Source organism: Acipenser ruthenus, chromosome 2 (assembly GCF_902713425.1).
Source record: "Acipenser ruthenus chromosome 2, fAciRut3.2 maternal haplotype, whole genome shotgun sequence".
Taxonomy (NCBI): domain Eukaryota; kingdom Metazoa; phylum Chordata; class Actinopteri; order Acipenseriformes; family Acipenseridae; genus Acipenser; species Acipenser ruthenus.
The window spans coordinates 114,818,123-114,958,768 of NC_081190.1; the positions used below are offsets into that span (position 1 = coordinate 114,818,123).

At 39.4% G+C, this 140,646-nt stretch overlaps 1 protein-coding gene and 1 long non-coding RNA gene across 3 annotated transcripts; both read right to left on the reverse strand.

Annotated features, from left to right (window-relative positions):
* Window positions 1-14,187: 14,187 nt before the first annotated feature.
* On the reverse strand, window positions 14,188-15,444 carry LOC131705427 (uncharacterized). The gene is made up of 3 exons (XR_009310389.1): window positions 15,366-15,444; window positions 15,018-15,149; window positions 14,188-14,706 (listed from the first exon to the last, which is right to left on the reverse strand). It is a non-coding gene; the product is annotated as an uncharacterized LOC131705427 (long non-coding RNA).
* Window positions 15,445-44,900: 29,456 nt separating this feature from the next.
* On the reverse strand, window positions 44,901-121,682 carry LOC117408483 (PR domain zinc finger protein 5-like). 2 transcript variants are annotated; one of them, XM_034013490.3, is made up of 16 exons: window positions 121,315-121,682; window positions 120,030-120,113; window positions 114,971-115,093; window positions 111,545-111,710; window positions 110,916-111,090; window positions 105,972-106,067; window positions 105,695-105,816; window positions 101,697-101,776; window positions 93,371-93,455; window positions 92,784-92,941; window positions 87,479-87,572; window positions 86,546-86,706; window positions 83,286-83,379; window positions 55,673-55,758; window positions 47,949-48,053; window positions 44,901-46,118 (listed from the first exon to the last, which is right to left on the reverse strand). In XM_034013490.3, the coding sequence occupies exons 1-16, from the start codon at window positions 121,405-121,407 to the stop codon at window positions 45,954-45,956; spliced, it is 1,887 nt and encodes a 628-aa protein (XP_033869381.1). In that variant the 5' UTR covers window positions 121,408-121,682; the 3' UTR covers window positions 44,901-45,953. The 2 variants fall into 2 exon arrangements, with proteins under 2 accessions (XP_033869381.1, XP_033869380.1); XM_034013489.3 differs by having other exon boundaries at window positions 111,527-111,710.
* Between the last annotated feature and the right edge of the window lie 18,964 nt (window positions 121,683-140,646).

Sequence of the window (140,646 nt, forward strand, 5' to 3'; positions counted from 1 at the left end):
CAGAACTGTAATACAAGTCAGGGATTCCATTCTGCGTAACACATTCAGCAGTCATGTAAGAGTCAGTCATTTACATAAAAGTGTGTGTGTTACACATATAGATATAGCTAGCTTACTTATTTGCCATTAATTATACGCTCAAACATTCAAGTTCAACATTCATTTAATTGTTTTATTCAAACTGGATTAAAAATGTTCTGCTTACTCTCCTGGCTACTGTAGAAAATGTAGTATGTGTAGCAGATCAGACAAGCCCCAAATCACTATCACTATTTAATCATATCCTGATGTAACTATCACTATTATCTGCTGTATTATTGAATTTTGGTTTGTCACACTTGTACTTTGCTTGAACAAAAGTTATTGTATTTCTTGCTCTTATTGTATTACTTGTATTGTAACGCTTGAAATGTATTTGCTTACGATTGTAAGTCGCCCTGGATAAGGGCGTCTGCTAAGAAATAAATAATAATAATAATAATTAAAAAGCCAATAGTGGACATTCTGTTTATCGCAATCTTGGTCTACTAAATGTGAATTATGTATTTATTTTAACTAGTGGTGCATTTTTAGATCCACAACAAATTCAGCTATGGACAAAAATTTAGCATCACCTAGAATTTTAGGGTTGAGATGTAATTAAAACAAAAAACTATATATACATTATTTAGAGCTTTTATTTTAGCATCATGTAATCAAAGAAACTACAAAATGATATCACAAAGGTCTACTGGAAGCAAGAATAGTATGTCATGTTAGATTTAAAAATGTCAGATTTTTCCATTGTTGTCAGTTTTTCGTTAAGTACTCTGGAAAACTACAAAGTGGTATGTAATTCAATATGTTAATGTAACATTATTCAGCAGCTTTCATTCAACTTTATGAAGCTAAATGAGACCTTTTGGCCATTGCTGTACATGTAGAATTCATTAATAGTCACTATTCTAGCAGGTATAATAAACATGTTAGGCCACAAGTACAATCGAGCATCTGCATTCAAATGACATTCCTTCCAAAAAGAAAGGCCGAAGTGGAGTAAGTCAAATCTGGTAAGCCACTGTGTTTTGGCAAGTTACATGCTAGTGCTGCACCATGTCATTAATCATGAATGTATTACAGGATGTGAGAACAGTAGCTTTAGAATCCATTGTATCATCCACGTGTTTGTACATGGTCACAGACATGTCCTTTACAAATGGGTGGATAATGTACTATCTGTAATATCAAGTCTACCATGAATACAATGACTATGGTGTGTACAATCCTTCTCCTGTTATTTGATATTATTTAAAAGGGAATATGTACATTTAATTGGTTTTGGCAATACTACAGTATAATGCATAATGAAAGGTCTCAATATATATATAACAACTATAATGCATCTGTAGCCAGGGAACCGGGGGTCGAATTTAAATGGTTGGACACCTGGTTCCAGCACGCGTTTTGTAGTCCTGTAGGGGTAATTAAAGCATGGCTTATTTCCGGGGTGCCCCTATAAAACCAGGGTGACCCTTGCATTTGCACCAGTTTGCAGAGAGACGAAGCCCCACAGGACCTGCTGTTTCTATATCCCAATGTGTATTTTCTTTGAACAGGGTACTCATCAGAGCTGAAATAAAGAGCCGCAAGTTGTCTGTTTAAGCACGTTTCTGCTTCTTTTGGGCTGCTAATAATATAAATACAAATATCTGGTCTGGGATTCCTATTGCACGACACAAATCATACTAAGTAAGTACTACTACTATACGTACTCTTATTCAATGGTTAGGGGGGAACATTACCTTTGAGCGTACTGCAGTATTCCACAGCTAGCCTGAGCCTGTGTAATAGTTCACTGTAGTGCTAAAGCAGTGCTGTGAAAAAGCATAGCGAGTCCGCCCATCACTGTAACTGTCTTCAAACCCCACGAAGCAGTACGCTTTTTGTGCTGAGTAGGGGGTTGTTTGTTTACAGTGACCTCCCACGCTGGTTTTCTGTTAAGGTGCTGATTTGGGGGTTGCACATAGAATCCATATAAAAAATTAAACTAATCTATACTGTAGATGTTGGTATTAGGAAACCGGGTTTAGTACGGTGAAATTAAAGACTCTCATGAAATTCAGCGTAAAAAGGTAATATTTATGAAGCAAAAATAGTAGCACAATGAACGACGTGTTTCTTTTCTCTGGCAACAGATAGGTCTGTCTGGTCTGTTCAGCCTGTACCAGTCTGTTCTATATCCTTGTTTTATATACAGTGTATGTATAGATCAGTCAGGTGTTCTACCATTGATTAATGCTGTGTTTCAGATCCTAGTTAATTAATACATTTACTTTGAAAGACAATCCAGGCAGGATTTTCAAAAGGTCGTAAATAATAACTCCAGTGTTAATCAAGAAACCTGCACGTCGCATTGATTTGGGCATTTTCAATGATTATTTCTTTATTAAATAATCATCCTAATGTGATTTCCGAAATTATGTTGATTTACGAAATAATGTTAATATCTTAACGAGCAGTGCTTCTTGCGACTATTTTTTTTCGTTTGCGTGGGAATTTAAAAGCATATCCGTGTTAAATTGTCAATTTAACAGGAGTTAATTTGCACTTGGAAAAGGAGGGTTTTAATTAATGAAAGAGTATAACTCACCTTGAAACAGACATTTAACAGACGATACAGAGACTAACTAGATCATTCAATATTTTATATACTTGTGGCTGTGAATGAGATTTGTTCACTTGTTTTAACAATTTGTAACCTTAAGCCTGGAACACACTGCCCAATGACATCGCAGGAAGGGATGCATGGATGCATAACCCTCATACCAGTATACTACCATTAGAGGGTTTCATGTCATTTTTCAGCAGCTGTCTATCCAACTGGGAGATGTATGTGTGTGTGAATATTGATGTAATAAAGAAATGTGAGTTTTACTTACCTGGTTTGTGGTCCTTGGGTTATCATCTGGGGGTCGGGGTGAGCAGCACGGAATATACCTGAGGAGAAAAAGAGACAAAAGTTAAAGTGAAGAGGCAAGCTGTTTGGGTTTTTCTTGTTGTCACCTGGATGTTCTCGACCAGGGCACTGCATATTAGTGTGTGACATTTTTACAGAATACTTAAAAACTGCTGCTATAATCATGATTCATTTATTATTAATAGCATTGTCATTAAATTATACCAAATCATGTTTATTATTTACAATGAAGTTAACCTATTCTGTGTCGCCCAAATAAATAACTACTGTGACAACTACAAACACAAATGACACTTCTAACGTATTTATAGCCTACAATCGTACATACCAAAATATATACAATAGTAGATTCAACAGAAAAAAAATTCCAACCAATATAGAGAGCTTATCTCCACCCCATCCAAAAAATAAATAAAAAAGGATTTAAAAAAAAATAATCTGTGCCGTCTGATTTTTACCACATGCCAGATAACCGTAAATCATCATTTATATGTGAAGTGTTCTAAATAAATGCACAATTTTAAATGAAGCTTACAAATTATACACAAAATAGATATTCCCATGATCTTTTATTTTATTTCCATTTGGCTGCTGCGCGCTGGTGGGAGAGCCATCTTGCTGTACACTGGTAGTTTCCATAACAGCGAATTATGCTTCTAACATGCATTTTTTAAACATGCATTTTGGTTAACTAGTTCCCCTTATCTAGTCATTGAGACAGGAAGTAGGTGACCTGTGACAATTAAGCTTTTTAACGAGAAATGTGTTCATTAACGACTTCATCGACTCAATTTCAAAGCATTAACGGATTGATTTAATTAACACACTAAAGCTCTTGTTACTATACCACGAGTTCGATACAATAACGCTGTTTTTAGAAAATTCTGCCCTCCATGTCTTCAAGTGTATCTTTTTATAGCTTTTCTTTCTCACAGCAACAACACAAACACAATTCAAAATGATAACATATTTGTTTTTACTTTTGGGGTACATTAGTCTTGTATATTATCAGGTATGAATGTTGTATTGCTTTTTTTTCTTTTTTGAATACGTCTATTGTGCGGTGCTGCTACTATGGCGTTAAGATGCCGTTGCCTAAACATCATCATGCTGAACTGTGGACACATCGGACATAAAGCATGACATTGTGTGATAATCAGGTGGAAAACTATTCTAATGCAACACAGAATTGAATATTTGTGTTAGTTATTTTTCATGTGCTTCAGGTAACATCACAATATAGCATTTCATTTTTGCTTGGCTGCAAAAGCACAAAACTGTAAAAGGTACAAACAAAAACCCCAAACATTTCTGTTTACGTACTGCAAGCTTCCTTTTCAGATTGCATAAATACCAAATGGTGTGCTGTAAGAGGTCTGCTCCCCTGAATTCCTGCACATCTTTTTGTCAAGTCTAAAATGTTTACTATTTATATATCATGTTGACCTAAAACTGACACTGCAGAGTAATTGCTTCTGACAGAACTGGACTTACTATAGAGGTATTTGTTTGCAAAAGTCTAATGGGACATTTCTGTGTTCACAGTACCACCCACGGTTTTACATTCTGTAATTGCTGGAGTAAGAAATGACCTATCATTAGAAGCAATTATCTTCATTAAATATATTAGAAGGGCAGAGACATTTACTTAGGAGGGATGCATTTTGATACAGTGCCTGTACCTATAGGCCAGCAGGTTTCAGTCCTGTGATGACTGCACAGAGATTGTTGCCACCTGGTCACATTCTGCCTCCCTGTTTCCAATATTTCAATCAGGGATGAAATTCATTTATATATTTCTATAATTGCTCCTAATTGTCTCTTTGAAGAAAAGTCAAAGTGGTTCCAGATGGGTGGCATGTGCTGCTGAAGCACGATAGAACTCCCGTTGCTCAGTGTGATCTGTTCAGCCTAATCCTGACTAATGCTTTTCACTTACAGATCTTCTAAATATGAACAGGAGTGTCAGCAGTTATACGGTAGAACAAAGCATCTAAGGTATGGATGTCAAACCAGTCCTTGAGGGCCGCAAGGTCTTCTGGTTTTCATTCCAACTTAAGCTCCCAATTAACAGAATTTATCTAATTATTTGTTCAACTGGACATATTTAATATTTGTCAAGGTCTTTTACAGTTGATGATTAAAACAAAAACACTTGATTCAAGGTACACTATCTATGAAACATGTTGAAGCCTGGAGAGGTGTTACATGTCCATTTCATCAAATAATTAGACCAATGAAGTAACTGAGAGCTCGGGTGGAACGAAAGCCAGAAGACACTGCGGCCCTCCAGGAACTGAGTTTGACATCCCTGATCTAAGGGCTGACTTTGCTGCCGATTATGGCCTCAGAATTCAGAAGCTTTCTCAAATCTGGAGATGTCCTTTCAACAATAATACGTTCCATATGGGTGAAGGGCAAACATGCATTGTGCAATACAGTGTGTACACAGCTGTGTACAGTATATATTATACCTATTGTAGATATTATTATTATTATTATTTATTTCTTAGCAGACGCCCTTATCCAGGGCGACTTACAATTGTTACAAGATATTACATTATACAGATATCACATTATTTTACATACAATTACCCATTCATACAGTTGGGTTTTTTACTGGAGCAATCTAGGTAAAGTACCTTGCTCAAGGGTACAACAGCAGTGCCCCCACCGGGGATTGAACCCACGACCCTCCGGTCAAGAGTCCAGAGCCCTAACCACTACTCCACACTGCTGCCCATTATGATAGATTGATAGATAGATTTAGAAATCTTTTTCTCTTGCTCTATTATTATTATTTGTTTATTTAGCAGTCGCCTTTATCCAAGGCGACTTACAGAGACTAGGGTGTGTGAACTATGCATCAGCTGCAGAGTCACTTACAACTACGTCTCACCCGAAAGACGGAGCACAAGGAGGTTAAGTGACTTACTCAGGGTCACACAATGAGTCAGTGGCTGAGGTGGGATTTGAACCGGGGACCTCCTGGTTACAAGCCCTTTTCTTTAGCCACTGGACCACACAGCCTCTAATACATGTTATTATTATTATTATTATTTATTTCTTAGCAGACGCCCTTATCCAGGGCGACTTACAATTGTTACAAGATATCACATTATTTTTACATACAATTACCCATTTATACAGTTGGTTTTTTTTTTTTTTTTTTTTTACTGGAGCAATTTAGGTAAAGTACCTTGCTCAAGGGTACAGCAGCAGTGTCCCATACCAGGGATTGAACCCACAACCCTGTTGCACCATTTGGTCTGGAAGATAACTTTTTATGACATATGCTACTCTATTGTAAGGATCTTATACAATCGAGTCACAGTTGCATCTTGTTTGTGACGTGATCTTACTGTAAGTGAGTGCTCTTGTACTGCGTGCTCATCGGTCTGGAGACTGTAATAAAGTCTTCTAATATAAAAACAATCAAAACATCTATATTTACAGTACATACTTAACATGTATGTTGTGTGTACTTTGGATAAGTCAAACAAAAGCTCTATTAAGTTATCCATAAATGTGTCATCCCAAAAAGCCTTCTCCAAATCTCCTATCATTAGCTTTTTGTAACTTTTCTTAAAATATGACAAAAAAAATTAAGAAATCAGAAAAATTCTAGAAATCTTAAAGAAACACATGGGTAAGAGCAACGTTATAGTCCATACAACTGTCTCGGGCTGGCATCAGCTCTGAGGTTAGCATCATTTTTCATTATTATTATTGGTTGCACAAGAATGGCTGAAACAATGTCATATATTGAGATCACAACGCGCTTGCTCATCTAACCCATACTAAGCCTAAATGATTTCCAGTTTCCAGTTACTCACTGTGAACGAAGATTCCTTTTTATTATAAGCATGCCATTCCCTCACATTGCTTTGTGGTTTCCTGCCTTGGAATTGATGTATATGGTCAATTTGAGAGGTTGCCTTTTTTTAAATGCTGTGGTAGTGCAGTACAGGCGTTGCAGGGAGAAAATGCAACCATACCTACCACACCTACAATCACACTGTCAATAGGGCTAGATTGGGATGTCAGGGTCATGTTTGCAAAAAATTTACACAAGATACTTCACACGGTGCAAAACTTATACCCTTTCTTCTTAAAGTCAATAAAGTGCACTGTTGGTGTACCAGTGCTAATGTAATGTAATGTTGAATTCAGATAAATCAGAGGCTATGCTAGCGGGCTCACAGAACCAACTAAAAGGAAATGTGGGATTACATGAGCTCGACCCTTGCAGTCTCTCATCAAGAGTTTGTGAGTCATCTTTGATCCTGATCTCTCATTTGAGACTCATATTAGGGAAGTTACTAAAGTATCTTTTTACCATTTGAGAAATATAGCCAAACTTAGACCAATTATTTCCGTATCTGATGCCAAGAGACTAATGCATGCCTTTGCTTTGTTCAGTATTGATTATTGTAATGCACTTTTTCTGGTATCACAAAACATGTGGTATCCCGCTTGGAGCTTGTTCAGAATACTGCCACTATAATTCTGACTAAAACCAGGAAAAGTGAACATATTACCCCTGTTTTGGCCTCTTTACACTGGCTCCCTGTGCAGTATAGAATTGATTTTAAGATTTTGCTGTTAACTTACAAGGCCCTGAATGGATTAGCACCTAGTTATTTGCAGGAGTTACTGACCCTGTATCTTCCAAACCACACTCTGAGACCACAGGATGCGGGGCTGCTGGTTATTCCTAGGGTCAACAAAAGCAACACGGGAGGCAGAGATTTTTCTTGTAGAGTTCCGAGATTATGGACTGCTCTGCCTTCGTTTGTCAGGGAAGCTGGGACCGTTATAGTTTTCAAGTCAAGACTAAAAACGCACTTTTATAAAATGGCTTTCTTATCTTAGTGAGTTTTAATGTAACTTTAAAATTTCTGCTTTTGTATTATTGTTATGTGTATACTGTTATTTAAATGGTCTGATTGTGGCAGGTGTATGTGTGACATGCTATACAAATGTATTGTGGCTTGTTCTTTTCTGTACAGTGCTTTGTGATACTTTTGTATAAAAAGCGTTATATAAATGCAATAAATAAATAAATAAATAAATCCCTCTGTTTTTGCAATCTGCAGTCCAGTGCACAAGACTGTGATCCATAGAGTCAGGCTCAGCTATCATCCTGGGTTACTTGTGATGTACTGCAAGATCAGTTCATATGTTAAGATTAGGAAGATCTGCTTTTGGTTAACAACACACTGTTCGTGCGCATTCATATGAAAGGCATGGTTCCAATTGCTCAACAGGCTTTTAATGAAAACTATACTGGAACACATTTCATAAGGAAGAACAAAGCATGTCTGCCAAAAAAAAAAGTATTAGGAAGAGGTTGTTTTTACAAGTAGAAACCAAAAGTGCAATTCCACATGGGCATCTTGCTGGAATTCACGGACAGGTTGACACGATACACTCTGTTACTTAAATTACCCCATGATTTACCCGAATGAATACAAATAAAAATCCCATTGGAAAAAAGTGTATGGATTTGTATGTCTGATCTACTTACAGAGCTTCCAGTTCTCATAACCTGGAAACTAAGATTCAATCCTCAGTCATTAGCATCTATATAATGTCAAGAACACTGAAATGCCTTGCTTGGCTATGGGACGTTGAAAAGTTCAAAGTTGCTCTCTGGACACATTGTATTTAATATGGAAGAGTACTGCTATGTAAGCTCTCTGTTAGCTGACTCTGTATAGACACTGTGCACTCTGGTTCCTTCACCAATGATGACTGCCTTCCAAGAAATTCCTTAAAACATTATCATTTGAAGAAATATCGAGTAAGCAGATATACAGGGCATCCTTTTCAAAGGAATGTCTTTCCCCTAAATTCCTCACAACAAGAGAAAATGGCTGAACACCGATTCTGTGACTTAACAGAAAATCAATTACAAAACATACTACAAAAGAAAGATGCTCCAAACACTAAAATGTTGATTAAAACGTCACTGTCGCGGTTTTCTGACTTTCTGAAAATCAAACAAATTCAACTCGACGAAAACAAATATGACGGGCGGGATATGAACTGGATTATGCAGCAGTCAGCAAACCAGACGGAGAGCTGTTGATAACTATACAGTATGAACTTCAAAAACATTTTCTGTTATTTATTTATGTATTTACTTATGCTGTATGAGCTATATTTAACCCTTTGCGGTCCATTTATTCAGCGCCTGTCAGGTGCGTCAGGTCCAGTTTATTTTACACATGCATATGCATTGCATATCAACAGGACACTCAGTACTGCATCTCCAGCCCTGCCACTCCTTGTTCGCTGTATTTTTCACATACTTCTTCATAGTCATGCATACTGATAAATCATCTCCTGATCACTCGTTTTATCACCAAACTCCTCAATCATGCGATCCAAGTCATTATTTTATTACTATAACATCTCAAAAAGCATGGCAAATGTCCATGATATTCTTTGATCACTGGCTGCAGAAGCAGCTATCTTGTTTCTTTATGTCCGTGTTATGCCTGTGGTGAAAGGACAATGTGTATTCTTCAGATCCCCCTTATTTTTCTTTTGGCTTCTCTCGCTCTCACTCGGCCCATTGAAAGGTTTTCTTGACTTTTTCTGGAGAAAAAACGACTAGAGACCTGTGCTTGATGATGTCGGACAGGGTCCGTCATCGGACCGGAAAGGAATAATTGCAATGTCGGACCTGGTCCAACATAGGACCGCAAAGGGTTAAACCAAATATATAAAGTCATATTTACTATCCCACCTTGCCTCATTTATTTTCTTAACTGATTCACATATTAAATATGTACAGCAGACTCAGCCATGGTTTACAATTAAATGCCCCTCGGGAAGACTATTGTTACCTGCGGCTTCGGGCATTACTTCGGGTCAATAATTTTCCACTATAGGCCTCCTCACCAGTCCTTCAATGGAAAGATTCCACTCATTCTAAACACGGTTGAGCTAGAGGGATATAATCCCTGATATATGCCCTCAGAATCCTTGTAACCGCATCACAAAAACAAATCAAACAAGATCACTCCATCAGCTATTAACAAAATGTCATTTAAAGTACATTTCAACCTTTTTAATAAGATGTCAATTGAAGAATGGCTAAATCAAAACATCCTGGAAAATACGAGCACCTCTGAGATGTCTACAGGTGCTGTAAGCAGTACAGAGAGAAGTACTGTCGGACCATCAACGAAGAGCAAGGCAAAACCTGGTCACACACTCTGCCAGCAGCAGGAAATGTTCATTCCCATCTTCATCAAGCTCTTCCGAAGGTCACGCTGCTTCTGCTGTCCAAATACAAGTGCGTGGAAATTCTAGTCTGTGATTTGGTTAAAACCTCATCATAGGAGCAAAAATAGATTTAACTATTGCCCTCACATCCTTACACCACTGGGCAATAGTCTGTCTGTCATGTGATTGGTTCACATCACTGTCAGTCCCGCCCCTTTTCAAAGGAACGCCCTCCACCTCCACTCCAAACAACAAGATAACATGGCTGAATGAAAAAACTGCTGAACTGCGATTCTGTGACAACAGAAAATAAATTACAAAACATACTGCAAAAGAAAGAAAAAAACTTGCGGTATGAACTTCAAAAACATTTTCTGTTATTTATTTATGTTATTTACTTATGCTGTATCAGCTATAGTTAAACAAAATACTGTAAAGCCAGAAACATTTGCGACCAAAATATTTGGCGAATCACACTCATAAAACCTATTTTGCTCCAGAAATGTTGGCGCCCTGTTGCATTGGTAGTAGTGTATTACTTCATTATATGTACAGCACGAAGTTATTCATGCCAAAAATGTTTATGTTTTTTTTTTTTTTCAGACGTGAAAAACACATAATAAAAGGCTCACAAATATTTATGGCTTTACAGTATATAAAGTCATTTACTATCCAACCTTGCCTCTCCTATTATTTTGACTGACTCGTATATTAAACTCAGCTCAAAGTGGAAAATTAAACACCCTGCAGGAAGACCATTGTTACCTCCAGGGTGCAATGCCCTCAAATGAGTTTCAGTTCAGGCATGTCCATATTATCTCCATTGTTGATTTGTCCTGGGTGCTTCCTAAAAGACCTCTTAAAAATCTTCTATGATCAAAGTGTTGCTAATGCTTTAGTATGAGAATATTTAAAATAGTGTACATTCAGTGACACAGATGTATACAGGAAACATCACCCAGGTGGATGAAGACTGCACAGCAATTCTTACAAAACAATTCCATACAATGGGTTTTCATAACAGTACTGCCGAATGTAAGCATCACAAAGCGACATGTTATTTAAATATGACTGGATTCGATATGTATTAAGAATTCAGGGTCAAACAAATGTACATAGGTCCTGTAACTACAATCATTGATATAAAAACGAAACACATTTTGTTTGGTCCTTGCTGGGGTTTCTAATAGTACATGTTGTATAAAACTAGGACTGCCACCTTTTCCACAGACCATAACGGACCTATATTTCTCAGTCAGCCTAGGTCTATCAAAACTGCAGTATACTGTAATACAGTGTAACACAATACCACCAGATCTTGGTACAAATCAATAATCATGCTGAATACACAGTATTGTGCTCTTCATATTTCTAGCAATCGACTTGCAAGCCAGAAAAATAGTAGCTCTATCATGGTAGGTTAGAGGCTAATCTTACCTGAGACAAGCAGCTGTGGTGATGAGTAACGCTGTGGTAAGTAATAAATATTAACAAACATTATTAATACTCATTAAAAACTACAAAACAACGGCACTATCAGTTGTGTGTCAGTAAAAACAGACAAAATGTACCCAACTTTGGTTTGGGTTTTTCAGTGTTACAAATAACTGAGCCACGGCTAAATATGAAAAGCATATTATAGACACATAAATATGGTTTAATTGCCATTATATATCTTAAACCACATGTTATGTATTTACTGTAAAGGTTATGTGTTTAATCACATGCAGAACAATGTAAAGCATCCAGATGATCAATAACAAAAGCAAAACAAGTATATACCAATAAGAAAATGCAAAAAAATGTTTTTGTTTTTACTCTGTTGACTCTTAATCACAAAACTGAATTGTCAGGTTACTCATTTACAACTACAGTGGGGGGTGAAATGTGACAAGGAGGTGCCATTTACCATTACACTGCCATATTCACTTGGAAGTTTAGGTTGAAAGATCCTCAGACGTAAAATCCTGCGAGTCCTGAATCATACATCAGCTCAGTAAACTGGACTGCTTCGACTAAACGCCAGCGTCAAAAAAGCTCTGCCCTTGAATAAAAGTTGCAGCTGTTTTAGGCAATTTTAAATAAACACTGCAGTGTTCAATTTCTGATATACGGTTCACAAAGTTATTTTAAAATAGATTGTACAGTATACAGCAACCATGTTTCCGGTAGGCTTTTCATCATCCAACTGACTCTGCTCTTCTACTCGTTTATCTAGTTATACTTTTTTGTCCAGTATTTCAAGAAACACAAGACCATAAAGCATTGTTTCTACATACATGTTGAAATGACCAGCACATTTCAAAATATTTTTAGTTGGTAGGTGTTATATTCTCATATGCTTGGAATAACAATCATTCACACTAACACTTCATGCAATCTCCATCTTTAATCACTTCCAACCTGTATGTCTTCTGTCATACATAAGTACATAGTGTACCCACAAGGAGCGATGCGCTACATGCACTGTGCTGTGTGCATAATAACGAATGTAATTTACTGCATTAACTATCACCACTACAGTAGAGGTACATACATACAATGAATTAACTTTCCTGTTATTCAAGATTGTCATTGTTTCGTCTTGGGACACAGCAGCTATAAGTTCTTTTGTTGTATTTTCTTGTTATTCTAAGCATTGTTAAATGAAACGCTACGTATGACTTAAAACTACCAGGGGTTCACTGTAAGGGGCTGCTTGGGAACAGGGGTGCTTGTTTCAATTGGGAAGCAGCATGTGAAAATACACAGCTCTTCTGTACTTTATACCCACAAGCTTGTACTCTTCTTTGCTACATGCAGTCGCAGTGGCTAAGATACTTTCTCTAATTATTGTTTGAGGCATGATGTCACACAGACTGCCTGGTTAGTTTTAGCAGACAGTGTTTCATTATTTTATCAGCTTTGAAATAAGTGAATGAAAATGACCACTGGTAATAAAATCACTGCCATAACGAGAGCATAAGGCAATGAATACCGGAGGTGGGGCACACGTGTTGTTTAGTTGGTAGCACTCGGATTTAGGGAATTAGAAAGCTTAATGAAAAATGCGAGCCATCATTTAATACAGTTCATTTAAAAAACAACCAGAAACAATAAAAAAGAGCCAGAAAATTAATATAACCATTAAATTAACAATAACTGTTTAACATGTTTAATCTTCTGGCTAAATATTCCTTATTTTATACTCAAATAGTCTGGTTTAGTAAAGTAAACGCATAAACTGAAACTACTGAACACATTCACCATGCTAAACTGTTGTTACACAGCCTCATTCTGGTTGCCACTATCTTTATTCTTTGAAATATTTTGACCAGATTACATTTATATATAAGGAATGAGGAGTATAATGAGATCCATGTATGTTAACATTGTCATTATACAATGGAAAGAAATTCCTGAGCTCTGATTGGTCAGCCTTGCACTCGACTTGTAATGTTATCCCAGCATAACATCACGGATCTAGTACCAGCAACCTCCTCACTGAAAACCTAGACAGACATATCAATCCACCACAACTGTCAATAACTCAGAATAAATTACACAATTCCTGAAGTGAATTTGACCTTAAACATGACAACTGTGGAAACATCATTTGACAAAGAGCCTTCAAACACAAAACAGCCAGGAGACCAGCCAGAGAATTAAAAAAAAAAAAAAAAAAAAAAACATTAAGAAAGACACCTGAAGATCAACTGAGGGACTAAACAAGATAGAATCTAACAGAAATGAAGCACCCACGAAATGACAGATATTATTAAATAACCAGACACAAGGCATTTATTTGCTTATGGATTGCATTTATAAAGCACTTTTTATACAAAAGTATCGCAAAGCACTGTACAGTACATAGCAAGAAAAAAATAAATAAAATAAAATACATTTGTATTTATGTCAACTGCTTTAATGCACCAAACTGGTAGAGAGCTGAACAGGTGACAATAAACTAAGTAACACTATTAACTAGATATACAAAAGTTAACCCTCCCCTTTTCCACTCTCTCTCTACATGTTCTTTTGGGATTCCATGACACCAACCCCGACCCCCCAGATGAATGTCCAAGGACCACAACACAGGTAAGCAAGCTTCATTTTTTATTGCAATTAATAGCCAAGTAATCTTTATAAAAATAACAATTTACACAAAAATACAACCCCAACTAAAACTATAAAAACAAAATCTATCTAACACAGCAATTCTTCCCAAAACAACTGGCTTATATTACTACTATCTAAAAACAAGTTCAATTGTGCAGATAGGCAGGAAGGGCCCCGGTAACCCAGCTAACTCATGGTACTTCTCGACCGTGATAAGAGAGGCGAGGCACAGAAAGATGTAGCCTTGTATTCCTTGTGTCCCGGTTCGTAGTATCACTCCAGGCCGAAAATGGTCCTTGGCCTCTTTGCTATAGACCAGCCCCACACAGACAGGCCCCGTCCAAACCCGGGGCCGGCTTCTTCCCGTCCCAAAAAACACCAAAACAGCTCAAAACACCAGGCTCAGGTACCTGCTGTAACAAGCAAAAGACAATCAAAGCCACCATACAGGTCTGTTGCGACGTATTGTGTCCCAAATTTAAGTTTGCAAAGACATTCCAACAGGTTATCTTATATACAGATCACCACAATAATCTTGTACAATCAGTAAATGTTATCAGACACACTTCATAATTCCTTTATAGTAGTAAAGTCAATATGTGTGTTGTACTGTCTAATAGAATGAAGTCCAATTGCACACTGAACAAGATTAATCTAGCCACAACCCAGACGGGGTTCACCACTCAAACAAAAGCATTACTGCTTGGTTGTAACTTCCCTTTACCTATTTGTCCAATTTTTTCAGGTTCTTCCTGCAGCCTGTTCCTCCAGCAGCTTCTCTCATCCACGTCCTGGTCTGGGTCCTCCAGCAACACAGTCTGTCCTGCTCTCTGTCTGCACTGTGCTGACAACACAGCTTTTATAGGGCAGGTAATGTTTTAATGGGGTAATCAATCAATCAGTCAATATTTATTTTATATAGCGCTGCGACAGGATTGGCAGAGGTTGAGGCTCAGAGACAGTTTGAAGTTCAAAATAAAGCTTTTTAATAAACAAAAATAATCAAATAAACAGGCACAAGGGCCAAACAGAAAGGTTTCAAAACACAAAATAGACACAAAACAAAACTTACAAAATAAATACAGCTTCCAGGCTGGGCATTGCCTTCACTGGTTTCAAAACTAACAAAACAGCACACACAGAAAAAACACTTCTTCTTCTAGAACTCTCCTCCTAGCCAGGGCCTCTCCCCTGGCTTTTATCCCCTGTGGCTGGAGCCCAATTAATCAATAATTGCTGATTATTCAATTAGGGCTCCAGCCACATTCTCACATGTTTTCCTGGCAGGGAGGAATTTTAACCCCCTCCCTGCCAGTCCCAACCACGTTCATAAAGATGGGGCAGTCCCCCGTCACAAGCGCCTTTCACAGTGGACCACCATCACAAAGCGCGTTACAACATAGTGAGGAACAATGAATAATATACTGAGCATCAAAAGAAACTTATCACTTATATTTGAGCATCAAAAGAAACTTAACACTTAAATTTGGATAAAATTCACCAGATGTGATCAAAAAATGACAAACTGTTTTAGAGCAGGTGCAGCGACTTTTTATTGTGCTGATTAACAATTGACATCACGAAGATGCTGCAAAATGATCTGTCGATCTTGGGCAGGTGTTGTGACTCTTGGTCTCCCGGTTCGTGGCCTGTCATTGACAGAGGGTGTCTGGTTATACCGTCGCGCCAGGTTTGAAATTGCTGGTTGTGAGCACCCATGACGGCGAGCCACAGTACACTGCCCTAGTCCAGCCTCCAACATGCCGATTGCACGAAGGCGCTGCTCTCTTGACAGACATATTGTTTTTTTCTGTGACTTCCTTTATTGCTTCTATTCAAGCTTGCAATTCAACAGCTGAAATCACTCCATATCCAGTGTCCAATCAACTGTCTCACTAATTAGGTGATTAAGTGCATATGCTTCAGTCATATTCACTCAAGCGTGTCGTGGTCAAGGATGAATGGTCGAGTGATTAAAAGTTAGCCAGTGCAGCTGGGCAAGACAGGGGTTAATGTGATCATGTTTTTTACATCTGGTAAGGATCCTAGCAGCGGCATTTTGAACCAGCTGCAATCGGTTTATGGCGCGTGATGGAAGACCACCATAGAGAGAGTCAAGAGGAGATGAATGCATGACAGAGTATCTCTGCATCCAGAAGGGAAAGGTAGGGATGGACCTTTGAGATGTTTTGGAGGTGGTAGAAGGAGGATTTGACTACAGAGGAAATTTGGGCATCAAATGAGAGATTAGTATCCAGAAGTACACCAAGGCTTCGTACAGTGGAGGAAGGCAGCAGCAGACTGTTTCCGAGGTTCAAGGCAGCATGTGGCAAAGTGGTTGCTGATTATGTACAGGTGCAGAGGTGATGCAGTGCAGGAATAAACAGACAGAGATTTCTCTCTGTAGCTCTGCATGACAGAGTATCTCTGCATCCGGGAACTGCTTCCATCATAGAAAACAGATTGCATGCGTCTGGATAGGTAAGAGGACATCCATGAGAGACAGGTTCCAGAGATCCCAGCATACTTCTGAAGGCGGTCAAGAAGAATGCTATGATCTATGGCATCAAAAGCAGCTGTTAGGTCAAGGAGGACAAGCACAGAGGGAGCAATAGCATCAGCATTAAAGGAGATCATTCACAATCCAGAGCAGAGCAGTTTCGGTACTGTGATGCGGCTGGAAGCCAGACTGCAGAGATTCAAGCAGAGTGTTATCTATGAGGTGTTTCATCAGCTGACTGGCTACAGCACTTTCAAGAGTTTTGGAGAGAAAAAGAAGATTGGATATGGGACAGAAGTTAGATAAGACAGCCGGGTCGAGGGTTTTTTGAGCACTGGCATTACTCGGGCAGTTTTGAGGGCAGCAGGAACCAGGCCTGATGGATAACAGGTGATGTAATTAAGTTCCTCAGAAAGTCAATCAGTTCTTATCATGTGATAACCCGTGTACTAATAATATATACAACAAAATAATCAACACTCAAAGCAAAAACTGAACGTAGTAATTAATATAAAATGAAAACCAAATCATCACAGCAAAACAGTAGCAAACAGTGCAAATCAATCAACCAAGAAGTAAAAAGTGCAGTACTCAGGTTTGATCACTTGTGACATTTACAAATCACAGCTTTATTACATATGCTTAACACTGTGCTTTAGAGTTTCACTCAAACAAGATGTCACCTGACAACCATGGATTTCTAGGTGAGATTCTCTAGAGTACCTGTTCTCTGTGCGTGGAAACCACAGCATGAGAACGCTACGCATGGCTAATTTGCATATCGACCTCCTCCTTTCCCCTTCACTTGCATGACGTCCGGTGAAAAGAGGGTCTCTTCTCGAGTAAAATAAACTGAGCCAATGAAAACCCAACATGTACAGGGTCATTTCTCACAATGTCTCGAGAAAAATTAGAACATACATGGAATCTCCTCCATTGTTAGCTTAACAATAAAGCATTTGATTTTAAACCGTTTTGTATAATATTTTATTTTGTGGGGCTTCTAATAGTTTCTTGTTTAGGCTTTGATATTGAGCTGGGTGTTGCCATTCACTGTTTCAACATGTATGTGTGGGTTTTGTCTAGTAGAGGGAGCTGCTGCTGCTGCTGTTATGACGTTTTGTGTTTAAATCAACATCAATGTTCTTTTCAGTTAGCCAGTCACGGAAAACTTTCAACTTTCTCTGAGATTTGCGTTTGTAAATCTCAGAGTGTCAGAGCGCACTCTGACCGTTCGTAAACTCCTGGAGTGCTCTATGGTGTCGTTCGAAAGAGGAGATGAATTTCGGAGTGCTCGGAGCACAGTCTGGCCGCTCCAGCTTCACAGCTGGATTCTCAGAGCATTCACTTTCAAAATGGCTGAGTTAACATCTTGCTGTGGTGGATGCTGGTATGAAGATACCGTGTAAAACATGCACAGACTTGCAGTGTATCTACAGGTAAAAAAAATGTGTAAAGTACTTAAGTATGATAAATCAATAAATACTTCGGGTCTGGATGGAAGATGGACTCAAATAATAATAATAATAATAATAGTGTCCGTAGCGTGTGTACACCACCAGTACATGTATTCTTCTTATTATTATTATTATTGTTGTTTATTGTCATGCACTAATATTATTATCGTTTCACTGTTTTGATTGTTTAAGGACACTATTTTGATTTGTGTGAGCACGGTGTGATTTGAGATGTTTTTTGTTTTCACCCAGAGCATGCACACAGAACTGAGCTGTGATAAATGACACTAATAAATAAATGCAGATTGCTTACAGGTGTGGCCAATTGAACCACTGCATATAAACACTGTATGCAGACTCGGAAAAAGAGAGAGCTTGGGGAGCCCCGGAGAACGGGCAGAGACAGATTCGAGAGGAGATTTGGAAGCAGATTCGGAAGCAGAGAGAGCTCGGGGAGCCCCGAAGAACGGGCAGAGATTCCAGACACAGATTCGAGAGGAGATTTGGAAGCAGATTCGGAAGCAGGGAGAGACCAAGGACAGTCTGAAGAACGAGCAGAGCAGGGAGATCGAAGACAGAGAGACTAGAACAAGAGGGAGGAATGAAAGCCAACAGGGTAAAAGTGGAGCGAGCATGCAGCAGCTGGGATCCGGCCTGACGGAGAAGAGAGGCAGAGAACCAGCACTTGGGGAGGTGCAGCTGGGATCAGCAAGCAGAAGCAAGAGGTGGGGTGTGTCAGAGAGACGAAACCAGGAGAACTATCATTACAGCCGAAAGGTGGAAGAGGAGCCGAGGACATCACAGCGGCTAAAGACAGATGGTCAAAGAAGAGTTAAGTACATTGCAATTTAATTATGTCTGCATGTCGCCACGCAAGCACATGGATTTTCTAGTCTGTTTGCTAAATTGCAGAGGAGATCATTGACTGCACTTGTGTTTTATTGCATATGTATACAACTTCCTGTCTGTCTTGGGCACTGTGGAAGGGTGGGGGTATTCACTGACACAGGAGACAGAAGGTTTTATTTGTAACCACCGCACAGGTGCCCAGATTTATTTATTTTCCTTATTTATTATTTTATTTAGTTTAGCCCACAGAGGGTGCTGTTGTCCGTGGTCTGGATACTGCCGACAGTAAACCAGGACCACGGGGTTACCAACACAGGTATCCCAGTCCGTGCACCTTCAAGTGCTCAAAAATAATAATGAAAACAGAAGGCGAAAGAAAAAGGGAAAATAAAACACAGTAATAAAACTACAAACAAAAGTGCTGCTTATGCAGTGCCCCCACTGCCGCTAAGCCGGTCAGCACGGGTCTCCATCCTACACTCGGCTATGCCTATACGCCGGGGTTGGCCAGGGTTCCCCGTACTTCTACACATGTCCCCTCGGGTACGTGTCTATTTATATTGCTCTGTGCAAATTAGTTTTGGGTTTTTATGAACGGCTGCCCCTCAGCCGGGCTCGCCTGCTCCTTGTTTCACGCTGGCCTTTTCTGCCAGCAACACTGTATTTCCCCCAACACGGCCACCCGAGCGCATAACCAAGCCAGTTCTTATGGGCCGAGCAGTCTCCCAAGGCCCGCCCCTCAGCCACTCGGAGAGAGGGAAAGCCCACACACCCTCTTCCCCACCTCTCCGTGTCATCGCCATGACCGACAGGCGGATCCCACAAGACTGCTGACCTCTACCTGCAGTAATACGAATGTGCCAGACAGTCAGTCCAGATCTCCCCTGCTACAAGCACCCTGTTGATAGAAGTACTAATTGCACAAATACGAGTGACTTTATATGTGTGGAAGTACTTGTTTAGTGAAAGCAACTTGCCCTTTAGTTAGACAGCGCTGATTGTATAAGTATATTTACCCTTGGTCTTTTCATGTGTACCCGATTTCCTATTATATTAGTATTGGTTTTAAATAGTATATAATTTTAGTTGTTGTTTTATCTATGAATGTAATGTATCCAGTTAACTGATGATTTTAGTGTTTTTAGTATTATTTGTAGGGATACTTCGCTTGTTTATGTATACTGATGTGTCTATGTTTATCATTGATAAATTGCTTTAGTATTTATTAGACACACAGTCTCCCTGAACTGGAGTAAGGATTTGAATTGCACTATTTGTGCTTGTTTTATCCTGAGTTGGAGTGCCAGAATGGGACAACTATCCCTCAATATGTGAGACGGCATTGGACCATCGCTGGTGTGCTGTGTGCGACGCAAAGCCCTACCTTGTTGAAGGCTGACCGGTGGAGGGGCATCAGCAACGCCAAGGAAGGACTGTCCGTCTAGACCACCTTAGTCTGTAGGTTGGGCCCGGTGGTGGAGTGGCGCCCCCTGTTGTGGATGAGGTAAATTTAAATACGTCCGGTACCGATGATCTGGCTAGGAGAACTGGTTAGTAGAAATTATAGTTTAACTGCTTCTTAGTTATACTTCCGGTTCCATTAGAGATGTGCTAGACGCATGGAGTAGTAGAGCATCTACGTCCTTTTGAGGCTCCATTACTACAGCGATAAGGAAAAGATTCTTCAGCTTTGCAGAGAACTGGGTCCCCTAACTTTCAGAGGAAACCGTGTCCATATATTCCCAGACCTGAGCGTGGATCTTGATCAATGCAGAGCGGCATTTACTCAAAAAATCTGCTTCGGAATGCTGGAATTAAATTTGGCCTCCCTCACCCTGCATCTCAGATTCACTCACAATGGCTCACAGCACATGTTTAATTCACCTGAAGAATCCGAGTGATAGTCCCTTGGAGGGTTTGGTTTCATTGTTACTTTTGTTATTTTGCTGACTTGCCTGTGTAGTGCATTTGCGGTTGTATGGTCTGGTGTGGGAATTGTGGCCTTCTATCAGTATAACATTGCTTCAGTAACCCCTTTAATTGATATGAACTGTCTCAGGTCTTATGGCTCCTAGCAGCAATCACCCAATTAACTTAATGAGCTCGAATGTCAAGGGGCTAAACCATCCAGTAAAACGTAACACAGAGACTGGGTGTAGGAATTGCCTTTCTGCAGGAGACCCACCTTCGCATATCAGACCACTCCCGGATGCATAAAAGCTGGGTGGGGCAGATCTTCCACTCAAATTGAAATGTTAAATCCAGGGGAACAGCAATTTTGATACATAAAAATATTCCATTTGCACCTTCTAGCATAACTGTAGACCCAAATGGCAAGCTTTTTAACATTCCCCTTATTCTTGCCAATGTCTATGCTCCTAATTGGGATGACAGTCAGTTTATTAAAAAAATGTTATCCTCCCTACCGGATCTAAATTCTCACCAACTGCTTTTAGGGGGGTACTTTAATTGTGTCTTACACCCTTTTCTGGACTGCTCTTCCACTAAACCCTTCTCACTCCCTATAACTGCTCAAGCTATTAACTCCTATTAACTGCGACCCATGGCGGTTTCAAAAATCCTACTGCAAAAGAGTATTTCTTCTTCTCTTCTGTACATCATACATATACTCGTATTGATTATTTTTTAATTGATTGCAAACTGCTTCCTTCTGTTTGTAGCTCCACTGATAGTAGCACAGTGATTTCTGACCACGCTCCCTTGGATCTTGGGATGTCCTTTCCTAATGAGGCCATGTCTTGCCCTCCTTGGCGTTTTAACTCTATATTGCTTTCTAATGCAGACTTTGTTAAATTTATTAAATCCCAAATCATTTTTTTTTCTAGAAACTAACACCACCTCTGGTATCTTGTTCGGCACATTATGGGAGACCTTGAAGACCTACCTTCGCGGACAAATGATCTCCTGTACAGCTCAAGCGGCGCCTTGAGCAGCTCTCCAAATTGTCTGATTCTATTTTGGAAATTGACCGTATATATGCCAGTTGTCCCTCACCAGCGTTATTTAAGAAACATCTTGCCTATCAGACAGAATTTGATCTACTCTCATCATCCCAAACTGCACAATTATTAATCAGTTCTCGTTACAGAATTTATGAACATGGTGATAAGACTGGTAAACTTCTGCCGCTTCCCGTTTGATTACACAAATTCTAACTGATTCTGGTTCAACATCTAATGACCAGCAAGAAATTAATGACCAATTCAGGCACTTTTACTCTACACTCTATAAATCAGAATCATCCACTGATTCCTCCTTCATTGATACATTTTATGAACACCTTAATATTCTGTCCATTGATTTCCAATCCAAATCTTGTTTTGGAGGAGCCTTTATCCTTAGAGGAAATAACTAGCGCGATTGGTTCCATGCAGTGTGGTAAAGCTCCGGGCCCTGATGGGCTCCCGTCATAATTTTTTTAAACATTTACTGACCAGCTCCCCCCACTCCTGAATTCTGTGTTCTTGGTATCATTTAATTATCAGTCTCTCCCCCCAACGCTATACCAGGCAGCAATTTCTTTACTATTAAAAAAAGATAAAGACCCCCTTTCTTGTTCCTCATATCGCCCTATCTCTCTTTTAAACGTGGATCTGAAGATATTAGCTAAAGCCCTAGAGGTTCTGGTTTCTCTAGATGCTGAGAAGGCCTTCGACTGTGTGGAATGGGACTACCTCTTTAAAACCCTTCAAAGATTTGGCTTTGGCCCCAATTTTATTTCCTGGATAAAAACATTATATCTTGCACCAAAGTCATCTGTCGTTACTAACAACACACGTTCTCAATATTTCTCACTTCACCGTGGCACAAGACAGGGCTGTCCACTCTCCCCCTTCTCTTTGCTATTGTTGTTGAACCCCTTGCCATATCTCTACGCAGTAACCTGCTTATTCAAGGAGTAGTGTGTGGGGGGCAGGAACAGAAAGTATCCCTATATGCAGATGATCTCCTTCTTTATATTACTGACCCTCTGACACCTGATGTCCGTTCTAGAGCAGTTTAGCAAATTTTCAGGTTACAAACTGAACTTGCACAAGAGTGAATTGTTCCCGTTCAATTCAGACTTTTCCGAATTCTCCGTTCATAATCTCCCTAAATTTGTATATCTCTTTCAATGTATCCCAATCTTTATAGCGAAATCTTTCTTTAACACCTTGGATAGACTAATATCTTCCTTTATCTGGAACGGCAAAACACCACGCATTCACAAGATTTCCTTCAAAGGCCTAAATCACTGGGAGGTATGGTCTTGCCTAATTTTCGGCTGTATTACTGGGCTGCTAACATTCGCACCCTGTCTTTCTGGCTGCACTCCCACCTTCAAAAAGATCACCCAGCTCGGTTACACATTGTAACATTTTCCTGTGCACCATACTCACTTCCTGCACTTCTTTACTCCTCCCTTCCTCTCTCCACCCCTCGCTTTAGTAACCCTGTCATTCGTCATACTCTACGGATTTGGTCTCAGTTTAGAAATAATTTTGGTCTGCAGTTGTCTTCAATCCTAGCTCCTGTTGATGCTAACCATTTATTCCCACTTTCATTATTGGACACGGCATTTCGGACTTACCGTAATGGTATTAAAATGTTGAGTGATTCATATATTTAAGGAATATTTGCCTCATTTGAACAGCTCTCCCAAAAATTGGGTCTGCCGAGAAAAGACTTTTTTCGATACCTTCAAGTGCGACACTTCGTTTGTAAAACGACAGTTAATTTCCCGACAATCCCTCCTAAATCCCCTCTAGATTCTATTATAGTGTCAAGCCCTAATTCGAAAGAAAGTATGTCTCAGATCTATAGTAATATTTGTACACTGAACTCTACCTCTCTATCTAAATTTAGGACGCTGTGGGAGGAGGACCTTGGACTGGTCTTCTCAGATGATGAGTGGTACTCTGTACTTGTTCGAGTGCACTCCTCATCTATCTGTGCAAGACACGGCCTAATACAGTTTAAGATTCTTCATAGGCTTCTGTGACAGGGAAGTAATAGGGTCCCACTGTAATCCGCCCTCCCGATCTCGTGTGGCGTTGCATAGGGCAGCCCGAAGTCGGGGCGAACGACCTGAAAACGATCATACTGGGAGTTCTGGTGTGGTGGGTCGTTTTGCCTTGACTCGGAACCGCACGGTCGCCGGGCTCACTTTCTGTAATCAGCTGTGCTGTGTTCGCCGGTTGGCTGAGGCGGGGGCATTAGCTGATTGCAGAGGCGGGGTTGGGCAGTTTTTAGGCTGCGCTGTTTCTGCATTCGGGCTCTCTGTCCTGGGTTAGCAACAGGAGTTCGCTGGGCTGTTGCGTGTGTGTGTTGCTACTTACCTCTGCTCCTATTCCAGACCCCTGAACAGGCGGCTGCCTGCGTCCCGACTACGTTCTTCTCTTCTCGAGCGTATGTTTTGGAAGTACCCGGAAGTCTCATTTCCGCTCAGGGCAGTGAGTGCTGGAGTATGCCGCAGCTAGTGCGTGAAGGAGCCAACTGCAGACACAGCGCCACCACCACTAACGTGGCCATCTAAAGAACGGCAGCTACTATCCTTTGGAGCACTACATTATTATTGTGTGGGACTTGTTTGTTTACTCTCTTTATTTTTTAACCCGGTTTTACCATAGTTGGTACTACCGGGGGTTGTTGTGTTTGTTTTTGCAATACCTGCTACTTTGCCTGGGTGCTGACTGTGGTTTTGGCCCTTTTTTTTTTTTTTTTTTATTTAATAAACTTCTACTCAGTCGCCAGGTGGCACTGAGGTTTGCCCACAAGCTTCCTCTGTGTGTGACGCCCTTTCTGGTCCCCCCAAAGACAACACCCACTACCCTCTAACAGCTTCATATGTCTAAAACCAAATTGGCTAAAATCTACCCTAAGATAGATCCAACTTGTGATCGATGCCACCAGGCTCCGGCCTCCCTGGTCCACATGTTTTGGACATTATACTTTCTGGAGTTCTATTTTTCAAACCTTTACTGATGTCCTACAACAACTCTTAAAACCCTCTCCCGAGATCCCTCTCTTTGTTATTTTACCTCAAGATGTGACCATGTCAAAACTTTAATCTGATACCCTTGCTTTTAGCACCCTGTTAGCCAGGCGGCTTATTTTGTTGAACTGGAAGCAGTCTGCCCCGCCCAGCCATGCTCACTGGATCAGGGATGTGATGCAACATTTAAAACTGGAAAAAGTCAAGTGCACTGTTCAAGGCTGTACGGATAATTTTAATGCTGCTTGCGATCCTTTTCTATCATACTTCAAAAATCTGAAATTGCAGCCCCCACTTTAGCTGGGCTGCTATGTACTATCTAGGCACATTTGTACTGTACCACCTTACATATATATATATATATATATATATATATATATATATATATATATATAATTCTCCTGTTATCTGTATATTGTATTACTGATTGCTTAATTTTGCTTCATTGTAATGTAAAAAACCTGCTTCTTAGTTAGTTATTTATGTCCCTTTTTATCATTGCTGTATACCAAATAAACATACTTGATTAATTACCTGGTTGTCTTGTTTGGTGTATTCTGCTGCTGGTCCCCTCTGTGGATGCCTCGAACCTGTGTGACCAAAGAACGTGGGTTAAATAAAATTATAAATATTGTCCTGTTGCTATCCGCACAGGACTGGCATCGTCGGACCTGAGGGTGTTGGACTGTGGTCCTCCTTAGGGGACCCATTTAAACCTCCATGAACCTTTCGTACACTATTTATAGATTACATGTATTACACCGTGTAACAATTTTTTTTTTTTTGGTTCCTGGGTAGTAAGTGTTATTTCCTAATTGCTTATGCCTCAAAAGTATAGAAAATGGCTATTATTCCCCACAAACTTTGCTTTTGTGACCAGGACAGTGATATTTTTAAATTTACCTATTTTCCAGAACATTCCAGATAGATTCAGTGCTGAGTAAACTTGGAGTAACTTCTAGAACTTTCTAGAACTTTCCAGTAATATAAATAGTAGTATAAATACAGGGGCCTTAAGCCCATACTACCATACCCATACTACCCCAACCAAAAAGACCTCAACGACTTGATTAGAGATCTTGGTCTCACCAAGTCCAATGCCGAGCTTTTGACGTCTAGGCTCAAGCAGTGGAACTTGTTGGATGAAAGTGTGCAAGTCGCAGATCAGAGGAAGCGTCACCAACCTTTTTCCAGCTTCTTAACCCGTCAAGATGGGCTCTGCTTCTGCCACAATGTAACCAGTCTGTTCGAGGCAATCGGAATCGCCTGTAACCAGAATGAGTGGCGCCTCTTCATTGACAGCTCACCCAGGAGCCTCAAAGCCGTGCTGCTCCATAATGGTAACAAGTACCCGTCTCTTCCCCTGGCTCACTCGGTGCACCTCAAAGAGGATTACAATAGCATCAAGGCCTTGCTGGACACCTTGAAGTATGATGAGTACGGCTGGGAGGTCATAGGAGACTTCAAAATGGTGGCATTCCTGATGGGTCTCCAAGGCGGTTTTACCAAGTTTCCCTGCTATCTTTGCCTTTGGGACAGCAGGGACACCAAGGCGCACTACCACAGGTGGGACTGGCCACAGCGGACCGAGTTCTCTGTGGGGAGGAACAACGTCAAGTGGGAGCCACTGGTGGACCCCCGGAAGGTGCTGATGCCACCACTGCACATCAAATTGGGCCTTATGAAAGAATTTGTCAGAGCTCTAGATAAGGAGTCGGCAGCCTTCAAGTACATTCAAGACTTCTTCCCTAAGCTGTCTGAGGCAAAGGTCAAAGCCGGTGTCTTTGTCAGACCACAGATAAAGAAGATCCTGGAGTGCAATGAATTCCCCAAGAAGCTCACTAGTAAGGAGAAAGCGACTTGGAACAGCTTTGTCGCAGTGGTTCGGGGCTTCCTGGGCAATCACAAAGCCGAAAATTATGTGGAGCTGGTTGAGACTCTGGTGAAGAACTACGGCACAATGGGCTGTAGGATGTCCCTCAAAGTCCATATCCTTGATGCTTATCTTGATAAATTCAAGGAGAACATGGGAGCGTACTCGGAGGAGCAAGGTGAGCGCTTCCACCAGGATATACTGGACTTTGAACGCCGCTACCAAGGACAGTATAACAAGAACGTGATGGGAGACTACATTTGGGGGCTGATTCGTGAAAGTGATTTACAGTATATCGTAAATCTCGAAAAACTACTCACTTCTAAATCTTTTGTAGTCATTTTTGTATTACTTTAGTATAAATACATGTTAATTTGGATTCATATTTTGTTTTTTTCTGACTTTATGTGAACGAAAAGACACAAATTCCTGTTTTCTCATTGGAAATAGGTAAATTTCAAAATATCACTGTCCTGGTGTGGCAATGTGCCCCGCCCCTGTGTGCATATTATGTGTTGTATGTTGCCTGCGTGTGTTAATGTTGGTGTTTAGTACGTTTTGTTTTATCTATTTATTTTGGCGCAAGTGCCGTGTCCCGTGTTTTGTGTTTCAAACCTTTTATTTTCTGTTCTGTTTATTAAATGCTGAGCGCGATCACGCGCCCAGCTTCACCAAACCACATCTCTCTGTTTATTATTTCCTGGCTCTGGTCTGACGCCACCCACTCCGGCCGTCTTTGTGACACGTGGTGTCCTGCGTGGGATCTACAGCGCCTCCAGGACTCAGGCCAGAGCAGGAACCGCATTCTTGGATTTAAAAAAAAAAAAAAAGAGAGAAAAAAAAAAATGGCAGAAGACGCCATTAAAGTGCGGGACTGGATGCTGGAAAATGCTGGGCTGGAGGCCCAGTCTATACCAGTAGTCGTCCGGTTCCTGCGGTTTATGGATAGGGAACGATGGGAGGCTTATGCAAGGGAACAGACCGTAAGCACCTGGGAGGAAGGTGTGGGTTTGGTCCTCAGCTACCTGGAGGCAATTATAAGTGGAACAGCAGCCCAGGTAGCAGGTCCACCAGCAGAGGAAGAATGCCTGCTGTCCCCGTCTCCACCAGCAGAGGAAGAATGCCTGCTGGTTTTGCGTCCACAGCCCGAACGGGAGGAATCCTGAGAGTCCACAGCCCGAGCGGGAGGAGCCTGAGCGTCCACAGCCCGAGCGGGAGGAGCCAGAGCGTCCACAGCCCAAGCGGGAGGAGCCTGAGTGTCCACAGCCCAAGCGGGAGGAGCCCGAACGTCCTACGCCTGAGTGGGAGGAGCCCGAACGTCCTACGCCTAAGTGGGGGTAGCCAGAATGTCCACAGCCCAAGAGGGGGGAGTCGGTGCGTCCACAGCCCAAAAGGGAGGAGTCGGTGCGTCCACAGCCCAAAAGGGAGGAGTCGGTGCGTCCACAGCCCAAAAGGGAGGAGTCGGTGCGTCCACAGCCCGAAGAGAGGGAAGTCGGGGCTTTCACAGCCCCAGGACCCAAGCTGCCAGCAGAGGGAGAATGCCTGCTGGTTCCACCTCCACCAGCAGAGGGAGAATGCCTGCTGGTTTCCCCGTCAAAGGCGGAGCCGCACCAGTTCCCTGCAAGAGAGGCAGAGCAGCACCAGTCCCCTGGAAAAGGGGGAGACTACACGCTGCTCCCACCTCCATCGGCAGGAGACTACACGCTGCTCCCAACTACACCGGCAGGAGCAGAGCAGCTGGAGCTGCCTCTGCCTCCGCCACCTCCACCGGAAGGAGCAGAGCAGCAGGAGCTGCCTCTGCCTCCGCCACCTCCACCGCTTCCTCCACTAGGAGCAGAGGAGCAGGAGCTGCCTCTGCCTCCGCCACCACCACTTCCAGGAGCAGAGGAGCAGGAGCTGCCTCTGCCTCCGCCACTGCCAGAAGCAGAACAGCAGGAGCTGTCTCTGCTTCCCGTACTTCCACCACAGGGAGTACGGTGGCCGGAGCCCCAGAAAGGGGAGCTGTCGGCCACGAAGAAGGGGGAGGAGGTCTGGAGACCACCAACCCCAGCAGCAGTTTCACTGCCGGAGATCGTGGGGGAGGTCTGGAGACCTGCTCCCACTGCAGCAGTTTCGCTGCCGGAGATCGTGGGGGAGGTCCGGAGACCTGCTCCCACTGCGGCACTTGTGCTGCAGAAGAGACTGTGGCCGGAGCCCCGGAAGAGGGAGCTGCCGGCTACGAAGAAGAGGGGAGGTCAGGAGACCATCCCCCAAGCAGCCTTTCCGCTGCCAGGACTGCCCCGGCTGAAGGAGTCAGTCTGGGAGCTGTCAGCACGTCTGCTGACAGCATGGCCAGTAGCAGCCTGGCTACTGGCAACATTGCCACCTGTGGGCCCCTGGAAGCCTCCCTTCCCAGCCCGAGACTTTGGCCTGGACTGCTGGATTTTTAAGGGGGGAGGTGGCCGTTGAGGCCATGTGTGCTTTGCACAGGGGGGGGGGTATATGTGGCAATGTGCCCCGCCCCTGTGTGCATATTATGTGTTGTATGTTGCGTGCGTGTGTTAATGTTGATGTATAGTCATTGGTACACGGGATATAAACGGGTCTGTGTTTCACGTGTATTTAAAAAGTGTAGATTTGTATTTAGGCACGAGGAGGGCACAAATCACTTCACATGCTGGTTAAATGTAATATGTGAGCACGGGATTGCAAAGAATTAATTAACGTGCTGGGATTCAAGTAAGTAATTAATTAGTAATTGAATCCCAGCACAACAGTATATATAGATGCACATTTCTGTCACTCAGGGTTGGGTGTTCGGTGAGTGGAGAACGGGAGAGAGAGAAAGGAGTTAAAATAAGTAATAATAATAAGAATAATAAGTGTTTTGTACTCACAGTGTTTGTTTGTCTCCGTGCACCGTTTGTTTAAGTGTAGTACGTTTTGTTTGTCTATTTATTTTGGCGCAAGTGCCGTGTCCCGTGTTTTGTGTTTCAAACCTTTTATTTTCTTTTCTGTTTATTAAATGCTGAGCGCGATCACGCGCCCAGCTTCACCAAACCACATCTCTCTGTTTATTTATTTCCTGGCTCTGGTCTGACGCCACCCACTCCGGCCGTCTTTGTGACACCTGGTCACAAAAGCAAAGTGTGTGGGGAATAGCCATTTTCTATACTTCTGAGGCATAAGCAATTAGGAAATAACACTTACTACCCAGGAACAAAAATTGTGTTATATAGTGTTATTAAAGACATTAGTATGTAACGTTGAGCAGTAAGTTTGTAGCAGGAAAGAAGACGCAACAGGTTTTCAGGGCTAAAGGCAATGACAATTGTCAACACTTTTGTTTAGCTCTTTTTTTGTTGTTATCAGGCCATATGTATTAATGATATAAAGTATAGCACTAAATGGATATAACCATGTAGCTACAAGTATATATGTTTTTTTAGATTCTACAGGATCAATACAGCACGCAGATTATGCAGACACAGGACTTGAGGGGCAGTAGCAGAATTAAGTCTTTTTGCTGGAGTCTGGAAGCTGTGCTTTTGCTCATTTCTTTATAAAAGAAGAAAGATAAATTGTCCTGGTGAGCCCTCTTGGCTAAAAGAATACCAAACCATCATGCATCTGCTCAGAGACGGGCTGAAGAACAACAGAGACTCACTGAAAGAATACCAAACCGTCATGCATCTGCTCAGAGACGGGCTGAAGAACAACAGAGACTCACTGAAAGAATACCAAACCGTCATGCATCTGCTCAGAGACGGGCTGAAGAACAACAGAGACTCACTGAAAGAATACCAAACCGTCATGCATCTGCTCAGAGACGGGCTGAAGAACAACAGAGACTCACTGAAAGAATACCAAACCATCATGCATCTGCTCAGAGACGGGCTGAAGAACAACAGAGACTCACTGAAAGAATACCAAACCGTCATGCATCTGCTCAGAGACGGGCTGAAGAACAACAGAGACACACTGAAAGAATACCAAACCGTCATGCATCTGCTCAGAGACGGGCTGAAGAACAACAGAGACTCACTGAAAGAATACCAAACCGTCATGCATCTGCTCAGAGACGGGCTGAAGAACAACAGAGACTCACTGAAAGAATACCAAACCATCATGCATCTGCTCAGAGACGGGCTGAAGAACAACAGAGACTCACTGAAAGAATACCAAACCATCATGCATCTGCTCAGAGACGGGCTGAAGAACAACAGAGACACACTGAAAGAATACCAAACCGTCATGTATCTGCTCAGAGACGGGCTGAAGAACAACAGAGACTCACTGAAAGAATACCAAACCGTCATGCATCTCCTCAGAGACGGGCTGAAGAACAACAGAGACACACTGAAAGAATACCAAACCGTCATGCATCTGCTCAGAGACGGGCTGAAGAACAACAGAGACACACTGAAAGAATACCAAACCGTCATGCATCTGCTCAGAGACGGGCTGAAGAACAACAGAGACACACTGAAAGAATACCAAACCATCATGCATCTGCTCAGAGACGGGCTGAAGAACAACAGAGACACACTGAAAGAATACCAAACCGTCATGCATCTGCTCAGAGACGGGCTGAAGAACAACAGAGACTCACTGAAAGAATACCAAACCGTCATGCATCTGCTCAGAGACGGGCTGAAGAACAACAGAGACACACTGAAAGAATACCAAACCATCATGCATCTGATTAGAGACGTGCTGAATAACAACAGAGACACACTGAAAGAATACCAAACCGTCATGCATCTGATTAGAGACGTGCTGAAGAACAACAGAGACTCACTGAAAGAATACCAAACCGTCATGCATCTGCTCAGAGACGGGCTGAAGAACAACAGAGACTCACTGAAAGAATACCAAACCGTCATGTATCTGCTCAGAGACGGGCTGAAGAACAACAGAGACACACTGAAAGAATACCAAACCGTCATGCATCTGCTCAGAGACGGGCTGAAGAACAACAGAGACTCACTGAAAGAATACCAAACCGTCATGCATCTGCTCAGACGGGCTGAAGAACAACAGAGACTCACTGAAAGAATACCAAACCGTCGTGCATCTGCTCAGAGACGGGCTGAAGAACAACAGAGACTCACTGAAAGAATACCAAACCGTCGTGCATCTGCTCAGAGACGGGCTGAAGAACAACAGAGACACACTGTAAGAATACCAAACCGTCATGCATCTGCTCAGAGACGGGCTGAAGAACAACAGAGACTCACTGAAAGAATACCAAACCGTCGTGCATCTGCTCAGAGACGGGCTGAAGAACAACAGAGACTCACTGAAAGAATACCAAACCATCGTGCATCTGCTCAGAGACGGGCTGAAGAACAACAGAGACTCACTGAAAGAATACCAAACCGTCATGCATCTGCTCAGAGACGGGCTGAAGAACAACAGAGACTCACTGAAAGAATACCAAACCATCGTGCATCTGCTCAGAGACGGGCTGAAGAACAACAGAGACTCACTGAAAGAATACCAAACCATCATGCATCTGCTCAGAGACGGGCTGAAGAACAACAGAGACTCACTGAAAGAATACCAAACCGTCATGCATCTGATTAGAGACGTGCTGAATAACAACAGAGACACACTGAAAGAATACCAAACCGTCATGCATCTGATTAGAGACGTGCTGAATAACAACAGAGACACACTGAAAGAATACCAAACCGTCATGCATCTGCTCAGAGACGGGCTGAAGAACAACAGAGACTCACTGAAAGAATACCAAACCGTCATGCATCTGCTCAGAGACGGGCTGAAGAACAACAGAGACTCACTGAAAGAATGGCAATGCTGCAGAAATTACTGCAGCAGCAGTCAGCTATTATGCAGCTGTTGGGAGACCTTAATAAATATAAATAATGTATAATTTAGTATAATAAGAAGAACACTTTTTCATTAGTATATATTTTGTTTGTATATATTTTAGAAATTTAGAGTAAGTTGTAAGCAACATGTTAATAATACTTATAAAATAATGCACATGAAATATATAACATTACATATCAGTATTAAATATAATAAACTAAATATTTTGCAAGCTATTAACAAGTTCAAAATTCATTAGATAAATGTCCATGTATGTAGTTTTACAAATAAATATTAAGTTTGTACTACACTGTAAAAAAAAAATGGTGTTGAAAACAATAGAATTGGTGTTCAAACAGGAACAATTTGAAAATGTCCTGTTTGAACACAAATTGTTTTTTCACAGTGTACTGACTTAAATAAGATTGCAGCTAAAATATATTTACTTTAATTATTTTTAAAAAGCATTCTAGTATCAGAAAGCAATTATTATAATCATTAAAACGGTAATATGAAAAGCATTGCTGTAATCATTATTTCTTAGCCCATTGTTTTTGCTATATTAATCTTGCACCCCTATTTCCCCTCCTGTTATTATATTTCACTGTTCCTGGACAATGAGGTAAGCAATGTGATTGCTTTCTGTTGCTGCAGCTGGCATTGCTCTCTCTGCTTCATCATTACCCGGTTGTCAAAGGTCAGCAGGGCCGTCTTGCTCACTATTAATGATGGGTTCTAGGTGCAAAGGCAGATGTTATGTAAAACACAACAGGCTAAAATGCACATTGGGATCCGATCAATTCTATTCATGTCTAAGTATTACACTTATGGTGACAAATAGTGTTGTATTAAAATTATTCTGCACACTTGTCAGATGACCGTTTTCTTTAAAGGGCACCGTTAGCCATCATTAGGCATTACATTGCGAGTGTTTTCAAGGATCATATTGCAAAGATCAGAATTTCTGTAGACCCTAGCATCATGTACTGAACCAGGGTAACCACTGTAGCAAATGATAAGCATTATATTGGGCTCGCAAACTGCTTGAAGGTGTACTGAATAAAACCCTTTCCTGTTCACATATGTTTCAGGGTATTCTTGCAGGGCCTTGATGGGGATGTGTGTACCATCAATTACTCCCGGAAAACCTGCACCATCCTTAAAACCGCCTGGTTTTTTAACTCGGTCCCCTTCTGGCACTCAATCAACTTCTTTGAGAGCTGGCAGACGGCTCGAATGACACGTTGAAAACAGAGTTCAGCTGTTGATTCTGACACATCAAACCGATCGGCAATTGACCTATACAATTAAAAATGAATATGTCAGTTATGTACGGTAATAAAAGTAATACTGTAATAACCGGGTTCAATTTTCATGTAACTAAATAAATATTTTAGAATGTCCATAGGTACAAATAAATAAATAGATAAAAGCAGATTGAGTATTATTATTAGCATCAGACATTGCACTTTACAAAATAATACAGTAACGAAAACGTCTATAGGTGAAAGTTCAACATTCCATGGTAAAGTAATCAGGGGTGTAGTGCCTGGGGGTCGGCAGGGAGCGCTGACCCCTCACTTCTACTATTTGTAATGTTACGTTACGTTACTTGAATGACTCTGGATTTCCTAACAACCATACAACTATCATTAGTTGTTTTTCAGCAGGAACTGATGGTCGACCAACTAGCTGCTTTGTGATCTCTTTTGACATAAATTACATAATGCATTGAAAGTGGATAGTGACATTCTGAAATGCATTCTGAAGTCACTGTCAGTATAGAGAGGTACAATGCGTTCCACACATCCAAGAATTCTGGTGTTCCTCCCCAAGTTTTTTTGCGCAAACATTTCAAGAATAGCCTGTTCAACCTCTGGGATGTAATCATCAACCTAAACACAACAAACTAATGTGTATGACTAATAAGTCATGCTCTTACTTCTATAATTACTACTACAACTACTAATTGAGTTATTGAATTGTATTAATGTGTGTGTGACAGCATTAGCGATTGTTTCACTGTAGTTAAAGTTATTTGTCGGTTTTGGACTACAAGATGCAGATAATAACTGCTATACACTGTCCTTTAATGTTTGTCTTTAAATAATGTTCTAATGCAGCAGATCTAAGTGTCAATTAGAAACAGTGATGCAAACACAAGGACCTGTTCACATTCTATAGATTTACATCCGCACAAAATTTATAAAATCAAGACTGAAGTATTTACCATTTCATTAATCACTTAATCACAATAAGACAGGCTGACAATTAATTACAGGATTTCACTATAATTAAATATGAAAACAAAACTATCAGTTTAAAACATATTTTATTTAAATGTACAGTAAATGGAAACTACATGCCATTTTAGATTAATTGAAATTTCAACAGAAGTTATTACATACATGCCAACAGTCCCTATATGGTCGGGACAGTCCCGATTTCCTAGCAAATGTCCCGCGTCCCGATGCATAGGAAGAAAGTCCTGATATTTACACATAGGAAATTTATTCTGCACAGTAGTTAGTGAAAACCTCACGCTGTGCTCTTCGTGCGGCTGACACATCTGCTGATCACTAACTTATACAAAGGGAAGAACGCTTCATTGTGTCTATGTTTACTGTCATGCTGGTCGTGTGGTGTTGAATTTAGGGGATACGCCTCGCTGAACAGTTTTCAAATGTTGGCAAGTATGTTATTACGGATAAATGCTTGGTTCATTTAACATTTTAATAGTCCTTTACAGCAGTCTGTTAACTATTTAACTGCCGCTCGATGTGGCTGATTTTAGAGGAACAAATAAAGCGATACATTCCAGTTGCTGACACGTGGTAAAACAAACGTTGCAAACAATTAAGAAATAGATGATAATAATTTTAAATCGTCATAAAAAAAAAAAAAGATACGATACAGAAAAAGTGTCTCCAAAGCGGACATATAATAGTAATAGTAATAATAATAATAATAATAATAATAATAATAATAATAATAATAATAATAATAATAATAATAATAATAATAATAATAATAATAAGTAATCTTTAATTTACTTGGTTGAATATATCGCTGATTTTCTTTTGTTGGCATCTTTGCACCATGCCCTTTTCAGTAGTGTCCGCCATCTCATAAAAATGCTTATAGATTTTCTCACTTACTCCAATGATTTCCAAACTACAGTGATTTCCAAAACAACAGTCAGTGCATCACAACGTTTTGGTTCAGGTAGGGCATCCTCCTCTTTCTCTTGTGGCATCTCAGCATTTCCTTTAATCTCTGAGACAATCGCTTCATCGGATAGTTTAGAGCAGTGCTCACTCATCAACTTGAACTGATGTTTCAAAATCACATTGCATGTATTCAGTTATAGAAGTATCACTGCTATGAGGTAAAATGGGAATATACACTTATAATATTACACTTACACGGGGTAAATTTCATAATGTAATATATATATAGCTTTTTATACAAAAGTATTGCAAAGCACTGTACAGTACATAGCAGAAAAAAAGAACAAACCACAATACATTTGTATAGCATGTCACATATGCAACTGCCACAATCAGACCATTTAAATAACATATTTAAATAACAGTATACACATAATAATACAAAAGCAGCAATTTTAAAGTTACATTAAAACCCACTAAGATAAGAAAAACATTTTATAAAAGTGCGTTTTTAGTCTTGACTTGAAAACTGTAACGGTCCCAGCTTCCCTGACAAACGAAGGCAGAGCCTTCCATAATTTACCCTTAATTGGCCCCAAAGATAACCAGCAGCCCCTCATCCTGTGATCTCAAAGTGCAGTTTGGAAGATATGGGGTATTCTGAACAAGCTGCAAGCGGGATACCACATGTTTTAGGACACCAGAAAACGTGCATTACAATAATCAATTCTAGATGAAACAAGGGTATACATTAGTCTCTTGACATCTATGTTTGGCTATAAAAATATATTTTAGTAACTTCCCTAATATGAGTCTCAAATGAGAGATCAGGATCAAAGATGACCCACAAACTCTTGATGAGAGACTGCAAGGGTCGAGCTCATGTAATCCCACATTTCCTTTTAGTTGGTTCTGTGATCCCACTAGCATAACCTCAGTTTTATCTGAATTCAACATTAGAAAATTCTGTAACATCCAGTGCTTGATGTCTGTAAGGCAAGTAGCTAATAACACCCAGGCAGAGGAAATTCCTGGCTTCAGGGACAAAATTGTGAGCTGGGTATCATCAGCATAGCAACAGAGGTTCACTCTGTGTCTGCAGATAATGTAACCTAACGGTAGCATATATAATGAAAACAACAAGGGACCTAGAATGGAGCCCTGTGGATCACCACAGACAGCTTCCGATAATGCAGATTTTACCTCCCCAATAGAGACAAACTGAAACCTATCGGAAAGACAAGATTTGAACCAGGATAGGACAAGGCCAGACAGTTCTACTGTGCTTTCAAGATGATTCAATAGGATGGAATGGTCTACAGTATGAAAGCATCTAGAAGAATTAAAACTGATGGAAAACCCGAGTCAGAGCTTATCAGCAGATCGTTCACAACTCTGACAAGGGCCGTCTCGGTGCTGTGTGCAGCACGAAAACCAGACTGAAACTTCATGTTTGTAATTGAATTGCAACAACTCTCTCTAGAACCTTACCTAAGAATGGTAGGTTGGAGATTGGCCTATAGTTATTGAGGACTTTAGGGTCCAAATTTACCACAGCTACCTTTATTACACCAAGAACATCTTTTAATAGCTTTGTAGGAATAGAATCAAGAGAGCATGTAGTAGCTCTCATATGTTGAACTGGCTCTGTCAGTTCCTGTAAGGTAATCAAAGAAAAAGCCCCCATAGTAACCTTAATAGGTGTAGTTGGTAAAATTCTGCCAGAGTCCTCCTTAATAGAAGGGGTCTGTGGAGTTTCATTTCTGATGTCTTGTACTTTACTTTTAAAGAAATGTAAGGAGTCATTGCAGCTGTGAGAGGAGCCACTGTGTGGTATAGGAGGCTGTGTGGTCCAGTGGTTAAAGAAAAGGGCTTGTAACCAGGAGGTTCCCGGTTCAAATCCCACCTCAGCCACTGAATCATTGTGTGACCCTGAGCAAGTCACTTAACCTCCTTGTGCTCTGTCTTTCGGGTGAGATGTAATTGTAAGTGACTCTGCAGCTGATGCATAATTCACACGCCCGAGTCTGCTAAATACACAAATAATAATAATGTCAAGGGTAGGACTATTAGGGGAAGGATTAATTAATTTATCTAGGGTAGCAAAAAGAAATCTAGGATTATTTTTATTTGTTTAAATTAAATTAGAATAATATGATGATCTAGCTAAAGGCAGAGCCTTTCTATATTTAACCAGGTGGCCCTTCCATGTGATGTAATGAATGTGCAGTTTAGATTCCCACCGTCTCCGTTCTATTTTATGACCCTCATATTTCATCTTGTGTCATTAAACCACAGTGAACTTTTTTTAAAGACACTCTCTGAGTTTTGATTGGCGCTACAGTATCTAAGATACCAGTCAAGGTGGTGTTGTAGGTATTGACCAGTTCATCTACTGATGAGGACTCAGAGAGTGGTAATGACCTCAATACATCAGAAAGCTTAACAGCAGTTGAAGAATTAATTACCCGGGATTTAAATGTACGGTCCACAGTCTTTGTAGATACTGGCAGATTCACCTCAAAAAGAATGGCAAGATGATCAGAAATAGTAAGATCTAGGATTATGACGTTCTTAACAGCTAAACCATGAGAAATTACCAGATCTAAAGTATGGCCATGATTATGCGTAGGACCTTTGACAAGCAGGATTTAATCTAAGGAATCCAGTAGCCTCAAAAATTCCAAGGAGTTCGAATCAGAATCAATGTCAACATGAAGGTTAAAATCACCCAATGAAAGAATCCTGTCATATTTGACTGTCAATATAAATAGCAGATCCCCAAATTCAGTCAGAAATAGCAGGTTTGAATTTCACTACAGAAAACAGTTGCAAGTCCACCTCCCCACCCAGTAGAGCGAGCTTTCTGGAAAAAAAAGAATAGTTAGGTGGAGAAGCCTCAATCAGGGAAACATTGTCATTCGGTCCAAGCCGAGTTTCAGTTTAAGAGAGAATATCAATGTTGTAATCCTGAATAATTAACGGAGCCTTATTAGACAGAGACCTGACATTAAATAAACCTAGGCGTAAATTGGTCCAATCAAGAGCATGTGATTGAGCAGGGGTAATAGGAATTTGACGAAGGTTACTGTAGCACACACCTCTGTGTTTACTCAGCGGGTAGCGGGAATGGCAGGGTACTTTAACCTGAATTTTACTTGCCTCTTTAGATTCCCTCCCCTCCCCAGTTCCTAGTTGAAATATCTTGCTATAATATCTATTTCTTTTCCAAACTGAACCCAGTTTCAAAGCAGTTACACTTCTGTGTAACTGCTTTGAATGTGTGTGTCTGTCAGTGTGTCATGCACCACATTTTGATTTTCTAATATTTGCTGCTGGTAATATTTCAATACTGGTTCTGATGCTCGTCTTAACACCGATTTCAATAACCCTAAATAATATAAAGGCTACATTTTAGTTTTCTCGTTGGACGTTGTCAGATTGGAGCAGATAATCTTTTGTAAATGATTCTCCGCCAATTCCGCCACACTCTTAACTCCCCTTTTGAAAGTAACATGGTAGCACACAACAATACCTGCATTCATTTCCTGAATGGGCTGTTGTCTGAAGAGCTACTGTATTTCTAGATGTATTTGTAGCAGCTGCCTCATGTCTGCAGCCCTCTGCTATCTTCATGGTCAACCTTAATAGAGAGTAAGCAATGTGTGTGGTCCATTCGCACTGTGGGCTGCATGATTAATTCAAGTTGCCATGTCTGAGGATCAGACAAAAGATTTGAGTAGAAAGACTATCATAATTAGTAGATGTGCTACAACTTTGGTAGCAGCCAATTCAAATGTCTTTGTATTAGATGAAGTCCCAAACAGTCAATTCATGTTCATCGGTCCATACATAAAGCATGTGCTCCTGAAGTTCATAAAACATTTGAAACAAATAGATGGTTCAGTGCAGTGGCAATTCATTCCCTTTTCAACAAGAAACATTTCCTCTGCAGACTGCAAGAGTGCAGGCTGCCTCCCAAAAGACTACATAAATGATCCTCACCAGTTTGGCAATATTATTCTGTGATTAATTGGTAAGAACATAATTCTGCATGTCTGAGGTGACACGTGATACTGCTGCCCCATATGTTTTTACTGGTACAATAGACACAAAATGTTCCACTTCGTGTAACATGCCACATCTCTACAAGATCATTAATCTTTTACAGATTGTACAGAAAGATTGTGTGATACAGAATACTATTTATTCTGGTACAGAACAAGAGAATTATGTACAGGGGGAAATGGACAGGATAAAGAATGATTTAGTGAAACTGGACACCTGGGATCTGAGTGGGGATTAAGGTGTATCATTCTGCACTTTGTCCCACATGTTTTGATTACACAAGTAAAGACTTTTCTGTCAACACTAAATACTTAGTGATACCATAGCAAAGCAGCTCATTAAGCAAAATGAATGACCTTTGTCACCCTGCTCTAATTCTGACACATTGATATATTTGAATATATTCAGTAGCATACATTGGAATCATTAGAAATACATACATTTTTGCGATTATGTTGTTTCGAATTTGCGCAATCAGATTTGTGATTGTATCTTTATTTGCAAATCTATCAAGTCAAGTAAAAGATACTAACAGAAATCTAAAACACAACATAATTACAGACACATGGGCAGCTGTTAATAAACACAACAGCCATTACTTCTGGGATTCCTGATCTCAGCCAATCAGATAAGAGCTTGTGTTCTATTAGAATCATTCTGTGCAAGGAAACACAACACCGATGCGTCATACTGTAGTGGTATTCAATAGCAAATGTTTCTGCTCAAAGTCTTTCTCAGTGTCTTCAGGGACAGGTTGCTTTGCTGAAGTTTGATCAAGCCAGGGGAGAGCAGGAACTCCCATAGTTTTCATTTCCATGGTTGGATGTAAATTCCAGGATAAGTGTGCAGTTGGGTTACAGATAATATTACGGGAACACAAGGCTGCACCACAACACTGCAATTTTTTATAACCACATTTGTTTATTTGTCAGGAACAATACACAGCATATTTGGACACCACTGCAATGGCTGCAGCAGAATCAAATGTTTATTAATTAGCCCTTCTAACACATTACATACCTTCAAAACAATCTTAACATTTGGAGCATGGGAATTTCTATGTTGTATCGGCATAGTAAGTAAAGCAGCTGTCATGGTAGACTGGACAAGAAGTATCCAATGAAACGAATCGAATTCCTCCCTAAGGGTACAGTACATATGGTCTGTGACTGCTTACGACCCCAATCCCCCAATGGTATTATTATTAATTTTATAAAATAAATACTGATATATTTAATCAAGTCATTAGGTTTGTGGCAATTAGGTGACGTAAATGCACTGGTATGACCGAGAGGTACCTCAAATGTCAATGGTGTTCACAGTAAATGCACTGGTATGACCGAGAGGTACCTCAAATGTCAATGGAGTTCACAGTAAATGCACTGGTATGACCGAGAGGTACCTCAAATGTCAATGGAGTTCACAGTAAATGCACTGGTATGACCGAGAGGTACCTCAAATGTCAATGGAGTTCACAGTAAATGCACTGGTATGACCGAAAGGTACCTCAAATGCCTGTTATTGTTATTCTACTGGTGATAGAGCCGCAGATAAATTATTTATATGTGGTCAAAAGGGGGTTTTAGATTTGTTTAGAAAATATAAACCCTCAGTATTTACACAGTACACTTTAATATACACTACCTTTTATTTATTTGCTAGTTACATTATTTACCAAAGCACTATAGGCTTCACATTCTCCGAGTCGTGTCAAAAAACTACCAAACAGTGTTTAGAGAGTTTCAGGATAAAGTTGAAATGATAAATTGTTGATTTGTTACCTGGTTATGTCAATAGAGGAGGAGGGCTGCTGCTTAGTTGTGACAAGGGTTAGATTAGAAGAGACCAAGAAATCCAGGCACATTTGGGTTAACAGCTTGGATGACAGATTGACCTGAATGCAGGAACCAATATGTTCTGCCTTAAAGCAGACTTGTCTTGAAAAAAGGAAAAAAAAATACATCAGAAGAAAACTCTGGGAGTCCAATATTATTGGTCACCAGTGGTAAGTAACCATGGAAATAACATAAAAACTTTCAGAATCGTATTCAACGTTTTGAACGGCTCAATCCTGTTTCTAATGTATTGTAACTGGTTTAGTAAAACACTTTGTTTAGAAACCACATTTCAGTGGGTTATGCAACCAGTAGCTCCAGTCTGACCAAGCACAGATGGTGTTCCAGTTTAGGAAACTGTAGGATTTACAATAAAAACATATAATTAGAAACAAATTTACTGTAACCTTTTTTTTTGCTACACCCACAAATAAAACATAACTGACCTACAGATGTTGCCCAAGCTGTAAAATGATTCCCCAAAAAATCAATGTGAACAGAAATAATCTGGATAAAATTAAAGCAATGAAATGATTGCTGTTTTTAAGATATTATAATTGGGTGTATGAAGTTATGGATAAATGCTACCTATATTGCAAATGTAATCCAGGAAACCATTACCGTATTCTGACAGATATTTTCATTTTCATCGTTGGTCTTGTCAGCTGAACCCCTTGCTGGGCACAGGTCTGTTTTTTCCATTACATACTTTGGTCCATCACTGGCAGCATCTGGTCTGCTTGCTTGCAGTAGTTATGGCTGCCACTCTTAACTGTGTAGCCAATGCAGTACCTTTTGACATCCAAGGGTGATGACAGACCCCATGTGGATAGAAGCTTCTTATATCTTTGCTATTTCAACTGAAGCCACTGGCCACACTGTGATGTGAAAGGCACACACCATGTATCTCTTTACAACTGTGGTCCTGCAAGACCCACACTGGGAGGAAAATTCATTTAGCAGCAAATGTGGCAGTTTACTGACCACCATAGATGCCTCCGTGAAACACGTCATTTTATTAGAGAAGTCAAAAACAATACATAATAATAAGGAATAAAGTCCATCCAACTGTACCCTGAGCATAACAATAATATATGTACAGTATTAGTGTATTTTAAATGCATGCTATGAGACACATTGTGTTGCTACCTGAAAGAATAATGTTTTCCAACTCAAGTAAGATAGTGAATAAGATGCTACTTCTCCTCGTCTCTTGCTAGGCTTGTGTTGAAAGGTTTTGTTACACACAGACACTCAGCTATTAACTAAGCTATTGAATAAGATGCTACCTCTCCTTGTCCTCTACTCTTAACTCTCTTGCTAGGCTTGTGTTGAAAGGGTTTGTTACACACACACACACAGCTATTAATTCAGCTAAGATACTGAATAAGATGCTACATCTCCTTGTCTCTTGAAAGGGTTTTTGGGCTTCTCTGTAGTTTTGTTAGGATGTAATTTTGGACTGATTCCTAGGCTATCAATAGTTATAATTATTGTACACACAAGTGAATAGAAAGCTGCGGGTAAGTGGAAAAGTGTTAAATTAACAACAAAATAATATTATCACCATATTTTCATTTACAGAGCATTGTAAGAAGTGGCACAGTTTAGAGCTAGCATGAAGTAACCAGCTGTGCAAAAGACGTATTTCCTACATTCAGAGCTGAAGGAAACTGAGACACATGTATCATTCTGTGGACTGTAAAACACATTTATTCCTGTTCTTGTTATATCCCATGACTGACTCAAGGCCATTTAGGATATATCACATACCTAAAAACTCATTCTTTTCATAGCCCTCTACCCAATATTGAGAAGAAACAATCATCCAAACATTTAAGGTGATGCATTGCAATTTTTTTGTTGTTGTTGCCAACTTGTTATTTAAAATAAAACACAAAAACATACCGATTGTGGCTACAACCTCCTAGCTGTAATAAAAAGGAAGGAAAACACAAATCCAGAGCGAGAAATCAGCATAGCAACCTTGAAGTGATGATAAAAAAACACAACATACTGCAAGTGTGAATGTTGTACAGCTTACTTTTCAGAGTTTAGGACCATCAGTTTCTGTTCAGTGGGAAACAGTTTTATTATGCTATAGTTTACCATGTACCTCTTAAGATATTATATTATACTTTTGACACAGAGATCTGTGATGCTGGGCAGTACAGACCAGGTAGATTACTCCATACAACAACAACCTAACATTTCTATAGCTCCTCACTAACAAAAATCACCAAGTTTAAGCCCTATCAAAAATAAGTCTTACCTAGATCCTGAACAGTGCAATTTAAGAAAAGCATACTGCGAGTCAGAACAGTGATAATCTTACAAACCTCAAGCAAGTCTGGATCATTTTCTCACTTGTCATGTCCAGTCCCTCAGAACCACATTTATTAGTTGAAGATGGCTCTTCTGTTCGGTTATAGTCACGTGCATTCTCCTTTTGTCCTCTATGTATCAAGTAATCTGAACACAAGTCCTTCCAGCACATTATAAACAAACCAGACCAGGATTGGTCTCTGGTGTACTTTCATCAGCATCTCTGCTTCACCCTTGTCATTGTCCAATCATCTAATGCATCCACTGGCTGTTTATCAGGATATGTATGAAATAAAAGGATAAGAGATGTCACGGTTTTAAAAACTAAGCTGCCCTGGTTCATGTTTTAGCAATGTTTTTGTTTTGAAAGTGTATTGCTAACATGAAGAGTAAAAGATAATTACATTTGCATATCAAACATGTTAATATAACTTTGATGTATTAGATATAAAAGGTATAATACATCTTGTTTCAATCATCCTCAAATTATCCTGCCATTTATTAACAGGTTTATCTATCACGGTACTAGAAAATTCCTACTTTGACAAAGGGTACAATATTTTAAATGTAACATTTCGTTTTGAAAAAAAAATACACAACTCCCAGCTGATAAAATGAAGTTAAATGCTGGTGGCTCTGAAAATTTGAATTGCTGTTTCAGCTGACAAACCCTGATGCCATTTATCTGAACAAGCAAGTTTTCAATAAGCCACCAGGGTTTATCGCTAACCTTTATTCAAGTACTGAAATGCATTGCATTTATATAAAAAAAAGGAATGATGCATTGGATGGCTTGAATTTCTTTAACATAAAACAGTAAAGCTCATGTCATGCTTTCCATGTTACAAAGATTTGGAAAACACTACACAATATATCATAACTTGATAAAATAGTGAAATATAGGACAGTACTGGTTTTATTAATTGAATCAACAGGAGATCATGGGAGTCTGAATGCGGTTGCATAGAAGGACATCACTGAAACCAGCAATTCAGAGGCAATGACAGCAAGGCAGTTTCAAACTAGTAGCAAAAGCCTGTATTCAAGATCAATGTATACATTTGGTATTTCTAGAAATAAAAGAAAAGGCATTCCAAATGGAGATGCTGGGCATTCCCACGTGTACCAAACTGCAGTAATCAAATATTTCACAGTACAAAAGCACACAGCATGATTGCTGCTAAATGATAATCAAGATATGGATTAACCCAGACAGGACAGCATGCTGTGATGGGTTACGTTTGAACAGCAGTGGTTCAGCTGACAACCTGAATGCCAGTACACTGGTATTAAACACTTTATACCCTTGTATCATTTCTGAACATTTAACATGAAAAAACAAACACACAAAAAACACAGCACCTAAAAATAACATACAATACAATACTTATAATGGCAAGCACTGCCTTTTATAATCTTTTTATAACTAAACCATTTTGTTATGTTACAGTAGTGCACTGTAACTCAATTACCTGACAGCAATTTGCTGTAATACAACTACATGAGGAAGAGAAGATAGGGTCAGTGGGGGTTCTACGATTCTTCGAGATTTGTGCCCAGGGGTTTTCTGAGGGGTATGTTATTTGCCCAAAAACAAAAAGTGGAATTGTAAGTATCTGGGTTTGGCTAGCATGGACAATAGTAGTTTTGGGGATTGCTTGGTCCGGTTGAAAGGTATAACTGTGCCCTCCCTAATCACCAAGGTTTTTCATTTGCTTATCATTTCACAAAATTATTTGCATCATCTTGAAAGCTGTATTGAATACGAGGTTTAACTGTCTGTCTCTCCATGCACATTCTCCATATGTACTTTGAGGTAGTCATTTCTTGTAAACTTCTTGTGGCACAGCTGGCATTCTGCCATGGGTCTGTTTGGATTATGAGTCAGCTTGTGGCGAATCAGCATTTTCTTCAAGCTGAAGGACAGATCACAAACCTGAGGGTATAGAAGTAAAAGAATCAATAAATGCAGCAAATACTTCCATCAATGCATGTGTCATATCAATTATCTCTAACACCTGAGACCAGAACATTGAACTCTTTTCATCCGGGATGTGACAGCATTCATAGTTGGTATTGTATCCTTATTAAGACTTTGTAGCTAAGACTTGCTTCCAAACACCACTACCTACAATGCATGTTGCCCCAACAGCAGAACTATTACATGGATTCTGAAATCATACAAATAAAAAGGCTATCCATACAACTACAAATATAGTATCCAGTATCCTGTGGCCTATAGTTTAAATTGGAATCATGATAGAATTGCAGCGGGTCATCCCATTTACAGAAAACACTGCCTATGAATCGTACCCTTTAACCAGGGTAATGAATGTGATGACAGGGACACAGCCTTAGCCCATCAATGTAACGCAGCAGGGATAAACTGCTGACATGAAAATGTTCCATGGCTGTTCCATCCAAACCGACATTCCTCCTTGCATCTTAAAAAACATTACAACATAAATGAAATTCTAGCCTTTCAAATGCCTGCATAGTTGAGCGCCTTCACATCATCCACAAGCATAACATATGTGTTCAGTGTTTTAAATAATGTAAAATATTTAAATGTTTATTATTATGCAAACTTCTTTAAGGTTTTTGGAATAATTCCAATTCATTCTTAACCAGCAGGATCACCAGCAAAATGTCAGTTGTAATGCATTGATCATACATAAAAGACACTGTCCACTACAATAATTTCAGCAGAGGAAATGCTGCAGTTTTATGCTTGGATTCTAAGGACTGAGCCAATTAAGATGTACATAGTTTTGTTGTCAGAAACATTTTTGCCTTTTCAGTGTTTAACTTTTTTTTTTGTTAATCTGCTATTCCTAGATGGTGATATTTAAATGCTTATGCGAGTAAAATAGTAATTTAAATACATCCACATCTGTATGTTGTGACCATGGTGAATCCCTGTGCATGTACTGTATTAACAGCAATGCAAATACATCCACATCTGTATGCTGTGACCATGGTGAATCCCTGTGCATGTACTGTATTAACAGCAATGCAAATACATCCACATCTGTATGTTGTGACCATGGTGAATCCCTGTGCATGTACTGTATTAACAGCAATGCAAATACATCCACATCTGTATGCTGTGACCATGGTGAATCCCTGTGCATGTACTGTATTAACAGCAATGCAAATACATCCACATCTGTATGCTGTGACCATGGTGAATCCCTGTGCATGTACTGTATCAACAGCAATGCAAATACATCCACATCTGTATGCTGTGACCATGGTGAATCCCTGTGCATGTACTGTATTAACAGCAATGCAAATACATCCACATCTGTATGCTGTGACCATGGTGAATCCCTGTGCATGTACTGTATTAACAGCAATGCAAATACATCCACATCTGGGCTTCGGGCAGTCGCATCGGGCAGTGTGTTATGAATTGATGGCTTCGGGCAGTCGCATCGGGCAGTGTGTTATGAATTGATGGCTTCGGGCAGTCGCACCGGGCAGTGTGTTATGAATTGAGGGCTTCGGGCAGTCGCATCGGGCAGTGTGTTATGCTTTGCGATGCGATTGTAAAGGATCGGCCGATCGATATCAGTCGGCTCACAAAGTTTAAGCATGTTTAATGTTTTGCAATGCAACTCCCTCACATCGGGCAGTGTGTACCAGGCTTAAGCTTCTCAGATTTGTTAAGATACATTGGTAAGGCAGTACCTTGTCAACAGAATGGGCGAAGCAGCAGAGTATGAATAAAATAAAGCATGTTTTGTGTAAAACTGTCACTCACATCACACTGGAAGGGCTTCTCCCCTGTATGTGTCCTCATGTGCTCATCCAGGCCTCGCTTCTGGCTGAAGGCCTTCTTACACTCTGAGCACTGGTACGGTTTTTCCTGGAACCACAATTAAATGAAATTGAGCCGAGCAGAAAAGAAGGCAGTCAAGGGAGTGGAATTCCTCACAAGGCTTTTATATTCTCTGCAAGTGACAACATACATCGGCCTACTGTGATTACAAACATTTTCTCCATACCAAAGAGCAAACTAGGTATAGATTCTGCGAAATATACTACACAATATTACAAGTATTATAATATAAACCACACACAATGTTAATAGTGATTTTAGAAGACCTAAGTAGTGATCTGGAACAGTTTTTATAAATGACCTTGTTAAATTTCTTAGTCGGTGTTAAATGTAATGCATGTGACTGGGCACTTTCATCCTTTAATAAAACTGATTTTAACAAACCGGCACTGGAAACTAATCAAAAACACAGACTAAATTTGTATGGTTTTCATAATATAATCTTAATGGACATATGCATCTTTTTATTGTTCTATAATTACATCGGCAAGTGGCAGCATGGTGTGTTCATTTATGTATGCACTGGGATAGCTTAGGGTTGATACAAGTTGGCAAAGGCAATTCAATGAAAAGTAAGGCCTAAATACAATCAATAAAAATATCTAATTTCAACCTGCCATTTTAACTGCTCCTTGCTAAGGGAGCAGTATACAAAACATACAAAAGTCTCTTAAAGAGAAAGTCTACCTTGGATATCACAACCTAACCTCGATTTTGCTTCAGGCGAGTTAATGAAAAATCGAAGTTTGACGCTTATTCCATGCCCCGGGTAGATGAGTTGCTGGAGCGTCTTAGCACGGCTCATTTTATGACGACACTGGATTTAACAAAGGGGTACTGGCAGATACCCCTGACCCCAGAATCCAGAGAGGACGGCGTTTTTGACTCCCTTCGGGTTTTACCAATTTAGGACCATGCCCTTTAGGTTGCACGGAGCATCAGCCACTTTCCAGCGGATGATGGATCGCGTTTTGCGACCCCATCAGCAGTACACCTCTGCTTACATAGATGACGTGGTTATCCACAGTGAGGGCTGGCTGAGTCATCTGGGTAAAGTAGCGGGGGTGCAACCGGGGCACCCAGTTCTATATATCAGCAGGAAGCTCCTTCCCCGCGAGAAAAACTATAGTACCATCGAGAAGGTCTGTCTCGCAGTAAAATGGGCAGTCGAGTCACTCCGGTACTACCTCCTGGGGCGACACTTCACCCTGATTACGGATCATGCCCCCTTAGCATGGCTTCACCGGATGAAGGATAACAACGCCAGAATCACGCGGTGGTACTTGGCCCTGCAGCACTATGCCTTCAGGGTAGTCCACCGAGCAGGGAAACTGCATCAAAACGTAGATTTTTTCTCTCGGGAAGGCATGGGATTGTAGGATTTTCGAATGGACCGGTGATGCCATTCTGGAGGGGGAGGATGTGTAACAGGGGAGACCTGGACTGACCTGTAGAGGGCAGCAGTCTCGTAGGATCCGCCTGTCGGTCATGGCGATGACACGGAGAGGTGGGGAAGAGGGTGTGTGTGCTTTCCCTCTCTCCGAGTGGCTGAGGGGCGGGCCTTGGGAGACTGCTCGGCCCTTAAGAACTGCGCTTGGTTGTGCACTCGGGTGGCCGTGTTCGGGGAAATACAGTGGCGCTGGCAGAAGAGGCCAGAGTGAAATAAGGAGCAGGCGAGCCCGGTTGAGGGGACAGCCTTCTGTAAAAACTAATTTACAAAGTAATATAAATAAATACGTACCAGAGGGGATGTGTGTAGATATACGGAGAACCCTGGCCAACCCCAGTGTATAGGGACAAGTGAGTGTAGGACGGAGACCCGTGCTGACCGGCTTATCGGCAGTGGGTGCACTGCATAAGCAGCACTTTTGTTTGTAGTTTTATTACTGCGTTTTATTTTCCCTTTTTCTTTCGCCTTTCATTTCCATTATTATTTTTGAGCACTTGTAGGTGCACAGAATGGTATACCTGTGTTGGTAACCCCGTGGTCCTGTTTTACTGCCAGGATTGGCGATATATGCTCATGCTTCCTTGATCTTGATAAAAGCCATGCAGCACTATTTTGCACATACTGCAACCAATGCATTGATTTTAAAGAAACACCAGTAAGCAAGGCATTACAATAGTCCAAGCTTGATGTAATAAAGGCATGGATTAGCTTCTCCACATCAGGCAAAGACAAGGTCGACCTAAAGCGGGCAATATTCCGTAAGTGAAAAAAGGACACTGCAGATATTCTTAATGTGAGCCTCAAAGGACAGAGTGGAATCGAAACTTACCCCTGAGGTTGGACTAATCCAGCTTTCCTGACCTGATGTGAAGAACCCAATAACATGACCTCTGTCTTGCTACAGTTTAACTGCAAGAAATTTTGCTGAATCCATGTTTTTATATCAGTCAGACAGTTATTAAGTACAGAAACAGCCAAAGAAACATCCGGTTTAGTCTGAAAACAGATTTGTGTAACATCAGCATAGCAATGAAATTGAATGCCATACTGCCTAATTATTTGACCTAGTGGGAGCATGTAAATATTATTATTATTATTATTATTATTATTATTATTATTATTATTATTATTATTATTATTTTAAACTTAATATTAAGTTTTTAAAATTTGGAGAGACACTGCGGAAAAACGGGTTGGGCAGCACGACAATTGCTGTTGGTTATTTCGCGCCCTGCACGTCCCCACGTTTTTATTTTCATTGTTAACATCTTGACAACTTTTTACACTTAGAACTTTAAAGTCTGTTCAAAGCTCTTTTCAAAATTGATGATCTAGTGCACTATCAAACAGGTAACACAGCACTCTAGTGTCTACATTGTCAAACAGGTAACACAGCAATAACAATCTATGATGTGCTATGGAACAAAAAAGCCAGACTACTGCAGTGATTTAGAGGACAGATCTCAAATCCCAGTACACTAGAACGGTCATGCCCTTGCCCTAACCCTAACCCTAACCCTAACCACCCCCCCCCCCCCTGTGGACATGGCAAAACGATTCTGACTGCTCTTACTGCTGGTGGGTAATTCTGTTCCTTTCTCTCAAAAGGAAGCCAGTAGTTTCCCAGCTGTGCCAACAGAGGGTTCTGGCCATGTGTCATCTCAATACACTCCTTGACATTTATCTACCTATGGCCACAGTTCCTTTTAGTGTTGGGGTAAAAAGTCAACAAACATCAGGATGTATTAATTCTAGGGTCAAAAAGTCATCTTTTGTCTTTGCAAAGTAAGGGAGGTAACAGGGAGCAAACAGCTGCCACACGTAGTGCAGTGTAGTTTTTGTTTTAACAGTTAATATGTAGGGTCCTGCAGGAAACAGTGGGCTAATTAATGTCAGCCAAATGTTGGCTCTGTTTTCTGAACAGACTTCATAGTCAACATAGCCACCCCTGCCGAGATGAGTAGCCAAATCACACAGAACACAGCTGGCTGAAGTTAAGGGGCGTCAGATTTCAAAGACTAAATGTGTGAATATTTAAAAAAAATCTTTCCACTGAAATTCTACCAGAGGTATTAAATGGCATTAAATTGTGATGTTCTTTTCATAAAATCAAGTGGCCTAAGTCTGATAACCAGTATTGCCTAAAGTTCCCATACTGCTTACATTTTAATAAAAAATCTAAGCATTTCCATTTTAAATCTATTCACTTAAAACGTAAGTAACAGATTAGAGCTCAGACAGGGGGCGCTGCTGGCATTTGCAAAGTTCTCAATATAGTAGGAATCAACAAGCAAAATCCATTAAATGAAGTATTGAAACAGGCTTAGGAGAAAGGGCTGCCCCCTACACACAATCTAATTCAGGATGTAAACCAATCATAAAACAAAAATTAGCAAGTAACTGGCCCTTTTTGCACCTGATTCCTGTCCATCCCTTTGCATCTCAACCCTTGTACTGTACTGTACCTACCCATTGGTCTAATCTATTATGGGGCTCTGCTCCCCTGTTTATTTTCCCAGGTATTGTACCTCAAACCAGACGCACTCGAAGCAATTAATACTCATGCAGTCTTTTCCAATTCTGTTGTACAAGGTGGCACTGTAAAGTGAATTCTTACTCTGGATCACAACATGTACACAGAATATTAGTTCTTTGTCCATTCAAGTTTAAGGTCATCTTTATTTTTGATTTATTTATTTTTTTTTTTTTTTTTTATAAATTTAGTCGTTGCCAATTAGTTTTTATTATTTTCTCCCCAATTTGAAATGCCCAATTATTTTATTATGCTCAGTTCTCTGCTACCACCCCTGCGCTGACTCGGGAGGGGCGAAGAAGAACACACGCTGTCCTCCGAAGCGTGTGCGGTCAGCCGTCCGCTTCTTTACACACTGCGAACTCACCGTGCAGCCGCCTCAGAGCTACAGCGTCGGAGGACAACGCAGCTCTGGGCAGCTTACAGGCAAGCCCGCAGGCGCCCGGCCAGACTACAGGGGTCGCTGGTGCGTGGTGAGCCGAGGACACCCTGGCTGACCTAACCCTCCCTCCCCCCGGGCGACGCTTGGCTAATTGAGCGCCGCCCCCTGGAAGCTCCCGTCCACGGTCGGCTGTGGAATAGCCTGGACTCGAACTCGTGACATCCAGGCTATAGAGCGCATCCTGCACCCTAGCGAGTGCTTTTACTGGATGCGCCACTCAGAAGCCCCCTTTATTTTTCTTTTTTTAATTTAATATCTCATATTTACAAACGTCTGTGTTTAAATATTTAAAATAAGTATTTTTAATGAGTGTCACAAAGACGGCCGGAGTGGGTGGCGTCAGACCAGAGCCAGGAAATAAACAGACAGAGATTTGGGGTTTGGGGTTTAATAACAGAACAGAAAATAAAAGGTTTGAACAGACAAAAACACTGGACACGGCACTTGCGCCAAAATAAACAGACAAACAAAACGTACTAAACACTTAACAAACGGTGCACGGAGAGACAAACAAACACGGTGAGTACAAACACTTCTAGATTATTATTTTACTTCACTTTTACGTTCTCCTTCTCTCTCACCCGTTCTCCACTCTCGAACACCCAACCTCGACTGCAAGAAACGTGCGTCTGTATATACTGTTGTGCTGGGATTCAATTACTAATTAATTACTCACTTGAATCCCAGCACGTGAATTAGTTAAGTGTACTCCCGTGACCACACATTACATTTTACCAGCACGTGAAGTGACTGGTGCCCTCCTCGTGCCTAAATACAAATCTACCTTTTTAAATACACGTGAAACACAGACCCGTTTATATCCCGTGTACCAATCTCTATACACCAACATTAACACACGCACGCAACATACAACATATAACACACAAATGCACACAGGGGCGGGGCACATTGCCACAATGAGTTTTGAAATTTAAGTTCTTTGTGGTACGTAAAAATAAAGTCAAATCCTACCGCTTTTAACATTTACAGCACATAAATCACTTATACAATGACGGTGCATACAATTAATTGTTGTTCTGCAATTATTTATTTATAAGATTTCAGTTATACTGCATAGTGGAAATTGTTAAACTATTCAGACAATTCTGTAGCCCTGTCCACGCGACATAACCGATCTTGAGAACCGTACTCAAAAACGTTTTAATGAATCCAGCTCAAAGCATCCACACTGAAGTACCGTTTAGGTCAGACTTATTGCATACAAACACAATTAAAATAATCTGGTTACAATTCCTAGCAGCGCAACGGACTGTGGGACTTAATACGATAGTATCCCACCATGCACTGTTAGTATAGATAGTCATTATCAACTCATTCAGACGCCTGCTCTGAGTGTTGTATTTGTAATGTCCATGCACCAAAACATATCAGAACGCACTTTGGGATATTAGAGGATACACAAAAAATGTAGTTCAGTATTACAGCATCCACATTTCTGATAAACTGCACTACCTGATGCAATCTTATTTACAACCAGACTCAAGACTACCGTTTAATATTGGTCTTGAGTCCAATATTAAACGTATTGTGGACGCAAACCATATTTAGCCAGTTTAAAAGGTAACAAATACGGTTTAAAGACATAGTGTGGACAGAGCCTCAGTCAATCTGGGGACACAGTCTATTAGGACCATTTCAGAGCATTATTATTATTATTATTATTATTATTATTATTATTAGACATTCCAGACCAGATTGTATATTGTTGTTTGTTGTCACCGTCTGTGCTTTTTCTGCACTACCTCATACAGCTAAAGACTATGAACCTTTAAGAAACAAAATCTGTATTACCTGCAGCCCATTTTACTCAGTCCCTTTGATGGCTGCTGTAATATTAATATACATTGTCCACCATTACAGTTCGGGGCCCACAGATGGTGCCTGTGAACCCCAATATTGAGGTACAGTGTCAGTTTTAATGATCTAAACATCACATCCAGCTACTGTACCTGAACCATTGGCAAAAGCCAAACTCTTTCTTGTTCTTTTCTTTCAGTACAAACTACACACTACACTTAATGACAGTACCAAATAAGATAGAACATGAATCATAATAGCAAATAGCCTTCCCCTTGAACATTACTCCTTGTTTTTTTAATTAAAACTGTTTACACTGGCATGAGTTAAGACAGCCAGATAACGGTTTCACTCCAATGTAAATATGGGTAGTCATTCTAAATAGCTTTTGATGCAGATGTTTGAGTATAAATATAAAAGACAACTGAGGAAAATATCCAATTAAATTCATAAAACCTTCTTTCCTAATTAGTTTGCACTGCTAGAATCATATTAGCAGTGTAGATGATTAGTTTTATTGTTTCAACCAAATCTTCTTAAGGCCTTTTTAAATCTAACGTTTTAAAAGTAAACCGATCTCTGATTCCAATTTGACTTGTTATTAAAAAATCTAATGTTTAATGTATGATGTGCCTGTTCACCATTGTGTCTAAAAATAGTCATATATTGCAATACAGAACAGTTATGGCAGTGTACGTATCAGGGTATGGTTGTTTTAAAAAGCTGTTATTATTGTACGTATTTTTGTCTTACTTTACAATCTACAATACATAAGAACATATAACTGAAAAAAAAATAGAAATTCTAGACAAGACATTCTAGAATTCAGAGGAGAGAAGAAGGAATTAAAAAGACGGGTCTGTTAAACATGTCAGTACGAACCTGGCCACCTTATTTTGAAAAGAGATTGCAATGCTGGTGAGACAATACAAAATGTCAGGAACGAAGAAAACTGAACCTCAACACCAATGTTTTGTTAAACGAAACTATATACTGTTTCTCAAATCACTTTTAATCTTGAAACATAAAACTACAAGCTGCATTTAGCAGACACAAAATACATGACAATATATTTTAAGAGAAAGGCTAGGCAACATGCAACACAGCAAGACCACATGAGTAAATTAGCCTACTGTATATGTCTGCCCCCCTTCCCTCCCCATCCCCACTCTATTTTAGCATAAATAAAAACAAATAGCAAGTTGTTAAATTCACTGTAATCAACACATCATCATAGAACTAAGCATTCTTACAGTCCAGTCTTTCCATGAACATCTAACATAGAAGAAAAAAGCTTTTGCACTTTCAGGGAATTGAAGGGAATAAAGCCATCAATACAGTTCAGTTGTAGTTTGCAAACATTTAACGATGGAATGCCAACAACAAAAGAGCATGTTGCCTACCCTTGTGTGCGTCCGAATGTGCATCTTTAACCCGTCATTCTTGCTGAAAGCCTTGTCACAGTGAGGACACTGGTAGGGGCGCTCACCTGCAAATAAGATAAGCATCAGAGGCCTGGAAGGGAATCTCCTGTCTCGGCACATCAAGGTATCACAGTGTGGCAGCGTCAAACACACACATTCTTCTGGGCGAGTGGTAATGTTTAGTTCAAACAGGGAGATCAGAGCTTTCGACAAACTAAGCGTAAAAAGAAAAAAAATCTGTGTGGCCACATGTAGGGCTGGATCAAAGTTCCACTTTTCAAGTGTTTGATGTGCTGCCTGCTAAGGTAGGGTTCCATTCAAAGATATGTTGTACAAATACAAAACTGGCAACAAATGAGTGGTATGTTCCCTGGATCTCCTATCATGATTTTGATGCTTGACAGCCAACGATGTCTTAATTCCATACTGACTGATAGGATCTGCCTGTCTGCGTAGTCATCCAGGTGTCATCATAGCATTCAAAGAACACACGTGAACCTGCTATCAAAATGATTTGTAATTATAGATAATCAAAGAGAGTTGTTTTTTTTTGCCTTCACTACTGCCTATAAATTCTTCAACAGGAAAGACCTGTAGAAAACTGTGTGTAAGGGGGCTTTGTACAAACTGAAATTGAGGCTTGTTTTACAGGTAACGAAGGGACATTATCGCTTCAAGTTCAGTTTGCCCCCATGTTTTCAAACGTCAATATTTTATAACTGGCAAGAAAAAACTTGCTGCAGGTAGAAGCCATTCCATTTGTGTTTTGAGTTTGTTTTTACTAGTTTTAGGATTTGTATTAGTTTTAGAATGCTAAAACAGTCTGGGATACAGTGTTTTTATTTCCATTTAACTGCTTGGGAATTACCTTGGCTTTTGGATTGGTTAGTGAGTCTAGGCCCAGGCGAAAGGCTAGCAATTTTCAATGCATTGTAAAGGTTTTAACTTTTACACGTCAATAAGCACATTCAATTATTTTTTGCCACATTTTTGTGAAAAGGATATCTTCTTTGGGTCTAGGATTTTAACCCAATCAGATTTCAAGTTTTGGATCCACCGACATGTAATTTTAGAAACAGTCAATGTGAAATGTCAGGAAAAACTTAATTGTACTTTAAGCTACTGCCTAAAGCTTTTGAGTACACTAAAGGAGATCAAAGTGAAATGCAGATCAGCAGAATTGCTTCTAAAATATTAATGGTCACATGGAACTCCAAGTGGCCAGATGTCATTGGATGCCAGAGTTGTATATCCTTCTGTGCATTCACATCTCCATGGTCCTGCTGCTGTATCTTGAAGACTAAAAAGGGCAGCTTAATATAACTCATTTGTAATAAATAAATAAGTAAATTAATAAAGACTGTGCAATTCCATATTTATTTTTTTGGGACAAACATTTTGCATCACCCTCCTATATAATTAAGTAATTTTGCTTCATAAACTCAAATGAAACCTGCTGAACAATGTTACGTTAACATACTGAATTACCACTTTGTAGTTTTCCATATACTTAAAAAACTGACAAAAATTGAAAAATGTGACATTTCAAAATCTAAAATGAAATACTGGTCTACTATTTTGGCTTCCAGTAGACTTTTGCAATATAATTTTTATAGTTCTTTTGTTTACATGATGTTAAATAAAAGATCTAAATTATGTTCATATAGTTTTTTTTTTTTTTTAATTATGTCTCAATCCTAAAATTCCAGGTGATGCAAAACCTTTGGCCAGAGCTGTAGCAGAGTGAAAACCCAGTTTGGTACTGGCTATGAATGTTATAAAAGCCATAATAATAATAGAAACTGAACAGATCAAAGAGAAGACTAGCTAGAAGACTAGTGTAACATAATGACCCGTCAAGACTAGAGTACTTAGTCTTTGTGTACAGTATACTCAAATTGCATATCAATGTTTTAATTTTGTTTCTAGTTAGTTATTAATCAGTATCAAGGACAGTAATCCATCGCATATCCGACTACGGTGGGACCAGAGTAAGGGCGGATAGGTAAAATCTCGGATGAACGAATCCTGTTTTAAATACCATTATATAGAGCTGTAAAAATTACTACATTCGCACAATTATTCTTTTGAGATTCAGCTTTTATTAGGGAGCTCCCCTAAATCCCATGTTAGGAAAGATACAGGGTATTAATGCTTGTGACAGGGTAGCCATCTGCCACGTGAGTGCTTGCATTCGCTGCTGAGTGACAGACAGGAGGTTGAAGTTAATATGCCCCGCAGGCGAACAGGATTTATTTACATATCAACACTGTTGAAAACATTCAATTCAGTATGTTCTTAAAAGGAAACATTTTAGTTATATAGTTATACAAATGTCATGCAAGCAATATGAAACACAAGCTGGCACTGTTTGAAAACTAGCTCAAGCTACTCGGTAATATGAGAGAACAAAATGTTAGGTTATTATCATAACCCTGGTTCCCTGAAAAAATATGTATGTATGAACTGAATAGATATAACAAAGACTGCTCGTCAGAACCTGTGATACAGTCGTGCCCGCCCCCGAGTGCATATATAGACTGTACACACAGATCTCATCATCATTTGTCCTTCAAGACTGCTGCAATCATGGATGCAGCAACCTTTTAGTATTATTATTATATGTTTATTAAGCAGACGCCTTTATCCAAAGCAACCGACAGAGACTAGGGTGTGTGAACTATGTATCAGCTGCAGTTACTTACAACGTCTCACCCGAAAGACAGAGCACAAGGAGGTTAAATGACCTGCTCAGGATCATACAATGAGTCAGTGGTTGCGCCGGGATTTGAACCGGGGACCTCCTGGTTACACAGCCTTTTCTTTAACCACTGGACCACACAGCCTGCTACCTTGAAGGCTAATGGTTATTTTTCTATTTCAGGGAACCAGGGTTATGATGTTCCTTATCAAGTACAAAATGTAACCATTACCTAATGGGTAGAAATACCAAAGCTGTCGCAAAGCAATATTGCAGACCAACTGGAATGCAACAAGGCTAAGCAAAGCCACCTTACGCGTTACCATCAGGAACCACAGTAAGGGCCGACCCTGAAGCCACCCTTAACACTCTTGTTCCAAAGCCAGGGTTTTGCAGATCTATGAGATTAAGGTCGACAGAACCGTGTTAAAGTATGGGGTGTAGCCCACACCGCTGCCTTGCAAATGTCTCTGACAGATGCACCCTGGAACAAAGCCCACAAAGTTGCCCTGCCATGGGGGGTCCCATACCCCTTGCACCCCTGCCATTCCTCATGCACCCCAGCCGAGGCTGGACGCGTCCATGGTGATGACCTCCCTTCTGGCGACGCTGCCCAGCTACTAAGCACAGGTTAGCAGGCCATATCCACCAGGAAAGCGCCTTCAGACAGTGTTGTGACACTGTCAGCAGGCGGTCTGGGCTCAATGCGGGCTGGAAAACCCTGCTGTTGAACCAGGCTTGGAGAGGGTGCATACGCAGAAGACCCAAAGGAAGGGTCGGGGAAGCTGCTGCCATCAAGCTCAGAAGCCTCTCAAACGTCACTACAGTGAGCTTTTTGTTGAACTGAAAAAGCTTCAGACAAGCAGCTAATCTCTGCAGTCTGTCATACCAGAGTGGACAGCATGGACCTGGAATGCAGGCACACTCCCAAATAGGAGGCTGCCTGCGAGGGTGTGAGCTGGCTCTTTGACCGCTTCACCGACAGGCCCAACTGATGAAGGTGGTCAGTGACGAGTTCCGTCTGAGCCACTGAGCCACTGGAGACTGAGCACAAATGAGCCTGTCCAGTCAACTGAATACTCTGATGCCTTTGAGTCTCAATGGGGCCAGAATAGCCTCCAAGCACTTCGAAAAGGCACAGGAGGCTAGAGATAGGCCAAACGGTAGTACTCGGAACTCGTACGCTGTCCCTTGGAAAGCGAACTGCAAGTACTTCCTGTGCCGTGGTTTTATGGGGATATTAAAATAAGCGTCTTTCAAGTCCACCGTAGTGAACCAGTCACCTGATCTAACTGACTGCAACAACTGCTGCATGGTCAACATCTTGAACCTCCGTCAGCTTAGATACAGGTTGACCTGTCTGAGATGGAGTATTGGTCTGAGGCCACCATCCCGCTTTACACCAGGAAGTACCTGGAATAGAAACCTTCTTCCAAATGAAGAAGATGTACCATGCAAGAAGCTCGCTTTTGTAGCAGGGCTGTCACCTCCTGAGACAACACCACTGCACCTCTCGGGTCCATGACTACCGTTGTCGTCACACCCCGAAAGGGAGGGGGACCGTTTTTGAATTGTAGAGAATAGCCAGTCTGTACAGCATTGAGCACCCAGGTGTCCATGGTGCATTGACGCCAGTACTCCAGGTGACTCAGTGAAAAGGGGCCCTGGGCCTGTGGCAGCAAATTGCTAGGGCTGCTGCTTTGCTTGTGGCTTAGCCTGAGACTTTTGCCTTTGTATTTGGCGGCGGAACTTATTAAAGTTTCCCCTTTGCTCAGCCGCGGGTCGGTTGGAAAAACCCCCTCTGGCTTTAGCAGGAGCCGGCTGTGCCGGTCTCTGAGGCTGCTGGAACCTTGGTTGTCAGTTTGGTGCTGGTCTATGTACTGAAGGAGGCCACTTAGGAAGCAGGCTCACCAGCTCTTTTGTAGGCTCCAATACGCAGGAGAGTGCTGCAGCATGTCATCCACTGCAGGGCCAAAAGTATGTCCTGGTGTAATGGGAGCGTCCAGAAGAAAGAAAATAAGAAAATAAGAACATAAGAAAGTTTACAAACGCGAGGAGGCCATTCGGCCCATCTTGCTTGTTTGGTTGTTAGTAGCTTACTGATCCCAGAATCTCATCAAGCAGCTTCTTGAAGAATCCCAGGGTGTCAGCTTCAACAACGTTACTGGGGAGTTGGTTCCAGACCCTCACAATTCTCTGTGTAAAAAAGTGCCTCCTATTTTCTGTTCTGAATGCCCCTTTATCTAATCTCCATGTGTGACCCCTGGTCCTTGTTTCTTTTTCAGGTCAAAAAAGTCCTCTGGGTCGACACTATCAATACCTTTTAGAATTTTGAATGCTTGAATCGGATCACCGCATAGTTTTCTTTGTTCAAGACTGAATAGATTTGATCCCCATCAGCCACTCGTGCTTGAGACAGCCAGAGGGGTCTTCTGACTGCTACTAAAGCAGTATGGTTCCTGCCCACCGCCTGCCCGTTCAACTTAGAGATACAGAGCAGATTCTTATTAACCAAGCGCAGCTCTTCGAGCTGTTGTGGTGTGGGTCTGTGGCTCTGGGACAGAGACCTTAACAAGCAGTTCTGGTATGCTACCAAGATGCTGCTGTAATAACCCAGCCAGGGGCGGGCATGACTGCGTCACAGGCTCTGTCAAGCAGGCTTTGTTATATCTATTCAGGTTACAGGGTCTTGAGGGATAAATACCCATTAAGTAATGGTTACACTTCATACTTGAAAGGGGGCCAATGTATTCTATAATTTGCATTGTTTCAGGGTGTAATTTAATGACACCCTTTAAGGATCTTTGGCAGGGAGTCCAATCTCACAAGGTCTACAACACAAAGTGCTAAATAGAGTAGCTCAACGTTTAAACTGTTTAAACTTGAACTTCGTAGTTATATTTTTAATATAACATTATAATATTGTTTCTAACAACCTGTTTCTAATTTAGCAGCAGTTAAACATTTATTGATTAACACTTCTCAAAAAATGTACAGCTACGGCCAAAAGTTTGAACATAATTTTGATATTTTATTTAACACAATGTAATCAAAGAAACTACAAAATGATATCGCAAAAGTCTACTGTAAGCCATAATAGTAGTATAGTATTTCCTGTTAGATTTCAAAATGTCACATTTTTCAATTGTTGTCAGTTTTCCATTGAGTATATGGAAGTTTATTAGTTAATTAGTTAGTTAATTGTATAAGGTAATGCACAACTTTTGACCATTGTTGTATATATGCATTTTCCTTTTTTTAATGAATTAAGTCTGTTTCCCCTCTTTATTTATTTATTTAATTTATTTATTTATTTATTTATTTATGCATCATTTACACTTAATGTATTTGCTTATGATTGTAAGTCACCCTGGATAAGGGTGTCTGCTAAGAAATAAATAATAATAATAATAATAATAATAATAATAATAATAATAATAATAATAATTACAACAAAGCCTGTTAAAAACATGTTATACAAAAGTAAAAGATCCCTATTCCTCACTTGCCCTCATCTACACAATTACCAAGTGTCAATGACTAGCAATCAAATAGCATCTATTCCTAAGAGATACCCTCTTCAGGTTCATTTGTCAGCTGATAAACAGGGGAAATGATCATCTTACTAATGAAACCCATTTGATTATAACAATTACAAACCAGAGGGGAAATGATAATCTTCCTAACGAAACACATTTGATTATAACAATTACAAACCAGAGAGGAAATGATCATCCCACTAACGAAACCCATTTGATTATAACAATTACAAACCAGAGGGGAAATGATCATCCCACTAATGAAACCCATTTGATTATAACAATTACAAACCAGAGAGGAAATGATCATCTTACTAACGAAACCCATTTGATTATAACAATTACAAACCAGAGGGGAAATGATCATCCCACTAATGAAACCCATTTGATTATAACAATTACAAACCAGAGGGGAAATGATCATCCCACTAACGAAACCCATTTGATTATAACAATTACAAACCAGAGGGGAAATGATCATCTTACTAATGAAACCCATTTGATTATAACAATTACAAACCAGAGGGGAAATGATCATCCCACTAATGAAACCCATTTGATTATAACAATTACAAACCAGAGGGGAAATGATCATCTTCCTAACGAAACCCATTTGATTATAACAATTACAAACCAGAGGGGAAATGATCATCCCACTAATGAAACCCATTTGATTATAACAATTACAAACCAGAGGGGAAATGATCATCTTACTAATGAAACCCATTTGATTATAACAATTACAAACCAGAGGGGAAATGATCATCCCACCAATGAAACCCATTTGATTATAACAATTACAAACCAGAGGGGAAATGATCATCTTCCTAACGAAACCCATTTGATTATAACAATTACAAACCAGAGGGGAAATGATCATCCCACTAATGAAACCCATTTGATTATAACAATTACAAACCAGAGGGGAAATGATCATCCCACTAATGAAACCCATTTGATTATAACAATTACAAACCAGAGGGGAAATGATCATCCCACTAATGAAACCCATTTGATTATAACAATTACAAACCAGAGAGGAAATGATCATCTTACTAACGAAACCCATTTGATTATAACAATTACAAAGCAGAGGGGAAATGATCATCCCACTAATGAAACCCATTTGATTATAACAATTACAAACCAGAGGGGAAATGATCATCTTCCGAACGAAACCCATTTGATTATAACAATTACAAACCAGAGAGGAAATGATCATCCCACCAACGAAACCCATTTGATTATAACAATTACAAACCAGAGAGGAAATGATCATCCCACTAATGAAACCCATTTGATTATAACAATTACAAACCAGAGGGGAAATGATCATCTTACTAATGAAACCCATTTGATTATAACAATTACAAACCAGAGGGGAAATGATCATCCCACCAATGAAACCCATTTAATTATAACAATTACAAACCAGAGGGGAAATGATCATCCCACTAACGAAACCCATTTGATTATAACAATTACAAACCAGAGGGGAAATGATCATCTTACTAATGAAACCCATTTGATTATAACAATTACAAACCAGAGGGGAAATGATCATCCCACCAATGAAACCCATTTGATTATAACAATTACAAACCAGAGGGGAAATGATCATCTTCCTAACGAAACCCATTTGATTATAACAATTACAAACCAGAGGGGAAATGATCATCCCACTAATGAAACCCATTTGATTATAACAATTACAAACCAGAGGGGAAATGATCATCCCACCAATGAAACCCATTTGATTATAACAATTACAAACCAGAGGGGAAATGATCATCTTCCTAACGAAACCCATTTGATTATAACAATTACAAACCAGAGGGGAAATGATCATCCCACTAATGAAACCCATTTGATTATAACAATTACAAACCAGAGGGGAAATGATCATCCCACTAATGAAACCCATTTGATTATAACAATTACAAACCAGAGGGGAAATGATCATCCCACTAATGAAACCCATTTGATTATAACAATTACAAACCAGAGAGGAAATGATCATCTTACTAACGAAACCCATTTGATTATAACAATTACAAACCAGAGGGGAAATGATCATCCCACTAATGAAACCCATTTGATTATAACAATTACAAACCAGAGGGGAAATGATCATCTTCCGAACGAAACCCATTTGATTATAACAATTACAAACCAGAGAGGAAATGATCATCCCACCAACGAAACCCATTTGATTATAACAATTACAAACCAGAGGGGAAATGATCATCCCACTAATGAAACCCATTTGATTATAACAATTACAAACCAGAGGGGAAATGATCATCTTACTAATGAAACCCATTTGATTATAACAATTACAAACCAGAGGGGAAATGATCATCCCACCAATGAAACCCATTTAATTATAACAATTACAAACCAGAGGGGAAATGATCATCTTCCTAACGAAACCCATTTGATTATAACAATTACAAACCAGAGGGGAAATGATCATCCCACTAATGAAACCCATTTGATTATAACAATTACAAACCAGAGGGGAAATGATCATCTTCCTAACGAAACCCATTTGATTATAACAATTACAAACCAGAGAGGAAATGATCATCCCACTAATGAAACCCATTTGATTATAACAATTACAAACCAGAGGGGAAATGATCATCCCACCAATGAAACCCATTTGATTATAACAATTACAAACCAGAGGGGAAATGATCATCCCACTAATGAAACCCATTTGATTATAACAATTACAAACCAGAGGGGAAATGATAATCTTCCTAACGAAACCCATTTGATTATAACAATTACAAACCAGAGAGGAAATGATCATCCCACCAATGAAACCCATTTGATTATAACAATTACAAACCAGAGGGGAAATGATCATCCCACTAATGAAACTATTTGATTATAACAATTACAAACCAGAGGGGAAATGATCATCTTACTAATGAAACCCATTTGATTATAACAATTACAAACCAGAGGGGAAATGATCATCCCACTAATGAAACCCATTTGATTATAACAATTACAAACCAGAGGGGAAATGATCATCTTCCTAACGAAACCCATTTGATTATAACAATTACAAACCAGAGGGGAAATGATCATCCCACTAATGAAACCCATTTGATTATAACAATTACAAACCAGAGGGGAAATGATCATCCCACTAACGAAACCCATTTGATTATAACAATTACAAACCAGAGGGGAAATGATCATCTTCCTAACGAAACCCATTTGATTATAACAATTACAAACCAGAGGGGAAATGATCATCCCACTAATGAAACCCATTTGATTATAACAATTACAAACCAGAGGGGAGATGATCATCCCACCAATGAAACCCATTTGATTATAACAATTACAAACCAGAGAGGAAATGATCATCCCACTAATGAAACCCATTTGATTATAACAATTACAAACCAGAGAGGAAATGATCATCCCACTAATGAAACCCATTTGATTATAACAATTACAAACCAGAGAGGAAATGATCATCCCACTAACGAAACCCATTTGATTATAACAATTACAAACCAGAGGGGAAATGATCATCTTACTAATGAAACCCATTTGATTATAACAATTACAAACCAGAGGGGAAATGATCATCCCACTAATGAAACCCATTTGATTATAACAATTACAAACCAGAGGGGAGATGATCATCCCACCAATGAAACCCATTTGATTATAACAATTACAAACCAGAGAGGAGATGATCATCCCACCAATGAAACCCATTTGATTATAACAATTACAAACCAGAGAGGAAATGATCATCCCACTAACGAAACCCATTTGATTATAACAATTACAAACCAGAGAGGAAATGATCATCTTCCTAACGAAACCCATTTGATTATAACAATTACAAACCAGAGGGGAAATGATCATCCCACTAATGAAACCCATTTGATTATAACAATTACAAACCAGAGAGGAAATGATCATCTTACTAACGAAACCCATTTGATTATAACAATTACAAACCAGAGGGGAGATGATCATCCCACCAATGAAACCCATTTGATTATAACAATTACAAACCAGAGGGGAAATGATCATCTTCCTAACGAAACCCATTTGATTATAACAATTACAAACCAGAGGGGAGATGATCATCCCACCAATGAAACCCATTTGATTATAACAATTACAAACCAAAGGGGAAATGATCATCTTCCTAACGAAACCCATTTGATTATAACAATTACAAACCAGAGGGGAAATGATCATCTTCCTAACGAAACCCATTTACAATTTGATTATAAAAATATATCCTTGCAAAGCAATCTGTTTTACATAGAGCTATGTTAATGTCAACAGAACAGGAATAAAAGATTTTAATAATTGAATCAATCTTAATGAAACTGCCCATGAGATGAACATACAACACTCTTCTTTATTAGATTTTAGGTAAATATACAGTAATATTTAATATGACAATTTAGTATAAAGAGAAATATAATTTAAATTATATATATTTTCTTCTATTTATTTATTTTGTTAATGGCAATTCGTACTGGGAATTTAATGGGTTTCATTCAATTTCAATTACCTAACATCTAACAACTTAACAAGAAGGAATAACTCAGGAAATATGAGTATCTGCACAGACTTAAATGTATCCTCTTTATGTTCATTCACATATTTAGTGGCTGTCCAAGTTACATTAGTTAAACCAACAGTTATGGATAAAGGGAAACTAATACCCCTTCACAGAGATGAGTTATGACGGCTCAGAACCGGTGTCATAGGAAAAATGTTGAGCACGCAAGCGCAGTAAAGCAAAAGTAGACAAAAGTAAGGCGGGGCTACAGTTTGATTAAAGGGGAGGTTCATTGCATGGCTTTTTATTTTTATCTGGCCGTTTTATTTAGTAGACTGTATGTTGGTGCATGTTCGTGCCACTGTCTTTAAAATGTGTGGTCGACGGCTCTTTATACGGTAAAATGTTTAAAATCCCTGTCTTTTTATGTTTCTATAACATTGTTGTCAATCTGATGTAGTTTATGTGTGATCGCGGTGATTTATTTATATATTAAATGATTTTTACACGTCAAAATGTTGTCAATCTTTAATCAAAATTAAAATGTTTCAGTAATATAATCTGATGACATGCTGCATCCATCATATTAGTATGACAAGGTCGTATTTCTACATTTTAATATGAGTATAGCTGTAACTTTACTACAGTTTAGAGGTGGCAAAATGTAGGCATACCACTGCCAGTTAAAAAAAAATGAATAGCATATACAGGACCTTGATCTGTCTGCATGTCTTATGTTTATTTAAAAAAGGTTCTAGGTTTAGGATTGTGGTTTTTAAATTGGGATAGGGTGAAGAAAATGAACCGCAAATAGCCAGACGAAAGTTTTTTTTTTTTAGAAAGGAATTGTGTCGTGTTCTCAGGTTGGGAATTTAAAAAAAATCTCTCATGTTTTTTGCACACAATACATGAACATAAATGCCATATTCTTTGAAAACGTGACAAGTGTATTCCTTGCAGTAATATACAGTATTACTAAGGGATAAGATTTGTACCATGTAAAAAAAAAAAAAAAAAAAGGACCCTGTCAAATCCTCTTAATAGGACAAATACAGAAATGAAAAACGTATGCCATGGTAGATATGATTGCTCGTTATGTCTTGCATGGTTGGTGCACTACAGGAATTTATAATGAGATAGAGATATATAAAAAAGACATATATAACGGAGGAAGAGAGACACTGTATATATGTGTATATCTACATTAGGGTGATTGTTGCATTTAATAAATATTAAGTTCTCAAAAGTACTTCAATTTGCATGGAAAAGTTAATAAACTTCACCAGGAATACTGAAAAACTATTAACATTAATATTATTGAAAAGTATTTAAATGCATTTGAAATAATTTGAAGCTTTAAATACAAATGGAAATATGTATTTAGAATAGTCAAATGCAAATAGTTCAGAAGATTACATTTAAATACAAACGCGTTTACATTACACTGTACAGTTCATTTTAAAACACATTCATATTCGTGTATACCCGCCTAAAAAAAGGCGCAATTTGTAATAACTTGCTACTCCGCCAGCGTTACAGCATAATCGATCTGGAAGGATTTCTTTGAAAAACATTTTAGGTTGATTATGTAGTAGCCCTATGCCGACAGAAATATAAGAGTTAATTCTACTCATTAAAAAAAAGTAAATTGCAAAGTATGGATAACAACCTTATTAAAAAGAAATATTTCGCATTAGTATAGTGTCGTAGGTTTATTTCTTTATTTTCGCAGTCGTGCTTCACGTATGATTATAAAGAGATGTGTTTATGTGTTTATTTCTTACCTTGAAATAAATGCAGGTTTTACTTGGAGTACTTTATGTTCTTCTTCAGTTAACAAGGTAATACATGTTTTAACATCACCATGATTAACTTTTAACGCTATTTCCTACATTACAGGCGTATGCAATTGCCTGCATGTAAAAATAAAACTTATAGCTTATAGCTGATATCTTTGTAATATTTTGCAACTAAAGTTTTGACAATTCACCTGATTTTGAGAACACATACTGTAAATATACCTGTTAAGCAAAACTCATACTGTTTACAAAGGTGCATGCTTTAATTTATTTACCACTGCTGTGTTTGTAGTGATTGCAATCAAACTTGACGCTATATAATTTCTCTTCACAGCATCTGTGTAGATTGTCGGACTGGGCTGAACAGCAGGCCAGAAGAGGGCTCGGGCTGGACCTGCAGCTCCAAGGCGTCTCCATCCGCTGGTTCGGATGGAGGGGCCTGAAATGGCACATGTTTTTTAATTTGTTTATTTCTTCGATTACTAATGGTTCACCTCCTGATGTCCTGGTCATCCATGCTGGGGGCAATGATTTAGGGAAACTTAAAAGTGTGGAGTTAATTCGAGTTATGAAGAAAGATATAACTAAATTGCATGAGATGTTTCCAAAAACAAAAATTGTTTTCTCATGCATCACCCAGAGACGTCTTTAGAAAAATATTAAGACATCACCAAAAATAAACAAAGCACGTAACTGGGTGAACAATGTAATTTCGGATTTTGTAAGGGGTTTTGGGGAGGGTTCAATTCGGCACCCCGAAATTAAATATGATCAGGTTGGGCTTTTTAGGAGGGATGGTGTCCATTTAAGCGACACAGGTAATGGTATATTCCTAAGAAACCTCCAGCATGGAATCAAAGACCATATGTAAATGATTCCCCATCCCATTCCCACCACTGACTGATTTTGAATTGTTTAAATTAAAGTTGTTGTTTTTTTTAAAAAGTCTCTTATTCTTTCCATCCATCCATTATCATAACCGCTTATTCCTTAACCTAACCCAGCAGACACAGGGCAATGCAAGACAGGACTACACCCTGATCGGGACACCAGTCCATTGCAGGGCACCACACACACACTCACACAGAGGGCAATTTTAGAGTGACCAACCTGAAAGTGATTTTATACTGTATTATCTCTCTTTATTATAAATGTATATTGGTTGGTATTGAACCACAGATTAAAATCATGCTGGTACACTGTGTGATCTCTCTTCCTCACTATTTAAGTCTCTTGGCTGGTATTGAAAAATTCAAGACAACAGACATATATAATGAGGAAGAGAGATATTGTATATATGTGTATATCTACATAATTTTAAATCGTGAATTCACTTCAATTCAATATACTGTATCTCTTTCTCGTTATAAGTCTTACTGGTTGTTGGACTACAGGGATTTACCATTTTAAAATTATGCTGATATAGAGTAGCCTACATATACTGTATGATCTCTCTCACAACATAAAATCTTGGTTGGTATTGAACTAAAGGTATTTACCACGGTTTAGCAAAGACGTTAACTCTTTAGTTTTTAATTAATGAATGTATTGTTTCTTCCCACACTTGTAATTGACATACATACACTATGATAACCAGTCTCTTGTTCGTTTTCTGTCCTAATTATACAAAGTACTGTATCTAAAAATAAATTTTTCAAGTACATCGTGTGATTGATGTGCACCGTGGCCTAGTTAGTAATCGCAGCATGGAGCTTAATTTTTTCCATGATTGAAACTCATGCTTTAACTTTTGGTCAATCGCTCACATACCTGCTGTCCATACTGTAGTGCTTCCCAAAACAAAAACACCTCCAGAAATGCAAAATAACGTCAATACGTAACACATTTTGCTAGTTAACATTTGTTACACAAACAGAAATACACAATCAGACATAGAATCATACAATTCATTTTAAATTACTTATTTGCTGCTAATATATATTACAGCGATATTCACATTCCCTTATCTAGCGTAATACTGTCGAATATATCCGATCTACATTCATGTAAATTATACGTACAAAAGTCATTTTTAATTATGCGTTTTTGTTAGGCTAATTTATCGTATCTAAAGCGATATTCACATCATCTTATCTTATCATACTGCCGAATAAATCAGATCTACTAATTGATATAAATTATACTTACAACATTAATTTTAAATTATTTATTGTTCATTAATATATCCGATCTACTTATTTCCTGGCTCGATCTACTTATTTCCTAGCCGAGGCTCGTTTACATTAGAAACAATGGAACCCTTTAAATTCTAGAGCTTGATCAACTTTTTTCCTGATCTGCTTATTTCCTGGGACACCGGCACTGATGCGGCATTTTGGTCTGTATGAATTGCCTATACCGTCACAGAGCCATCATATTTTATGCCGTCTCTGAACCACCTCGCTTTGCCAGCACTGAAGTCCTATAGTGGCCGTGGATTGAAAGTCAACATCCCACGTGACTGTATACCGGGTGTGTTGGGTATTTTTATTGTTGGTGCTAAACAAGGTAGTAATTGGAGTCTGGAATAAGTTAAGCAATTGTTAACTTTACGGGTTGACGAGGAGGTGAATTCACAAATAGAACGGACGGTGCGTGATGCTGTAATTTATTGGCGAATTGCCGTTGCCATGTAAACAATATGTTGATTGACAGTTTTGAAAGTTGTACTCGCATGATCCCTTTGTCTGTGTGAATGACTGTATTATACCGACATAGATTGCGCAATTTCGTGCTGTGTGAATGGGTATTTTAAATATTTTTCTTTTCATTTTTTTAAATCTCAGAGATGGCTCAGTAACAGCATTTGTATGTGAAAGGGGCTTAACATGGTAGTTTCACAAAATTCACTCTTAAATCAGCCACTTTTTTGAGTAATTCAGGCTGCTGACTAACAGGGTCAAAAGTCCCAGATGGGAAAGTTATTTCAGTTAGAAGAGGTATTTTGAGTGGCAAGTAGGGTGTTGGGTTAATACTGAAGTTTGTGGAAGCACTGCTGGATAATGCATTAGCAGATTATAGTGTGGTCCATGCCATCCTGCCATGTGTTTATTATGTGGCTTGGACACCATTCTATTTAATGGAAGCACTGTTGACAGATGAAATTGAGCATTTCTAGATCAGCTATACACAGCCAACGAGCATGGCAGAGAACAGATACTTATATATCCGTCACACAGACACTGATTTCCCTTGCAAGCTGCAGGGTACAGATTTGAACAGCCTATTGAGACTTAAGACTTACTAATAATAGTTAATAATATTAGCAGTGTTAAATGTAACTGATTTAACACCTGTTGAGACTCAACACTTATTTGACCCCATTGTCCCTAATCTCTACCATCACCATACATGCACCCAAAGCCACTAAGGCTGCTAATTGATTCATCTGACACTTTTAAGTTCAAATTCACCTTTACTTTAAAAGGTAGAAGTTGGGAAGGCTGGCAAGCAGATGGGTGCAAGCAGTCCATAAAATGCCACACATTCATGTTACGAGCACCACTTGTAGAGAGCTGGTCTGAAACGTATTAGCAGTGTGTACCAGAAATAAACCTTCAATTCTAATGAATTTCTGTTTAACAGCTTTCAGCAGATGGCAGTGAAGGGTGATGAAGTAATCTGATATCGATCTGCTATCCTCGATAAGCCTCTGCCTTTGATCATCCTTTACAATATCTAACAACTTGCATTTGACCTTTTCATTGCAACTTAAACTTTTGATTTATTTATACCTGTGGCAGGACAGAAGAGAGCCCTGCACATAATTAAAGGGGCAGGGCAAAGCCCTGCATGTAAATAAATGTGTTGTGTTTGTTTAGCACGGGTGAATGTACTGGTATGATTTCAAATGTATTGTTTTGGTGATTTAAACAGGCGATTGTATGATTTAAAATGTAATATTTATGTTTAGTTACAAGGGGGATGTGATTGTATGATTTGAATGGATGTTGTGTTATTTAAAAATACAATGTTTTTTTTCCTTTGTTATTGTTTGGTTTGGATGTGGTCTGGCAGATGCAATGGTAGTAGCTCGTCTCTGCCAGACAGCTCGTGAGAATGTGGCTTTTTATTGGATTATTGTTTGAATGGTTGTAATGATTGGTAGGTGCACGTGTATATAAACTTGTCTGGGCAGACCAGCACGGTATTTGTTTATGTGTCAGTTTTGCGTTTTGTGTTTGTGACTGTTTTTGTTTAAACCTTTTATTTTTGTCTCTGTGAGCAGTGTTTTTGTTAAAATATTTATTTTACTTTTGTTCAATAAAAACTACGCACAAGAGCGCTTTTCACCCATAGTACCTGTCTGTGTGTCTCTGTCAGCTTTCTGGTCTGGGAACGTCATCAACACTCAGCTACCCTGTCACAATGCCCATGAATATTACCCATTTAATCCCTTGCATGTACAGCTATGGCCAAAAATTTTGCATCGTCCTATTGATAAAAAAAAATAAAATTGCTTCATAAAGTCGAATGAAACCTGCTGAATAATGTTACGTTAGCATACTAAATTACATTCCGCTTTGTAGTTTTCCATATACTTGACATTTTGAAATCTAACATGAATTAGTGTACTACTCTTACGGGTTCCACTGGACAATCTCATTTTGTAATTTCTTCGGTAACACAATGTTAAATATATTCATATTGTTTTTTTATTTTTAATTAATGTCTCAAAACCTTTATAGTTACTTAACCTCCTTGTGCTCCATCCTTCAGATGAGAGGTAAATTAAAAACCGATTGTAAGTAACTCTACAGCAGTAGCAGCAGTTGATGATTCATAGTTCACCCCCTAGTCTCTATAAGTCGCTTTGAATAAAAGCACCTGCTTAATAATAATAATAATAATAATAATAATAATAATAATAATAATAATAATAATAATAATAAAAACTACTCCAGTTGAGTCTGGTAAACTGGCTGAAGTCTCTTTACAGTTCTGGCACATCCAGGTGGCGTACTGCTGATAAAAACAAAACAACTGTGTACTGAGTTTGAGTTTCTAACTGCTTATAAAAGATGATTAGGTAAGAGTACAGCAGCTCAGTGTTTTGAGCTGTGGGCTGCAGAATTTGAGCCGTGGTCTGGCCACTCAGAGCATACCTGTCCCAACTAGACACAGCTGTGAATGTACACCAGGTGTAAACATGGCAAGTCCAAGGCCTTGGGTATTGATAAGTGCAATTAGAAATAAGATCCCAATTTATGTACATCCTCAACAGTGGGTTGGTAAAAATCAACCCCAGTCATCTGCTACATTCAAAAGTGGTTACTACTTTATTAAAGGGGTGGTCCTAATAAAGTGGCCAACCCCACCACTTCAAATCTCTCTTGTGTAACACTCTGTTCTGGGCGACACAACTTGTTCACGCCCAACATTCCCTAACTAGTTGGGAGTCATATCTGTAACGTCTTTTGGCACATTTCCTATTTGACGAGTGACACAATGGTCATTCCAGGTTACAGGTCATTTCCTATTTGACGAGTGACACAATGGTCATTCCAGGTTACAAGTTGATGTCTGGGATACACTTGCTCAGATTAGGTTAAAATACAAGCCATATCCAACCTCAAGCAAATTTTCAGAAAGCAACCAATTACTGAAAGCGTATATCCTTCTGTCTATCGCGTGACGTGTAATGGGATTCAGTTATTTTATTGCATGACATTGCCTCAATGTTCCTAGTAAATTGGTCACAACCTGTAATGTTTTTTCAATGTACAGAACCCATTTCAACATGAATATCTGCACTGCTAGGTTTGCACTGACAGTTTCACTTCATACTGCAGAGCCGTTCTGCAGTTCATGACAAACATGTTACTGTTCAGTATCTTGAGGTGAATATTTATAGGTGTGGAACTGTAACAAAACAGAACGTACACAGATTAATATTATTTCTTTCAATCCTTTCAGCAGCAATCCATATATTATGTAAATGTGTTTCAACTTTGTTTGGGATCAGCAAATAATTCCTTTTATTTTTATTCTTTGGTCAACTGAAGCCTACAACATGCATACAACTTCTAGTAAATGAACGTTTAATAAACTATTTTAGTTGAGGCCTATTGAGGAACTATTTTTCACAATTTATACACAGTTTATGGATGCACGTACATGTGCAAACCACTCATTCAAAGAGACAGGATACACAGGCAAACGGATGAACTTACACATTTGTTCATGCAGTTCACTATTAATCCGTCAGACCACACCAAGTTAATGTGTCCTCTGCTTGTCATGAGAACGCTAGTAACAATCTTTAAGGGGTCAATCTGTCACTAAATTGCTAAAACTTCCACACCTATAAACACTCTAAGCTAGTCATTGACAAAGAAAAAAAACATAAATTGTATGTTCCTTTGCGTTTACAGCTTTTAGAAAATGGTCAACAAAGAAAATGAGCTTCAGCACTTTGACGACAAAAAATAAAACAAGTTGTCTTTACTTCAAGCTGCTGTTAGTAGGCTATTTCTAACGCATGTGAGCATGTTAAATTACAAATACAGGTTTTAAACATAGACAGGGCATTGCTCATTTACCAGTTGTTGTAAGTGTGAAATGGGCTTTCTTTCAGACTTAGTTGACTCCCATACGTTGCTGTACAGACCACATTGATCAACCAATTAGTTTCTGCTTTGAATTAATGAAAAAAAAAATCATCACCCAGCATTCAACACGGGGCCATTATAGGGAGACCCAACCACAAGGGGTATATTGAGACCAACCACCTTGACTATACAGGCGATCTAATCACATCATCTGCAATAGCTATTGAGAGATTTATGAATGCAATGTTTCCTTATGCTTGAACAAAATCAAAGACTTCCATTGGCAGAGGAGTTAGAAAGAGGAAATGAGGGCTTGCTTTTGTCTTCCTCCAGTTCCACATAGTTCTCACATCACCATCTTTTCTTCAGCATAACTTAACCCAATGAAACCAAATGAACTGTTTCAGCACTACATCTGCATATGATTTAGCCATTACAGTAAATTAACTTAAACATAAAACAATACTACTGCAAAAACACAAGACAGGGAAATGGTTTCAGCTTGTAATTCACCATAGCTCATGTTATTTACTAATATCATCACACTGAGGTTTCTGTTTACTTAGTGTAACCTTTTAAATTGACACAGTAAACTTAAAACAGCTAAAAATTACCTTTGTGCCTTGTGCAAATAAAGACAGACATCAATAAAAACAAAATACATTACCAATAACTTTTTACACAATTATTATACCAAATTAATCACGATATATTACCAATTCTAAATTATTTTGCGTGTTTAAATGCATCACACAGACTCTCGCATCTCTATCAATGTTCCAAAAACTCACTTTTGGTCACATTTTACTAAACATTTTTAAACTAATATATAAACAATTACCATGACGAACATTATCGTATTCATCATAGTAAAGTTGAGTTCTTACCTGTAAACAGGAACACATTTCAAGTTTGAAACTCATTGTCTGGAGCTTGGTGTTATTTACATTATCATTGATGCACTGCAGTTTGAGGTTCAAGCTACATCTGCATATTTTAAGTGGATGAAAATACTTTTTAAAAACATCCTTTTCTTATACCAATATAGTACAAGCATAATTTAAATAGCAAACTGTATTTAACTGTATAGTATTTCAATTGTGGGGAAACTTCAACATTTCTAGAAATATATTCCCTAGTTTGCAAATAGCAAGTGATTTATTGTACTTGTCTTGGCTTCACAGTGTTTATGATCACAATTTACAATGAAGCATTAGAATCTGTGTGACCAACGGGAAGATTTAAGACCACATCAAGCACAAATCCCTGGCACTCCCAGAAAGCAGTTTGCTGACAGGATATGGCAGCGCAAAGCCTTGCAATGTTGCGAGTGAGCCCTCGGATGCAGGCTCTGTCTGTGCTGGTTTGTTAGTGTGAATGATGGATTACAGAGCAACAAGTCTAGCTTGGGTCTCCATGTGCCTTCACTCAACCCAAACCAACTCAAACACTCTGCTAATGCCAGCTATTGTTAGACCTCATTAATGTGTGGCTCTTTCCAGATAAAGGCAAAATGGAGAGGGGGGAGAGGAAAAAGGTCTGCAGGGGGGTCTCGACCATACGCCAGTTATTAAAGAAGGACTGAAAAATCTCCAGTTTGGTTTCCGCCATCTGCAAAGCCTTCTCAAAGTTGAGTAGATGTGAATTCAGCTGAAGTGGCCACATGTCATCAATAAATAACCAGCCTACTGTTATGAAGTACTCTACTACTTACATGTGTTACTTTCCTTTTCTGCCTTATGTGCTGTGCCTACTGCCTCAATATCTATTTCATCATAATCAGCTGATTTCTTATTTTCATGGTTTTTAGTTTGGCAGAAAGAAAAGTACTAAAAGAGCCTGCAGAGTTCTGGAACAAAGTCTTATGGACAGATGAGATGAAGATTAACCTGTACCAGAGTGATGGAAAGAGGAAAGTGTGGAGAAAAAAATAACTGCCCATGATCCACAGTACACCACCTCATCTGTGAAACATGGAGGAGGTAGTGTTATGACTTGGGCATGTATGGCTGCAACTGGAACTGGCTCACTTGTCTTCATTGATGATGTGACTGCTGACGGCAACAGCAGGATGAATTCTGAAGTGTACAGAAACATCTTCTCTGCTCAGATACAACCAAATGCCTCCAAACTCATTGGACGGTGCTTCATCAGCAACCAAGGAGTTTTTCAGGGCCAAAAAGTGGAAAATTCTTGACTGGCCAAGTCAATCACTCGATCTGAATCCAAGTCAACATGCTGAAAACAAGACTGAAGGCAAAAAGCCCCCGAAACAAGCAGGAATTGAAGATGGCTGCAGTACAGGCCTGGCAGAGCATCACCAGGGAAGATACCCAGCGTCTGGTGATGTCTATGGGTCGCAGATTTCAGGCAATCATTGTATGCAAAGGACATGCAACCAAGTACTAAACATGACTACTTTATTGTACATAATGTTAATTTGTCCAAATATTTTTGGTACCCTAAAATGGGGGGACTATGTACAAAACGTGCTGTAATTTCTAAACGGTTCATCCGACATGGATGAAAATACCCTCAAATTAAAGCTAACAGTCTGCACTTTAACCCCATAGTCACTGTATCATTCCAAAGTGCTGGAATACAGAGCCAAAACAACAAAATATTTGTCACTGCCCAAATACTTTTGGAGTTCATTGTATATGTCTATGAACAGAAATAAGCTATCACATGTGCACCCTATATATGTACACACTTATATATATATTTTTTTAGAAATCTGATTTAGGTAAGGGGTAAGATGGTAAGATGTAGCTTTAATAGGGTAGCCACTAAATAGCAGGTAGAAGTTCCACCATGACCACAGTGTGTAGAACAAAAGAATCATAAAAATAGCATTGGGGACTGTAACAGGGGGAGACCTGTGCTGACTCTTCTGATGTGTTCATAGTGCTGCAGGGAGAGGGCAGCGGGCCGTCAATATCCGCCTGTCAGTCATGGCAGTGACACGGAGAGGTGGGAGAGTGGGTGTGCGGACTTTCCTTCTCTCTGAGTGGCTGAGAGGCGGGTCTTGGGGGAATTGCTGGCCCTATAAAAGTTAACATTCTGCTGTTCCCTCAGGTCTGCCCTCCGAGACGTAAAAGGTGTGCGGAAGCGCTGGAGAAAAATCAGCAGGGACGGAAATCCCAACAAGAAAAATAAATAAACAAATAAAGAAAAGAATTAGCGGTAGCGGGGAAAACTCTTGGGCAGCCCCGGTAAATAGTGTATAGCAGGCTGAGGGAGCCGCTAGTGTAGGACGGAAACCCCGGGCCGTGCGGGGTAGCGACGGTTGGGGTGAAGCTGCCAAGCGCAGCACCTTTTATTTTGTAGTTTTGTTTTATTTTTCCTGTTCCTTTCGCCTTTTGATTATTGTTTTGTTGAAACTCTGTACCCTGTACCGCCCCGGTATAGTTGTGGCTCTGTCGCTACCATAGCTGGTACGGCAGACCACAGACAACAGCGCCCTCTGCGGGCTGAAAAGAAATTAAGTGCCCATAATAAAACTGGGCACCTGTGCGGTGTTTCAGAATTACTTCTGTGTGTTGTGTCAGTGAATTGCCCACCACCCTTCCACAGGGACATATTAATAAAGCTTTTCTTCCTGCGCAAAGTTTTCTCTACTTTAATCTAAGTGAAAAAAAAAATAGCTAGTGTTTCAGAACTAGACTAAACAAACTTTTAATGTTAATTTGAGGGCTCCTAAAAACACCTTATTTGTTATTTTCTACTTCAGCACTGGAACAAAAGCTTAGTATCTTATCATCCAGAATTAAAACTGCAAGCAAACTGCATGCAAATAGTGCCCTTTGTTACACTGGTCTCCCATCATATAAACCAGGAATGCAAGTACAGAATAGCTTTCTGTGCGCATCTTTAGCATTTGTTTTATTAGCCATTTTCTTGAATGGGTACAAAAGTTAAATGTGTATATGTGTATATGTGTATATGTATATATATATATATATATATATATATATATATATATATATATATATATATACACACACACACACACACACACACACACATACACATACACAGTACTGTGCAAAAGTTTTAGGCAGGTGTGAAAAAATGCTGTAAAGTAAGAATGCTTTAAAAAATAGACATGTTAATAGATTATATTTATCAATTAACTAAATGCAAAGTGAGTGAACAGAAGAAAAATCTAAATCAAATCCATATTTGGTGTGACCACCCTTTGCCTTCAAAACAGCATCAATTATTTAGGTACACTTGCACAAAGTCAGGGGATTTTGTAGGCATATAGTCAGGTGTATGATTAAACAATTATACCAAACAGGTGCTAATGATCATCAATTCAATATGTAGGTTGAAACACAATCATTAACTGAAACAGAAACAGCTGTGTAGGAGGAATAAAACTGGGTGAGGAACAGCCAAACTCAGCTAACAAGGTGAGGTTGCTGAAGACAGTTTACTGTCAAAAGTCATACACCATGGCAAGACTGAGCACAGCAACAAGACACAAGGTAGTTATACTGCATCAGCAAGGTCTCTCCCAGGTAGAACTTTCAAGGCAGACAGGGGTTTCCAGATGTGCTGTCCAAGCTCTTTTGAAGAAGCACAAAGAAACGGGCAACGTTGAAGACCGTAGACGCAATGGTCGGCCAAGGAAACTTACTGCAGCAGATAAAAGACACATCATGCTTACTTCCCTTCGCAATCGGAAGATGTCCAGCAGTGCCATCAGCTCAGAATTGGCAGAAAACAGTGGGACCCTGGTACACCCATCTACTGTCCGGAGAAGTCTGGTCAGAAGTGGCCTTCATGGAAGACTTGCGGCCAAAAAGCCATACCTCCGACGTGGAAACAAGGCCAAGCGACTCAACTATGCACAAAAACACAGGAACTGGGGTGCAGAAAAATGGCAGCAGGTGCTCTGGACTGATGAGTCAAAATTTGAAATATTTGGCTGTAGCAGAAGGCAGTTTGTTTGCCGAAGGGTTGGAGAGCGGTACACGAATGAGTGTCTGCAGGCAACAGTGAAGCATGGTGGAGGTTCCTTGCAAGTTTGGGGCTGCATTTCTGCAAATGGAGTTGGGGATTTGGTCAGAATTAATGGTCTCCTCAATGCTGAGAAGTACAGGCAGATACTTATCCATCATGCAATACCATCAGGGAGGCCCCAAATTTATTCTGCAGCATGACAACGACCCCAAACATACAGCGAAAGTCATTAAGAACTATCTTCAGCGTAAAGAAGAACAAGGAGTCCTGGAAGTGATGGTATGGCCCCCACAGAGCCCTGATCTCAACATCATCGAGTCTGTCTGGGATTACATGAAGAGAGAGAAGCAACTGAGGCTGCCTAAATCCACAGAAGAACTGTGGTTAGTTCTCCAAGATGTTTGGGCCAACCTACCTGCCGAGTTCCTTCAAAAACTGTGTGCAAGTGTACCTAGAAGAATTGATGCTGTTTTGAAGGCAAAGGGTGGTCACACCAAATATGGATTTGATGTAGATTTTTCTTCTGTTCACTCACTTTGCATTTTGTTAATTGATAAATATAAACTATTAACATGTCTATTTTTGAAAGCATTCTTACTTTACAGCATTTTTTCACACCTGCCTAAAACTTTTGCACAGTACTGTATATATATATATATATATATATATATATATATATATATATATATATATATATACACACATACACTACCGGTCAAAAGTTTTAGAACACCCCCATTTTCCCAGTCTTTATTGAAATTTAAGCAGTTCAAGTCCAGTGAATAACCTGAAATGGTACAAAGGTAAGCGGTAAACTGCCAGAGGTTTAAAAAAAAAAAGTTTAGGTTACCAAAAACTGAAAAATAATGTACATTTCAGAGTTATACAAAAAGGCCTTTTTCAGGGAACAAGTAATGGGTTAACAACTTACAGCTGTTCTGCAGCAATGGAAGTAAATTAAGCCTTGAAAGTTAATGCTAACAATTCCTACAGGTGTCCCAACTTTTGTTGATTACTTACAAACCCTCTGTCTGTATAAAAGCAGTGTTGGAACAGACTGTGTTACTACACCCTCTTAAGCATTATTTGGACAGTATTGTACTGCAGGAAGTAGTATATTGCTCTCATAATGGCGAGAAAAAGGCAATTAACAAAGGAAGACAGACAGACCATTATAACCCTTAAAAGTGTAGGTCTTTCCTTTAGAGAAATTGCAAAGAAAGCCAAGGTGTCAGTGAGTACAGTTTCCTACACCATCAAAAGGCACTTGGAAACTGGAGGAAACTCTTACAGGAAGAGGTCTGGCAGACCCAAAGCCACAGAATCAGAAGACAAGTTTCTGAGAGTCAACAGCTTGCGTGATAGGCGGCTCACAGGACAACAGCTTCAAGCACAGTTTAACACTGGTCGAAGTAAGCAAGTCTCAGTTTCAACTGTGAAGAGAAGACTTCGAGCTGCAGGTTTGACAGGTCGAGTGGCAGTAAGAAAGCCAATGCTAAGATGGCAAAATAAGAAAAAGAGGCTTGCTTGGGCCATGAAGCACCGCCAGTGGACTACTGGAGACTGGAAGAAGGTCTTATGGACCGATGAATCAAAATTTGAAATCTTCGGTTCATCACGCAGGGTTTTTGTACGCCGTCGAGTAGGCGAAAGGATGGTTCCTTGGTGTGTGACACCAACTGTCAAACATGGAGGAGGAAGCGTGATGGTCTGGGGCTCTTTTGCTGGATCCAGAGTCGGCGACTTGCACAGAGTGAGTGGCACCCTAAACCAAAACTGCTACCACAGCATTTTGCAGCGCCATGCAATACCCTCTGGTATACGCCTAGTTGGTCAGGTGTTCATCCTACAGCAAGATAATGACCCAAAACATACCTCCAGGCTATGTCAGAACTACCTTAGAAGAAAAGAACAAGATGATAGGCTTCAAATCATGGAATGGCCAGCACAGTCTCAAGACTTAAACCCCATCGAACTGGTTTGGGATGAACTGGACAGAAGGGTGAAAGCAAAGCAACCTACAAGTGCAACACATTTGTGGGAACTTCTGCAACAGTGTTGGGAAGAACTTTCCGAACAATATTTGATTTCCATTGTAGAAAGAATGCCACGAGTGTGTTCGGCTGTTATATCTGCAAAAGGTGGCTACTTTGATGAGTCAAAAATTTAGATTAAATTTTGTTAAACAAAACGATTCCATGATTTCTTTTTTATCTCCAATTGTTTATTTGTTCTATGCTTTAATTTCAGAGTACATTGAGACATTAAACTGTGTAAATTTCAATAAAAACTGGAAAAATGGAGGTGTTCTAAAACTTTTGACCGGTAGTGTATGTATGTATATATATTATATATATATATATATATATATATATATATATATATATATATATATATATATATATATATATATATATATATATATATATATATCAATAACTTATTTAAGCTGAAACTATGTGGGGGGTATTTTTGCAGGTTGTGCAAGTAGAAACAGAAAACCTGACATAGCGAAAAATACACTTGCCCACCAAGGGTTAACCCCCCCCCCCCATCACACAATTAGATACGGCATTACTGAAATTGTACCTCAATTCAACAATGTTAAGGGCTTTCATCTTGACAGCTATTTATGGTAGATAGAGAGATAAGGAAACCAGCTGCTTTATAGAAATGCATGTACATAACTTATGTAGACAGACAGCTCTCTGTCGTGTCTTTTCGTCATAACATACTCCTTACTTCAAAAATGTAATAATATTCAGCCGTCTTGAATCTCTCATTTTTTAAAGTGGCTTCCAGTGTTCCAACAAAATTGTGCAAAGTGATAAAAAGTGTTATTACTTGTACATTTGATCATTACACTTCACATTAGATTTATGTGTCAGCATATTGTAGCCTGCAAAAATAACTGGAGGGTAGTATATGCAGCATTAAACAATATTCAGTACCATGTATTTATCTTTGTACATTAACCGACGTGTAATTAATGAAGAGCCATAAACATGCTTTTATAACAAAGGAACTGTAATCTTGAAACTTTTAAAACAGAAGTAAAAAACCAGCACACTTTTATGCAGGTTTAAGAACTGTATCAGCGTGTTAGAAAAGAAAGAACTGCAAAATGTATTCACGCATTATTATCTCTGTAGACTTAGGCCCTGTCCATACTAGCATAACCGTGTTCGAGAACTAAGCTCAAAACTGAATTCTCTAAAACTTAGCCCAACAGGGTTAGAGCGTTCACATTGCAGTGATGAAACTGGGGCAGTTTAACCTGGGTGTTGTTGAAACATACTGCAAACCTACTTCATATACCGTAGTCCAGCACAATACAAACAGCTCCATGCAACTTTGTTATGAACAATAATGGACAAGTTCCTTGGGTTTCTATTGACCCTGTTTATTGACGCTTCAACTCATTTTGGCCATACTAAAGTGCAATACAAATAAAATAATCCAATGTCATCGTTTACCTGTATGGCTCCTGATGTGAACTCTCAGGGTCCCGTTACTTGCAAACTTCTGGCCACAGTATGGGCATATTTTCTCCTTTTCTCCAGTGTGGGTCTACAGTAATATAATGAACGCAATATTGTGGGAGGAGAAAAAAAAAGAACATTATTAATGTGAATTGAACTAAAAAAAGACAGTACACATATGAAGATTAAGCATATTTGTCATTACAGTATATTTACAGACCTTTACTGCAAGCTCCCTACAGAAACTACTGTATTACATTTGTTTTATCTGGCACACAAACAAGAGAAGAATTAAACCACCACTCATACACAATCGCTGAATTGTAGCATGCACACCAAGAACCTGATCTTCTGCAAGATACTCGGAGGACAGCTGACAAACTTACTAAGGATTACAGTATTCTACAGGAATATTTATCTTTCTCGTGCTGCAGTATCCATCTGCCTGAATATCACTGGCTGGCTTCTTCATAGAAAACCTACACTGGCTCGCTTTCATTTCATTGTCCTGTCTTTCTATTGAAGAGACCCTTACAGCATAGCAATAATAAATGCTAACGATACAAATGATGAGTGCGTTTATTGTGATAATATTCATTCCAGCAATAGAGAAAAAAAATGTAACTCCACAGACTGCCAGTTCAAAAGATCCTTGTTCAGGAAAATCTAAATAGCCACAAGGGATCAGACTTAATTGCTCGATCCCAAAGCTATCCCTGTGTGGAGAGTGGCATCACCAGCTACATAACCACACTGGCTCAGCATTCAAAATGCGGCTGTGCCCGTCCCAATGAGCCACGCTACAAGAGACCAAGTGCATTCAAATCAAACTCAAGAGAGTGAGATATAATAGTGGGTATTTCTGTTATATTTTATAATATGCCAAGGGGACATTTTAAAATTGAAATGATCAGATAATGATTTTGCTCCTAGCAGCTAACACCTTAATTCCATGTTTTAAATACTTCATTATCACAGACTTTGTTTCACTAATTTGCCCCAATATTTATTTCAGAGAAAATGAAAAGCATGAAAGTCTGTTGTGAAATTGGAAGAATTACAAAGCTCAGTTGGTGCCTCTAGTTAATATGAGTACATACTTAAAGTTTATTTTTTTATTTTTTTATAGTTGGTCTGGTAAAACTCAATCAGGTTAAATTGCACAATGACTCACAAATCCACCACCATACTCTGCACAAAGGCCTATCACAGGGCAGTCTTCAGCACTGGAGACCATAGCAACAGCATTCAAGCCAGTCATGGTGTTTTTTTTTTTTTTTCAACTACAACTACTAGCTGAAATAAACAAAACTGATGTTTACAAGCTGAAACAGAATACATTAAAATAAAAAAATAAAATAGAAATAAACAAGACCTTGCATCTCTAAATAAAGAGCTCTAAGAACTGTGTTTTCAATAGCCAAATTCAAACCCATTATTTGGTCTTTACCCACACTGACTCTATTATTTTCTACAATAAAACTCAGAGCACACTGTTTTGATCCGATGCATTCGATTAAGTTGCATGTCTTTGCTGAAGCTCACAAGGTAGTATTTTAGCAATTCGTTTTGTAGTGTGCCAAGAATGGATCCAATTTCAGCCAAACCCCTAATTATAGCAGACATCTGAGAAATGTAACTTTATAATCTACGGTGTGATCTTTTCTGGGCTTGGTATCCCTGTTGAAACAGAAGGCCTGAGTGAGATTTTTTATAAAGTCTTTTCTGCTTAAAACACGTGCAGACATACACCACTACTTTAATGTCAAGTCTACATAAGATAATACAACCATTTACATATATTAACCAGTACTGGAGCACTTCATTTAATTTAAGAATCTTCACATTTATTTTTTCTGTTTGTTAGAATCAGAGCTTGAATTTTCTTTCTCGGTGCCCAAAATACTGTCATCTATCACTCACCTTCAAGGGGAATGTATTGCTTTTGTGACGACTTGGATTAATATTAGTTATCTCAGTAATGGCCCTGTGACAGGAATAGCTGGGTGGTGACATCAGACAGAAGTAGGAACTAAACAAACCAGTACTGCAGATCAAAGTCAATGACGCGGCACGCCGTTTTATTTTTAAATAACAAAAATAAATAAAAGGTTTAAAACACAAAACACACTTGCTCACAGAGCGAAAATAAATATTTTAAATAAAACAAATCACGAACACAAAATATAAATACAGGTCAGGCTGGGCAGTCACTGTCACTGTTCCTGTATATTTTAAAGTTCGTTTTCTCTCTCCTCGCTCGCTCCTCATACACCCACCACGAGTGCAGCGAGCTGCAGGCTTTTATGCAGGTGACCATCTCCCGATTAGCAACAAATTAAAACACCTAATTAATTCGGGAAATGGCCACCTTCTGCACGAGTTTATTAATTACTGTGAATGGGGTTTTCCATCCATGCTACTAACCAAAATAAACAAAACACATGGCTACGCCGTCAATAAATAAATACAAATAAACAATAACAAAACACGCAGCGCTTCGCCATCATAGAAATACAATAACTAAATCATAATACAAAACAAATACAAAATAACACACTACACAGGGGCGGAGGGGGAAACCCTGTTCTAAAAATAAACAAATACATTTAAATCAGCAGGGCTTACTACCACCCTGCTACAGGCCCTGACTGACAGATTATTATTTTGTTTTCATCTCAATACCTGCTTCAGCACTTCCTTATGTTTCCTGTCAGCCCATTTCATTCAAACTGGTTCCAGTATCCACATCAAAAGACATATTTACACTCTGTGTGACGGTGTTTTAATCATTACAGTAGAAAATTATGTTGTGTTGAGAAGAGAAGATTCACACATGCACGCACACAAACACACACACACACATATATATACACACATACAGCCAAAAGTTTTGCAACATCCTATAGAATTAATACATTTTGCTTCATAAAGTGGAATGAAACATGCTTAATAATGTTATGTTAACATATTACATACCGCTCTGTAGTTTCCCATATACTTAACGAAAAACTGACAAAAAATGAAAAATGTGGCATTTCGAAATCTAACATGAAATTCTACTATTATGGGCTTCCAGTAGACTTTTGCAATATTTGTAGTTTATTTCATTACATGGTGTTAAATAAAAGATCAAAACTATGTTCACATAGTTCTTTTTTTTTTTTTGGCTCAATCCTACAATGCTAGGTGATGCTCCGCTTTTGGCATTAGCTGCATATTGGCAGAGAAGTCCAGTTTTCATAATCACTTACTTTCTTATGACTCTTCAGCACAGAGGGAGTCACAAAGGCCTTCTCGCACAGATCACATTTATATTTCTTGTGCCCTTCATGCACCACCTGAATATGAACATTTAAAGTGTCCTTCCTTTTGAATGTTGCATCACAATGATCACACTTGAATGTCCTTTCACCTAAAACAAAAAACAATATCAAATAAAATCTATACAGGAAACGTTGCAAACCACCATTATTGATCAATAATAGTAATTAATGAAGAACAGAAAGAGCTTATTGATAGGAATATCTGTTTAGGAAGTCCAGTCTATCTCCTGTGTATTTCATTAATGATTCAACATGGAAGAATGGGAAAATAATGTACATTATCATTCACAATCAGTCTACCAGTCACAGTGTTACTAAGTATGGAGATCCTTAAGAAATACACAATTCATAATAACCTGTCAGTGGATTACTGCATGCTGAAATTATGCATAATTGCTTGTATTATATGCTAAACAGAATCATATGTACAGTAAGGCTTCCTTTTTTTTTGGTTTGCTTGTTTTTAATGAGGACATTGTCACTCTTTTTTAATGTACCAATTCATTTATAGCTGGCTCTTTGAGCTAAAATATATATATATATATATATATATATATATATATATATATATATATATATATATATATATATTATATATATATATATATATATATATATATATATATATATATATATCAAGCAATTCAGAATATTAGAAAGGGTTAAGTATTCTAGTAAATGTATTCTTTTGAAAATATGCTTTACATTACGATAGTATGCGCTGAAATGCATTTGAACACCTGGATTCCACATTTCTACTCTCTTCCTCCGGAGTTCTCTGGTTGATGTTCTTGGCTACACTGGGAACTCTTCTCTGAACTGACAGCTTGAGTTTGCACAGTGCAAACTGCAGCTACTTACTGTTGTGTATCAACAGGTGTCTTTGCAGGGAGAACGGCGTCCTGAACAAAGCTTTACATTCCTCGCACTGGAATGGTCTCTCTTCAGAGTGAGTCTGGAGATGAAAGACAAACCTGTCTGAGAGTTTGGATGGTGGAAAACAACAACGCGCAATCAATGTAATTATACCGTCCCACCGCAGGAATCCAGATAGAGAAGCTGCTGTGTTAAACACACCCACTTTCACAGTTAAACTCAGTCTGCTCACTTATTTGGGATTGATCCACTCTCTCAAGAGGGGGGAAAACAGAAATTAACAAAAGGGCAGGGTGCTAACTGCTAGGGCATTATTTATCCCTCCACCCCATCACCCTCATTTCCCTCAGTATCTGGGAAAAGATTGCAAGATGCTCAGATTTGCCTTGAATTCAAAATAGCTTTGGTATCCTAAAAATCCTTAGTTATTAATCTAGTTTTAACCTTCCATAATATACCCAGCCCTCCTGCTGATGTGTTAACTGTGCAATCTAATTGAAACAAACTGCCAGCAAACATTCTCAGATTCTATGATTAAGGGCAGTAGACTGACTATGTTGTTAGCGAAATGTATAGAAAACAGATATATCAATACACTTGGAATGCAATTCAATATTTAATTATAGAACGTTTGAAAATGTATTTTCAAGTTGATAAATGTGTTAATATGTATTAAAATACATGAATATGACCAAGTAAAGAAGCACCATTAACACCAGTACAGACACTGCCCAGTACCGGATTAATACGACCATGTAAATGAAGCACCATTAGCACTACACTGCCCAGTACCGGATTAATACGACCATGTAAATGAAGCACCATTAACACTACACTGCCCAGTACCGGATTAATACGACCATGTAAATGAAGCACCATTAGCACTACACTGCCCAGTACCGGATTAATACGACCATGTAAATGAAGCACCATTAGCACTACACTGCCCAGTACCGGATTAATACGACCATGTAAATGAAGCACCATTAACACTACACTGCCCAGGACCGGATTAATACGACCATGTAAATGAAGCACCATTAACACTACACTGTCCAGTACCGGATTAATACGACCATGTTAATGAAGCACCATTAGCACTACACTGCCCAGTACCGGATTAATACGACCATGTAAATGAAGCACCATTAACACTACACTGTCCAGTACCGGATTAATACGACCATGTAAATGAAGCACCATTAACACTACACTGTCCAGTACCGGATTAATACGACCATGTTAATGAAGCACCATTAACACCAGTACAGACACTGCTCAGTACTGGATTATTTCTCAGTTCCATTGCATGTGTTCAGCAACGTGAGTCTTCAACACCTTCTTGATAGCAGAAACCGAAGAGCTTCAGAGATGCTGCTGGAACTAAACAAGCTTGTTTCAATCTGCTCAGCATTGGTTGTGTGGTAATGCACTATATCTGGATTGAGACCAAGATTGTATCCAAATAGCTAAGGTTGTTTTTGGCTGTGGAAACAAGACTATCCCATCTGTAGAAACTATATATAAAACCACACTTTAGCTAAATAAATCACCATGGGGACCACAGTTAGTACACTCTGCACTAGAAGAGATATGCATCACCAGCAATATAATGCCGTGTTCACACTGGGTCAGTTTAGAGGGTTTGGTCTGCACTCTGTACGGTTCGGTATGTTTGGTGTGAAGTGTGAATAACAAAGTCCGCTTGGGAGACTAACCGTACCGAGTCCATCTAAAGAGGTGGTCCTGTCTGTTTGGCAAACACACAGAGTCTGGTTCTCTTGCTCAACGTTAATGTGAACAACTGCTGGATTCGATCCTTTTGCACATAGGATACAAACTACACAAGGTAACCTGACTAGGAAGTAAACATTTCGTGCCTAGTTTAGTTCATATTCTGAGGAAACAAGTAGAGCAAAAAGCTAAAAATGTCTCCAGGGAACTACATTAGGATGACCTCATTTTAGACTTCATTTTCTGACCTGATTGGAAACAGTAAAATTGTTAATCATCCTGGTTCTGCTTTTGTGTTTATTTGTTTTGTATTTATTTTAGTACAAAACTGTATCACAGCGTCAGTGAATTGAAGAAAAAAAAAAGTCCCAGTTTTTCACTGTGGAAATCTGGTAACCCTAACTACATGGACAGTACGAGAAACTGAAGCTGACAGAAATTTGGTCAGACAATAAAATCTGCCGAACTGGACAAAACATAGTAATACAGATGAACCCTCTTTATATCATGATTGCCGTGCAGGTATAATTCGTGATATAAAGCGTGTCATGATATAAACCGGGTTTCACGTTTGTCTATGACAGCACATAACAAGTGCGAGAAAAAACGGTGAATTAAAGAACAGTGTTTTAATACTGTACATTTTTTAGTCGTTCTTTACATTTAAACAAATGCATGTAGATTACTACAGGACACAAACTTTTTTTGTTTATTTTTTTTGTAAACCGGAACGAAACAGTTTGTGTCATTGTCTAAAAAAAGGCATGAATTGTCGACTGATGAGAGCTATCAATTAGGGGGTACACTTGGTGTTTTTTTGTGTGCATTTGTACAGGGTGCAATTTGTCAAATTTCCAGAGGGAGGGATAAAATAGACAAACAACAAAACCTCATGGCACGCCTTGACACATCTGTAGAGCACAATGTAAACAGTTAAGAGAATCACTACGTTACATATTTATACCAAATCAACTGTTAAAAAATCTTTAGGAATCACACATTTGCCAAATCTGCCAGCATGCAGGATAAATGCAGTTATTTTTTATGGATACGGTATCAAAAGGCAATAACAAAAACTACCTATGTTACAGCAACTAAAATTAAAATGTTAAAATGCACTCATGACAAGTACTTGCATTGTTACACATAACCTCATTGGTAACAACAATAAATGGAATATAATACAACATACGTATTTTAACAGCTTCATCTGCAGTAGTTAATTGTTGTTAATCTTGGCATTGTTTCCACTCTGCTCAGTGGGTGACTCGGCAGGTAAAAGTTCCAGTCTTTGGCTCTGGGGCTGTTTAAGAAAAGCAACTATGGATTTTTAGTGTCCTGTCTTCATTTTTTTTCTTTAGCATTAGTATGCAGTTCAGATGATAATAAAAAAATAACGGTGTGAAATACAGCAACTGAATGACGTTGACGTAGTTGATTTTCATTGGTTAATTTGCCTTGCTACGGTGCGTACAGCACTACTGCTGGGTGACAATGACGGGTGAGTGGAATCCGAGCCTGATCCATCTTATGATCCGGCTCCCGTGAAACCAAACTCCATTCCATTACTTTTATTTATTTTTTTTTAAATCATGTTAATACAATGTGCTACTGATCTTACGGTCTGAAGTGCTTAGTCAGTTTGCGTAAAAATGATGCAGCATACATTTATAATTTTAAATATGTTTAAAATTTCCTGAAGAAGTAATTGTAAATTCAAAATTTTTTTAAATCAGGTGGGATAAATTTATACACAAAACGTGACAATAAGCTGCTTGTGAAATGATACTAAGAGAGGTAATTTCTCAAAGAACCTATGGTGTATGGCAAGTGGTTTTTTGAAAAATCGTGATAATAAATGGGGTATGATATTAACGGGAGGTGGTATAAAACGGGTTAATCCGTATATTCATATAGTCTTTTCTCAAATGACTTTGATTAATGCCGACTATTATTATTATTATTATTATTATTATTAATTTCTTAGCAGACGCCCTTATCCAGGGCGACTTACAATTGTTACAAGATATCACATTATTTTTACATACAATTACATTATTTTTTTTACACATTATTTTTACATACAATGACCCATTTATACAGTTGGGTTTTTACTGGAGCAATCTAGGTAAAGTACCTTGCTCAAGGGTACAGCAGCAGTGTCCCCCACCTAGGTTTGAACCCACAACCCTCCGGTCAAGAGTCCAGAGCCCTAACCACTACTCCACACTGCTGCCCACATTAGGAGAACCGTGCAGCATTGCGTAAACTGCATTATTGGGAGCAATACATCAATAGCTGCCATCTTTCAATATACCTTGCAGGATATTGTAAACATCTGGTTCATGCACCACAATAAACAAAACATGTGCACTTGCAAACTGCATTGTGAACACAAACGAACTCGGTCCTGAACAAATCGGAAAAGGACCAAAAATACTTAACTTTAGCTCACATCCAAACGAACTTGGTCCCTTTGCTCACAGAGCAGTGTGAACAGCAAGCAAAATGATACATTGTTTCACACACAAATGCCGCTACTGAGCCATCTCATATTTTTTTTAAATACAATTCACACACCACGAAATTGCGCAAATATATATATATATATATATATATATATATATATATATATATATATATATATATATATATATATTTCAAGAAGAGTCCAGCTCTTCACACAAAAGTAGAGAGTGAAAATACGGTGGATGCTGGTATTTGTTATATATAAACGTTGTAATAATGCTTGTGTGAACACTCCACTTGGGTAACAGAATGCAAACATGGTGAGGTATTTTGGAACCAAACACACCCAAGATTTTTGGATAGTGAGTGGAAAAAACATTTTTGCATGGGAAGAGAAACATTTGAGTGCCTGGCTGAACAACTGCGTCCCGTATACATGCAGTCACGTGGGATATTGACTTTCAATCCACGGCCACTATAGCGCTTCAGTACCGGCATAGCATTTTACACAGGAGTTAAGACGGTTCAGTGAGACGGCATAAAATATGACGGCTCTGTGACGGTATAGGCAATTCACACAGACCAAAATGCCGCATCAGTGCCAGTTCTGAGCCATCATAACTCGTCTGTGTGAAAAGAGTATCTGACTGTGGATGCTACACCATATGGCAAGTAACTTGATCATGGCCCATTTCTAGAGGACACTTTATTTTTAGGGATTTTAAATGACATTTATCTGCTCATGAAGTATCCTGTAAATCTGGGAATTATATGGAATTACAGTACCAGTCTACCTAAAACTATAGCTTTTACCTCTAAAATAACCTGTTTACAGGTCTGCAGTGTTGAAAGACTTAGACACATGTATTTGGTGATTAGTTGATTTATTACATGTGTTTAAACACAATTTGTACGATTAACAATAATCTTAATTCAGACAGATTTGTGAAACCACTGGATTATATAATAAAACAACCACCAACATTAAAAAAAAAAAAAAAAAAAAACTTTAATCTCTTATTCCAATATCCTATTGCAAAGCCCTTACGTTTGTTAATCTTTCAGAAAGAGCGAATCAGTCTGTTACCTTCTTGTGGTTCTTGTAGACATTTCGATGTGCAAACTCCTTTCCACACAGCCTGCACTTGTAGGGCTTGTCTTCACTGTGTATGATCTTGTGAGCTGTTACCTGGTCGAGGCGTTTAAAAGACCTGCTGCAGACCTCACAGGTGTAGGGGCGTTTCTCTGTGGGAAGGGGTGTTAATCTTCAACAATACAGCAAGGACAGATGAAAGGGAGAGAATATTCTCCTCAGAGAGAATTCTGCAATTAAGTCAGAGCAATTAAGTTCAAACCACTTAGATGGGCTTTCATTTTTTACTATTAAATCACTTCTTAAAAGAGGAACACTTGAATCTAGAGAAACTGGCACATTCTCAGCAATCCTCTTTTCTAAATGCAAAACTCAAGATTCATTGTCTTAAATCAAAAAGAGAATGACTTCAAAGAGGAGTACAGACATCACATAAAGCACATGAATGTATGCGCACATAGGACTCCTCCAATGTTAGTGTCTTCATTACAAATCTATCTAGAACATGTCATTCCTTCCAAAGTGTTTCCTTGTGCTGTGTGGGAGACTCTTATACAACAGACACAACCTTGCCCCCCTACCTGAATGGGTAATCATGTGTCGTTTGAGCTGGTTAGTTGAAATAAATTTCTTGTCACACTCTGGACAGTCAAAGACTTCATGGACCTGCAAAATTGCAGATAAATTGCGACAATTACACAAACACATAGTGCTTCCTTGTGGTGAACTTTGATGATACCCGAGCCTGCTGCTGTGCTAACATTCACAATAGCAAGGAAATAATCTTTAAGAATATAAAATTACATCTGAAAGAAAAAAAAAACATTTCTGGAGAAGGGAATAAAGCATATTAACATCACTTTGTGTAGTAGGAAAGATATCTCTTATGTGCAATATCTGAACAGCTCATAAAAAGGAAATATATATATTATTATTAAAATGTTATTACGAATTTGCAGGTTTTGAAAAATTGTTTGCAAATGATAATTCTGTTGTAAATTACTTAGCAGAACAATGGAATTTTCAGTAATGTTTAAATTAAATTAAAACTTTCCTAAAGGACAGTATAAAAGCAGACATTTACCAAGTGAGTCTGAATCTAAGCAATTTAATCAAAGGCACTGGTGGCGCTGTACTACAAATCTCTGGACAATGACGTCTGTCAATTCTCTGGCTAAGAGAACACCCCTCGGGTCTCTAAGACGGAGTTAGCTACCAGACACAATATGAATCAATAAATAAATAAATATTTATTACTTGTCATGATGCATGTGCATCAACATATGAAATGACCTGAATAAGAGAAAAGCAATACGCAAGCGTATGTTAATAAACTATAATAATAAAGTAACAGACAAACTAACGTTAATAAACTAACCGTCAAACTAAATTAACACAGCACCCCTACACACATTAAAAAATGCAGCACCAACTCTAGATTAAATTATGAATACATATACAGGAGCAATATTCAAGACATGCACAACATTCTTTAACAGAAGCAACTCACCAGAATGGGAAACACAAATTGCTCGCCGACTTATGTCTGATTCAGGTTTTTTTCAGGAGCTTAAACAATTTCCAACTTTTTGTAGCAAGAGAAACAGCAGCGCTTTTTGCAGTTTGTTTACATGCCATTTCATAGTGATGAGGTGCACTCATGAAAATCAGAATGCAAAACGAAACAATGATATCACGGCGGTTCTTGAAAGATTAAATAAACCAACCAGAGTGCTTCAAGACACTCTCGCGATGACAAGTCACTTTTGAAAAGACTGAATAAACCATTTTAATTTAAGTTTGATGATTATGAGTTATCAGGTTCCAAAACAGTCCTGTATCAGTTGTGAACGAATCACGATCAGTGCCAAGAAGGTGTTCTTTTAAGCGAAGTTCCTGTTCCTTTAGCCGGAGCATTTACAATGGGAAATATCTGTTTCACCACAAGGGTGTTCTCTTAAGCGAAGTGTTTTCTCAGGAAGTGTTCCTATAAGTGGAGACTACTGTATATACATAACTCTGTGTTACTCAGTCTTGCCTACCCATCCTGTAGTTTAATTATCGGTGTGCTGTGCAGTGGGTTAATGAACCAGTTAGCAAAGGGCAAACCAATGTGGTGTTCACAAATGATTTGGAAATAACAAAACCACTACACTAAAACTGGCACCTTGACTAAACAAGGAAAGCAGGGCTCACATTGCTACCCCCTCTGTATCAGGGAGCTCGTTTCACACTGTTAGCACTCCTCTCTCAAGTCTGGTCATGGACGGTCCCGGTGTGGTGTACTGAATGTATTTGCATGTATTCACAGGTGAAATCTTCACTGTACTACAATAAACATTTCCAGTAGAATTCTGGGTAGAAGAGTGACTGGCCTCCTTATTTGTAGCAGTAAAGTAGGATTCATTAGGGTTGTACAAATAGAACATAAGAAAGTTTACAAACGAGAAGAGGCCATTCGGCCCATCTTGCTCGTTTGGTTGTTAGATCTTATTGATCCCAGAATCAGCTTCTTGAAGGATCCCAGGGTGTCAGATTCAACAACATTACTGGAGAGTTGGTTCCAGACCCTCAGAATTCTCTGTGTAAAAAAGTGCCTCCTATTTTCTGTTCTGAATGCCCCTTTATCTAATCTCCATTTGTGACCCTGGTCCTTGTTTCTTTTTTCAGGTCGAAAAAGTCCCCTGGGTCAACATTGTCAATACTTTTTAGAATTTTGAATGCTTGAATCAGATCACCGCGTAGTTTTCTTTGTTCAAGACTGAATTGATTCAATTATTTTAACCTGTCTGCCTTTTAAACCCGGGACAATTCTGGTCACTCTTCTTTGCATTCTTTCTACAGCAGCAATATCCTTTTTATAACAAGGTGACCAGAACTGAACACAACATTCTAGATGAGGTCTTACTAATGCATTGTAAAGTTTTAACATTTCTTCCCTTAATTTAAATTCAACACTTTTCACAATATATCCGAGCATCTTGTTGGCCTTTTTTATAGCTTCCCCACATTGTAGATGAAGACATTTCTGAGTCAACAAAAACTCCTAGGTCTTTTTCATAGAGTCCTTCTTCAATTTCAGTATCTCCCATATGATATTTATAATCCACATTTTGTATTGCCTGCATGCAGTACCTTACACTTTTCTCTATTAAATGTCATTTGCCATGTGTCTGCCCAGTTCTGAATGCTGTCTAGATCATTGAACAGTGTTTGCCACTCCTCCTATTTTTGTGTCATCTGCAAATTTAACAAGTTTGCTTACTATACCAGAATCTAAATCATTAATAAAGATTAGGAATAACAGAGGACCTAATACTGATCCCTGTGGTACTCCACTGGTTACCTTGCTCCATTTTGAGGTTTCTCCTCTAATCAGTACTTTCTGTTTTCTACATGTTAACCACTCCCTAATCCATGTGCATGCATTTCCTTGAATCCCTACTGTGTTCAGTTTGAGAATTAATCTTTTATGCACAACTTTGTCAAAAGCTTTCTGGAAATCTAAATAAACCATGTCATATGCTTTGCAATTATCCATTGTTGATGTTGCATCCTCAAAAAAATCAGCAGGTTAGTTAGACACGATCTCGCTTTCCTAAAACCATGCTGACTGTCTCCCAGGATACTGTTACCATATAGGTAATTTTCTACGTTGGATCTTATTATAGTTTCCATAAGTTTACATATACTAGAAGTCAGGCTTATTGGTCTGTAGTTACCTGGTTTGGTTTTGTCTCCCTTTTTGTGGATCGGTATTACGTCAGTACAACCCCTGTGTCAAGAGACTGTTGCATGATCTTGGTTAGCGGTTTGTAAATAACTTTTTTCATGTCTATGAGTACTATTGGGAGGATCTCATCCGGCCCAGGGGATTTGTTTATTTTAAGAGCTCCTAGTCCCTTTAACACTTCTGCCTCTTATGCTAAAGTTATTTAAAACTGGATCGGAACAGGTCAACATATGGGGCATGTTGTCCGTATATTCCTTTGTAAAAACCTGTGAAAAGTAATCATTTAATATATTTGCTATTTTTTTTTCTTCGTCTACGATTTTGCCATTTGTATCTTTTAGACATTTAACCTCCTCTTTGAATGTTCTCTTGCTGTTATAATATTGGAAAAACATTTTGGAACTGGTATTAGCCCCCTTAGCAATGTCACTATGTAACACATTTTTTGTTCCTGGGTAGTAAGTGTTATTTCCTAATTGCTTATGCCTCAAAAGTATAGAAAATGGCTATTATTCCCCACAAACTTTGCTTTTGTGACCAGGAGTGATATTTTGAAATTTACCTATTTCCAATGAGAAAACGAGCGAATTTGTGTCTTTTCGTTCACATAAAGTCAGAAAAAAACAACATATGAATCCAAATTAACATGTATTTATACTAAAAGTAATACAAAAATGACTACAAAAGATTTAGAAGCGAGTAGTTTTTCGAGATTTACGATTATACTGTAAATCACTTTCACGAAACAGCCCCCAAATGTAGTCTCCCATCATGTTCTCGTTATACTGTCCTTGGTAGCGGCGTTCAAAGTCCGGTATATCCTGGTGGAAGCGCTCGCCTTGCTACTCCGAGTACGCTCCCATGTTCTCCTTGAATTTATCAAGATGAGCATCAAGGATATGGACTTTGAGAGACATCCTACAGCCCATTGTGCCGTAGTTCTTCACCAGAGTCTCAACCAGCTCCACATAGTTTTCGGCTTTGTGATTGCCCAGGAAGCCCCGAACCACTGCGACAAAGCTGTTCCAAGCCGCTTTCTCCTTACTAGTGAGCTTCTTGGGGAATTCATTGCACTCCAGGATCTTCTTTATCTGTGGTCCGACGAAGACACCGGCTTTGACCTTTGCCTCAGACAGCTTAGGGAAGAAGTCTTGAAGGTACTTGAAGGCTGCCGACTCCTTATCTAGAGCTCTGACAAATTGTTTCATAAGGCCCAATTTGATGTGCAGTGGTGGCATCAGCATCTTCTGGGGGTCCACCAGTGGCTCCCACTTGACGTTGTTCCTCCCCACAGAGAACTCGGTCCGCTGTGGCCAGTCCCGCCTGTGGTAGTGCGCCTTGGTGTCCCTGCTGTCCCAAAGGCAAAGATAGCAGGGGAACTTGGTAAAACCGCCTTGGAGACCCATCAGGAATGCCACCATTTTGAAGTCTCCTATGACCTCCCAGCCGTACTCATCATACATCAAGGCGTCCAGCAAGGTCTTGATGCTGTTGTAATCCTCTTTGAGGTGCACCGAGTGAGCCAGGGGAAGAGACGGGTACTTGTTACCATTATGGAGCAGCACGGCTTTGAGGCTCCTGGATGAGCTGTTAATGAAGAGGCGCCACTCATTCTGGTTACAGGCGATTCCGATTGCCTCGAACAGACTGGTCACATTGTGGCAGAAGCAGAGCCCATCTTGACGGGTGAAGAAGCTGGAAAAAGGTTGGTGACGCTTCCTCTGATCTACGACTTGCACACTTTCATCCAACAAGTTCCACTGCTTGAGCCTAGACGTCAAAAGCTCGGCATTGGACTTGGTGAGACCAAGAACTCTAATCAAGTCGTTGAGGTCTTTTTGGTTGGGGTAGTATGGGTTTCTCTCCTCAGCTCCACCTCTGAAATTGTCATCTGGATCTACAACGTCTTCCTCGCTCTCTGACTTGCTGCTCTCTTCTAAAGAAGGCTGCTGTCTCTCCGGAGGAGTGGGTACGGGGAGCTCATGGCAGTGTGGCACCGGGGCGATGGATGAAGGAAGGTCCGGATACGTGATAGCAGGTGCATTCTTGCCAGTCCGACGTTTGGAAGGGTCCACCATGCAGAAGTAGCAGTTGCTTGAGTGGTCAGTGGGTTCCCGCCAAATTCTTGGGATAGCGAACTTCATGGCTCTCTTTCCCCTCTGTACCATCCTACAAAAATACATTTATTTCACCCAGCACTGAATCTATCTGGAATGTTCCGGAAAATAGGTAAATTTCAAAATATCACTGTCCTGGTCACAAAAGCAAAGTCATTTTCTATACTTTTGAGGCATAAGTAATTAGGAAATAACACTTACTACCCAGGAACCAAAAAAATAATAATTTGTTACACGGTGTGTTCATTTCTATGTCTCTATTGGCCTTTCTAACTTCCTTTTTGACTTGCATTTGCAGTTCCAAGTACTCTTTCTGTGTACTTTGTTTTTGGTCCCTTTTAAACGCTCTGTAAAGTGCCTTTTTTGCTGAATATTTTTTTAATTGATCTATTAAACCATTTTGGCCACTTTGTTTTAGATTTGTCTACTTCTGGGATGTAAATAGGATACCAAGATTACAAAAAAGCACTTTACCAGGACAACAGATTTCAGACAAGATCAATACAATCTGAATAGGACTTCCCCTTTAATAAAAAAAATGTAAGAAATCACAGCTTTCTTTCTTGTGAGCAAAACCAAGAATATCACACATGTTAAAACTTTTTTTTTTTTTTTTTTTTAAATCATTCAGGCAGCTACACGATTTAATGCAACCATCTGACCTTTATTTTCAATAAAGAATGGCACCTGAAGCATAGAAACACGTGTTTATTGTAAAACTCTTTCAAAATGTAAATCTGATGCCAAGAAAAGTTTTGACCCAGGATCATGACTCATATTACACAAATAAATCACTCACTGCTGCCTGTTTTAAAAGAAAACTATGGTTTTTCTTCTTCAATCTGACTGGCAGCAATCTGGCTCTTATTCTTAGTTATTTACCTGTGAATGTTTACAGACCTCTTCCAAAAAAACAGACTCAAAACCAAAATATACAAATATCTGTCACCCATTTGTCAGGTTTATTGGAGAAGGGCACATCAGTGTCTGCTTGCATGGCTTATGTGAAATAAATCAAATTTTAAAAAGCGTATAAATGTTATTGAAGGCTGATTTTGGAAAGCTGTTTCAAATCTGTTGTCTTGGTTGATAGTCGAAAAAAATGCCATTAAAAGCAGTTCAATTATTTAATTAGGATTTGAATGCTTTAATTTCAGAGGCAATTTCAGATTTCTGGCACTCTGGATGTCCTAGATGTCTTTAAAAGACCTCTTACTGTGCTAGTAATTGATGTCTAGCTAACTACTTTAGCTATTTAAAAAAAAAATGTAAAATCTGCTAATGTAAAAGTAACATTAGAAAAGAAATATCTTCTGATTTGTATTTAAAAAGGCATAGAACTTAACCCTTTGCAGTCCATTTATTAAGTGCGTGTCAGGCGCGTCAGGTCCAATTTATTTTTTTTCCAGTCAAACGGGTTTAAAAGGCCCTGCATATCAACAAAGTACTCACTAGGCATCTCCAGTCCCGCCCCACCCTTTCGTTCACTATAGCTTTCACATATGCTAATAAATAAATAATAATAATAATAATAACAATAATAATAATAATAATAATAATAATAATAAATCGTACATACCGATCAATCATCTCCTGATCACTCGTTTTATCACCAAACGCCTCAATAATGCGATCCAAGTCATTATTTTATTACTATAACATCTGAAAAAAGCTCTGCAAATGTCTGTGATATTCTCTGAGCGCTGATGCAATTGCAGCCAGCTTGTTTCCTTATGGCCGCCGTTATCTGATGCCAGGGGCAAGTATGACTATTCATGAGATACACCCCTTTTTTATTTTTATTTCGGCTTGTCTCGGCTCCTGTCGCTCCCACTCGGCCATTGAATGGTTTTCTCGGCTTTTTCTAGAGAAAAAACGACTAGAAACCTGTTTTTTGCGTTTTTTTGATGATGTCGGACAGGGTCCAACATTGGACCGGATAGCAATAATTGCAATGTCGGACCAGGACCGCAAAGGGTCAATATAGTCCTTTCATTTTTAAGAACATAAGAAAGGTTACAAATGAGAGGAGGCCATTCGGCCCATCTTGTTCGTTTTGGTTGTTAGTAGCTTATTGATCCCAGAATCTCATCAAGCAGCTTCTTGAAGGATCTAAGGTATTTTTCTCCAATCAAGTAGTACAATAGTTTCACTTTCAAAACATCCTCCTTATCCCCCATTGTCAGGTCAATGTATTCCATCTCCTCCAGGCTAGCGATAAATTCTTTTCATCAAAGTCTACTTTTCCTGGGGGTTTGAGTGCGTGTTCCATCTTATTAACAATGCATTACCAGCTTTTCCTCTTCTTACTGTACACAATATCTAGGGTGGCAATGTACTTCTCGTTCCACGCTGTTTTATTTTTTTTCTTTCTGCGAACATCTGCGTGGATTACTTCAGGGTTCATGAAAGTGTACCGCTGCCATCATGTTTGAAGCTTGCAATGTTCCCAAACTCTCAACTTCAAATTGAACGAGTACTCTTTATTTTGTACAGTTCTCCTATCCGAGACTGCTCTCTCACTGTTCTCACTATTCGTGTGCTCCTGCACTCTGTGTCCCCTCTTCACAGGAGAACACTAGCACAAGCAGTAAGTTCCGCACATATTGTTACAATGGCTTCCTACTGAACAAGACTATAAAAACCAGGACAGTATGTTCATTACCAAATGCCAAAAAGTCAAAAATGCCTAACCCAAAGAAGCCTTCGTCCTATCCATCACACATTTCTCAGACATTAACAATGTGTTTTTTTTAGGTTTCTCAGTTACAAAGCTGGACATCACACTAAAAGCAGTGGGAGTTAAGACATTTGTATTTTTCTTTTTCAAGCTGTCAAACATTTTGCATGAAAAGTGAATGCCAAATCTCAAACAAACCCATTCAATTTAGGAAAGAAATATTGAGAAACCTGTCATTCCAGAAAGAGTGTGCAATCCCTTTTCTCTTTTAAATCAGATATCAAAGGGAAACCGTATATCTTTTTTAGTAACTGTGTATGACCTTTTGACCTCGGCGCAAACAGAGCATATCAAGAGGCGGCCCCTATCCAACTGACCTTTCGATGCTCCTGCAGGGTCCCAGCTGAAGAGCACTTCTTATTGCAAACGGAGCACATCAGCTTCTTGCGAGCGTTTCCTACAAGAGAAACAAAATACCACCAACATTTGACCAGGAAGAGCATTAGCGACCCCCAGATGCTTCCAGTGGGTGTGCGGTTTTACGCAGGTTCTCAGTGGGGGTTCTGATAGGATACTGCATGACAAATTAAAGAATGAGACAAACAGGTCTTTCCATTACCAAGCACTCTACAACACCTACATTAACAGCGACAAAAAAGATCCCACTTAGTTATAACGACAATTGCGTAATTATAAACCATCCAGGGGGCTGCGTTTGCAAACCTGTGAGCAGTTCAAAACTGAGGAATGATTCTTTTCATATCAGTTGCCATTGTGAGATGTTACCCAGACAAATGTAAGAAGAAAAACAAGTGATATGGAATGGATTTGATTTGTTATGAAACATTAATGTACCCCTTGTTATAGGCCATGTGTTTCAATTTAGTCAAATTAAACCATTGACAAATACTTAAAAAGTGTCTGGGGAACGCAGTCAACCAAGGCATGAATGGAAACTCAATTTTCCATTTATGTGCAAAATAAAAATGCTAAGTACTAGAACCCTGTAGAAGTGTCATTTAAAAAGAAAAGTGCTTATTATAACAGCTTGTAAAACACTGCTTTAATAGGCTACATGCCATTAAACATCAAGATGGCACATGGAAATGTATAACTGAAAAAAAAAAACAGTCAATTAAATTCATTTAGGACAGATCATTGTAAAAGCTAGTAATATTAACCATTGGAGTGGCAATTTCAAACATATTAGAAATTTGATAATGTGGAAGACTTTCAGGCATGCAAGCACATTCAAGTTAACATAGCATCTCATTAAGAACTGGTGTTGACATTGTAGTGCAGCGATTCACAGCAGAACCAGGCATGAGTGCCCTGCTCAAACCATGAGGCTGTTAGTATCAGCACCCATGAAAAATGGTATGGTAAGTCAAAGGTCAATTACCAGGTGTATTTCCCTTCCTTTTCACAGTGGGATTAAAAAAGTGACAGAGCATCTAATTACGTGAGTCTATATCCAATTACTTCAAGTTCATGTTAATAGACATGAAGCATATTTTATCACACTGCACTATTATTACAGACATGTATTTGTTATTTATATCCAAAATGTCCACGAGACCAGTGGATGTTTCAAATCCTCTTTTTAAATTATAAGCTGTTAAAAAAAAAAATGAGGGGAAAATAGGGAGATGGTGAAACATGCTTACAGTGGCTCTCAAAAGTATTCACCCCCCTTAGACTTTTCCGCATTTTATTGTGTTACAACATGGAATCAAAATGGATTTAATGAGGAGTTTTTTCCACTGATCAACACAAAAAAGTCCATAATGTCAAAGTGAAAAATAAAATCTACAAATTGTTCTAAATGAATTACAAATACAAAACAGAAAATAATTGATTGCATAAGTATTCACCCCCTTGAGTCAATATTTGGTAGAGGCACCTTTGGCAGCAATTATAGCCATGAGTCTATTTGGATAAGTCTCTACCAGCTTTGCACATCTGGACACTGCAATTTTTGCCCATTCTTCTTTGCAAAATTGCTCAAGCTCCGTCAAGTTGGATGGGGACCTTTGGTGAACAGCAATTTTCAACTCTTTCCACATATTCTCAATTGAATTGAGGTCTGGGCTTTGACTGGGCCACTCCAGGACATTGACCTTTTTGTTTTTAAGCCACTCCAGTGTGGCTTTGGCTGTATGTTTGGGGTCATTGTCCTGCTGGAAGATGAATCTTCTCCCAAGTCCCAGGTCTCTTGCAGACTTCAGCAGGTTTTCCTCCAGGATTTCTCTGTACTTTGCTAAATCCATTTTGTCCTCTATCTTCACGAGCTTTCCAGGCCCTGACGCAGAGAAGCATCCCCATAGTATGATGCTGCCCACCACCATGCTTCACGGTAGGGATGGTGTTCTCAGGATGATGTGCGGTGTTAGGCTTGCGCCAAACATAGCGCTTAGCGTTGAGGCCAAAAAGCTCTATTTTGGTCTCATGAGACCATAGAATCTTCTTCCACTTGGTCTCAGAGTCTCCCACATGCCTTCTGGCAAACTCTAGCTGAGATTTGATGTGATTTTTTTTCAACAATGGCTTTCTTCTTGCCACTCTCCCATAAAGGCCAGTTTTGTGAAGCACCCAGGCTATTGTTGCCATATGCACAGTGTCTCCCAGCTCAGCCGTGGAAGACTGTAACTCCTTTAGAGTTGCCATAGGCCTCTTAGTGGCCTCCCTGACTAGTGCCTTTCTCGCCCGGATACTCAGCTTTTGAGGACAGCCTGTTCTAGACAGATTCACAGTTGTGCCATCTTCTCCCCATTTCTTAATAATGGACTTTACTGTGCTCTGGGGGGGTATTCAATGCCTTGGAAATGTTGTTATATCCTATATCCTTTTGAAGAACCTTATTCCAGATTTGCTTTGAATGTTCCTTCGTCTTCATGATGTAGTTTTTGTTAGGAAATGTACTAACCAACTGTGGGACCTCCCAGAGACAGGTGTATTTAACCTGAAATCATGTGAAACACCTTAATTGCACACAGGTGGACTCCATTCAACTAATTATGTGACTTCTAAAGACAATTGGTTGTACCAGAGCTTATTTAGGTGTGTCATAGCAAAAGGAGGTGAATACTTATGCAATAAATTATTTTCTGTTTTCTGTTTGTAATTAATTTAGAACAATTTGTAGATTTTATTTTACACTTTGACATTATGGGCTTTTTTGTGTTGATCAGTGGCAAAAACTCCTAAATAAATCCATTTTGATTCCATGTTGACAGACATGTCATGTTAATACAAAATGCATTATTATACTGCGTGTTGGTATTGCGTCTGGTCTGGGAAGGGGGGGACACACGTGCGCGTTAAAAGAAATTCAGCGGGATATTTTTTATTTCGGAGGGGCATTGGCGTGGCCTAGCGCGAACACTGAATAACCCAAACTACGATTGTAACCTACAACTGGAACATGATTTGGCCTAATGGGATTACTTGCATAAAAGCCACTCTGATCTGTAGTGTTAAAGTAACAGGCTTTAAGATTGATAGTGATAAAAATAAGGAAGTCTCGGAGGGGCCACTAGGCAGGGTCTGCACATGGCACGCCATCTGAGCCAAACATCTGGGGGAGAATAACCCACACCATTAGGACCTGCTGAAATGCTTTGTTATGTTTTAATACTTCCTTCAATTACTTGGGTGAGCAGTAAGTTCCATTTTATCATTACATAGCTACTTGCACATAAAATGTAATTCCGTTAAGGTAGTATGCTATTACTTGTGGAAATACACACTACACATAATATCATAAAGTGAAATGTAATCTTTCATGAGATGTAGGAATGTCTAAAGGCTCTCTGAAGTAAAAATATAAAAGTAATTCTGAGGGTTGTAAAAGTATACACAATTTATGAAGGGCATACTAGTTGTCTTTTGAATGTGTTTTGCTGTATATTAGGATCATGAGAAATAGTAAGCATTTTAACTAATACTAATACAGCTGTTGTATTGGTATTAGTGCAACAATAAAGAAAGCCTTCTAATTATAACTGCTTTGCTTCCTACATGCACCTTTTCCCGGTTCCATGGCAACATTCAATCACATTTTCCAGGAGGAGTGGTAGGTATACTGTTTTGATCACCACAAGAGTGGAGGTTGGAAGTATGTCTCTGTGTCTGGAACAATTGAATGAATAGCTCTGTAGAACAAGGACACTCAGAGTCATGAGTGCTACTGTATTTTCAAACTAAACCGCTGCACCACCATTTGGAATTTTCTAAAAGTTATGTACCGATTAATCTAAAATCCTTCTTGTAAATCAATAAAACAAGCCCATTCACAAGCATGTCATGTCTGCTTATGACTTCACTGAACAGAAGCAACAGTCAGAAAGACAAGAAACCCTTTTTATTTTCTTACCTATATGGCCATTCTCTTTGTGCTTCTTCAGAGCACCCTTGCTCTTGAACCTCTTTCCACAGCTAACAGCTTTACAAATAAGCCTGGCATCGCCTTTGCAAGCTTCCTTGTGCTGTTCGAAACTATACAAGACAACCAAAGAGTAGAGATTAACCCTCATGTCTACTCAAACTGAGATAAGACGAGTCCAGATGCTTGTGTTAGTTAGGATGCAGGCAACTAGGCTTGTAAGCAGTCATGCAAAACGAAGGCAGCCCACAAAGCTTCTCAGATAAACCTGGACTCGGAGTTGAAGGAGGTGCTGCAGAGGGAACACTGGAACATTCTTGAGGAAGTGTCTACTGGGCTGGCATTTTCTTTGCACCGCAGAACACTGCAAAAACACAGGAAATGTTGGTTTAAGAACAAATTATTTTTGTTATTTTTATATAGGAAATCATTTTTACTGATGTGAATCTTACAGTTGCAGTACAAGTAAGTAATTATATATATATATATATATATATATATATATATATATATATATATATATATATATATATTATACACACACACACACACACACACACACACACATACACACAGCGGTTCACATAACTTTCATCATTAGGTTCTCACGTGAGTAACAGCAGAAATGGTTTGGTACTCACTAAAATTAGGGGGCATCAGCCAAGTCGCTGTCTAGCTCCACCTCCTCTTCCAACAGTTAAAACAATTGGGATGGCAGTGTCAGAGACCACAATAATAGCTTATGAATTAAGTAGGAGTCCGGATTTGCTGGTTATTACAATTTTTAACAAATCATCGCACATTCTCTATTTATTTCAATAGCCTACCACTATATATCCCACCCTGGGGATTCAAAAGTCACTTTGTCACTTCAGTGTTGTTGAACACTATGACAGGGATGGCTATGACTATGACTAGTGGTGACGTCACACCAGAAACAGGAACTGCAACAGACAGGTGTATTCGGGTGCAAAGCGCACTGCGGCGTTATTTTTATTTTTAAACATAAATAAATACAATATTTAAACACAAAAAACACCTCTCATAGAGCAAAATAAAACAGTTTCACAAAAACAAATCGCTTTCTACCGCCCTGCTACAAACATGTTAGCTTGATGGCACAACAGTATTTATATAAGGATATAACTGAGGGGGAAAATATATTATTTTAAGTAAAATGGTTAAGTAGATGTATTCACAATTAAATGTAACAGCTTTCAAACATCGACATCTCTTATCTGCGCTCAGTTTGAGAAGCGAAGTGTCAGCGTGAGCTTCCACAATGCCACTCCTCGTAACGGCATCCCTCTTCTCTCAATGGACGGCTTAACAGAGATCTCCACTTTTTTTATAAAAACGAAGCAGCCAATGATAGCGCTAGCAGGGAGGGACTGTAGTTAAATCTGAACCCTCCAGTCTTAAGTGAAATATGGGGACTGGTATTTAATTTTGATCAGCTCAGGTACCCGAAGACTGCTGACAGAGTCCATCAACCCTGAGACTGAAGAGAAAATTCTGAGTCTCCAGGAGAAATCTAGAGGTTAGGCAGGTATGGGTCACCTTGCAACTGTGAGCACTCTCACTGCCTTTATGAAAACTGCTTTCCTGTTAAAAATGTACTGACAGTGCGCCTTTGCATCATAAAAAACCACATGGAAGTCGACATTTGTTTTTACTGATTCACATGTGTACCAGTTATGTGAACCCCTGTATGTATACACACACACACACACACACACACACTGTTTATAACATTCAGTTCCCCTAGATACCTAGGTTTAGACTACTGGCATGCCATTATACTCCAGTCCTATGCATTTGCAAGCATGCTAAACCATGCTAAGTTTTGAAGTCGCCAGAATGTCGCCTAAATAAGGAAACAATAGTAATTTAAAACACCATCTAGCATTACAACCTTCAACCAACATCAATGCCACCATAAATCACTTTCATGTCGACATCTTACACCACCATGTAAATGTACTAAAAGCAGCACAAAAGATCAGTCTGTTCAAGAGAGATAGTGAGCAATCTCGTATAATAGTCCCTATATACCGTTCTCCGGTTCCTTAATCAATTTCACAATGACGGCTCATTACAAGTGTTCCACAATCATGTTCAATTTCACACTATTATAAATCGTACTATAGCCTGTGCACAGTACTTCTGTTGTTTAAAATTCATACCAGCTTGTTAACAGTTTGTTTACATTCCACAAAGATAGATTTAGCTATAGAGGCACAAGCTCCCCCCACATCCCTTATCACACAATAGCCATGCATCTACTTGTAGCAGTACTACGCTCTATAGCAACATTTCTCAAATACGGCCACCAGCAGGATTTTGTGCGGCCACAGCTGCCCCCCTGTAGCCACCCAGCAACTCCTCTCTAATCAACCTCTCAGCACCCCTATCCAGCTTTCATTCAGTGCAGTTCATGCTGCTTGCATTCTGTTTCCTCACCCTGCTTCCGTTTCTGTTTCTGCTATTGGCCAGCATTAACGTCAGTATCATCACTGAATGTTGACTGGGTGAGCTTTTATTCTGATCAGATTTCATTTTGGCATGCATCTCAAATCTCTGTCCTTTTCGTTTTGTGTCGGTGCTTCTTGGTTGATCAATGAGAGACGACATTACTAGTGCGATGTGAAAACAGTAATAGGGAGTAATATTATTTTCTTTAGTAAGGAGAAACTATCTGACTATTCGTACAAACATTGATGTACATGAATTCGAAGGCAAAAATCCATGACTGTATCTGCCATAAATTACATGATAAATACTAGAAATATGAATCACAACATGTTTTGACTTACCACCTTGCCAGGATTTGCACGACAGTTTCAAAAATGGCAAGTGATGTGTGTATTTTTTTTGTTTGTTTAAAAAAACACCCCCTTTTCTATATTTATTTTTTGAAGAGTTTATTTAAGTTCAATTTGACAGTTTTCACATGCGTTTACAGCTTAAAAAAAAAAAAAAGGCATAAGTAAACCTCAGTATTGCTATTACTTATGAAAATGTGTCTTTTGCCACTTTGTTTATTGCGAAGAAATGACAGCCAGGGATTTAAAAATGTATAACATTAACTAGTTAATTCAGTGGGTCAAAGTAAGGCCTCCACAACCTATTATTCTGGAATATTTACATGTAATTTTATGATATTTTATGATTTATATAACCGCATTGCAAATTGTTATACTTTTGTTAGATTTAGCTGCATGTGACTGGAACAGGAAAGTGAAAGTAGTTTTGTATTTATTTAACTTTAATACGTTAGTAATGTATGTTAACTTGGGTATTGTATTAATTTATATCAATTTATATAATTGATGAACCTCTTAAGTTTGACCTGTTGTCAGAGCAATACAAAATAAAAATCAATAAAAATAAAATCTAGCAAAACTCCTGAATTGTGTTTCGCTTATTATTAGAAGGGCTGGGAAATGGGGGTTCCCGAGGGACACATCCAGTAAAGGCGCTCCGCGCGGAGTGCAGGATGTGCCCTATAGCCTGGAGATCGCAGGTTCGAATCCAGGCTATGTCACAGCCGACCGTGACCGGGAGTTCCTAGGGGGCGGCGCACAATTGGCTGAGCGCTGCCCAGGTAGGGAGGGCTTAGGTTGGCAGGGGAATCCACGGCTCACCGCGCATCAGCGACCCCTGTGGCCGATAGGGCGCCTGTGGCTCTGCAGTGGAGCCGCCAGATCTGTGTTGTCCTCCAGCACTATAGGTCTGGTGGCATTGCTGTGGATCTGCAGTGCGAAAAATGACGGCTTGGCAGGAGCACGTTTCGGAGGATGCGTGTTCCAGCCTCCGTTTCCCGAGTCGGCAGGGGGGTTGCGAGCTAGGGTAATGTAATAGTTAATCATTAAACAGTTTTAGATACTGTGATGTATTTTTTTTTTATTTTATCTGTGATCTTTTGTTGCTTTTGTGCATTTTCATTTGCAATTGAATTGTGACATTAGGGCCTTATCGAGCACTATATTCTGCAATTTTTAATATGCTAGGTAGTTAATGGAAAATTTTACATACCGCTACAGTACGTACCAGATTTAAAAGTATGTACTGTATTACAGTTGACGTGTCGTCTCTTTAGCATTGGCAAGTGACATTTTCAGAATCATATCGTTCTGAATTAAAATACTACTTCTGTTGAAAATATACTTACTAACAAAACCAACACAGTACATGTAAATGGAAGCCTACTTACTTTAAAACACGGTCCTTTCAGATATGTATTTTTGATATTGTATCTTTTTTGTGTTCCCTGAAAAATGGGAAGGGATGGAACGGGCCAAAATGAAATAATAATTATTATTATTATTTATTTCTTAGCCAACGCCCTTATCCAGGGCGACTTACAATTGTTACAAGATATCACATTATTTTTACATACAATTACCCATTTATACAGTTGGGTTTTTACTGGAGCAATCTAGGTAAAGTACCTTGCTCAAGGGTACAGCAGCAGTGTCCCCCACCTGGGACTGAACCCACGACCCTCCGGTCAAGAGTCCAGAGCCCTAACCACCAACGCGTCACACGTGTCACTGAAGTCAAAATTTTATAGGGTCGGATATGTGAGCGCTGACTGTATTTTCTTTATTTTTTGTATGATATACTTAGTATTTTTAGGAAAAATGTGTAGTGTGGCCACACTCTGAGGCCACCAAAAAAAAATGTGTTCACGCTTTTACAGCAAAACAGCTGCTTTTATTTCATGGTTAACAAATTACAAAAAAACATGCATAAGCTACTGCTTTCAACACGGGTTTGTAAGTTAACAACCTTGCTTATTGTAGAAATAGTTGGTGAACTTTATTTTCTTAAAGTAGAAATGCAATAAAAAATGTCTTGCTTGTGCTCTTATCATAAAAGCCATTCTACCTATATTACATTTGTTTAAACTTAGCCTCTGAAATGTTGAATTTCTACAGTCAACCTGACCAACCACACTCCCTGATGTTATATTCAGTTCTACAAAGTTACATGGGCAAAGTGCTATTACAAGTGGAAAAAAGACTTTTCCATTACCCAGACATATCATACAGCATCAGCTACATGAGATAACAGCATTTTGTCTGGCCCCACATTATGTTGAGTTTATATCCAGATCTAGCTGGCTATTGAGGTACTTTGGTTTCCATAATGTGGTTCAAAAATATAAAGTGTATTTCACTTTATAAAAAAATCACTGAACACTTACTGTCTTTGTAAAGCCTGTTTGACAGGAAACCTCTTCCCACAGTTCCTGCACTTGAATTCTTTATCTTCACTGGGTTTTTGGTGAAGTGTCTGTACGTGTGAAGCAAGTATCTCTTGGCTAGAGAAGCTGCTCTCGCAGTGTGGGCAGGTGTGGTCCTCCTTTCCACTTACCAGCTCTGTGAATTCACAATGGCAATAATGAAACACACAGCTCCTTACCCGAATATAAATTGCAAAAATGGTGAAAAACCATCACAGGACTATCAACAAGCATGCCACAATTGTGGTTACAGATTTACTGGTGTACTAAGCTTTTGCTCCAGTACATTGAATGCACCACATTTTATTTTTAAAAGTGGTAAAGTGACAAAACCAGAAATAAATAGCATACAGCAGAAGGCAAATTTTAGGGCTCCTTTTTTTTTACTTTACCTTCACTGGAGCAAAAGCTTAATGAATCTGTCCCTATGTCTACGAACCAAGATAAATACTTTACATGTTTAAAAATTTAAATTAAACACTGTAACAGAAACTCATATTAAACAACTTCATTTTGTACAACGTGGTTTTTATACAAAGCAAGACAGGGAGAGATCCAAAGCGTTCACGTACCATTCAGACCGATCTCACCTATCTGTTGTGCTTCTCTGCTATTTTCTTCATCCACTTTGATGAGGACTTCATCTTCTTCCTCCTCCTCCTCCACTTCTTCCATGTCACTGTCCAAGTAACCAATCAAAAGCTCTGTGTCCGTTTCAATGTCATCTACAGCCAGGTAGAATATATTTTCTCCATCCTGTCATGAACACATGAAATGATTTGTTTTCATAGGACCTCTGTGATTACTTTGGCTCTGTCCAAACTACATAACCGATCTCGAGAACCGTACTCGAAACCGCTCTAATTAATACAGCTCAAAGCGTCCACACTGAAGTACCGTTTCATGCTTAGTCAGGCTTAATGCGTCCACACACCATTAAAATAGTTCAGTTACAATTCCCAGTCACGCAACGAACCGTGGAAATTTTAAAATAATGTGTTATGCCCCATATTAACAGAGGTCCATATTGCTAAAAATAAATATAACAAGTATTGTGGAAAAAGTAAATCCGAACACACACACACACACACACACACACACACACACGTCGGGCTTAAAGTTTTCAGGTTTTATTTTTAATCAGGTGAAGTCCCTTTAAACAAATTGAGTTGACTCAGAAAAAGCTGTTAATTACAAAACAATCTTTGTTTTTACCTTCATATCTTGCCTGAGCCTAATTCTGGTCCTCTTAATTTTATTTCAAATTACGTAATTTGTTCATCCCCGATCCTACTTTTAACTCGCATTTCATTTTTGCAGTCGCCTAATTTAACGTTGTGTTTTTGTTATTTTCCCCACTAGTTTAACAGAGATGTCCCGACATAAAAATGAATACCTAGTGCGGAGTGTACACTGATAGCAAGTCCTTCAGGCGCCTGCTCTGAGTATTTCGCCAAACATACCACAAAGCATTTTGGATAAAAAATGTAGTTTGGTATTACAGCGTCCACACTTCTGATAAGCCGCACTACCTGATGCGATCTAATTAGAACCGGACTCGAGACTACCTCCTGAGGTGGTCTCCAGTCTGGTTCTCGAGTACGGTATTAAATGCTGCGTAGTGTGGACGCAAACCGTATTTAGCACTTTTAAGCTGGCTTAAATGCAACTAATATGGTTTAAAGGCATAGTGTGGACAGGGCCTTTATTGTATATTTGTCCATGCATTTTTGGCCAGAGGAGTGAGTTGCTGAGCCAGATTTTAGTTGTTATGCCTCATGTGTTTTTCTTGTTATTTCCCCATATTTTGGCATAGATTGGTTGTTTTTTGTGAAGCAAACCAAACAAAATGCTGCAAGTGCCAAGTTCAATATGCCATCTCTTGACAATTTCACCTGCAGGCTAATAGAAAGCTAGGGAAGTGTCTGCTTCCATGAATAGCTGCATTCAATGTTTCTGTAATAAAGACTTGAAAGCAGTGTCATAAATCTCAAGGTGGAACTGATTAACATCCAGCACAGTTAATTAAACTTCTTGCCGCAGTTTATTATACTACGCATTTATGTCTGTCTTCAAACATCTAGATAATGGTTTTTAATTTTGTCATATTACAAGATTAACTTCTACTGTCAACCGGTCAAGTAGCAGCTAATTGTATGATAAAAATAGACATAAAATGATCCCTATAAGTCCTATAAAATGCAAGCTCCGAGTTTGCCCTCAGGATAAATACATTGCACAAATCACAGCATCACAAGAACGCAACAAATAAATGACCTGTCCTCAAAGGGATTCATGTGTCCAGCTCTGAGTCTGTTTATTAGAACCAACTTGTTACTCAAATGGTCACGTGCCAGAAAGCAGGCTGTTGTGATGTGTGATATGACCGGATTAGAGTTATTATAGGTGGTTTTCAACCTGTAATAAGACTCACCTGAGTCGGTATGCATTCACTTTATTTCCTTATTGAGGCAGAAAACGTTTCAGGTAACTGAAGCATGGCATGGATCTGATTGGCAGCACCTGCTTTTAGTCACATAGTAGTTCTAAAAAACAGGACTTTGGACCCCTTCCATGGCACCAGGTTTTTTTTTGTTGTTTTTTTTTTTTGGTTTTTTGTTTTTTCTTAACACCACTGCATTTATTAATTGTAGCAATGTGTAATGGCCAAATAAGATTGGTGTTTAACTGAATCCCTTGCACATAAATTGGGACCCAATAACTACAGAGGCAAGAACAATCTATCACTCATACTACTATAGTTAAATTCATTAGGGTTATAAATGGGCAAGAACATGACTGCAAGTTAAATGACTCCTTTAACTTTATATTTCACCTTGAAAGTGAATAAATTAATCTCCCCGTAAAATGAATACATCATTCAGAACAGTTAATGCTATCCTCAACACACCCTCCATATCAAAGTTAATGCTATCCTCAACACACCCTCCATATCAAAGTTAATGGTACCCTCAACACACCCTCCATATCAAAGTTAATGCTATCCTCAACACACCCTCCATATCAAAGTTAATGCTATCCTCAACACACCCTCCATATCAAAGTTAATTCTATCCTCAACAACACACCCTCCATATCAAAGTTAATGCTATCCTCAACACACCCTCCATACCCTTAATGTGCTCTATCTGGTGTTCTGCTTACATCACAAGTTAATCCTACTCCTTTGAAAGAATAACAGCTATTAAGATACCATGAGTAATTTAGGCATTCACATGATGTGCTGCTGCACTGTGCAAATTAATTAATCCACTTGCCTCTTTCCAAAATGTTTTGTAGATGTGTCTGTTAGACAGAGATAGCCTGGCATTAGAGTACTGGCTTGTTCTTCGTCCTTAATCTTCCACTTTAACATCTCCAAAGTGTGGCCTTTAAAACGTCTTCAGCTTCACAGTAAATACCTCTTTAACCTTCCCTGATGCACTAAGCTGGCTCTTTGTTTTTTGATCTAGTACAGACCAAAATTGCGTCAGATTCTTAATGACTTGGGATCTGGGGGTTTAAGCTAGATGGGTTTGGAAGAGCTCAGAATGGAACCTGGTGTTACTTTTTTAAAGTATGATTAGAGTCTGAATTAACTTTTTTTTGCTTCCAGTGCCACTATATTTCTAATACAATCTGCTTGTCATCAATATCCTTTCAATGATAGTGACAATCTTTGAAAAAATGGATGGCAGCAAGTCTTCAGACAGAATTGTGTGTCTCCTGACACCTGCTTCACTCTTTGGCATATTAGTTGAAGGAATGTGTTGGACAGGTGTTACTTTGTTTCTGAAATTGAAAGCTCCAGTACAACTCATTGCGTATGTTTAGAAATTATTTGAGTTTATTTTTTTTTGTCTACCTGAATTCCAGAAGTCGCTGCTCTTCAAAAATATAGGGCCCTTAGTGCACTGGAAGAACTTCCCAGACAGTAAAAACAGACAAAAAACATGCAAACACACACACCCTTTCTGTGATAAGAAGGGCCAGCATCTGAAAGCAGACAGCTGTACCTGAATAGCAGCCAGGTTCTTTTGCTCTTGTGAGGGCGCCTGATGGACAAAGCGAAGCCAGCTTGCATGCCGTGGATTACTGGCATCCAGAATGTAAAGCACTTCTCCTTTACTCCCACGAACCTGAAACATCACAAGTAAAACACTGAGTTTTAATATCTACATGCTGAGATAAGGCCAGCGCAATATCTTCTTGTTACTTTAACGGGTTTCCATCAATTTACCTTTCGAGTACAAAGAACTAAGACATTGGGAACAGTACAAATCATCTTCTTTTATTATTTTTTATTATTATTATTTATTTCTTAGCAGACGCCCTTATCCAGGGCGACTTACAATTGTTACAAGATATCACATTATTTTTACATACAATTACATTATTTTTTTACACATTATTTTTTACATACAATTGCCCATTTATACAGTTGGGTTTTTACTGGAGCAATCTAGGTAAAGTACCTTGCTCAAGGGTACAGCAACAGTGTCCCCAACCAGGGACTGAACCCACGACCCTACGGTCAAGAGTCCAGAGCCCTAACCACTACTCCACACTGCTGCCCTCTTCTCCTTTATTTCTCCAAAACCATGTTTGCAACATCTACAGATATGGCCAAAAGTTTTGCATCACCCTATCAAATTAACTAAATTTTGTACGGACCATGTACAGATTTTAAATTGAGTTTCCCACAGTATATGGGATTTTGAAATGACTGTTTCATAACTTCAATAACGTCATCATTTTAAACTGTAATATGAAACTAAATGTACTGGTTGAGAACTAATGTTTTGGCAAAATCATTAACGTTCCTTTGATATTGCATGCTTAACAACTATTCTAGAGAAGATCACAACATCATAGGAAATATCCAACCATTTTAAAACTGTAGGCTGTGGGGCAGATACTAATGTTAATATAAGCTAAGGAGACCGAAAAGATATAGCTTTTTAACTTACGTAGGACACATTATGGATCACAATTTATCATTATTCTGTGCTGTCAAATGAATTAATGCATTGGGAAACATTTACATCATGATAATATTATCAAAAAACACACTCCCAGTTTACTGTACGTTTTGAAAATACAAACTTAACAGAAAGGGCTGCAGGGCAACACAGACATTGGGCTCTATTCATCAAAGTGTCGGTGTTTAGAATTTTTTAAGAAATCTTTTCCGAACATTCCGTGTTTACACCTTTTTCTTAAATCATGAGCGATACATGAAAGTTTTATTTCGAAAAGCCGACAGAACACGCTGTCAGCTTTTCATGCATAAATTAAAATAGACGCTACCCACGGACCGCCCACGAGACCGAACAATCTGAAGAAAAGGGAGCCAAGTCGATCCACGAATTGTGGATGAAATGCAAAAAACTCCAAACCAACTTTGAAGAATGAATCAACTGCAAGGGTCAGCAACACATTAGTTTGCTGCACAGTTAAATATATTATAATGGTGATGGTCACCGCATTGTAAATATTAAGGATTCGCTGATTGACTGTAGTCTCAGCATCATTGTGTGTATAAATGTTTCTCTGAATCGACTCACAGTAGATGATATTACTGCTCCTATTTTATGTGTAAATAGTTGCCATTTCTAAATAACTAGCATCTACTCATATGAAACTCGTGTGTTTATAACTACGGTATGCATACTACGTAAATTATTATACCTGTGAAATACAAACATGTCAATTACATATTTGTTTATGTAAATCATGACTACTGTCACAGACACCCATAGGTATGTATTATGTATTTATTTTATTTTGTAATGCTACAGAATTAGTGTAATGATCACGAACCATGTAATAAGTATGGCAAGTTTCTTTAGAATATTTGATTTTTATTTTTATTTATTGTCAAGGTTAGGAAACCTAAGGAAATAATTGTACCTAGGTGGCAGTAGTTTAAAAATATATTTCATTCTTTTGGAAATCTTATGTATTATCAATGTTTTTAACATGGGCGTTTTGCCCCATCCAACTCGTGAAACTTTGTCTTTGTAACTTGTAAGGTATGAATAGTTGGCAAATAGTGTTTTCAATTCTAAGCATTATTTGACATTACCATGCTACAATAAATAAAACTGCTACACTTTATTTAAACCAATGATTAAATTTTTCAGGAAAAAAATGAAATACACCCTGGTTAATGAATCTATATTCATGTAAGATATGAAAACCTATTTTAATATTACCCATTTAATTTTTGATGAGCGTTTAAACCTTAGGCACTGACATACAGCCATGGCCAAACGATTTGCACCCTCCTATAGAATTAACACATTTTGCTTCATAAAGTCGAATGAAACCTGCTGAATAATGTTACATTAACATATTAAAATACATACCGCTTTGTAGTTTTCCATATACGGACAAAAATGTAAAAATGTGACATTTAGAAATCTAACATGAAATACTGTACTACTATTATGGCTTCCGGTAGACTTTTGCAACATCATTTTGTAGTTTCATTGATTACATGATAAATAAAATATATAAATTATGTTCTTTTTTTTTTTAGGTCTCAGTTCTAAAATTCTAGGTGCTGCAAAACTTTTGGCCACAGCTGTACTTAAAACTGAATCAGAACAGGAACGCTTGGCAAAGTTTCTAGAGATATTTGTATTTTTGTCGCAGTGGCAAAAATGTTGTGGCTACGCCAGTGCTCCTTACTGATCCCCTCCGGGTCTCCGGAACGATCCAGTAGAACCCCAGTGCCAACTGAACTTTGATGTGCACTGGTAAAGCATGAGTTCTAGCCGTTTGGCTTTCAAAATCTCCCCTCAGTTCCTCACACAGGTAGAAAATTGCAGCTGTATCTAGTCTGATTCTTCTTTTCACCTCATCATTGGGCATGGTTAGAAAAGAAAGAATGTTGCATAGCAGCCTCGTTTTCGAGGTCATTTTTGCATTGGCATTTTCTACCGCAGCCCCGCATGTTTTATGTTCTGTCCGTCTTAAGAACAGCTGAGATGTGGTGTTAAGCATCGAATGAAAAATTGTCCTTCTTTACACCACAAGTGTGTGATGAATCGCTTCCCTTTTCCCACTTTTACAGTCAATTATATGCAAATTAGGAAACTGACAGTTTTTCAGGATTTGTCAGATTGTGGAAAACAGCCCATTGTCACGCCAACTACTACCTTCACCAATACTGTCAGTCTAATTACACACAGCATTGCAATTAAACTAAATGCATGCTTTCAGAATATATACAAATATCCCAATGCATACGTAGGCTATTATTAAACATGAAGGCAGCAACCGCTGTCTGTCTGCGCAGCAAATACACAAACACGAAATACAGACTTATTATTATTATTATTATTATTATTATTATTACATTTCTCAGTTGTAACTCAGGTATACGAATGGCTTATCACTGATCAATTGAATATAACCCTACACAGTCTGTTATGCATTGGTGATGATGGGAGTCTATACACCTCAGCTTTCTCAGCCTGTCCTGGTGTTATGCCAAAAAAAGTGTTTCATCGGTGACACAGAGCCGTCTGGTCACTCCGTAAGAATGACCTATGGGTAAGTAGGAAGATTTGAATCTGATGACAGTAGCTTAGCTAGTCAGTTTAAAAAAAATAAAGAAAGAAATTAATAAATAAAGCATTTTTACAGCTGAATTTAGCTCATGTCCGGGACGGGTTCCATTTAAATAGTATTATATGTCTTTACAGGTTAGTAATATTGCCAGTATCATGTGATAAGCAACATTCAAATTTATTCATTTTTTATCGATTGATTTGGGACTTCAGAGATCGGAATTGAACACATTTTATTAGCATTGGTATTCACTGTCGAAATACCGTGAATTCACGTGCTTAAATTATTAACTTACCAAATTCTTGTTCTGACGGTGAAAATCGATGCCTGTCTAGTGGATTACTTCTTGAAACGTCACGTCTCCATACATAATAGATAGAACAAACTCAATTTACTATCGATCACTCCATACCATGTGAAAGAGCATGTCTGGATAAGATTCTTTAGCGTGATCCAGTTACCCTGGTGCTAAACGTCATGGGAGCGGTGCTTCGCACATAATGCAGATTCCTTTCTTTCATTTTTTGTTTTTTTGACGCCTCCCTAAATTTGCTGCCCTAGGCGGCTACTTAGTTTGCCTAGGCCATCATCTGGGCCCGGCAATACTCATATTGTTATGGTTCTAAAGTCTTTAAAACGGTACTTTAAATGGACCAAGGCTAAATTTAAGTTACCATTGAAATTGTAACATAGTGCTTGCTTTTATTTGATTGTAAACAAAATGCATTCATGCAGCTCGCTCAGTTGTTCAGTTTCCTTTGGCTTGAAAAACAAACTTGTGCTTTGTTTTAAAACTAAAATGTTCCTAGTAAAATTGTCCGTACTTGCTTTGAAATCTGCCTCACCTCTGTCTGGATACATTTGTTGCTACAGTAATTTTGCCTTCTCCATGTCACCAAAATTACAGGGCAAAGGTCCTGTGCTTTCATCAAAATTAGGGGCAGACGCATTTTGCCCTAGCGTTGGAGGTTTGCCTCATTATCAAAATCAGACGCATAGAGTTAATTAAATGGACACTGTCCAGTACAAAGAGCTTTGTAGGGCTGTGTTAACTTCAGAGCAACATATAGGAGTAGATTCCATAGTGCTGTAACTTCAGAGATGGTTTCATATCTTAGAAAAAAAAATTGTACAAAGGAAAAGTACTTTGGGAATCTGAGACGCTTTTAAAAAGTCTCAGAACAATTATGTCTTTATATATCTTGAAACAAGACTTAAAACAATACTAGTATAATTTGTATAGGCTATTGCACACAAGGAGGAAACTTAGATTAAAGGTCATCTAAAAGGGCTTATTGGCAAGATTCATACATAAGTGGAGCATGAGTAACACAGCTCTCCTGTTGCATGCAGACAACATCTATTCTGGAATCCTCTTCATCGCACACGGTTTATATACAGTATCATAAACTGCGCTGGAGAATGTGGTCCTCTTGGGACAGAAATGCTGTTTGTACCACTGCGGTATCGAAATAGAAAAATCAAGGAACCTACCTCCCACATTAATCTAGGATCCATGTTGTCATCTAACTCCTGGGGCATTCTCTTCTCACCTGCAAAGGGACCAAACTTCTCCCCCTTCAAAGAAGGAAATGTAATAAATTAGCTTACTGCATTGACTTATATTACTTTGGTGCTTCAAGGTTGGCCCACCAGAAGTGTCACACACAACGTTTTGGGGTTCAAAGCTGGTAGGGAGATCCCGGTGATATTATCATCACTTTCAGAATTTAATTAAGTTACCTTTCCTCTAACTTTGACTAAAAAACAAAACATCAAGCTTCATCAGTCTGCCTTGAGCTGAATCTGAAACATTAAAGACTGTTCCTCTGGAAACATCAGTAATGTGTGCAGATGTGCAAGCTCCTGTCAACTGAATCTTCACTATTATTTGTTTATTTAGCAGACGCCTTTATCCAAGGCGACTTACAGAGACTAGGGTGTGTGAACTATGCATCAGCTGCAGAGTCACTTACAACTACGTCTCACCCGAAAGACGGAGCACAAGGAGGTTAAGTGACTTGCTCAGGGTCACACAATGAGTCAGTGGCTGAGGTGGGATTTGAACCGGGGACCTCCTGGTTACAAGCCCATTTCTTTAACCACTGGACCACACAGCCTCCTATCTCACTATCAGCAAGCAGACTGAAACAGAGACATGCTGCCAACCCCAGTAACTAGTAATCCGTCTATATACAACTCAGAGAGAGAGAGAGAGAGAGAGAGAGAGAGAGAGAGAGAGAGAGAGAGAGAGAGAGAGAGAGAGAGAGAGAGAGAATGAGAATCATGGTTAATTTCATAAACAAAAGATGTGCGACTCGCTATGTCTACTTGTTATAGCAACTGTATAATGTTTACCTACCCTATCAAACTACATTTCTATTCAGCAAAAATCGGGTCAAAAAAAAGGTTTTACAATCAATATGACTTTGAAGTATATTTAATTTACAATGAGACATTAACCAGAACCCGAATATTCTCCAATAATTTGATTTGCATAATACATTACTACAGCGCTAAACTGTAGTTAAACCCTTTGAGGGGCTGGGGAAAGGTACTGCCTACTACAGTGTCTGCGATTTAAAAAGAGCCCCGCCGCTGATACGTGGCACTGCAAACTGAGGACTCTCCAGACAGTCAGTACAAAGTAAAGCAAGCCAGCTGTTGTGAAATAGTACATTATTATTCCGGAGTTCGCTCATCATACACAATAGTTAGAAATATAATTGTGTTTGTTTGTTTGGTGCAGTGAATATACATTGCATTTTAATAAACCAACCTTTTTCACCCTTCTGGCGGTGTAAAGACCGATTCCGTCTTGGACCTGAGAGGACTTCAAAGCAAATCTATCTGGAACGTACATCCCGAGCATTTTCTTGATTTCCAAATACACATCTATGAGAGAATGACTGTTATGTGTCTCATTTGCTGTGCGTTCGGTTTGTTGTTTTAACTGCGTAAAGAAGTTGAAGTTAATCAAAGTTTTTCAGTCGTGTCTCCGCTTCCATGTTGTTGCAGTCTGGCTGAGCAGAATAGGGTGTTCCTATTGGTTAAAAGTTTGTGTCCAAAAACATCCGTGGAGAGCAGAGAGGAGTGCAGCACTAGAGGCGTGTTTCACTTGGGTTGCAGTCTAGTAACTGTACAGTAACAAAGTTATCAAACTATCCAGTAAACGACTGACTTCTTACTCCACATACCATTTAAACAACCCTGCATTAAAACCTCAACTGTATACCGATTTACACCTTTTTCTGACAGTTTTGCCTTTTGTGAACTCCTGATTTGTCATTCACACAGATACTGTAGACAGGGGCGTCATTTGCTGTGACACCCCCCCCCCCCCCCCCCCCCCCGGGCACATAATATAATCACAAACAAATAAAATACGTTTTTCAAACATTATTATTTTCTAAACTAAATTTTCTATAATCTAAACTGGATTCAGAATGAAGTCGGCGACGGTTGCTTGTGATGTAACTGCTCGCACTCAGTGGCGTCGGCGGCATTCATTCATTTTTGATTGCTAGTTCATCGTTATCCCGTGATTATATAGACAGCACAGAATTACATTGCAGTTCTAAAAGTATAATTGTATTGACTCCATGATGAGTCAAAGGATTCCCTTTCAATTCGAAGATGACCGCCAATGATACTTTTGGTATATGCCTGCTTGTCAGGTATGCGATGAGCTTTTATATCAAAGCTGCTGGAGTGACGTCCTCGGTCACGCTTCACCGAGACATAACAAGCATTCTCTCTTTCACAGACAGGTTGGTAGTTAAGGTGGGTGAATATTACTCTAAGCTTTTTCCAGTTGTGATTGACTCTTTAGAGCTACTTCGAGTTTTTGTGCGTTCCTTTGCAATTCATTGCTGGAAGTAGGCTTGCCACTTCCCCGGAATCAGAAACTCGGCAACTGAAGACTGAGCTAACGCTACACAACTGTGTTTCGTTTATATATATATATATATATATATATATATATATATATATATATATATATATATATATATATATATATATATATATATATATCTTTCTTCAACAGCCTACATCGCTCAGCGATTGTAGGCTGCTTTCAAACCTCTGCAGCTTGATGCATGTTCCTTACTGTAATTGTCCTCTGCTTTTTGCAGCTGTAAAAAAAAAGAGAAGGGATAACATGACCCTCCAGCAAGTCTAGCCTCGCTCTGCAGCCGCTGTTGACTCGTTGACTATTAATTTTACTGTTACAGTAAAACAAAGAAAAAAAGAAAAAAAGCACTCCAGTTGCTGTCGAGTGTCTCTTTTCTACTGCATTGTACTTTAAAAATAAATAAATAAATGACAACCGCGCGCTTCTTCTATTGGGCCTTGGCCTTAGTGTTGAGCAGACCGCGCGCATCACCACTCACCCATAAAGTGGTGTGTTTGTGTGTAAAAAAAAACTGTGTGTTTGCTTTTCTTCTGTCTGTTTTTCCCCCTTCTCCAGGTCCGTGACTGTACTACCCCGCTACAAGCGACGCTCTGCACCGGTTGGGGGCTCCACACAGTCCGGACGCTCCACACAGTCCGGACGCCATCTTGGGTGCTCCACTCCACTGCAAGCTTTGTGCTGCGGTGGTTGTGTGACTGCACTGCAATTGTCTGCAGGACACCGTTGCAAGCTACGCGCTGCTGCTGTTTGTGTGACTGCAAGCAGCCCAGACACAGACACGCAGCCCAGTACCTTGGTGCTTTGCCCTCAGTACTTGGTGCCTGGTGCTTTGGTGCCCCTGTGTCTAGGCCTCGACGCCCGCGGTACCCTCGGGTGCTTTGGCGCCCTCGGTCCACTAAAGCTTTGACGCCTCGGTGCCCTTGGTGTTAAAGCTCTTACCGACATTTGTGGCTTCGTGCCTCGGTGCTCCACAGCCTCGGTACCTCGGTGCTTCGGCATCCTCGGTGCCTCAAGAGCTACACACCCTCGGCACCGCGAGGACTGTATGCCTCAGCGCTTCGATGCTTCATGGTCTTTCTAGCCTTGCGCTCCAGTACCCTCGAGACGCTCCAGCGCCTGGTGCTCCACAGCCTCGGTACCTCGGTGCTTTGACACCCTCGGTGCCTCAAGGACTCACCACCTCGGCGCTTCGACGCATGTGGTGCTTCACCCAGCACACTTGATCCCCTCAAGATTTTTCGGTGCCTCGGTGGTACACGACTGAAATGTCTGCACCGGTTACTGCAAGCAGCCCAGACAAAGACACTCAGCCCAGTACCTTGGTGATTTGCCCTCGATACTTGGTGCACAGTGCTTCGGCGCCCCAGTGTCTAGGCCTCGATGCCCGCAGTACCCTTGGGTCCTCGGTGCTTCAGAGCCTCAGTGCCTTGGTGCCTCGGCACCCTAGATGCACAAATGCCTCGACGCCTCGGTGCCTCTCCGCCCTCGGTGTTCAAGCACTTTCCGACATCGGTGGCTTTGTGCCCCGATGCTCTATATCCTCAATGCCTTGGTGCTTTGGCATCCTCAGTGCCTTGAGAGATACACGACTCGGCGCTTCGACGCCTCGAGGCTTTTTGAGCTTGTGCAGCGGCGCCTTCGGTGCCACGCTGCCCCAGAGTCTCTGTACCCTGGCGCTTCAACGCCCTTAGTGCGTCGAGGACTCCACGTCTCAGCACTTTGACACCCTCAATGCTTTAAGCTCTGCATATTGTGCCCTTGGTGGTCCCCGGTGCCCCTGCGCCAGCCTAGGAGAGCCATCATCAGTTTCGGGATCCCAGGCCTCCACTTCCCACCCTCCGAACCCTACGCAAAGTATTCCTTGTGCGCAGGCTCCACAGTGCCATCGCAATCGCTCTAGATCTATGAGAGGCAGAAAAAGAGCTAGAAACGCAGCCAAATACTCGAGCACTTAACCCTTTGCAGTCCATTTATTAATTGCGCGTCAGGCACGCCAGGTCTAATTAATTTTCACACGCGCAGTTAATTTTAGACGCGCTGTTTAAAAGTATTTTTTTCCACAGTCAAACGGGTTTAAATGGCCCTGCATATCAACAAAGTTCTCACTAGGCATCTCCAGCCCCGCCCCACCATTTCGTTCGCTATAGCTTTCACCTATGTAAGAAATAAATAATAATAAAAATAATAGTCGTACATACCGATCAATCATCTCCTGATCACTCGTTTTATCACCAAACTCCTCAATAATGCGATCCAAGTCATTATTTTATTACTATAACATCTCAAAAAAGCTCTGCAAATGTCTGTGTTCTCTGTGCGCTGATTCACAGTCAGCCAGCTTGTTTACTTACGACCGCCCCATTATCTGATACCAGATACAATGTATGACTATTCATGAGATACGCCTTTATTTATTTATTTTTTTTTCAGACTTGTCTCGGCTCCTGTCGCTCCCATTCGGCAATTGAATGGTTTTCTCGGCTTTTTCCGGAGAAAAAACGACTAGAAACCCGTTTTTTGCGTTGCTATAATGATGTCGGACCCAGTCCGACAAAGGACCTGAGAGGAATCATTGCAATGTCGGACCCAGTCCGACAATGGACCGCAAAGGGTTAAGCAGGCAGCAGGTCCAAACCCCTGCGCCTGCCCCAGCTCCACCAGCGTCTGCCCCAGAGCATACCCCAGCTTTGCCAGTGGCTGCTGCACAGGTTGAACAACAGGACAGGTAATGGTCCCCAGCTCCGAGCTCGCCTTGGAGCCTGAGATTCTAGCACCCTCGAACTCGGTTCGGGCACTGATGGAGAGGGCTGCCAACTTCCTCCAGGTACCCTGGAAGGCAAGTTCTGAGCAGTGCATGTCTGCTTTCAGACCAGCACAGACTTCGACCCCCCAGCTTTTTCCAGCATTCCTGGACTTCCTGGAGGAGGTAAAATCCTCTTGGCAACACCCGGCCTCAGCGCCCAGCGTGTCCAAGAGCGCAGCCGCACTTCCCTCCATGGAGGGAGCAGAGGAGGAGGGCTCGCACAGTTCCCTCTGGTGGACTCCACCATAGCGGCCCTAGTGCAAGCCTCCCCAGTGGGAGGTCTATCTAAGGATCCTGTATGCCCTAACGGCCAATGTAGGATCACGGAAGCCCACCTGAAAAAGGCCTACGACGCTGAAGTGCAAGTGACATGCCTTGCAAACACAGGAGGCCTCTTGACAGCCTACCTGGATGGCATGTTGCGTTCTGTTACCGTTCCCTGTTGCACCTTAGACTCCTGGGTGCTCACCACTGTACACACCGGCTATGCACTGCAATTCCACTCGGGACCTCCTCCCTTTCAAGGGATCACGGTCACATCCATGAACAACCCTCTCCAGGTCTTGGGCCTCAAACAAGAGGTAGAAACACTACTTCAAAAACAAGCCATCCGTCTCGTAGAACACACCTCTCTAAGAGAGGAGTTCTACTCAAGGTATTTCTTGGTGCCAAAAATGGACGACGGCCTTTGCCCCATCCTAGCCCTGAGACACCTCAACGGGTTCTTGAGGGAGAGGAGGTTCCAGATGGTCACACATCGCCACATCCTCCAATCTGTCCGGCCAGGTGATTGGTTTACAACAGTGGACCTGAAGGACGCATATTTTCACGTTCCTATCCATCCAGCGCACAGGAAATACCTCTGCTTCACCTTTCAGGGGAGCGTCTTTGAGTTCTCTGTGCTGCCATTCGGCCTCTCCTTAACCCCCTGCTCATTTTCAAAGTGCATGGATGCCATCCTAGCTCCCTTGCGACTGCAAGGGATCAGGGTGGTGAACTACCTGGATGACTGTCTGATTTGTTCCCAGTCCCAGGAAGAAGCAGTGGCCCACAGAGCGATTGTGACGGAGCATCTGTGGTCTCACCCTCAATGACGCAAAAAGCCAATTAACACTGGTGCAGAGTACAGTCTATTTGGGTCTGTCAGACGACAGGGTAGCTGCTATTCGCAACTGCCTGGCCCTGTTTCAGCCAGGATCCACGGTGCAATTAGTGTTGTGCCAGGACCACCAGGGAGGGCTTCGGTCCCCGGAGTTACACCGCATAGCCTTTCGGCTGCTGATCTGGGCGCAGAGGCACCTCCTGTCCCTCCGGGCTGTACATCTCCCAGAACTGGTGAACTAGGCGACGGACCTCCTCTCCAGTGAGGGTCCTCACCCACCAGAATGGCGACTGCATCCTCAGGTGATGCAGCACATTTGGGAACACTTTGGGGAAGCCCAGGTCGACCTCTTTGCCACAGCAGAGATGACCCATTGCCCCTTGTGGTTCTCCCTCCACAGCTGCAGAGGTCAACTAGGCGTCAATCCCCTAGCACACGAATGGCCCAAAGAGCTAGGGCGTTGCCTATACCACAGCTCCCTGCCTTCCTCGAGAAGGTCAGCAGAGAGGAAGCAACAGTTCTCCTGGTGGCCCCCAGATGGCTCAGGAGAACCTGGTTTTCAAACCTCTGCCAGCTGCTGCAGGGCCAGCCCTGGGAGGCCCTGCTGCGCATGGATCTCCTCAGTCAGGTGAAAAGCACCCTCTGGAACCCAGAGCCGGGCAGACTCCAACTGTGGGTCTGGTCCCTGAACGGGACCGTCTGTCCACCCTAGGGCTCTCAGACGCAGCAGTAAGTATACTGCAGAACGCTAGGGCTTCTTCCACAAGAATGTTATACGGAAATATTTTCAAAACTGGTGCATAGCCAGAGGCCAAGGTCCCGTGTATTGCCCTATAGCAGTTATTTTACAATTTCTGCAATATCTAATAGAGGCTGGTAAATCCCCCTCTATGTTGAATGTGTACCTAGCCATATCTGCTTGCCATGTCCCCATCGACTCAGTGTCCCCGGGCGCTCATATACTGGCGACCCGTTTTCTAAAGGGTGTTCGGCGGTTACTTCCTCCTATAAAGGACGTCCTCCCCGAATGGAGTCTAGATGTAGTACTGGAGGCTCTCACTAAGGCCCCGTTTGAGCCCGTAGATACCATAAACGAAATATCTCTCTATGAAGACAACCTTTCTGTTAGCTATCACCTATTATTATTTGAGTTAAGACAGGGGGTGCCAATACTTCAAACTTCAAACACATTCGGTTCAGTTTCTGTTGCTTTGTGAATTCTAACGCGATTGCCTTCACACTGGCCGACTTTGAGGGGGAAACGCATTACAGTTATTATATATTTTTGACGTTTCACATCTGCACAAACAAACCGAACTTAGGTGTTAACTGAACTGTAGTGCAAATTATCCTCTCCAAACGAACTAGGTGTGAAAGGACCCTTAGTACTGGTTTTAGAATGGTACTGGTTTTAGAATGTTACTGTGCTTTCTCCCGCATGCCTAAACAATGCCTAAACGCCTTCAGCTAAGAAAGCAGAGACGCGCCCATTCAAATCTGGTACATTATGCTGTTTTCGGTCTTTTACATATTTTTAAATTTAATGTATCATATTTTCCAGTCTTTTACATCATTGTTAATATAATTTATTATATTTCTTCACTATTAAGAAAATAGTATGCAAAAATGTATCATATGCAATACATTGGGTCTTCTCATTTATGCTAGGTTATGCTAGTGAGCTCACAGAACCAACTAAAAGGAAATGTGGGATTACATGAACTTGACCCTTGCAGTCTCTCATCAAAATTTAAACTAGAAATTAAGAGTTTGGGGTCGTCTTTGATCCTGATCTATCATTGAGACTCATATTAGGGAAGTTACTAAAGTATATTTTTACCATTTGAGAAATATAGCCAAATTTAGACCAATTATTTCCGTATCTGATGCTGAGAGACTAATGCATGCCTTTGTTTCATCTAGAATTGATTATTGTAAAAAATAGTAAAAGGAGGAACAATATTAGCAGCAATAGAGGGTGAATAATAATACTAGGGACAATAATAATAATACACATAAAACAATAATTGTGTACCAAGTTTTCTTCAACCCCAGATTCACACAGCATAACCTGGTTCACAGCCTAGAAAAATTATATACCCCCCCCCTGCAGTCTCTAAATGTCTTCTGGCAACCAGCCTTTAAAAAATACAGTACTTGCATCTGATGCTAATTGTAGCTTCCGTTCAGGTAGTTCTGTAAACTTCAGAAAATCCGGTTGTCCCCCTCGGCCTGGCTGTAATAATCACGTCCTGCTGCCGCAGCTGGCAACAACAGGGTTCTGGCCGAACAGTCCTGTTCCACTCTCCCCGTCCTGCCCGCACTGATCTGGTCCCCAGTTGTGAACGTGAGTTCCTCCTGCACTGCACAGCTCTGTTACAGCCTTGCCCAGCTCCATCCCACTTTCTCTTGGGGCACCGCCCACCCACGAAAGCAAAAGGAAAAAAACAACAACATGGGCCTTACTCTGCAATCTATTTGTCTCAGCATGCAATGGGTATCATCCGCAGTTAATACATCCTTAATGGGTTAAAGCCCCAAGTTAAATTGCCTTCTCGGCGGGTTACTGCAACTTAATTTTTATGGCTGTTTAACCCAGCGTTGAGATGTATCACTGCCGTCCCCAATCCTCTTGCTGTTGTTCATGCCCGAGTCGTGCTCCCTTCTTGGTTTCACGGCAGTACACAGCTGCTGCTGTCCTTTTCAGTTCACTCACTCTGTCTCTCTCTCTGTGCTTGCTTGTACCATCTATTTTCCTCTCTCTCTGCTTTCCAAACCAGTCCTTCTTATAGGGCACCCGATTAAGAAAGGTGGCACTTTCCTTAAAGCGGTAGGCTCCTATACTGTGACCCTGTGTGAATCTGGGGGCAGAAGGATGAAACCAATTTGTTACTTTGCCCCCTGCTAAAATCATGGTCATCCCTGACTATCCCCTGAGAACTCAATAAACCCGGGTGGCCATTGTCCCCTACCCGGCTGCTGAGACCTACGTAGCTCTACCAGTGACTCTGGGATAAGTCTGCTTACTACTGTAGGGGATTCCAGTGGAACTACAGTGGTAACCCTGAACAACTCAGTGGGGGATTCCGGACGCTCAGGCTCCCCCAAAGTGGGGGGCGCACTCCCCTGGGGGTGCGGGAGAGTCAGTAAGGGGGGTGCAACTATGACTAAAGGGGCAGTTCTGTAAACTTTTTTTTTTTTTTTTTAAAGGCTATACATAAAAAACAGCTAATTGTTCCAAGTTCTTACCTTTCAAATGAGCCGATCACTCTAGGACTTGTAGAACCGGAGAAATTATGATTAAAGAGGCGAGTGTCAGTGAAATTGCAGTGAACAGAGCCGAAATGGTGGCTTCCATTTATTATTATTATTATTATTATTATTATTTATTTATTTGTTTATTTGTTTGTTTGTTTATTTATTAGCAGATGCCCTTACCCAGGACAACTTACAGTTGTATACAAAAAATACATAGAATTAAAGTACAATTAAGAGCAAGATACAAAATATAATGACTTCAGTCCTAATAAGAACAAATACAAAACACAGTACGATTTGATATCGGGGCAGGTCAAGAGCAGAGAATAGTGTTGATAGTTAATTAGATACGAGTGCAAGTGAAATACAAAATGTTACAGATTGGGTTAAGTGCAGGATTAAATACAGTAAAATAGGGAGCAGATAAGTGCAAGTTTAAGTGCATTAAAGGCAGAGTGCAATATAGACCAGAAGGGGGAGAGTTGAGTTTTACAGGTCTGAAGAGATGTGTCTTGAGGAGGCGCCGGAAGGTGGTCAGGGACCGGGCAGTCCTGACATCCATAGGAATGTATTGGGCGACAAGTGTAAAAAAAATACAATGCCAAATCAAACACATCAATGGACTTGGGCTTGCCAAAGGGCTATGCGCACCAGAAGAGAATGGCGCGAGCGAGCGAGTGAATAAAACACAATTAAAAATATTGATTTAAATGGAGTAATGCACACCGCAAGTAACGCTAGCAGCGCGAATGAAGCATTTCATTCGCGCTGCTAGCGTTACTTGCGGTGTGCATAATACATTTGTTTTATTTGGATTTGCGCGACGCCCTGTTCACATCGCAATGGACCAATCAGAAATAAGGTCAGAGGTAGTGGCTGTCAGACTGTCACTGTCGCCCTCACGCAGAGATTACCACAGAAGTAATCATGGGCAGCAGTGTGGCGTAGTGGTTAGGGCTCTGGACTCTTGACCGGAGGGTTGTGGGTTCAATCCCTGGTATGGGACACTGCTGCTGTACCCTTGAGCAAGGTACTTTACCTAAATTGCTCCAGTAAAAACCCAACTGTATAAATGGGTAATTGTATGTAAAAATAATGTGATATCTTGTAACAATTGTAAGTCGCCCTGGATAAGGGCGTCTGCTAAGAAATAAATAATAAAAAAAAAAAAAAAAAGACATCAATGAGAATGTATTTATTAAAGTCGAAAAATATAATATTCTTTATGATGCCAGTGTCTGTAGTTATAAAAAACAATAAAAAGAAGGACGTCACATAACAAGAAATAGCAGAACAAAAGGAGACAGTCTTTTCTTTTCATGACGATAATGTTTTTCAGCTGTATCTGTTAGGTAAATGTTGACTTGCCAAGTGTAAAAAAAATAAAAATAATAATTCACAGATTTATTGGTTAGAAACCCGGGTTTAAAATGTCAGCTAAATGTTCACTTGCTAAGTGTAAAAAAACCAATATATATATATATATATATATATATATATATATATATATATATATATATATATATATATATATATATTACTGATTTTAAATGTTTAATTTGTGATACGCTTATGTATTTAAATCTGGACTTTTTTGTGGTAAAATCTAGGAAAAAATAAGCGATTTATATGAAATCGGGAAACAAAAAACACCTGATAAAATATAAAGTTAAGGTCTATCGTTTTAATTTGGGGGGAGGCATTTAAAAAGCTTGCTGTACACAAACCACATGTTGCACTTCTCATTAGGAACTATACAATTACACCGTCTTTCTTCACTATTAAATCCCCCTAGCCTTAGGCAGACTGTCCCAGTGATAGATGTATGTAATGCTGCTGGCTTTGGCTAGTCTTTTTGCAGTGATCTGCAAAACAATCCTTTAGACTAGATATGGTTTGATTTTCTGATCTTGTGTATGACAGAAAAGCAAGAATTAAGCTTTCCTTTATTCATTTCTCATTTTCGATACCAAAAAAAAAAAAAAAAAACAATCTTAGGGACATGTGTCTTACATTGTTTTTAAATAAAGAAAATAGATTAGTCTACCTATTTATTTATTTATTTGGAAAACACCTTTATCCAGGGCGACTTACAGGTGTTAAGGCCTCTACACGTCGAACGTGATGTGACAAGGGAATGTGTCCTACACAGCACCATGACAAAAAAAATAAAACATGTATTTTTGCTATGAGCCATTCACACTGCCTGCGATGCGATGGGCGACACTCAAGTGGCACTGAAGCGACAATAAAGCGATGTTAAAAAAAGTAGGATCGGTGTCTATTTTTGTGATTATGTCACGCGGCAGCTAGGGAACTGACCAATGAGGAACAGCTTCCCTTGCGTGCCTTCAGTAAACAATGGCGGAAGAAAAGATCATTCTTGCAGTATCAAAATACCCGGAGCTGAACAATAAAGGACACACAAATTATAAAGACACCGCAATGAGGGAGAACATCTGGCAGTCAATTTCCAGGGAACTGGATATAGCTGGTGTGTATGATTCATTTACCTTTACTGAAATAAGTATTCTGAAAAGCTAATATGTGTTCTACATGTTTATTAGCTGTATAACAGGACTATCATACATGCGATTTTTTCCAGCTGATGATACAATCAGAGGAGAGTCACCAATCACGTGCGCCTGTCGCCACTGGTGTGAAAGTTAGTATCGCTGCGAAAGTACCATTTTATCAAAGGACAAATCGCATCGCGTCCAGTGTGTGGAGACCTTTACAGGGTAGTGGTGCTGGAACTCCTAATTTCATATTTAAGATTGTGCTCCGACATTACATTTCACAATGGTTATTTGAGTCGATAAATAAACTGTCTGGTATGTGAATGCTGGAACTCCTAATTTAACTTACTGGACTACATTTCACACAATACAGCTTTATGCAATTCTTTTAATGTTTTTTGTATATATAAGAGAGAGATTGTTTAACAGAAACACATGCTGGAAAAAGATCATAAATAAAATTGGATCTACCGCTGAATACAGGAATTGGGTATACCATATGTGAAGGGCACTCACCTTTTACCTCTGCGACCTGTGTGCAAACCTTGTCAAGGCTAAAGAAACAGTCATTTCCTGCATTTATGAAGGTCATTTGGAACCTAAATAACTTATGTTTTTGTGGACTCAGCTTGGTCCCCAGTGGTAAGTCTAAAGATGTTTTCAAGCCATGTCCGGAGCTGGCAGAACTAATAAACCATGCAAAATTACACACAGTTACAAGTTATTTTATTAACATCAGTAATATGACAGACTGCACATATTTGTTCTCCCTTTAGCAAAGAACACTTAACATTCATTACAGATTTTAACATACAATTTTACGTTACTCCCACATTACTCTTAGCAGAGGAATCTTACCTCCTTCAAGCTGTGTTCCTTTGGCATGAAGTCCAGACAGAACACTCAGGGTCTATACTGTTCAATCTTGTAATCTCATTTTAAAACAGTAAAGAATTGATTGTATATTTTCAGTTCAAGAGTTGATATTATTGAGTTGTCAATTGTCAACATTTATGACAGTTTTCATTTACATTAATAAACTCTAAAACAATAAATGTAAACATTCATTCATTTACGATTTCATCCATGTGGCAGTAATTCCTTTTTGAAACTAAAGATGACCTTTTATTGCTTTTATTATTATTATTATTATTTATTTCTTAGCAGACGCCCTTATCCAGGGCGACTTACAATCGTAAGCACATTTCAAGCGTTACAATACAAGTAATACAATAAGTATCAAGGCATGTATGGACAGAAGTGTTGCTTTTTTAACATGAAGTATCATGTTAAAAAAAAAAAAAAAAAACATGCTGTACCTCACTCAATTATTATATCTGTTTTGCCTATTTAAATCCACATACTTTTCAAACTAAATTACTGGTATTATGTACACATTCCACCTAACAACTTTGAATGAAACACACATAGCCAAAGTGAAAGACACGGAATGGACATTATTATATTTGGAATATACATTATGGACATTATTATATTTGCTATTTCAAAGCTAGACATTTAAAAAAAGCATTTTGGTTCATGGTCACTGGTACACGGGTTTCTGGTAACTGGAAGCTTAATAATTCTAGTACAGTAAGTATTACTGAAAGTGTTTTGTGAAAGCAAACTGGTGAGATTCATTCATTTTGAATATTAGTTTGCAGAAAGCAACACTTCTGTCCATACATGCCTTGAGACAGTAACATTATTCAGAAAACAGCTATATGACATATTTCTTTCTTACTGTATTTACATAATATCCTTGTGTATTATTTTATGGCCAGAAGCTTATTTTCGGACTGCTGGCTGTACAAAGAAATATGTTTATTAGCATTGGCTTTATGCATGTTTTATGACTCAATATCAGATGTGTGTTCCTGTAAATAATGTAGCAGATGGAAACAACCATTCTGTCAGTGCTGCTCAAAATGTGTCTCAGAGATAGACACGAGAGTATTGTTGGAAATTCTATACTGGGTGTGCCATTAGCATTAACATTAATGCAGGCTGCCATGGGACGATGCTGCATGCATACAATGAGGGTGTGAATCTCATCAAGAAGAATGACATTTCACTCCACCTGGGGATATAAGGATGTGTATCCCAAATGTGAAGAAGCTGTGCAGGAAAGGTACGGCTGGCAGTGAGATAGCTCCATATATTCTCAACAACATTCTGTTCAGAGATTTTTTGAATGAGATTATACATTAGAAAGAATACAAGAAGATGGAAAACCAGCATTACAACAGTAATTTCCTTATAATAGGGATTGTAAAAGCTATATTTTTGGATTCAGAAAAATAAATAAATGCTTAACCTACAGGATATGGGTTTTCTGCATATTTTTCTGAATTTCTTTTAGTGGTTTTAGGCCTTAATTTGTGGCCTGACCCCAAACATACGCAGTTTTATTCTATTTGCAAAAAGACATTAGCTAAACAACTTATCACTAACTGCTGCAACAAAGGATGCGTACAGATCATTTTACTTTATCTTTCAGTTGTTCTGTAATTCTTCATGGCAGACAAATGATGTAAGGTACAGTGTTTAGAAATACTAAAAGATAAGCTTTTCTCAAGTCTCAATGTGTTTCTGTGCAATTACCGTTATCTATTGTTGCATTTGAACACCAACGCTATTTCATCCTTAGCCTTCTAACAGAAGTTTTATTTTAAGAAAACTAAATAATGCTCCAGGTCCTTTTTTGTGTTGCTGACTGGTAATGGTTGTTGGCAGATTTACTTCCTGTGTGGACGGTCCAGTTATTAGGATTATTTGTTCAGTACTAGAGGCTGAATGTATCCATGTAAAATAAATTTGCCAAAGCCACAATCACAAAACCTATCCTTTTTTCCTAAAGCATTAGCGTGCAGTCCTATCAATGTCCCATCAGAAGCACATTTTATCCATTAAATCCCTCTTGTTTGGGATAATAACACCACTTATTCTAAATGTAGAAACATTGCTGGATTTGTATTTCGGTGCCAAATGCTTTTGTTATTGTTCCCTGCCAACAGTCACTTTAAATAGTAGCTCAGCTCTTCCTTTTGTGAACAGAGAAGACTAAAACGTTGAAATGTGAGCTATCCCCTTTGGAGCTCTGTAAAGGCTAAATGGATTGGAGCGCTGTAAAGGCTAAATGGATTAGAGCTCTGTAAAGGCTAAATGGATTGGAGCTCTGTAAATGCTAAATGGATGGTACCAGTCAATACCTTGGATAACATGTCTTTTCCATTTGCTTGTACTAAATTGTAGGTAGAACATGCCCTGACAAGGTACATTTTTCAAAAAAATGTTAATTGCTGACAGATTGTGACTTGAATGCAAAGTAACAACCATGTGCCCAGCTCTTATTCTCTCTTTACATTTACAGGTATTTTAGTTTCTTAACGTGGGTGTTGTAGCTTTAAATATCAGTAGGGCCTAATTAAACTTTTAAAATAAAATAATATGCCAGCACCCACCTGATTTGGTAGGACTGGAATTCCATCAAGTAGTTGTGGTAGTATGAGAACCCCCAGGTGGCACTGCAGTGTTCAATGTACTGTTTCGTATCTTTTACTTGTTACCATAAGAACAGCATATATAATATGTATATCTGTTTTGACAGCTATATTGAGAGAATTATATTTCCAAAGAATGATTTTAGGCTAAATTAATTTAGTCCTCAAAAGATGTCTCCCAGTCTTCCTGGTGCCATCTTCAGTGATACTGGAGGAGAGTGGAGAGAGATCCAAGTCTTTCCACTTGTGCTGCAGTGCTTGCAGTTTATTGTTCTCATGTCTCAGGGGATAAGAGGCGACCCAATCTGTGTCAGAGGCTAGAAATAATACTTGTTTTGTAATATAATAATTAGCATGATAACGCAGTGTGTCAACTTCAGGGTTACGCAATGGTTATTTTGAATCATGAAGGGTAAATTCCATGTCATTCAAGCTTGTCTGTTTAATAACATTATAAAATTGCATGTCACTATGTCAGTGCAAAGGCGTCATCTATGATGAAAATGTCAAGATCACAGTAAGTTTTTTAATAACTGAAGGCCAAGAAGCAAAAAAAACAATTAGCAACATTGCTGAGATACAGCCATGTGTAAAAATAATGTGAAAAGCTAGCTGCAGAACATTAAACAGATACAGCAACATAATGCCTGTATTACAGTGTATCATCTTGCTGCTCTCCACCGAGATTACAAAGTATTGCTGTTTATAAGGTCATTCTAAGGGCTGACACGAAATGGTAATTATTTTGGCAAATAAAATGTAATATTTCAAGTACCATTCCTTTTTTTTTTTTTTTTTATAAAGTATTACATAACATATTATATTGTCAATCACCTCAATGCATTCAATGAGGTCCAGTAACTTGTGACTTCTACTTACTAAAGTCCATTCCAGACATTGGACTTGTGATTTTAAAAATGCTGACATCATCACATAATGTTTTCACTGTTGTTAAAAAGCAGCTTACAGGGCTATGTATCGTATGTGTAGACACAGTTTTTCAGTGTTTGCTATGAGGGACTATTGCAAAAACAATTATGCAAATATACAACATATATGTAACCAACTAACATTGATAGATGCTGCGTATATACCCTCATATTACATGTCCTTATATTGACTGGCTTATATACCCTCTACAACCCTGTCAGGGCAGTTTGCTTGATTTATACACTGGGTGACTGTATGGTGGTGGCTGTGTATCAATAGCCTTAGTGTTGTCAGATTGGCATTAAGTAGGGCATGTGTTGTCATGGAGGAACTCAATTTGAAAGAAAACATGGTAGCTTCTTTCAGGCAATAAACTGAACATTAACATTTCTCAGCAGAACCAGAAGGTTATTGACATGTGTAGGTGTAAAGTCTGTGTAGCACAGCATATCCTGGAAGTGAAGACCCAAGCCTTCAATTTCCCAGAAAAAGGCCCGTCTTGAATTTTATGTCCAATGGGGTTTTTCTACCACTACAAGGTTTTTGTTTTCCAGGTAATGCTTTTCAATTGTTAGAGGTTGCAACCCCCCTACATTAACAAGGATTCTGAATCTAAATAAGCTTCTCCACTTGCCTTGTGTTTATTTCATTGGCACTCTCGCTGGATGACCTAGATGTGGATCATTGCAAACACATTCTCAGCTTTGATGCAAGTGATTACACTGTCTAAACATATGTCAAACACTGATCACACAGCACACACTGCAGGTCAAACACTGATCACACAACACTGACTCTAAACACTCACACTGTAGGTCAAACACTGATCACGGGGAGCAAGAACAGATCGATCGGGACTGTACTGTGAGAGCGGATCGTAACAAGCTGGTGACGGGGGAGCAAGAACAGATCGATCGGGACTGTACTGTGAGAGCGGATCGTAACAAGCTGGTGATGTGGGAGCAAGAACAGATCGATCGGGACTGTACTGTGAGAGCGGCTTGTAACAAGCTGGTGACGGGGGAGTAAGAACAGATCGATCGGGACTGTACTGTGAGAGCGGCTTGTAACAAGCTGGTGACGGGGGAGTAAGAACAGATCGATCGGGACTGTACTGTGAGAGCGGCTCGTAACAAGCTGGCGATGTGGGAGCAAGAACAGATCGATCGGGACTGTAATGAAGGAATAGAAGTTCAAGTACTGTTTTGTTTAGCCCTCTGTCCATATTTCCATGATTTTAGTAAATGCCATTGGAGATACAGGGCTGAAATTACATTGTAGTAATTACTGGTCCTTGTTTAGATAAACATATTGTGGGACCAGTGATTTTGTAGTTGGAAGTCTCGGGGCAATCACTTATTTTTGGGGTCAGTAATTGTATTAAGCACTACCTGGGTATAAATTGAACCCCTTGTTCTCCTGTTTTGCTTGGGCCATCCCCACTAGAGATCAAACCGCACTGACCACAGTATGAGTATTATGGGAATAGGTACTTCAACCATTTGGTTGGCCAGAGCAGATCCACTCGGACCGGTGCCCAAATTTTGAGTCTAATCTGATGGCAGAGCTGTGTAAAATGCACGGGTATCGGAAGAGCCGGACGACCCCATATTATCCCCAAGGTAATGGTGCTTATGAAAGATTTAATTGCACTTCATTGTCTTTACTAGGGTCTCTGACGGAGGAGGATCAGGACCGCTGAGTGGAGAAGCTGCTTGAGGTGACCCATGCATATAACAATATGATGCATAGCAGTACGGGACTAACTCCATTCTTTATTATGTTTGGTAGGCATGCTTGATTACCGGTGGACTTGGTCTCAGGATGACCTGACACCGTAAGTCCGTGGGTTGAAGACCATCAATGTACCTTGCAAGCAGCATACCAGGAGACTGCTAAGCCTGAGGACGCAGCCTGCAGTTCAAAAGAAAACCCACACCAGCAAACAAGCCAACATAAAAAAGAGAACAGGAGAAAAAGGAAAATGAGGAGCAACCACGAGAGCAACGTAAGTGGCTCGTTTAGGACCCCAGGGATAGGAGCGATATCCGCCAGGAAGATACAATGCCAGACCGGCAAAGGGAGCAGTGAACACATGGGAAGTATTATTGTGTTGGACTGTGATTTATATGTAAAACATGTAACGAAAGGAAGAATGTTGTGACCATTAATGCCTGATCAGATCAAGTGATTTAAAGAGCCAGGGCTACTGGCATGTATGCTATTTGTATCACCATTGCCTGCTGAAGGAGAACCGTCAGCAACCATTAATAATCGAAGAGAAACATAGAAATAAATCATTGCTGAGTTCTTTAATTAAACACATTTTAAAATTATTTTTAAATTAAAGCACTGAAAGCATAGGGAAGCATGGTTAGGGTACAGACAAGTACAAACACGGTAAACTGGTAAACAAATTGACCATGGTAAACTTCCATATGTAAACAAGCTCAGTTTTATTTATGCTTTCCGTTTCTGTGGACCCTTTCTTTTAGATCTATGTTTTGGTTTGTTTTCGCTGTGCCAAGGTCTGCGCTATGGTTAACACATCACATTCAGTTTGTCCTGTTTGTTTTTTATTTTCTGCTGCTTTCTTTTTTGTAATCCTCCTAAGATCATGCCATTTTTTATGTCAAGTTTCTGTTGCTTACAGAGTCCCAGTGAATTTAGTTTGTTAGTTATTTCTTTCCATGTTTCATTTCTTAATGTTTTTTGGCCCTGCGAAGTGTTAAATATTATTTTCTGATTTTTTTTTTCCATTTCACTAACAGGTCAATTTCATCTTTGTGGAATTTTTTTTTCCTTTTCTTTCTGGCCGGTGCCATAGTTTCATCAAGGTCGGAGTCTGCAGAAGCCAGAGCTCCATGCTGTTATATTTGCCAACTACAGTACTTCTTCACCACTCATTTATCCAGAAGGAAGTTCTAAATCTTGACTTTGTGAATCTATCTATAGTGACATGCAAGTTCAGATCTCTTATAAGCAGTAATTTATGCTGTTTGTAAACTTGCAGTGAAATTGAAAAAGAGCTGTTTAGTACGTCGCACTCATAAATTCTACGAAGGACGGAGGTTACGAATTCACATTATTTATGAACATGTAATATTTGTACATAGAGCCCTGTATCCGGTGATTTCCTTGTTGAATAAACAAAAAATATAGTAAAGAAATAACTATTTTCAAGAAAAGTTGCAACTATAATTGATGTGAAATGCTATTTGCTTTTTTATTTGTTTTTTTCACCCCATGATTTATGTTAAACAAATGTATTTACCTCCATAGCCACTAGAGAGCATGGAGTAACTGCAGCCAAGGTAGTATTTAGTAATAAAACAAGTGTTTTAAAGTTATAGTGAATCAGGACTGCCGAGTGAGTTCAGGTCACAGTGTCCCCAGGGGCCGGTTGTACTAAAGGAATCCGATCCCGGATCCGGGCTCAGATGTTGATCTTGATCCTAGTTGTGTTGTACTAAACGGATCAGTGCTCAATCTGAGCTCAAACCTGATCTTGCTTTTGAGCAGGATCAGAACTTGATCCCACTTTTGAAAAATTGAGGAACTAAATGCAATCTGTTTTATTCTAAACCGTCAGACACGTACAGGTCAGGTTTTTAAAGACAGGCAAAACCCTCTTAAGGTGTTTGGCGTGGAAGAAGTAAGAATACGGCCCAACTATCGGATCAAGCATGTTTGTTAATTTAGACGAAGATCAGAATCGGATCAGAGCTTTATCGAACGTTTTTAAAATGTACCTTGCATCATCAAAATGCATAACTGAAACCTTTTTAAATTGCTAAAATAATATTTAAATAAGCACTGTACTGAATTTGGGTAATTGTAACGATAACTTAAACTTTAAAACTTTAAAGTTTTAGAAAACATTAAGCAACAATGCATTTAAAAGTAGCTGTAACCGTACTGTATTAAGATAATATCAATTAGAAAGAAAAAAAAATATTTTGTACAATATTAGTTTGTGTTTCGCTATATCTGACATTTTCTGTTTTCGCCGTATAGCTACAGAAAAAAATAGACCTGACTGCATAATGAGATTTCATAAATAATATTTCTACGTTTTCT

Bases quoted from the DNA above. Each gene is read 5' to 3' on its own strand.
- LOC117408483 (XM_034013489.3), bottom strand. From the start codon at position 121,407: ATGCTCGGGATGTACGTTCCAGATAGATTTGCTTTGAAGTCCTCTCAG. The intron at 115,094-120,029 runs GTAGGTTCCTTG...GTGATGTTTCAG, and splicing joins ATCCTAGATTAATGTGGGAG to GTTCGTGGGAGTAAAGGAGA. The intron at 46,119-47,948 runs GTGAGTGACAGT...CTATACCCTCAG, and splicing joins AGAAGCCCTTCCAGTGTGAT to GTTTGTGATCTGTCCTTCAG.